We start from the raw sequence: 142,498 nt of genomic DNA on the forward strand, positions 1-142,498 counted from the left end.
GTAAACTAATTGTCCCAAATCCTCATCCTGGAGTCTGTTTTGGGATACCCAAACCAAAACACCATCTCTCTTCCATCTATATCTTTCATAGCCAATAACCTCATATCCTATTTTGTGGGGACATAAGGCTGGTTGAGTTTATGGGGAGAGCTGTATAGCCTTACTCATGTGCCTCTGTATCCAAACCTTAAAACTTTGTAGGGTCTTGCTTAACCACTCTCCCCACCACTCAGCTTTTTTTTTTTTTTTTAATCGCCTTTATTTCTTTTCTCTACTGGCATGTTTCTTTCTGTCTTTAACCTGTTGGGAAGGAAAATACACCTTTTCTTGAACCTGTTCCATAACCTACTGACCTTCCCTCCCCTCGGAAGCATCTCCCTGGAATTGTGAAGGCTCTTCACCTTGGCATGACCTACCCATTCCTCCTTCCTTTGTGACCTGGTTTCCATCCAGGTCACTCTGGTAGTGCCATGGCAAGATCATCACTGCCACCTCATTTTCCAAATCCACTAGCCTTTTCTTGTCCTCATCATATTTTCCTTGACTGTTTGTCTTTTGCCTCACTTTAACCTGTTTGTTATACTTGGCGTTGGGTAATATTGTGAAACCCCATTGCAATCACATCACTCTCCTGGTTACAAGTTTTTGAGGGCGCCTACTGGTGAAGGGATTAAAGCTGTTTTCTTAATTCACACATTTCATCTTCCACGGGTGACCTCTAACTTTTCAGCTCATCTTGCAAGCCCTCCACTACGGGTAATTGGTCTACTAATGAGCCTCCAACTATCCAATATCCATTTTTGCCTCCCAGAGATACCTTAAGCCAAAATGCCCTCATTTCTTCTTCTTACTTGTTTTCATGTCCCCACCCAGGGCAATTTTATCCTGATTTACAAAGTCTTTCCCATTTTCTCCCAGCCCTGCTTCCTTATCTAAGCCCTCATGGGCATTCATTGCCTTGGCCTATTCTTTCGTACTTTCCTATTTCCTTCTTCAAGTGTGTGCCCTTTCTCTTCAATAAGACAGGGACTGTTTATAACCCTAGAGCCTGATCCATGGCATTCCATGTATGTTTGCTGATGATGACAAAGATAAAATAGAATGTCTAGGTCAGTGTCAAAGAAGTCACATACTACTGGGTGCAGTGGCTCACACCTGTAATCCCAGCACTTTGGGAGGCTGAGGCGGGTGGATCATGAGGTCAGGAGTTTGAGACCAGCCTGACCAATATGGTGAAACCCCGACTCCACTAAAAATACAAAAATTAGCCAGGTGTGGTGGTGGGTGGCTGTAATCCCAGCTATTTGGGAGGCTGAGGTAGGAGAATCGCTTGAACCCAGGAGGCGGAGGTTGCAGTGAGCTGAGATCATGCCACTGCACTCCAGCCTGGGTGACAGAGTGAGACTCCCACTCAAAAAAAAAAAAAAGAAAGAAAGAAAGAAAAAAAAAGTCATATACTTGCTCTCCTGCAGCTTAGCCTCTGGCAGATGGAAGACTGAAGAGCTTCTCCCATCAGAGGTGGCTGGAACACAGTTGTAAGGGTGTTATCTTTGGAGCCTCCTCCCTTTTCCCTCCTTGGGCATCACCCCAGGCTCCCCCCTAGGTTTACTCCAGCAAAGCCTGGTCTCAGCCTATTGTTTATGACATCTCTTTGGGGACTTTTGGGAAGGGTGACACCCAAATTATCTTATTAAAAACTTTATTTTTATTTTTATTTTTTGAGGCCGAGTCTCACTCTGTTGCCCAGGCTGGAATGCAGTGATGCGATCTCGGCTCACTGCAGCCTCTGCCTCCCAGGTTCAAGCAATTCTCGTGACTCAACCTCCTGAGTAGCTGGGATTACAGGCGCCCACCTCCATGCCCAGCTAATTTTTTTATGTTTTTAGTAGAGATAAGGTTTCACCATGTTGGCCAGGCTGGTCTCGAGCTCCTGGCCTCAAGTGATTCACCCACCTCGACCTCTCAAAATGCTGGAATTACAGGTGTAACCACCGTGTCTAGCCCCAAATTATCTTTTGACATATATACCCCAACACCCCGAAAGGGAAAGAAATTTGTCCAAGGCCATGTGCTAATAAGTGGCACAGTCAAGACTGGAATTCTCCTCTCCTCTATCCCAATCCACGGGGCTTTTTCCCAGGCCTGGGTGAAAATTCAACTTCACCCTGTGCAGGAGAAAACAGGAGTCTTCACATTATCTAGGCAAAGACTACAGCTTTGGAGGCAGCTGGGCCTGTCACTTACTAACTCTTTGACCTTGGGGTAATAATTTAATTTTTCAAATCCCAGTTTCCTCAGGCATAAAAGTGGGCATAATAACATCTATCTCAAAGAGTTATTGTGAGAATTAAATTAGATGGCACATAGAATTTTACATTGGGAGGAGGTATGGCATTTTGTTGAGAAGATGGGCTTGGGTTTGAACCTTGGCTTTGTAATTTCCTGGTGGTATAACCTAGGGGGAATTATTTGACTTCTGAGAGAAAGACCTCAGTTTCCTTATACGTAAAATGAGGATAATAATAACTGTACTTCATTTATAGGAATAAAGGAGATAATGTGTATCCAGTGCTCAGCAGGGTGCCTGGCACATGGGGAACCTTCTGCTCTTATGGATGGATCACACTATGTCAGGCGCATGGCAGACTTCCAGAGAACGTTAGTTTCCGCTTTCCTTTGCGAGCAAATACTATAAACAGGATAATGGGAAACACATTTTAACAACGAGAGACAGACAGAGAGAGAGAAACGTTTTCTGGGACTTTAGGGCAACTTAGGCAACCACTGTTCCTAATTACCAGCCCTGTCGTGTTATTTGTGTTTGTGCTTCTCTCCTGCACTAACCTACGAGCACCCTCAGGGTGGAGTCATGGCTATTTATCTTTGCTTTCCCAGCAAGCAAAACAGTATCAGGTACATAGTGGGCGATCAAAAATGTTTGCTGAATCATTGTCATAACTGGCTTTTTAGGAGAAATAATGGAAGCAGTACGTGAAAAAGGAAATGCAAAGTAGCATGAATATGTATTTGGTGGAATGTAAATATAAGATGGTAACATCCTAGAGAGCTTTCTGTTTGTCAGGGACTGTGAGTGTGTAATGATGTGTTCAGTTCTGGCCACAAATCCTACAAGGTGTGTACTATTATTATCCCCATTTTATGGATAAAGAAATTGGGGCACAGAGAGGTTAAGAAACTTGTTGGAGGTTATATAACTAGTGAGCAGTAGAACTGCATTGGAATCCAGGTGGCTTGGCTGCAGAGCCTGGTCTTCTAACCAGTATTCTGTACTCCCCTCCTTCTTACGACTAAGCACTACATTAGCCTCGGGCAGTTGTGAGCGTTAAATGAATGTAAAGCACAATGCCCATCACATAGTGGATGCCCAGTAACCATTAGCTCCTTACCAAAAAAGTCCCACCTACCCACATAGCTCAGGCCAGCAGAGATCTGGCAAGCTTGTAAGGCCAGAGGGATTAATTCTGCACAAGTGTTTGCAATAGTAACAGGGATTCCTTTAAAAAGCAGTTTTGCTGACTAATTAATTAACTGAACTCCCCTTGCACCTTCTACTTCCGTCTCTGCGCCTGTAATCCACACCATCTGGCAGTACGATTCTTTGTGTGGATATCTGTCTCTCCAACAGGACAGAAGAGATCTGATCATGTCTTATTAATTTTTCCATTTCCTGCCGTGCCTAGGACAGTGCTTGGCACAAAATAAGCATTCCATAAATAGTTGTGGAATTTTTGAGCTAAATTAAATATTCACAGTGGAAAAACAGGAATGAAATAGTCCATGAAAAGGCAGAAAGTAATCTGTAGCATCACAGTGCCAATGATTTATAAGATTTGATGCCTCCTTTTCATTAGGCAAATAATATATGTCCATGGTAGAAAAATGAGAAAATATAGATAAGCAAAGAAGAAAATGTTGAAATTGCCAATGATTCCGTTGTTAACACCTTAGTTTATTTATTTCTACTTCTCTTTAATGATAGGCAAACTCTTACAGGCTCGAGGTTCAAAGAACGATTCCCTTATAAGCAAATGCTTTTTCTTTTTAGAATAACTTTATGGAGGTGGACTTACATACCATTACATTCACCCTTAGGGAGTATCCAGTTTGAGGACTTTGATTATTTATTTATTTATTTTTGAGACAGCGTCTCACTCTGTCGCCCAGGCTGGAGTGCAGTGATGCAATCATAGCTCACTGCAGCATCAAACTCCTGGACTCCAGCGATCCTTCCATCTCAGCCTCCTGAGTAGCTGGGACTATAGGCTCATACCTCCATGCCTGGCTAATTTTTAATTTTTTTCTTGTAGACAGCATCTCACTATGTTGCCAAGGCTGGTCTCAAACTCCTGGCCTCAAGTGACTCCAAAGTGCTGGGATTGGCTGGGCGCCAGGGCTCACGCCTGTAATTCCAGAGCTTTGGGAGGCCAAGGCGGGCGGATCATGAAGTCAGGAGTTTGAGACCAGCCTGGCCAACATGACAAAACCCTGTCTCTACTAAAAATACAAAAATTAGCTGGGGGTGGTGGCACGTGCTTGCAGTCCCAGCTACTCAGGAGGCTGAGGAAGGAGAATGGCTTGCCCCAGGAGGTGGAGGTTGCAGTGAGCTGAGATTATGCCACTGCACTCTAGCCTGGGCAGCAGAGTGAGACTCCATTTCAAACAAACAAACAAACAAACAAACAAACAAACAAACGAACAAAAAACAAAGTGCTAGGATTACAGACATGAGCCCCTGTGCCTGGCTGACTTTTCGTATAATAAATGGATACATTTGTGCAACCATCACCACAATTTAGTTTTCAAATATTTCCATGCCTCCTAATGGGAAAATTTTAAAATTTAAGCATTTTAGATAAGCTTAATAGAAGAGTGCCCTGTGAGCTGAAACCATCTTTCTGCAGATTCATACCTGAATTCCCCAGCAAGGTGGAGCACTGTGTGCCAAGACTGGGAGCCAGGAAACCTGGGCGGCTGGGTGTTCTGAATTTCTCCGTGTACTTAGAAAGTGGCTTTACTTCTCTTCCTACATCTTCCTGGGTCCCCATTAGGGAGGCAGAACTTCCCATGTCCTGACTTATCAGGTAATTTTAATTTTTGCATTATGTATTCACTTCTTTTCTCTCTACTCATTTTTTTTTTTTTGTCCTTTCTCCACTTTCCTCTCCCATCCCCCATGGCTGAGACAGGTTGCAGCAGCTCATCCATTGGGCATCTTTGGGCATCTCTGGGTATGTCTTCACTGAGACACCAGCTCCATTTTCTTCCACTCTGATCTTCCTCGATTCTGGTCTCTACCCTGCAACCAGAAGAAGGCTAGTCCAAACCTAAACAGAGCCTGTCGCTCCCCTGCTCAAAGCCTTCCCATGGCTTCCCATCCCACCTAGCATAAAATGCAGACTCCTTGGCATGACCTTCAAGATACCTGCCCAGTTCTCCAACCTCATCTGCTAGCACTCTCTTCTGTGTTCACTTTCCCTGTCACGGGGGTCTACTTGCAGGTCCTAGAACATGCCACATTTGTTTTCACCCCATGGCCTTTGCACTTGCTGCTCTCCCTCATTTACCTGCTTTCTCATTTCACTGGTCTCTGCTCAAATGTCACCTCCTTGGGGAGGCCTTCCTTGGCTACTGATGGAGTGCAGGACATGCTACCCTTGTGGGAAATACGGGGTAGCTACAAATGCTACACCTTGTACACCTTCACCCCCATGCTACAAATGTAGCACCTTGGAAGTCACTCTCTGACCTTCTCCCACTCCCCTTTTTTTTTTGGAGATGGAGTTTCACTCTGTCACCCAGGTTGGAGCGCAGTGGCGCGATCTCGGCTCACTGCAACCTCCGCCTCCCAGGTCCAAGCGATTATCCTGCCTCAGCCTTCCAAGTAGCTGGGACTACAGATGCCCGCGACCACGCCTGACTAATTTTTGTATTTTTAGTAGAGATGGGATTTCACCATATTGGCCAGGATGGTCTCGAACTTCTGACCTCATGATCTGCCCGCCTTGGCTTCACAAAGTGCTGGGATTACAGGAATGAGCCACCGTGCGCAGCCTCTGCCATCTTTCTGTGTGAGAGCTGGCCTTTAAATAGTTCCCTGACTTACCACCCCTGAAAGTAGGTCATAAGACCCTCATGTGATAGGTGTCCTGCCCTATACCCAGAGAAAAGGAATGAAGACAGAGAGATGCCAAGAAGAATCTGAACAAACAGGCCTTGCTAAGTTTCCCCCACTTTCTCACCATTAGACCACACTACCTTTGTCCAATCATAATTTACATAACTGTCCATTCTTCATCAAACCTAAACATAAAAATACACAGTTTTTTCTGTCTTTGGGTCTTCACTTCTGAAGACTCTTGTATCACATAAACTTATATTAAATCGGTACAGTTTTTCCCTTGTTAATCGTTCTTTGTTATAGGGGAGTCAGCCATGAACCTTGGAGCAGGTAAGGAAAAGATATTACTTTTTCTCCCCACACTACTCTGTCTTAGCATGGCCTAGCCCTCCTCCACCATCACTCCCCACCCATTTGCCTTGCTTGCTATGTTCCTTTTTGTAGCGGGATCTGCGGTTATATCATAAGCTCAACATTCATTGAGTGAATGAATAATTGGTTAACACACAATTTGCTTTGACTTATGAAGATACACCCATTAAAAAGCGTGACCCAGCTGGGTGAGGTGGCTCATGCCTGTAATCCTAGTACTTTGGGAGGCCAAGGTGGGTGGATCACCTGAGGTCAAGAGTTCGAGACCAGCCTGGCCAACATGGTGAGCCCTCGTCTCTACCAAAAATACAAAAATTAGCCGGGCATGGTGGTGGGTACCTGTAATCCCATCCCAGGTACTCAGGAGGTAGAGGCAGGAGAATTTCTTGAACCGAGAAGGCAGAGGTTGCAGTGAGCCAAGATCACGCTATTGCACTCCAGCCTGGGCAACAGAGCAAAAAAACTCCATCTCAAAAAAAAAAAAAAAAAAAAAAGTGTTACCTGAAGGATCTGAATATGTGACAGTGCTGTGCTTAGGATGTTCGTGTCAATGTTCGTGTCCCCTCCAACACTCATGTTAAAACTTCATCCCCAATGCAACAATATTAAGAGGTGAGGACTTTTGGAGATGGTTAGGCCATGAGGGCTCTGCCATTTGTACCTTGTAAAAGGGCTTGAGGGGGTAAGTTTGTCCCTTTCACCATGTGAGGACATCACGTTTGTCCCCTTGGAGGATGCAGCAACAAGGTACCATCTTGGAAGCACAAACTTGGCCCTCACCAGGCACTGAATCTGCCAGCACCTTGATCTTGGACTTCCCAGCTTCCAAAACTGCAAGAAATAGATTTCTATTCTGTAAAAGTTGCCCATCCTCAGATATTTTGTTGAAGTAGCACAGATGGACTAAGACAGATATAGGGTGTAAGAAGAAGGCATGCACAGGGGAGGTGGTTTCTGGGGTCTGTCTACCCGGCTTCAGATCGACCACGTAATAGCTATTTTCATCTAAAATAAGGTGCTATTTATAGTGCCTACTTCATTCATTTATTGTCATCATCATCATCACTCTTTCAAAATAGGGGCCTAGAATCTCAATAATGCCTTATGAGAAGTGGCTTTGGCAGCATGTAAGGAATAACATGGCGGTGGTGTTGGTATTCCTATAGTACAAGGCAGTGGTTCTGAAAGTATGTTTCCTAGGTCAGCTCCATCAGAAGCTGAAACTCCATCAAGCAGAAACTCTGGGTGGGCCCCGCAATCTGGTTTTGTTTGTTTGTTTGTCTGTTTGTTTGTTTTTTTGTTTTTAGACAGAGTTTCACTCTGTCACCCAGGCTGGAGTGCAATGGTGTGATCTTGGCTCACTGCAACCTCTGCCTCCAGGGTTCAAGCGATTCTCCTGTCTCAGCCTCTCAAGTAGCTGGGATAACAGGCACATGCTACCACGTCTGGCTAATTATGTATTTTTAGTAGAGACGGGTTTTCACCATGTTGGCCAAGCTAGTCACGAACTCCTGACCTCAAGTGATCCATCTGCCTCGGCCTCCCAAAGTGCTGAGATTACAGGCATGAGACATGGCACCCGGCCACCAGCAATCTGTTTTAACAAGCCCTTTTGGCTGGTTCTGATGCACACTCACGTTTGAGAACCACTTGGATAAGGTAGAAAACTGGTACCTACAGGTTGAGTCAGACTCACAGACATTTTTGCTTGTCCTGCCTGATGGTTGGACATTTTGAAATTACCTGTCCATGTTTACAATTTTGGAGATTTCACATAAAATCACAGATTTTCAGCTTCTTTGGCTGGAATGGAGTAGTAGCTGCCCCTTGAGACACAGCAAGGATTCTCCAGTTTGCCGTATCCCTACTACGGTCTGTTGTTATACCTAGCAAGGTTTATTTGTTCCCTTTACCTGTCTGGCCCCTGCAACACCTGTTACGGAACTGTTTATCATCAAGGTCAATGCCATTCCATAGAAACCCTTCATTGCACAGACGAGGAAGCAAAATCCCCACTAGGGAGGTGGCTTTGTTGCCCGTCATGGCCAATTCCAGACAGAACGCAGAGCCAAGTGACGCCCAGATCTGCTCTCTCGAGGGAACTGAGGCCAAGATGGGCAGAGGCATTAGAGCCTCTCAGGGACCCGGTCCTGCCAACCCTGCCCAGGACTCCAGTGCGAAGACACTGAGATACTTTCAAGGATAAGACTCTGGAGGATGCAGAAAATTTCCCTTTTGTCATGGAGTTTGGGTGTGAGGAGAGGGCCAGTGAGCTGGTGGAGAGGCCTGTTCATTTTCTCGGCTCGCAACCTGACAGAAGGGCAGAGGGGGTGCTCTGTACAGAGGGTCCTGGCTGTCTGCAAGGCCCCACTCAGACACTGGGCTTTCTCCTGCAAAGCAAGCATCCCCCAGACACTGCCAGGGCAGAAGCTGCAAAGTATGAAGCCAAGGGGTCCCCTGGCTACAGTGATGGTGGCCATAGCTAGGTTGGCTTAATCCTGAGCAAGCCGTTCCTGACTTTGCGAGGTTCCAGAGAGTTGCCTCAGCGAGGAGGAGGAGGGCCTTGCAGGGCAAAACAGCCCTCCAGGAAAACATCTTCCGCAGACTGAGCCAGTGGTGTTGCTGGGCTGAGCCCCTGCTTGCCCCAGACATCACTTCCAGCCTTCCCCAGTCTTTCCTTCACCTGCACCCAGGCTGCTTCTCTTCCCCAGCTGGCTCCTGAAGAACATTCCTTGCCTCCTGTTTCAGGGACTTCTCTCCAGGTAGTCTTTCAGTTCTTTCTCTCCTCTTCATCCTCCCTCCAGCTTCATCCCTCTCTCCCCTCAGAAACGTCTTTCCCTCACAATTGACCCCAGGCCTCTGACTTTGCTTTGTACCTAACCTGGAGCACGCTCTGATGATAAAATGCCAAACCGCATCCCTTGGTCGCCGGCTCTTTTCCTGCCAGCCCCAGCACCACCAGCATCTGCGGCAGCTCCCGGGCTCCCACCTTGTCTGGCACCCAGAGCACCTTTCTGGCACCCTACAGTGGGAGGGTGGGGGAGGAGGAGCTGGGCTTCCAGAGAGAGAAAGGCTGGGCAGTTTTGATTCTCAGAGGCAGGGAGGATGAAGGAAGGGGTGAATACAGTGCGAGGAAGGGGAGGAGAGGAAGGGGAGGGGAGGAGGAGGTGGAGGAGGGGGAAGTGGTGTTTGCTTGACGGTCAGAGGGGAACTGGAGTGTTGAAAAGCATGAAGGGCAGAATTATGGGGAATGGTGATTTAACCTAAAGCAGTGGTTTCAAATTTCTTGGACTATGACACCCGGTAAGAAACACATTTTACATCACAACCCAGCAAACTACACTGTGTGTGTGCACACGTGTCCACACATACACCATACATCCTGAAAAATTGAGTTTCACATGAGGATACTTACACTTACTACATGTGATACACTAATATTTCTATTATATTCTTTTTTCATATGCTTATCTTTTGTATATAATTATAATAAGTAGTCATTAAACAAGGATACTATTATACCTATTAAAGTGATTTCATAATCCACTAGTGATTCATAAACCACAGATTGAAAAACGATAAATATAGGCAGTGAGAGTGAATTTATTACTGGCTCCTAAATCTGTGAAGGGTGATTAATAAATAATGATATTTATAAATAATGATAGCAAATAGACATAGTTCTCAGCAGTTTTACATGCATGATTTTATTCGGTCTCATAAATCTGTTAGGTACTATTATTATTCCCATTTTACAAATGAAGGAACAGACACGCCCGAGAGTTCAAATAACTTTGCTCAAGATGGTAAGTGGCAGAACCAGGATTCAACCCTTCCAGCCTGACGCAACAGCCACAGTCCAATATTCGGACATTCCTGCTGTTAAAGACATTATTCAATGACATTTGCTAAACCAGAGTAAGGAAGACTTTACTCAGGACTATCCCTATACGTTTAGGGACCACTGCAATGAGGTCTCACAGCAGGGGAGAGAGACTGGGCTCACCTGGGCAAGTGGGGATTTGTAGCCAAGGAGCAGGGTGGGGGTCCATGGATGGAAAATTACTGAGAGTAAACATTAGAGGTAAGGGGGATTCTGGCCAAACAGAGCTAACAGGATTCTTGCTGAAGACAGGCCAGGGTGATCAGACAGCACCTGGGGGATGGTAGAGGATGAGGAACCTGATCAGCTAGAAACAGTGTCCAGATCTCAAGGATGAGGGAGCTTCTTGCTAAACTGATTTAGCAGGGCTCTTTGCTAAAACTGGATTTTACAAGAAAGAATCTCAGAGGAGATTCAGAAGCCTAACTGAAGTTTGTCCAAGCAAAGAATCTTTGTCACTGCACAAGGTGACCTGTACACATTCATCCAGTCATTCATTCGGAGCTTTGAGCTTGGTGCTCCAGAGTGACAAATGACTGACTGTAGCTCCTGCCACTTGGATAGCTGTCAGCAGCAAGAGGGAAGCAGATCTGGAACACAGAAGTACTGACATCACAGAACCTGAGGAATCACAGAGTGGGGGCAGAGATCATCAAGGCCACCCCTCACTTCACAGATGGGAAACTGAGGCCCCAGGACCCCCAGAGCTAGAGGCTGAGCCTGGCATGAACCCAAGAGCTCTAGGCAACCAAATCTGTTCTCTTCCCTTCAGGGGCCTCCCTGCAGGGTTATGAGAAGCCAAGATGGTAAAGAGATATTTGTAGTTGCCATCTGGAGATGCTTGTGGGCAACATCATGAGCTCCTGGAAAGAGAGGTGAGCAAATGCCCAGTTCTGCCCTGCTGTTCCCCAGCACCTGGCACCATGCCAGACACTAGCTACCTTCTGTGAGCATCACTTATACTGTCCATTTTCTTTTGGTCGTGTGCACCCTCCTCATTTCTCTGCTAGACTCTTCTTGCATTTACCATTTCATCTTATATTTTAGTTAATTCTCATTGCATTTGAAATCTTCCCAACAGACTAGATCCATAAGTACCTTGAGAATGTGGAATGTGTCTGCCTTCTATACTACCATCTACTCAATTGCCGTGGACCATGCCTATCTCATAAGCAGATGCTGAATAAATGAATGAATGAATGGGCATTGGGGAACCATAACCTGAACTTCCCAACTGAAGCACTTCTCCTGGATTCCTAGTGGGCAGCTTTGTACATAGAAGCTGCTCCACACATGAGTTCATGTCCTTCGTCCTTGGCAGCAAGCAGTAACTACTTATCCATGGATCAGGGTAGGGACAGCAAGAACCTCAGGGATAACACCACTGAACCTGCAGCTTCATTTCAGCCTGCAGAGAAAATACAACTGTGGCTATTGGGCCAGGCAGGTCCAGCCTTCCTGGGTCATCTAAAATGACTGCATGCTTGCTTTTCAGTCCTTTCCTTGCACCTGCATTTCTGAGGTGCCTTTGCCCTCTGGCTTCCAGGTAGCCATGGCTGATTGGAGGAACTGGTAGATCACTGGAGGGCCACCAGAAGGAGGGGAGAAGCCGGCCATTCCTCCTTCTCCAGTCCCTCTACTTCCTGCCTTCTTGGGCAGCAGTTGACTCCTCTGTGGCCCCAGCTCCCTTGGGGGCAGCCCCCACCATCATTCTAGTACCTGCTAGATGTACAGTACTAAATTTTTAAAATAAAATACAGGCCACCAGTTAAATGTGAATTGCAGATAAACCGGATACTTTTTTTTTTGGAGATGGAGTCTCACTCTGTCGCCCAGGCTGGAGTGCAGTAGAGCGATCTCGACTCACTGCAACCTCTGCTTCCCAGATTCAAGCGATTCTCCTGTCTCAGCCTCCCTAGTAGCTGGGACAACAGGCGTGTGCCATCACACCTGGCTAATTTTTTGTATTTTTAGTAGAGACAGGGTTTCACAATGTTGGCCAGGCTAGTCTCGAACTCCTAACCTCCGGAGATCCACCCGCCTCTGCCTCCCAAAGTGCTGGGATTACAGGCGTGAGTCACCGTGCCCGGTCCAACTGGATACATTTTTATATTACATTTTTGATTATGATAAAGTACGCATAACATAAATCTTACCATTTTAACCTTTTTAAAGTATACAATTCTGTGGCATTTAATGCACTCTATACTGACTTAAAATACTAGCAATTATTTGTTATTTATTTGAAATTCAGATTTAACTAGTGTTAAATACAATAACTGTTATTGTTAATACAATTGTAGTAGGGTATTGTATTGTAATAGGGTGACCTGTATTGTAATAGGGTTACCGTTGCTCCTGAGCTCTGAAAAAGCACCTCTTGTTGTCACCCCTCCAGTCCAAGGAGGTTTTTCTAGCACCTTTGTAACCAATTATCTTCATTAAAGTCTCTGAATAAGACTTAGCGAACTCCCTCCCTCCTGCTTCCCTGGCTGGACCTTGACTGTACAAACAATGAGAAGTACCCACCCTCCAATCACCAAGAGTCCAGATATCACAATAAGGTCCCGGAGTGAGCTCCCATGTGCTTCCCTCTCGCCCAGCCTGCTCCATCTTCAACCCCCTTCCTCATCAGCTCTCAATCCTCCCCAACTCCAGAAAGCAGGCCAGGTGTCTCTGTAATTCTCAGGTGCACCCCCACCCCCTGCCTGGGGTGATTGGTTCCATGTGTCTGTCTTTGGGGCCACCCGGCCCCCTTCTGGCCCCCCTTACCCGCCTTCCGCCCACCTGCCTTCCTTCCTCACAGCTTCGCTTTCGCCTCGCTGAGCCCTTCCTGTCGCACGTCTGACACGTCCCCTGCGTCTGCGGGCTCTCCTGCTCCCTCCCTGCCCTCTTTCAGACAAGACAAAGAAAAGAAAAGGGTGGCTCTTGTTGCATTCACTACTTTTATTAATGAATGCAAGAACAAAAACAGCTGGCCCTGCAGACGTCCTGCTGAACTGGGGTGCTGTAAAAGGAGATGGAATCCTAGCATTTTGGTTTTGAAAGGGACTTGAGGGGCGAATTAATCTCATTCCTGTACAATACGGGGTGCCTCTCCCAAAATCACAGAAACCAGAAACGCGGCACGAGAGTCATGAACCCATGGAGGTGAACAGTTCAGCTGCTGGAATATAGACAAGTGGTTCCCAAAAGTACTTTACATCCTGAGAGCCTGAGTGTGTAGTGAGATGGATTGGCACAGCGCTACCCCAGGTGCATGTGGCCTGTGCTGCTGGGGCAGTGTGTGTTGCTGCACCACAACGTGATAGCGATAGAGACAGAGAACACTCAGAAACTTCGGGAAGTATTTGACATTGCTGCACCTTCCAACGCCTAATCGTTTTGCTAGTCATTCACTTTATGATTGTATTAAGTGTCAGTCTGTGATGAACTAAGGTGCAAAAACGGGTTCTTTGCCAGAGGTGATTTGAAAAGCACTCTTTCGGAGCCACACTCAGGAGTTGGGTCCAGTTTTGGAAAGAGGATAAATGTCTGGAGGCAAGTGACTTAACCTCTATGGATCTGAGTTTCTCCTCTGTAATATGGGGACAATCTTGACTCCTACCTCATGGGACTGTTGCAAGAATTCTACAAGTACACGACATAAGCACCGTGGGGCACCAGGCACACAGTGGGGGTGTGTGTGATTATTTGTAGATGCTTCTTGACTTGAGTTGACCAAACCACCAAGATCATTGTCCACTGACTCTCTTTCTGGGAATCTCTGAGGATGTAGCTTCTATTCCCACTCTTTGATGGCTGTTATAATAATTACTGATCTTAAAGTTCGCTTCTTTCCATGGTGACATTTCCATCCCATCCTCTGTCTTGACTCACGGGACCTACAAGATGAAACCTGGGATCTCTGCGTTGGACCCGAGCACTGGGTCCACCCTGAGGCCAGCTTGGAGCTGATGAGGGAAGCCAAGGGCAGTTATGGGGGTCTGAAGAGAAGGTATTAAGCCATGAGAGGGAAAGGCCACAAAACCAGAGTCACAAAATAGGCACTAAAATCGGGACTCCACAAGGGCAGCAGAAGGCAGACCATGAGAAAGAAATGTGGGACAGTGGGGCGTCATTGTGTTACTGTAAAGGAGTCCCAATCCAGACCTCAAGAGAGGGTTCTTGGATCTCATGCAAGAAAGAATTCAGGGTGAGTCTGTAGAGTAAAATGAAAGCAAGTTTATTAGAGAAGTAAAGAAACAAAAGAATGGCTACTCCATAGGCAGAGTAGCTGCAAGGGCTGCTGGTTGGCTATTTTTATGATTATTTCTTGATCATATGCTAAACAAGGGGTGGATTATTCATGAGTTTTCTGGGAAAGGTGGGCAATTCCTGAAACTGAGGATTCCTCCCCTTTTTAGACCAAATAGAGTAACTTCCACATATAATGAGCAGTGAGGACAGCCATAGGTCACTTTCCTTGCCATCTTGGATTCAGTGGGTTTTGGCTGGCTTCTTTACGGCATCCTGTTTTATCAGTGGGGTCTTTATAACCTGTATCTTGTGATACCAGTCCTGTCAACCTCCTATCTCATCCTGTGACTAAGAATGCCTAACCTCTTGGGAATGCAGCTCAGTAGGTCTCAGCCTTATTTTACCCAGTCCCCACTCAAGATGGAGTCACTCTTGTTCGAATGCCTCTGACAATTGCAGCGAGCTGTTGGCTTATTCATAGCATCCTTTTTTTTTTTTTAAAAAAATTATGTTTATTTATTGATTTTTTTGAGATGGAATCTTGCTCTGTCACCCAGGCTGGAGCACAGTGGCGCAATCTCGGCTCACTGCAACCTCCACCTCCCGGGTTCAAACGATTCTCCTGCCTCAGCCTCCCGAGTAGCTGGGATTATAGGCATGTGCCACCTCACCCTGCTAATTTTTGTATTTTTAGTAGAGATGGGGTTTTGCCATGTTAGCCAGGCTGGTTTCAAACTCCTGACCTTGGGTCATCTGCCTGCCTCGGCCTCCCAAAGTGCTAGTATTACAGGCATGAGCCACCACACCTGGGCTACAGCATCCTTTAAAGTGTAGGACATGCTCCTTCCTGATATGCTTCTGGAAAGCTGAAGATGTTCTCTGATGTCTGATAACCACTATTCACACCTTAACACATCTCCCTCACTCTAGGAGGGGATGTTGTTGCAGACCCTGTCACGTGGTGGACAGCAGACAACACCGCACTTTGTCAGCCGGTAGGCAGCTGTGGTTCTGGTTGCACTGTTGTGCCCTGCCTGTGTCTCCCTTTCCTTCGTATACCTCTACTGTTAAAAAAAGGTCTATGCCAGAGGACTCAGTACCAATCCTATATTCACATCTAGCTTATCAGCATGCTGGGTGTGCTTTGTACTACGTTTTTCTTTTCTTTTTTGAATTTCGAATTACTTGCCAAGACTTTCAAATTGACAGAATTCATGGAAAAGTCTGAGAACTAATTTTGCTTTGAAATGAGCCCCTTTAGCTACCTTGGACCTTCATTCCTGCCAGGCCACAATCAGCTGGAGCTGAGTGGCAGCTGACCCCTTCAGATGCACATGAGCTCTCCCCTTGGCACAGTCCCCACCATTCCTGATGGTCAAGAAGCATCTATGTACGAATCCTCACAGCTCTCTGCTTATCTAACTGATTAATGTTCCCTTTCTGGTACATATAGACATCTGAGTTTGCAAACCCTTGTCTAAATTTTGGACTCTCAAGAAGTCCCTAGAGCCAGGCGCAGTGGCTCACGCCTGTAATCCCAACACTTTGGGAAGCCGAGGAAGGTGGATCACCTGAGGTCAGGAGTTCAAGACCAGCTGGCCAACATGGTGAAACACCATCTCTACTAAAAATACAAAAATTAGCCAGGTGTGGTGGCGGGCGCCTGTAATCCCAGCTACTCAGGAGGCTGAGGCAGGAATATCACTTGATCCCAGGAGGCAGAGATTGCAGTAAGCTGAGATCGTGCCATTGCACTCCAGCCTGGGTGACAATAGTGAAACTCCATCTCAAAAAAAAAAAAAAAAAAAGTCCCTAACACAATTCTTCTCTTAACTGGCTGTTGGGATATGCTTTTTTTCATTTCCATCCTCTACTTCAGCCCCTACTCCATTCCTCTGCCCCAATCTCAGCTCAGCTGGCATTAGCATCTGCCCAACAATTTTCTTTTCTTTTCTTTCTTTCTTTCTTTCTTTCTTTCTTTCTTTCTTTCTTTCTTTCTTTCTTTCTTTCTTTCTTTCTTTCTTTTTTTTTTGAAAGAAAGGCAATTTTATTTCAAAAAAAAAAAAAAAAGTGTGCTCTGGGAACAGGTTAGTCCATTTGGGCCTTCAGTGTCCTGGTGGTGATTTTGTCCTTCTCAGTGATGTGGATGATGACTCCCATGCCTGACCCTGCACCCCAGTCCACAGCATTCAGCATGGCTTGGGAGATGGTTTCAAACAGGTGTTCTGGATCCATGTTGGGTTCCCAGAGGGACTCACACATTCCGTACATTTGTTCGGCATAGCTGCCATTGACCACAAAGTCATCAGTCACCATGGGGCAGCCGATGAGGTCTAGAGAGCAACTGAAGGGCTTAAAGGTCTTCAGGTCCAAACCAGCAATGACTGGCTCAGTGTAGTAGGGGCCAAAATGTTTCTCATACAAGGGGTTGGCCACCATGCTCGTGAAGGTATAAGGCTCGTGAAGGTATCTGCTGACCTTCCTTCAACTCATATAGGTTCAGCCGGAACTTGAGGCACTGGGAAACTGTCTGGATGTCAGTGGCAAGCCCGGCCAGACCGATGTACAACCAACCACCCATGGGAAAGATCTCCTGGAAGTCCGTGGTCACCATCTGGGCCTGGATCCCGAAGTGCCTGTCTGCAGCGATGGCCACACAGTTCTTCCCCTTCATGGCCATGATGGCTCCTCCGTTATAGGACATAATAGACATGATTGTGTGGTGTACGAGGACCCCTCCATTGCCGGAGCAATTCCAGTAAACCGGGTCTAGCCTTCACTCCTGCCCATCATTTCTGACATTTAGACTCTACATAGAGGGTCTTGAGATTCCAGGCCTTTACTCATCCTGCATCCCCTACCTACTTGGATGAATATTAATATTTACAATAACAGAGAAAAGTTCTCCAGAATGTCTGGGAGGTGAAAGAAGTTAAATAAATGGAAAGTGTTGTTATTGTTTGCACCATACTCTAGTTCTTCCAAGGGCCAGCTTCTAAACCTTTCCTGAACATCTCTTTTCTGATGATGTCTCCTCTACAACTCGAGATCGTGCTCTTGTCACTTTTCCATGGACATGGCCACCGCTTTCTAACTGGCTTCTCTGACCCTCCTTTGTCCCCTTTAGATCCTTTCTGCCAGCATGGTGATCTCCCTGAAATGCAATTTTGTCCATGTTACTCTTCTGCTGAAAACCTCCGGTGCTGCTCTATTGTTTCAACATGGGAGAGTTTGAGATTCTCAGTAGGACTTAAGATTTCTCTGTGACCCACCCCCTCCCTACTGCTCCAGCTCCATTGCCTGCCATTCCCAGTTTTACCCTGGAGTTTTCCAGGAACACAAACTACTAGTGGTTGCCACAGCACCCCGAGCTCTGTTGCCTCCATGCCCTTGGCTGTGCCATTCTGATGGCCTGGAAAGCCCTTCCCAGCCTGTGCAATGTCTTCCTCTAAACTCAGTTCCTGAGTCTCTACCACGTCCCATGCTGAGTAGGTGCCCTGCCACACTGCCCTGGGCATCCTTAGCACTGCCCATGCCCTCTAATCCTGCATGGCCTGCCCGCTTTGTTGGAGTGTCAGATTTTTGAAGACAAGAACTGCATCAATCTAGCTCACTTTTACATCCTCAAAACTCAGCCCACAGTAGGAGCTTAATCAATGCTGATGAATAAATAAATCACGTCTCCAATTAGAAAGTAACTTTCCTGGTCCAGTACTATACCCTTCTAAAAAAGAGATGAGTAGGTGGAATTGAACAGAGCTCTTAGCTGTGCAACTCCAAGCTTTGTGAAGCTGGAGGGCTTCTGCTCACTGTTTTCCTGGGGATAGGCTTGGCTAGAAACTCATTTTGTCCCATTCCTTCTCCAGCATTTCACACTGAAGTGGCTTCTATTTTTCTTCCTTTTCTTTTTTTTTTGGAGATGGAGTTTCACTCTTGTCATCCGGGTTTGAGTGCAATGGTGCAATCTTGGCTCACTGCAACCTCTGCCTCCCAGGGTCAAGTGATTCTCCTGCCTCAGCCTCCCAAGTAGCTGGGATCACAGGCATGCGCCACCACACCTGGCTAATTTTTGTATTATTAGTAGAGATGGGGTTTCACCATGTTTGACAGGCTGGCATTGAGCTCCTGACCTCAAGTAATCTACCCACCTCGGCCTCCCAAAGTGCTGGGATTATAGGCGTGATCCACAGTGCCTGGCCTGGGTTCTTTTTCTCATCACAGTTGCAGTAACCATATGACCTGGACTGTCTGAGGTCAACCATTCTGTCTTTGGCCCTGTTATATGCACCCGCATTGTGAGACCACAGTCCTGATTGAAGGTTTAGGTGCTGTGGCTACCCTGCCCACAGCTCTGGATTCCCAGCCCTTTTGATTCTTTGGAAAAAGGAGATTTGCACAGATCAGATGAGAAGACCATGGGCAGTATGGGGTGGAGAGAATGATGGCGTGTCAGGCATTTATTCAGCACATTGTGTTGTACCAGGCCCTGGTGAGGTTCTGGACACACGGTGGGGAGTGCAGCAGACTCATTCCTTATGTGCAAGGAGCTTACAGTTCAGTACAGAAGACACACATTCATCAGAAACTCGCCCAAATCAAGGTGAAGCTGTAACTATGAGAAGTGTGACAGATCCATGGAGTTGGTAGGGAGAGTTTGATGCAGGGAGGACAGGTCTTCCATGGGAAGACAGTTGAAGGAGGAGTTGAATAGTAAAAGGGGAGGGGCTGGAAGAGCTTATGATGGGGGAACTGGCTGTGGAATGAGGCTTGCCAGGAGCAGAGATCCTATGCAAGACCTTGAAGGCAGGTCTAAGGTGTGGGGGCTTTATCTTAAGAGCCGTGGGAAGCCACTGAGAGTTTTAAGCAGGGGTATGAGTTGATCACATTTATGTTTGGAAACGAATCTTCTCCGGTTACTATGTGGAAAGCAGATTGGGGAAAACTCTCGCTTTCTCAATAAGAAGGCAGTGAGCAGAAACCTCTTAGAGTGTTCGCCAGTCATTTCTGCTGCTCCCCTCCCCCTGTAAGCTACACCAGAGCATGAGGAATTGTCCGTTTGGTTCACTGATGTATCCCAAGCAACTAAAATTGTGCCTGGCATGTAGCAATTGCTTCCAAAATGCATGCATGCTTCAAAAATTCCCAAGAGCTTCAGGGCAGGTTTATGTCAATCTCGGATCCTTGATTGACTAAGTAAGGCATCAGTCATCTTGATTCATTTGACCAACTTGTACCGGGACCTAGCATGTGTCAAGTGGAGGATACAAGGGATCTTATTGCCTCAAGGGGAAGAGACAACAATCACGGAAGTGGCAAGTGCAGGATAACAATAAGGGCTCAACTGTCCACAGCGCACAATAATGAGTTCATAAAAAATGGATTTGCTGGACGTTTCTTGATCAAGGTCAGGAAAATCTCACTCTGTATTACTTCGTTTTCATGCTGCTGTTAAAGACATACCCGAGACTGGGAAGAAAAAGAGGTTTAATTGGACTTACAGTTCCACATGGCTGGGGAGGCCTCAGAATCATGGCGGGAGGCAAAAGGCACTTCTTTTTATTTATTTATTTTTTTTGAGACGGAATCTCACTTTGTCGCCCAGGCTGGAGTGCGGTGGCGCGATCTCGGCTCACTGCAAGCTCCGCCTCCCGGGTTCACGCCATTCTCCTGCCTCAGCCTCCTGAGTAGCTGGGACTACAGGCGCCCGCCACCATGCCAAATTTTTTGTATTTTTTTTTTTAAGTAGAGACAGGGTTTCACCGTGTTAGCCAGGATGGTCTTGATCTCCTGACCTTGTGATCCGCCCACCCCAGCCTCCCAAAGTGCTGGGGCAAAAGGTACTTTTAACATGGCGGCAGCAAGAGACAATGAGGAAGACCCAAAAGCGGAAACCCCTGATAAACCCCTCAGATTTCGTGAGACTTATTTACTATCACGAGAATAGCACGGGAAAGATGAGGCCTATGATTCAATTACCTGCCCCTGAGTTCCTCCCACAACACGTGGGAATTCTGGGAGATACAATTGAAGTTGAGATTTGAATGGGGACACAGCTAAACCGTATCAGCATCTGCTTTTGGTAAGCTGCATGACCTTGGGCAAGTAGCTTTAACTTCTCAGAGCATCACTTTCCTCACCTGAAAAGTGGAGATGGTAAGAGCTGATTTGCAGGGGTTTTTTGAAGATTAAATGAGATCACTCTTGGATATCACTTTGCTAAGGGGCTGGCACATAGTGGACTACCCAGCCATGCCACTGTTCCGTTCCTCCTTCTTCTTTCTCCTCCTTCCTATTCCTCCTCCACTTCCTCTCTTGTTGTTGCTATTATTATTATTATTATTATTATTATTATTATTATTAGCTAGCCAGGCTGCCTGTATTTCTCCAGAAAACCATTACCCATGGTTTAAAAAATCCACCCTTGGCCAGGTGCGGTGGCTCACGCCTGTAATCCCAGCACTTTGTGAGGTCGAGGCGGGCGGATCACAAGGTCAGGAGATGGAGACCATCCTGGCTAACACAGTGAAATCCCGTCTCTACTAAAAATACAAAAAAAATTAGCCGGGCTTGGTGCTGCGCGCCTGTAGTCCCAACTACTTGGGAGGCTGAGGCAGGAGAATGGCGTGAACCTGGGAGGCGGAGCTTGCAGTGAGCCGAGATCGCCCCACTGCACTCCAGCCTGGGTGACAGAGTGAGACTCTGTCTCAAAAAAAAGAAAAAAAAAAGAGTAAAGAAAAAATATCCATCCTTGCTTCTACTCTCTTAGAGGTACATAGAGTTGCCCACATGAGAAGCAGCTCAATTACGATTGTTGAATGCACGGCCTCATCACTTTTGGTTTGGAGCTCACAGTTGAAACCATGTTTGTCTCCTCTGTCCTCCATGGATTAATATGTGCAGCCTGTCTCTCCTAATCAGATGTCACTGTGGCCTCTCATGGTATCCCCTGAGTAGTCACTCTCTAGAGAATGGCCACCCCTCCAGCCCTTGGGGTACTCTCCTATGGGCCACTTCAAAGGGAGTTTTGCCCACTCCTCATAGCCTATATTTTAAGTCAAATCATTTGAAATAAACCCTCCAAACTGGGTGGAAAATCTCCCTAGGCATTTTTATGTGAAGTGGAAACAGAAAATCTTATTTTTATAGAAAGACTCCTCCGGGATCTCACTATCTAGTAGAGGAGACTGGGGCAGCCCTGAGGTTTGTGTTACAAGAAAGGCTTAGGAGGGAAAGGCATCTAGGCCAGCTTCCTGGGAAGGTCACATAAATTCCTGCTTAGCATTCAGCGTAGGCTGAGGGCACACCTTCAGGAGACAGGAGCAAACAGACTCCAGCTCCTCTTACATATTCTTCCAAAGCAGTTTTGGTGAGTACCAGGACCAACTGCTGTTGAAATGCACACCCACTCACCTCACAATGTGGCCCAGAAGGAACCAGAACCCAATAGGAGAGGGGCAGAGTTATAAACAACTCCACTGGCTACATCACACTGTGCTTATCGCTGCAAATATTGACTCTGGAGGATCAAACAAGTGGCCAAAAAAACAATAATATTTTCCCCAGAGAGAAGGTCTTGTTCCAGACAGCCAGGATCAAGTCGGATGGGCAGGCAGTGACAGATGGCACAATGCAAGATGAAGGTCTCCATGCAAGGGTGCTGCTCTCACGTGGTAGGTCCCCTTGGAACTGCTATGCCCAGGGAAGGAGAGACCAGACTCAGGGTGCCATCAGGTGGTCTTAAAGAACACAGGGCATCCCATATCGTGGATCAGAGTTTTCAAAGTCAAGAGATTGCTCCAAGAGGCAAATGTCCACAGCAAAGATCCGACTCCAGGTTTGGCAAACATTGACCTGAATCCCTTCTTTGGGTCAGACATCCTCCCAGAAACCTCCAAGAACGATTCCACACAATCCTTACAAAAGCCTCATGAACTAGGTGTTCTTACTCCATTTTGCAGATGCAAAAACTGAGGCTCCTAACAGTTTGATGACTTGCAAAATAGGTCACATTGTAGGTTATCTGGCAGAGCTGGGATAAGGAATCCCCAGTAAGTGCCTCTAAAGTGTGCTGTGCTTGTTCTGGTTGTTTCGAGCTCTGAGTTCTTCTGTGTTACAACTCAAATGCCCCTTACACAGTGAAAGTCCAGAGAGCAGGATTCTGGACAAAGAGCAGGAACTGAGGTCATTGATTGGCTAAGCCTCAGGGTTGTTTACTATTTTGTAAAGATGTGGATAGAAATAATTATTGATTCTGCATTCTGGCTCTTGGGCAGAAGGCACAGTTTTGAAAGTATCGGCAAGATGCACAATGCTGCACCCTAGCCATGCAGTGTGTGTTTGTGTGTGGGTGGGTGGGTGTGTAGGTGTGTGTGTGTGTCTAGTGCAATTGTGGTAGAGGTTTCATTGTGACCCTCTAAAACCTCCCTTCTGCCCAACCCCCAGACAATGATACCTTACAGCAAGAGCAAGCTTGTCCAACCTGCGGCCCAGGATGACTTTGAATGCAGTCCAACATAAATTCGTAAATTTTCTTAAAACGTTATGATATTTGTTTGCAATTTTTTTTTTTTTTAGTTCACCAGCTATCATTAGTGTTAGTGTATTTTATGTGTGGCTAAAGACAATTCTTCTTCCAATGTGGCCTAGGGAAGCCAAAAGATTGGACACCCCTGCCTTAGAGTCCCTTGGCCACTGATTATTATTATATCATAGCAGAGTCACCTCGGACTCTGCTCTATAGAAGGAAAGTGCTGGGTCATAGAAGGAGGCCTTTAGTGGATCAGGCCTTCAGGGGATCAGGAGGTGGTGGGAGGATGAAGATAATAAGAATGGAGGAAAAAGAGTCATAGAACACAGAGAAAGAGAGAGAGAGAGAGAGACCAACCCCAAGATAAGCTACAATGTGACAGAGAGAAACAGCAATGTAAGAGATAGAAATAGTTGCACTGTGACAAGTTGCTGAGAGGAGAGGGAGAAACACTTTACAGAAAGTGAGCAAGAGAAGTTTCACTGGAGGCGGCAGTGGGAAAGATTTCAAGTGGGAAGTTGGTGCACATGGAGAGCTGTGGATGAGAGGGGGTGATGGACCGCCGTAGAGAGGACTCGGAGAGATGGTGGGTGCTGGGCACTGTGGGACACCACAGAGACACGGTGCTGCTGCTACCCGTGGTCCCGAGGCCCTGCCAACCACCAGCAGCCTCCAGAAAAGTCGTTTCCAGCAGGCACCTGTTGTCCACGGCTGAAGCCCAAGGGGAATGTGGAGTTCAGATGTGGCAGAGAGAAAAAGGATCCCAGAAACACCTTCACGACTGAGGAGACAGAGCTCTGATTTCTAACACCACCTCCAGGAAGTCCTCCCAGCCCACAATTTAGGCTGCAGAACTGCAGAGTTCCCCATGATTCATCTAGAGCCTCATCGTCCCTTTGCGTTGCCTTCATAGCTCTGTAGAATTATAATTAGGGTTATAATTCTCTATAGGCCTTTTTTATTTGTGTTTTTCCTGTGGGCGTGTATTGTTTCTTTTAATAGTCTGTACATTTCTCTACTATTTCTATCTCCTTTGCAGTATCTGGTGCAGGGCTTCTGTTCTTTTGGGTATGTATAACACTTTACTTCTTCCCCTTTAGCAATTTATTCTTTTACAAAATTCCTAGCTTATTACATCTTATGCCATTCTCCTGGCCATGTCCTTTGTTAAAAATCCCCTTCCTACTTGATAGCTCTTTATACTGTCCGTTGCCCTCCATGAGGTGTTTATTATCTCATGAAGGCAGAGCAGAAGTTATTATTCCTGTTTTAAAGATGAACGGACTGAGTCTCAGAGACATGTCTATTACTTAACTTGGCCAAAAGATTAAAATATCTTCTACATTGTGTAGCAATATACAGCATACAAGCTGATTTTAGGTGGTATTAGAAGGAAGATCTCTTATTTATGTATTTTGTCTTTATGTGTAATAGGAAAATAATATATTAAAGCTGTGTTTTGGGGCATATTATTCCTTGCAGTGTTTTTATTTCAATAAAATAAGTGTGACCTGGTGTGGTGGCTCACACCTGTAATCCCAACACTTTGGGAGTCCGAGGTGGGCAGATCACTTGAGGTCAGAAGTTTGAGACCAGCCTGGCTAACATGGTGAAACCCTGTCTCTACTAAAAATACAAAAAATTAGCCGGGCGTGGTGGCAGGCGCCTGTAATCCCAGCTACTTGGTAGGTTGAGGCAGGAGAATCACTTGAATCTGGGAGGTGGAGATTGCAGAGAGCCGAGATCATGCCACTGTACTCCAGCCTGGGTGAGAGTGCGAGACTCAGTCTCAGGAAAAAAAAAAAAAAATTAGCCGGGCATGGTGGCACGCGCCTGTAATCTCATTTACTCGGGAGTCTGAGACAGGAGAATCGCCTGAACACTGGAGGCAGAGGTTGCAGTGAGCCAAGATCACGCCACTACACTCCAGCTTGGGTGACAGAGCAAGACTTTGTCTCTAAATAAATAAATTGAGTTGATTTAAACATAAATATTAGAGAAATAATAATTGACGTGGTTCAAAGATAACGCACAGACTAGGAAGAAGTTCTTGAATGGCTGATGTTTGGGAAATACTGCTTGGTGTGAGCTCTGAGCCCAGTGGTGCTGAATTAGTTGTGTTTTCCTGCCTGGCCACAGTCAGGATGAAAAGGCAGGAATGCCAAGTAGAACGGCTGTTGCTTTGGGAGTTACAGGATCATCCAATTGCCCTGAGGGGTGAGCTTCTTTTCCTCAGGCTGCGATTCTTCCACCTATGCAAAAGAGAATCACCGAGGCTGCTCACTTGGAGGCATAGCAGGAGAATGAGAATGGAGTAACCTCTCTACCATCGGCAAAGCCAGGCAGGAGGGTTGTGGGGAGATGGGTGAGGGGACGGGGGCACAGGAATCAGAGAATACCAGTCTCTGCCCTCACTGAGCTTTCAATGTCATCAGGGAGATGGAGGTAGGGCACAAAAAAAAAACACAAAGCCACCTAAACTCAGATCTTAGGACAGCTTTGAGGGGGGCTCCACGCCTGGTGTTAGGAGGGAGGAACAGGCTAGATGAAGTTTGCCTCACCTTCAGGAAGGTGCTCTGCAAGGACTGAATCAGGAATCATTTTAGAAGAGAGTCTTCTCCTACAAAGAACGTTTCCAATCCCCAAACTGCCCTGTAAAGAGTCTCCAAATCGAGGGTTCTACTTTTCCCCTGGGGAGTGATTCTTTGCTACCTCCACCCCGCAATGGCTGTTTCCAAATTGGATTATTTCATCATTTCCTCCTATTCCTCCCCCCATTTCCCCTCTGTCTTGGTAGAGCAGTAACAGGCTCACCACCTGGCTTCTGATTAGAAAAGAGAGGCAGCGGTTTAATCACAGAGCAACAGAGAAACAAGGCCTGTCTGTGAAATTGCAGCATGTAGTCTATACATCCCTCTCCCAGGCGGGAAAGAGTTGGGGAGGTGGAAGGGTGCAGTTCAAACTCATTTCTCACCACCACCCAGCAGCAATTTCATCAGAAATCAAATGTGCCTACAGCAACTTCTTGCTTTCCATGTCATGACTCTCTGCTGAGGCAAGAGATTTCCTGGAAAGGGGAGTTAGGGCAATGAGTGTCTGCTGCATTGAGGGAAGGGAGTGAGTAGACAGGGGAAGGGGAGAGGGCTGTGTGCGCAGCTGGGCACACAGGGTCTGTAGCCCGCATTGCAGTACGCCTCTGCAGGGTGTGTGTGTGTGTGTGTGTGTGTGTATGTGTGTGTGTGTGTGTGTGTGTAGTGTGTCTATGGGGCAGGCTGGTGTCTGTGGGGTGTAAAGACAAGCTGATCAGTGAGCTTGTAATTTCCCATTGCCAGCCCCTTGGAAATGCTGGCTGGGTCGCTTTCCATCCTTTATTTGTTTAGCTTTGCCTGCTTCTCAGTGGCCTCAGGAGGGTGAGGGTGGGGGTAACAGGGAGATGAGATAATTGTGGGGGCCTAGACAAGTTTGCTCAGACAGTATTGTGTGGCTAAGACTATGGAGCTACTGAAAAAGAGAGAGAAACCAAGTACAATAATACTAAAAGTAAACATGAAGGCCGGGCACAGTGGCTCATGCCTGTAATCCCAGCACTTTGAGAGGCCGAGGTGGGTGGATCACCTGAGGTCAGGAGTTCGAGACCAGCCTGGCCAACACGGTGAAACCCTGTCTCTACTAAAAATACAAACATTAGCCGGGCATGGTGGCATGTGCCTGTAATCCCAGCTATTAGGGGGGCTGAGGTAGGAGGATTGCTTGAACCTGGGAGGCGGAGGGTGCAGTGAGCTGAGATTGTGCCACTGCACTCCAGCCTGGGCAACAGAGTGACACTCCATCTCCAAAAAAAAAAAAAAAAAAAAAAGTAAACATGAAGACTCCAAAACAAGGATCTGTTAGTGTTGAGAGGAGCTGAAGGTGGCAAGTATGCTGTCTTTCTCCAAGTAGCTGGCTAGGGAATGGGGCGAGCAGGGATTTGCTTGGAGGGGAGGGGGGAGCCAGCAGACAGATTTAGGATTAAGAAGTCTGCTGCATTTCAGGAGCTCCCCCATTGGAATAAGATGGGCTGTTGTTTGCCAGGCCTGAAAGTTTTATTTAATGATTCCAAATAGAATATCGCCAAACAGATGTAGTCTTGTTCCTCGAAAGAAAAGCTGCAGCAGGAAGCAGGGGGTGGGCCGTCCAGTGGAGGCCGCAGCGCAGCTCACATTGTCCACAGATGCCGCTCTCTGCTTGAAACCTTTCCCAGGCCCGTTCTCGCGGCATCTGCTTTGCTTCCTTCTGTCGCCTGTCTCTCTTCCTTTCTCCAAGACGTCTCAGGGTGCACGTCTGAATCTTGTCCTGACTGAACAGAGAGGGGCTGTCAGGGCCCGGCCACAGCTGGGTTGAGACTCTCCTCTGGGGACACTGGGGACTGGGAACACCTCACCCTGGAATCCTGGGAGGGAGTGGGGACCCTCATAAAGAACTTGACATTTGTGGAGCTGGCCTTTCTCACAGGCATTCTAGGGCTTTCTTGGGGTTACATGGATGGCTGCTCTAATGGGGGGTTGGTTGGATGCAGGCTGGGAAGTGATACTTCAGGCCCTATGTTATCTCCTGGGCATGGAAGCCTTTGAAAATCTGCTCTCTAAAACTGAGGAAGCCCTTGAGCAGGGGTGGACCAGCTACAGCCTGTAAGCCAATTCTGGCCGCCATCTGTTCTTGTAAATAAAATTTTATTGGAACACAGCCTGCTCATTTGTTTAAATATTGCCCTTGGCTGCTTTTGGGATATAATGGCAGAGCTGAGTCCTTGCAACCCCATGAAGCCTGCAAAGCTTAAAATATTTACCACAGCGCCCTTTACAGCAAAAGTTTGCCAACTTCTAATCTAGAAAATTCTGGCTGAGGGACGCTTTGCTCAACACCCCTTTCCGTCAGATGCAAAAGGCCCCTGTCCTGAGCCATCAAGGATTTCCACAACTCCTTTACCCCAACACAACCTTCCAAGAGGGGAGGGAAAAAACTTCTATTTGTTTGTAATGTGTTTAATGGGAAGTGCCTCTACCCAAGGCTTGGAGCTCTGTCTATAGTGCTCTTTGTAAAACTGTAAGCCCCAGAAGCTGGGCAGGACTCCTGGCCTGGTAGAGGGTTGACTCATTTATCCAAATTGGCCTGCCTCTGGAGAGCAGCAGTTGTCCCTTGCTTCCCAGGGAATGACCAGCAGTCGGAGGAGACAAGGGTGAGTGGAGTTGCCCCTCAACTCCTTGGAACAAGGCTCGGCTTCTATGCAGATGTCCCATCAGTGAGGAGGTGTGGATGCCGTGCCAATTACGCTTTCCATAGATGGTCTCCACAATATCTCTTTCCCACTCGCTATTTCTCCACCCCCTTGAACATGGGCTGACCTTCCGTGTGTCTAATAGGATGTTGGGGAAATGATGCTGCGGGACTTCTCAATGCCAAAAAGACTTGCAACTTCTGGGCCCAAGCGCGGTGGCTCACGCCTGTAATCCCAACAACTTGGGAGGCTGAGGCGGGTGGATCACCTGAGGTCAGGTGTTCAAGGCCAGCCTGGTCAATGTGGCGAAAACCTGTCTCTACTAAAAATACAAAAATTAGCTGGGCATGATGGCGCATACCTGTAATCCCAGCTACTCAGGAGGCTGAGGCAGGAGAACTTGAACCTGGGAGGCAGAGGTTGCAGTGAGCCGAGATTATGCCACTCCACTCCAGCCTGGGTGAGACTCCATCTGAAAAAAAAAAAAAAGACTTGCAGCTTCCATCTGGTCTCTTGGAGCACTCACTCTTGGGACACTCCCTCTCAAAACCCAGACCCAGCCACCATGCTCTGAGCACCTGAGCCACAGGAGAAGCCAGATGCAGGTGCTGTTGTTGACCAGCCAGCTCAGCTGACAGCCAGCAGCCGGCACCCACTGCCCCCAGGGGAGTGTGCAGCCCTCTTGGGTGTCAGTTGAGCTGGGCTTTCAGATGATGACTCCAGTCCCAGACACCGTCTGCTATAACTACATGAAACAGCCCACATGAGAACTGCCCAGCTGAATCCAGTCAACCCACAGAACCACAAGAAGTAAGATAAATGGCTGTTTCAAGACTTAAACTTTGGGATGGTTTGTTATACGGGAAAGGTCATGAGAACAAGGCAATGGCAGTGTGGGCTGTGAGGGGAATAGGGGATGAGGGTGGCCATCTGGTTAGTCCCAGGTGGGGTTCCATTGCTTTGGTCTGGAAAGCTTCCTCTAGTAGTAGAAGATTTGGACTTTTTCCTTCTGTGCCTTGATATCTCTTTTTTAGAGGAGAATCACCAAACTCCCTACCTACAAAATATAAATCAAGAAGGGATTTTTTTTTTTTTTTGAGACAGAGTCTTGCCCTGTCGCCCAGGCTGGAGTGTAGTGGCAAATCTCAGCTCACTGCAATCTCCGCCTCCCGGGTTCATGCCATTCTCCTGCCTCAGCCTCCCAAGTAGCTGGGACTACAGGCATCCACCACCATGCCTGGCTAATTTTTTGTATTTTTTTTAGTAGAGATGGGGTTTCACCGTGTTAGCCAGGATGGTCTCGATCTCCTAACCTCAGCCTCCCAAAGTTCTAAGATTACAGGCATGAGCCACCACGCCTGGCCGGAATTTTTTTTTTTTTTTTTTGAGCCTACAACATGCCAGGTGCTGAGCTCACAGGATCCTCACAACTACCCTTTGAAGTAGACATTATTGTTCGCACTAAAGATAAGGAAACAGAGGCTCAGAAAAGTCAGATGACTGGCTCGAAGTCATCCAACAAGCAAGTAGCAACGTCAGGATGCAAACTCGGATCTATTGTTGCATGTTTGAATATTAATTGAAACTGACAATTTCTATTGCTCCTGGAAAAACATCCTACAAAATAAATGTGATAAATAATACTTACATAGTACTTAAATGTTTTAGCTGTTGTTTTTAAGTCTTAAGTGCCTAAAATATTGTTATTCATATGCTCACAACAACCCTATGAGGTAGGTATTATCAGTGTCTCCATTTTATAGATGAGGAAACTGATACACAGAGAGGTTAAGAATCTTGGCCGGATAGGCCGGGTGGGGTGGCTCACGCCTATAATCCCAGCACTTTGGGAGGCCAAGGCAGGCAGATCACCTTAGGTCAGGAGTTCAAGACCAGCCTGGCCAACATGGTGAAACCCCGTCTCTACTAGAAACACAAAAATTAGTCAGGCATGGTGGTGCATGCCTGTAGTCCCAGCTACTCGGGAGGCTGAGGCAGGAGAATCACTTGAACCCAGGAGGTGAAGGTTGCAGTGAGTCGAGATCATACCACTGCACTCCAGCCTGGGTGACAGAGCAGGACTCCATCTCTAAAAAGAAAAAAAAAATAGAAAAGAAACTTGCCCGAGTTTACACAGCTAGTAAATGGTTGCATTAGTCAGGATAGCTAGCCTATATTACAATAACAACCCTCTCAAATCCTAATGGCTTAAAACAACAGAGGTTTAATTTACACTCATTAGCTGTTCAAGGCAGGAGGCTCTATTCTCTAATCCATACAGTCACTCAGGATCCAGGCTGGTGGAGACCCTGCCATATTGTAGCCTCACCATTTAAAACATGAAGAAGATAGAAACTGAGGAGTCATGTGGGTTTTGTTCCATTGCCTCAGGCTAGGAGTGACACGTCACTTCATCTCACTCACAGCTCACTGCCCACAACTAGTCACTTGTGACTGTGTGAGTTAAGCTTCTGTGTGTGAAGGAAGGAAAAGAGAATGGGATAAAGGTGAACATCAGCAGGCTCTACCACAGTAGTTTGAACCAAGACTTGAGCCTAGGTCATGTGGCTTCAGAATCCTTGCTCTTAATCACACTAAACAGCCTCTGTTAGTCATCTTTCCTTCATCCAGTGCCTAAGAACATGCAGTCCAATGCCCTCATCCTTCAGAAGAACTTGAGTAAACTCAGAGAAATTGAGTAGAGTGCCACAGCATGCCCAAGGCCACACACCCTGAGGTTGGCAGTAGGTCCTGAGTTAGAGTTGTCATTTCTTGGCTCCCCTGGAAGTAGTGGAAAGGTAAGGTTTTGACATACTAGTTGGATGACCACGGGCAGGTCACTTAAATTGTCTAAGCATCGTTTGACGCTTGTAAGAATTAAATGAAATAGCACCTGTAAAAGTGTCTGCACGGACTTACTGCTGTTAGTTTTGTTCCTTTCTTCCTGTTGTCACTGCACTTCCCTGCCTGTTACCCAGGCCATGCAGACCAGCCAGGCCTTCGACTTACAGTGCGGATAAGATTCCAAATCTCCACAGCTGGTTTCCATGCTTTCTTCCAGGCTTCTGAGGACCCTGTGCTCTGGTTTCTTCTATTTCTTTTCTATTACTTTTCTGTTACTCTTGAGCACACTTGCTGGAAGCAATATGCATCCAGTTCTCCCTCTCTTGCCTCATTACACTTTGGAGAACAACTCCAATCCCTTCCAACCAAGTAGTCCCTTTGAATTTCTCCTTCCTCTGCAAACATCTTCCCAGCTTTACAGAGAGGGGGACGTGGTGCTTTCTGACCTCACACTGAGGAACTCTCAACATCATACCTACTCCTGCACCATGCCAAAAGACATGGGTGCCTCCCACGTGCCTAATGCAATCATAATGGCAGGACTATCTTTGGCTGAGGGTTGCATACCAGGCAGTGGGTTAAGGATTTCACCTTGTTTTATTTACTCTTATTTAAAATTTTTGTTATTTTTTAAAATTAGAGACAGGGTCTCACTCTGTTACCCAGGATGGAGTGCAGTGCTGCGTTCCTAGCTCACTGTAACCTTGAATCCCTGGGCTCAAGCATCCTCCTACCTCAGCCTCCTGAGTGGCTAGGACTACAGGCACCCCCTGCCATCCCTGGAAAATTTTTTAATTTGAATTTTTTGTAGAGATGGGGTCTTGCTGTGTTGCCCAGGCTGGTCTCGAACTCCTGGTCTCAAGCAATTCTGCCTTGGCCTCCTGGAATGTTGAGATTATTGGCATGAGCCACTGTGCCCAGCCTAATTTACTCTGTTTTGTTGTTGTTGTTTTGAGATGGAGTTTCACTCTTATTTACCAGGCTGGAGTGTAGTGGCACGATCTTGGTTCACTGCAACCTCTGCCTCCAGGGTTCAAGTGATTGTCCTGCCTCGGCCTCCCCAGTAGCTGGGATTACAGGCGTGCACCACCACTCCCCACTAATTTTGTATTTTTAGTAGAGACGGGGTTTTACCATGTTGGTCAGGCTGCTCTTGAACTCATGACCTCAAGTGATCCACCTGCCTCAGCCTCCCAAAGTGCTGGGATTATAGGCATGAACCACACAGTGCCCAGCCTAATTTACTCTTTGCAACAAGTCTCTGAAACAGGTACTATTATCATCCCCTTATTACAGATGAGGAAACTGAGGCTGAGAGAGGTTAAAAAACTGGCCCCAAATTACATAGCCAGTAAGCAGAGGAGGTGGACATGAATCCAGGCAGCTTGGTCCCAAGGCCCTTTTTTGCTTAACTCCTACCTGCCTCCAGGGCCCACATTCTGATTCTGATTCTTTTCTTTTGTGTCCTTTCCATTTGGTCACTGTGGAGTCATCCAACCTGATCAGCAACTTCTAGATGGCACGGCTATACAAAGCCTAATCTATCATCTGGGAGGAGGCGCTTGGTTAAGATTTTCTGAGGACAAAGATGATGACAGTGATCGATCGAGTTGTTGACCTGGCACTTGTTGCTTGTTCAGGAAATCACCACGGAGCATGCAGCCCCAGCCTCAGTTTCACCACAGCACATTTTTCCATTCTTCATCTTTTCCATAATGATGTTCCCCAGATTTCCATTACGGAGTTTCTTACCAAGGAGCTGGGTCAGAAAAGCCAGAGGTCCTCACCCCTGTTCATTCTGTTTCAGGGTTCACCAAGGAGGAGGCTGTGCTGGTCTTTGGCAAATCCCAGGGGAATGTATAAAAACTAGAGGACATTTCCTCCGCTCAAGCAATGCTCTTATCCTTTTGTGCTTCTTCCCTTCCTCTCGAAACAACAACTAAAACTCAAACTCAAAACTCCTCCATGAAAAAAAAAGTATATGAGCCATCCATGGTGGCATGTGCCTGTCATCCTAGCTACTTGGGAGGCTGAGGCAGGGGGATCACTTGAGCCTAGGAGGTTGAGGCTACAAAGTGCTATGACTGTGCCTGTGAATAACCACTGCACTCCAGCCAGGGTGACACATAGTGACCCCATCTTTAAAAAAAAACTATGATGGCCGGGCATGGTGGCTCATACCTGTAATCATACCTAGACCTGGAATTTCTGGGTCATAGGGTACACATTTGTTCAGCTTCAGTAGACAGAGCCAAAAAGTTTTGCCAAGTAAATGTATGAACGTATACTCCTATCAGCAGTACATGGAGGTTCCACTTGCTTCCTATCCTTGCCAACAATTGGCAATTTCCATCTTTTCTCAATTTACCAGTTCTGGTTGAACACCTTCTTTATTCACCGTGGGCTATTCACAGTGGGGTTAATGTATGTATGATAAAATAGGAGGAATTTTTAAAATATGATTTCAACTTTTATTTTAGATTCAGGGGGTGCATGTGCAGGTTTATTATATGGGTTTGTGGCGTGATGCTGAGGTTTGAGGTATGAACGATCCCATCACCCAGATAGTGAGCCTAGTAGCCAACAGTTAGTTTTTCAACCCTTGCCCCCTCTGTCCCTCTCCATCTAGTAGCCCTCACTGTCTGTTGTTGCCATCTTTACATCTATGAGTACCCAGTGTTTAGCTCCCACTTATAAGTGAGAACACGTGGTATTTTGTTTTCTCTTTCTGTGTTAATTTGCTTGGGATAATGGCCTCCAGCCGCATCCATGTTGCTGCAAAGGACATCATTTCATCCTTTATTGTATGGCTGCGTAGTATTCCATGGTGTATATATACCACATTTTATTTATTCAGTCCACCATTGATGGGCACCTAGGTTGACTCCATGTCTTTGCTATGGTGAATAGTGCTGCAGTGAACATATGAGTACATGTGTCTTTTTGGTAAGATAATTTATTTTCTTTTAGCTATATACCGAGTAATGTGATAGTTCTGAGTACCTTGTGAAATCTCCAAACTGCTTTCTACAGTAGCTGAACTAATTTACATTCCCACCAACAGTGTATAAGCGTTCCCTTTCCTCTGCAGCCTTGCCAACATCTGTTGTTTTTTGACTTTTTAATAATAGCTATTCTGACTAGTGTGAGATGGTATCTCATTATGGTTTTGATTTGCATTTCTCTGATGATTAGTGTTAAGCATTTTTTCATATGTTTATTGGCCACTTGTCTGTCTTCTTTTGAGAAGTGGCTTTGCCCACTTTTTAATGGGGTTATTTGCTTTTTTCCTTGTTGAATTGTTTCTGGATATTAAACTTTTATCAGATGCATAGTTTGCAAATATTTTCTCCCATTCTGTAGGTTGTCTGTTACTCTGCTGATAGATTATTTTGCTGTGCACAAGCTTTTTAGTTTAATTAGGTCCCACTTGTCAATTTTTGTTTTTGTTGCTATTGCTTTTGAGGCCTTAGTCATAAATTCTTTCCCAAGGATGATGTCCAGAATGGTGTTTCCTAGGTTTTCTTCTATAATTCTTACAGTTTGAGGTCTTACACTTAAATCTTTAATCCATCTTGAGTTCAGTTTTGTATATGGTGAGAGGTAGGGGTCCAGTTTCTTTCTTCTGCATATGGCTAGCAAGCTGTCCCAGCACTATTTATTGACTAGGTACTTTCCCCATTGCTTATTTTCTCAACTTTGTAACATTATGTCTGGGTTCTCTATTCTGTTCCATTGGTCTATGTGTCTGTTTTTGTACCAATGTCATGCTGTTTTGGTTCCTTAGCCTTATAGTATAGTTTGAAGTCAGGTAATGTGATGCCTCTGACTCTGTTCTTTTTGCTTAGGATTGCTTTGTCTATTTGCACTCTTTTTTGGTTCCATACGAAAAATACAACAATTAGCTGGGCATGATGGTGGACACTTGTAATCCTAGCTACTCTGGAGGCTCAGGCAGGCGAATCGCTTGAGCCTGGGAGGTGGAGGTTACAGTGAGTTGAGATCACACCATTGCACTACAGCCTGGGCAACAGAGCGAGACTCTGTCTCCAAAAAAAAAACAAAAACAAAAAAAAACAAAAACACAAAAACAACTGCTTATTGTAAGTTTTCATTTATGTGAAAACTCATCCACGCCAGTAGAAGTCAGGACAATGTTTACCCTTGCAGGGCATGGGGATAATAACCAGTAGGGGCATGAAAGGTTTTCCATATGCTGTTAACGTTCTTTTCTTTATTATTTATTTATTTACACAGCATCTCACTCTGTCATCCAGGCTGGAGTGCAGTGGCATAATTACAGCTCACTGCAGCCTCTACCTCCTGGGCTCAAATGATTTTCCCACCTCAGCCTCCTGAGTAGCTGCGACTACAGGCATGTGACTACAGGCATGCGCGACGCCTGGCTTATTTTTTTATTTTTTGTAGAGACAGGGTTTCACCACATTGCCTAGGCTGGTCTTGAACTCCTGGGCTCCAGTGATCTTCCTGCATCCACCACCCAAAGTGTTGAGATTACAGGCGTAAGCCACTGTGCCTGGCCAATGTTCTTCTTGATCTGGGAGCTGGTTATATGGTGCGGTCAATTTGTGGATATTTATCTAGTTTATCTACTTTTTTTTGCATGTATATTTCAATAAAATATTTTTAAAAAACATTCCTCTCCTGATGACTTAGTGGAGAAAATCTCAGCTTGGGTTTGGCTTAACTTGAATGCTTCTTCTAAATTGTCTCATCTTTCTTAACTCGGGAAGAGTGTGCCAGCTTCAGAAGCTTCAGCAGGCAACAGTATCCAGCTCGAATCAAATAACATTGTCTTGTTTTCATTGTGTTTTATGGTTACCATCTATAGATGGCCATCAATACTACATTTCCATTTATGGTAGTGATATACAATTTCTTTTAAAAATGATCGTAAGCAAAAAAAAAAAAAAGAGTGAATTGCCTTACTTTAAAAAAATTATGTAAATAATAGTACAGGTGGTACCTAGTTACGGTAAACCATGTAAGGGTGGGGTTTATAAAACGCGGTTGAGATGGAAAAAGGCAGGGATTAAGGGGAAGGGAGAAAACCAGTCTTAGCCTGTCCCCATCTCTCAACCAATCCTCACTGCTGGGCACAGACAGGCTCTCAAGCCTGAGGACATACCTTTGCAGAGGACTCATGAGAAATCTAAAGTGAAGAATGCTCCAGGAACAATGGGATGGGGCAAAGCCAGAGACAACAAGCGGAGAACCTGGATTCACTCAACAAATATTCTTTGAGTATCTCTGTGCAGGCACCGTTCTAGCCCTGGGCCTACAGTAATAAGCAAAATGGTTAAGTCGTAGGCCAGCCAGTAACCAGCTCTGGGTTCCGGGCTGAGTCCCCCTACTTCTCTAGGCTTCAATGGATTGAGGATGCTCTGTGATTCAAGCCTCTGTAGCAGCTGGCCTTTGGGGAGTGGGATTCTGAGTGCGGCTCAGGAGAGGTTAGGAAAAGCCTTAAAAACATGGGATTATTTTGTTATGTGTTTGCATGTATTTAGGGTGGGGAAGGGTAAAATTGGCCATTAACCTGGGAACTAGGAGAAAAGAATTGGGTGTGGCCTTCAGGCTCATTAGAAAGTGAAATATCATTGAGTACTTTGCATTTGTCAAGTCAGCATCACTTTGCCTGCTCATCTCCACTGCTCTTGGCTAAAAGATCAAGAACTTTAAAAGGAGGTGGAAAGAGAATGAATCCCAAAAGATAAGTGAGTAGCTGCATGGGAATGAATGAATCAATGCCACTCTTAGCCTCTTAATAGACTCATCACAGCCTTTCATTCCCAGCTCCTGGGCATTGCAATTAAGACAGAAAGAGAATGAGGGGCCCTGCCAGGAATATTTTGAGAGACTGTACTTTTCATTCACTCAACAAATATTTATTGAGTGCTTACCTGGTGCCAGGCAGTATTTAGACCTGTGGGCTGTCCAATTTGATAGCTACCTAGCCATACATGGCTATCAAGCATTTGAAATTTGGCTACTTCAAACTGAAATGTGCTGTATAGCATACACATCAGAACTTGAGGATTTAGTATAAGAAAAGGAATGTTAACTCTCTCAATTTTAGTGTTGATTACCCATTGAAATGATAGTATTTTGGATATACCGCCAAATTAAGAATATTATTAAAATAAATGTTATCTATTTCTTTTTACTCTATTTTAATATGGCTACTAGAAATTTACAATTGCACATGTGCTCACGTTTGCGGTTTGCAGTAGATTTCTATTGGACCGCGTTGTGCTAGACCCTGTGCCTACTCTGTAGGAGCTCAGTGGGTGGGACCAACAGAAACATGTTACAAAGCAGGCAGGAGACACCAGGGAGAATGAAGGTGGAATGACCACGATCCTTCCTGTGTCTTATTTTTACTTTTTTTAGATTGGCACTGTACATAGTGCTTTTTACTTCTTTTTTTTTTTTTTTTTTCCAGATCGGCACTCTACATAGTGCTAATGATTTTTTTTTTTTTTTTACGTTTTTTCAGATCGGCACTCTACATAGTGCTAATGATTTCCAGAAGTCCAGCTCTGTCCATCTCTGCCTCTGCTCAAACATGGATGCTGTATCCTTACTGCCCAGCATATTAAGCCAAAGCGCCACAGTCACCTGGATTTCCTGCCTCCCCTGCTGCTCTCTGCAAGCATCCTGCACTCTGGCTGAAGTGGACTTTCTGATCCCCAAACTCATTTTCCCATTTCTTTCTTTCTTTCTTTCTTTCTTTCTCTCTCTCTCTCTCTCTCTCTCTCTCTCTCTCTCCCCCTCTCCCTCTCCCTCTCCCTCCCTCTCTCTCTCTCTCTCTGTGTGTTTTGAGACTGATTCTTACTCTGTCACCCAGGCTGGAGTGCAGTGGTGCGATCTTGGCTCACTGCAACTTCCACCTCCTGGGTTCAAGTGATTCTCCTGCCTCAGCCTCCCAAGTTGCTGGGACTACAGGCGTGCATCACCGTGCCTGGCTATTTTTTTGTATTTTTAGTAGAGATGGGATTTCAACATGTTGGCCACGGTTGGCCAGGCTGGTCTTGAACTCCTGATCTCAGGTGATCTACCTGCCTCGGCCTCCCAAAGTGCTGGAATTACAGGTGTGAGCCACCGCGCCCGGCCCCATTTCTGTGTTTTTGCTTCAGGTGGTCCCTCTGCCTGTGCCCTTGCTAACCGTCCATTTCCTCTGGTAGAATTACAAGCTTCAATTTCAGTTCCGACTCACCCAAGAAACTCCCCTTTCCTCAACCACCACATCACCTCTCTACCAAAATATTTCTTTTCTTCAAAGCCTCTCATAAACATTTATTTATTTATTTTTTATCTTACCAAAGTCTTTCCCGATAACTCTTCCCAGCTTAGCATCTTAAGACCAGGAACTTGCCTTCCTGGAGGCATCTAGGTCACCTTCAGAGCCAGGTGGCCATTGGGTTAACTAGCTGTTGAACGGAATCAAACAGGCTCTGAGCCTTAAAGTCAGAAAGAGCCAGAGTGGAGGGGTCTGGTTGGGGAAGAGGGGCGCTGAGGTATAGGGAGATTAAACCTGCGGTGGAGGCAGCTTAATGGTCCATCTCTCACCCAGGGAATCTCTCTGACAGGGGTCTTTGTTAGGGTCACACTCCAGGAGATGGTTGATTATGGCTGAGTCCAGCCTGGAATGATGGGGGTTGGGGGCAGCTTGGGTAGATGACTCAGTAAATCAAACAGAACAATGAAAGGAGGTCATGCTTGTCCATCTGCATTATTGAAGACAGCCATAAATGGCCTTACCCCAGAGCGGGACTGTCACACCTGGAGAGCTGATCTGACCTCTCCAAGACCCCTGCAACTGGGTGTTCTGGGATCTGTCCTGCAACAAGTGCCTCTAGATTTGTAGGTGGGGGCCCAGGGTGCTAAGGGATTATTTTAGAGGGCGGAGAAGGGAGGGGGTCTGCAGAGGAAGGGGCAAGTTTTGCGGGGCACTTAGGGTTCTCATAGGTTGTAGTCACGAGCTCCCAGGTTTGGAAAACTGCAATAGTCACTAAGACCATTTGGGGCTGTTTGGGTCTAGCTGGGTCTAGACTGGTCTGAAACTCCGCAGGACCCACCCAACAAGAAGTCATTGTTCCAAGCCACGTGTCAGTGGTGGGTGATACCCCAGGATGGAAGGAGTTGGTATGAGCCGACTGAAATCTACTTGAAGGTCAAAACGGTGCCTTATGTCTTTTGTGTTCCCCAGCGGTTAGCCCAGTGCCGGCCACATGGGAAGCGCGCAAACGAAGTCCTCGCGAACTGAACTGAGAGCAGACAAAAGCACGCGCTCTTCTCCACCGCCACGCCGGTCCTACCCAAACCCGCGAGTTATCCGTATTCTCCTCCAGGAGTCAGAGTCAGGCCAGAAGAGTGCGGAGGGACGGGGCCCGGGAAAAGCAGGGAACCCCCAGAGCCCGTAGCCAACGCGGGGGTGGGCGAGCGGGCGTGCGCGCACTCACTAGCCGGCGCCAGGGAGTGTCGGGGGGAAGGGAGTGGTCTCCAAAAGGGGGAGGGGAGAAGGCAGGGGGCGGGGAGAAGCTGGCCCTTTAGGACCCGGCTGCGGCGGCGAGGGAGGAGGAAGAAGCGGAGGAGGCGGCTCCCGCGCTCGCAGGGCCGTGCCACCTGCCCGCCCGCCCGCTCGCTCGCTCGCCCGCCGCGCCGCGCTGCCGACCGCCAGCATGCTGCCGAGAGTGGGCTGCCCCGCGCTGCCGCTGCCGCCACCGCCGCTGCTGCCGCTGCTGCTGCTGCTGCTGGGCGCGAGTGGCGGCGGCGGCGGGGCGCGCGCGGAGGTGCTGTTCCGCTGCCCGCCCTGCACACCCGAGCGCCTGGCCGCCTGCGGGCCCCCGCCGGTTGCGCCGCCCGCCGCGGTGGCCGCGGTGGCCGGAGGCGCCCGCATGCCATGCGCCGAGCTCGTCCGGGAGCCGGGCTGCGGCTGCTGCTCGGTGTGCGCCCGGCTGGAGGGCGAGGCGTGCGGCGTCTACACCCCGCGCTGCGGCCAGGGGCTGCGCTGCTATCCCCACCCGGGCTCCGAGCTGCCCCTGCAGGCGCTGGTCATGGGCGAGGGCACTTGTGAGAAGCGCCGGGACGCCGAGTATGGCGCCAGCCCGGAGCAGGTTGCAGGTAACGCGGTCTGGAACAAGTAGTTGGGAGAAACTTGGAGGGCAGCGGAGAAGCCCGACGGGCGGCTGGACCTCACGGACTGTTTTAGGGGCGGCAGAGCCGAGACCTTGGACCAAATCAAGGGGGACTGTTGCTAGCGGGACGCGGAAGTCAGGCCCGGGGAGGGGAACTGGAGTTAGAGCAAGTGGAAGAGCCCTGGCGACTCATTTGGTGGGGATGAATGGGGAGAGGAAAGGCATCCCTGCTGCCATAGTCTTACCCGCGTGGAACGGACCCAGACTTCTATTCTGGAGGAGGGATTTGCTGAGAAGGGGGCCGGTGGTCAGATCCATGGGAGTAGGAACTCGAATCTTATTTGGGGCACTGCTTGAGGACCCAAGGGTCCTGGTGGGATCGCTGCTGGGAGGCGGAGGCTGCGGGGTGCCAGTGACACCAGGAACCTTGGAAGAGGAGAGGGAGCTAGGAGGAGGCACCGGCGTCCCAAGGGACCCTTCCTTCTACTGGGGTTGTGAGTTGGACAGAAAGGACTTGGTACTTTGTAGGATGAGTCGCTTAAGAGAAAAAATGAAAACGAACACTACTATTTCTCCATAGGGAACGAGCAGGGCTCTTGCTACCACGTTGAATGGAAAAATAAAAGGGAGGCATTTGGTAGGCGAGGGGTCTCCTAGCAGCTGAATCAATGTAACTTAAGCCCGATCGCCGGCTGCATTCCCTGGACGGGGGCAGCCAGGCTGTGCGGTTTCGCATCTGGGCCCCAGATCGAAAGGCAGGAGAGATGCGTTGCCACCCCCCACCCCCGCCCCTATCTTAAATTGAGGGACCCTTTCCTGTAGGATAGAATGAGGACCCGATATTCTTTGTTCAGGGGCCCTCATCCCTCCCAAAAAGTTATTTGAGGGACACAACCAGGCTCTAAGGAGGTTACTTTTTTTTTTTTTTTTTTTAAATTACGAAAGCCTCCTGCCCCAGTGGTCGGGAGGAAGCTGTAATTATTTTCTTTCCTCTTGGAGACAGTGGTGAAATGTGTCCACTGCCTGCTGCTGTTGTTGAAAAAGCAAGTGAGTCTTAAGTTTCTCAAACTTAAAAAGAAAAAGTGAAAAGAAGAATGCTTGCTTTTTAGCTTCTGAGGTCTTCGTAAACCCCCCACCCCATGCACCAACCCGCCTCCCTTCTCCTGGTCGGCTATTGTTTTTTTCCCTGTTCTCCTTGAGAATGGAATTAGGGGTCAGAGTTGAAATCTTTCTTCTGTTTCTCTAGCACATTTTGCTCTGGAGTACAGAGCAAGTTAGGGCTTCCTCTGAGTGGAGCCTCTCAGTCCCTTTCTTCTCCCTCGGCTCGCTTCCTTCCCTAGCCTGCCTGGAAGTTAACCCTTCCCTCCTGCTTCTCTTAGAAAGTAACAATAAAAGGAAAAAGCCCCCACGAAATCCTTTCACTGCGGGGTGCCTGTCCCCCAGTCATGCGTTCCTCCTCATCACCCCTCGTGGTCCACCGGGGAGGTGCTGTGCAGTTTCTGAGCTGAACTCTGACAAACTAAACATCTTCCTCAGCAGGGTGAACTTTTTGAAAGGCCTCTAAGTTCATAGGATGGTTTGGCTGCTGACTGTTTTAATAAAGTGTGTGATGCCTTTCCTTCTTTAACGTTTTACTTTTTTTTTTTTCTACTCTTCATTCGTCTTATTCTAAGCCTGAAACCCAATTCTACTTCCCAAATCCCTGAAGCCGGTTAGGGTCTTTAGCCAGGAACAGATGCGGCAGATTTTCTCCCATTCACTTTTCCCTGGAGCCTGAAGGGGGTGGGGGGTAGTTGTCAGGGGAGGCCAGGGACAATGGGGTGAGTTCATGGGAAGAATGTCACTCTGGATTTTCTGCCTGGTTATGGGACTCCCTTCCGCCAGCTTGCCCCAGCTGCGTTCTCCTCCCCAGTGCCCAGACGCCTTCCGCATTTTTGTGCACCAGCCTGGGAAGAGGGGATGTTAAGCAGGGGTGGAAGGTGGGGGGTGGGGCTGGAAGCTGAGTGGGTGCACTCAAAAGAAGTGACCAATGTCAGGGGTGCCTGAGAAAGAGTCGGGCTGGGGGAGGGGAGCACTTTGGGAAGGAGCCTGAGCTTGCAAGGGTGCAGGAGAAAAAGGGGTCAAGGTTGGAGGCTTTTGTGTGGGAGAGGGTCTTAGGCTGGGGCAGAGACTGGAGTCACTGGATGGAGAGTGCTGGGTCCGAGTTGGGTGGGGCCTGGCCCAGACGGAGATCTTAGCACCGAATCCTCTGCCTCCCACTCCATCTCCCGTCCCCTCTTCTCTCCCCTCCGAAGAATGAGCACCCCCCTCCAGCCTGCATTCCTCTTTGAGCAGGTTGCTTTTGAGAATTTTAAACATACCCTCTTATTTCGAGGCAGCGAACCTCAGCAGTTCCGGCTTTGCTGTTAGCTCTTTTGTCTTTGTTCCCGGGACTCAGGGGCTGTGTTGCTGCTGGCTTCCTGGGGATGGCAAGGATGCAGGGGTGGGGGTGGGCACATCAGTGGGTGGAAGGAGTGGGTGGTGGTGAGCCTGTATCCCACGGGGACGATGGGCTGGGGCTTGTTGGTTCAAAGAAACTGAGAAGTCAGACTTGGGGGAAGGGGTGGGTAGGCCTAGAAGAAAAACCGAAAGGAGACCCTGAGATCTGCTTGAAGTTGGGACTCTAAAAGCGTGTGTATGTGTTTGGTGGTGGAGTGGATAGAAGTGCCTAGAAATGTCAGGGTCGAGGAGGGAACAGGGTTGGGCCAGTCCAGGCCCTTTCAGAATTAAGGCTGGGCTAGACCGGTTCCTTCAGTATCTCCCCAGCCTCCTTCCCTACCGTGTACAATGCAGGGGATTATACTGAGGGGCGGGGCCGCCCGAGTGGCCGTCTGGCCCGCTGCACGTATAAAGGTGCTATAGAAATGTGTAGTCATTCAAAGTCCCAGGGCGGGCAGACAGGCAGGCAGGCAGGCAGGCGGGCAGGCGGGCCTGGGGAGGCTCTGCATCTGCAGTTGCCGGGGAAGAATAAAGGGGGGAAGAGGCGAGCACTGATTTACAGTGGTTCAGTGCAGCTTCAAAAAAAAGGGGGAAAAAGCAATGGGACTTCTGGCTCAGAGTACTGCTTTGCATCTCGTCTTGCATAAATTTGCATACTGAGTTCAAAGTCGTAAAATAGACTAGGGAAATGAGTGGGATCTACTGTCACTGATTGTTAACACCACTACCTTCCACCTCCCCTCCCCCGATCTGGACAGAACTCCCAGCACTAGTTCTGCTAAGCAGCGCTGCCTGAGTCACCAGTCACCACTGTTCATGAAAGAAGGAGATGGGGAAGCGCCTGTCTAGGAGACCAAGCAGGGTGTGGCAGTGTGCACCCTGGCCTCGGAGGCAGGGCCTCTCTGAAGGGTGTGGCCCGACAGATTCTGGACCAGTGAGGCAAGTGGTGTTCTTTCTGACGCCTGGGGCTGCCGTTGCCCATGGTGGGCTGCAGTTTGAGGAAGCTGCAGAATCCGGGTCTTCTTTGTTTGAAATTTCCCTACTCAGCTTCCACATATGTCCAAAACATTTACTGTGATAAGTCCCTTTGTGTGGTGGTAATGACCCACTTCTTTAGACAAGATATTTGAGGAAGGTTCGAGAACAGGAAAATTCTATGTAACAATGTTAAGGAATCTGAGAAAAGTGGGGCACAGGAGTCTCTAGGTTAGAATAGATGGTAGAGCCTGGAAGGAGAGAAGAACCCATCTGTTGTATTCCCGAGGGTCTGCCTACACAGTGGCTCTTGGCCAAGTGGACTGTTGAGTTTCCTGTCAGGCAGAGGGAAGAGGGAGGCTTAGATAGTTCTCACTGTTGGCCTACTTCAGCACTGAGCTTTAAGACTTTCAGGCAAATCATTCCTTCAGGCTCAGAGGCTGGAAATTAGTTCTATAAAAATGCCATGGGGCCGGTCGCATTGGCTCATGCCTGTAATCCCAGCACTTTGGGAGGCCGAGGCAGGTGGATCACAAGGTCAGGAGTTTGGAGACCAGCCTGGCCAATATAGTGAAACCTCTTCTCTGCTACAAATACAAAAATTAGCTGGGCATAGTGGAGCATGCTTGTAGTCCCAGCTGCTTGGGAGGCTGAGGCAGGAGAATTACTTGAACCCGGGAGGTGGAGCTTGCAGTGAGCTGGGATTGCATCACTGCTCTCCAGCCTGGGCAACAGAGCAAAAAAACTCCGTCTCAAAAAATAAACAAATAAAATAAAAATGCCACGGGTTGGCCAGGCGCGGTGGCTCACGCCTGTAATTCCAGCACTTAGGGAGGCTGAGGTGGGCAGATCACCTAAGGTCAGGAGTTCGAGACCAGCCTGGCTAACATAGTGAAACCCCATCTCTACTAAAAATGCAAAAATTAGTTGGGCATGGTGGCACCTGCCTGTAGTCCCAGCTGCTCGGGACTCTGAGATAGGAGAATCACTTGAACCTGGGAGCTGGAGGTTGCAGTGAGCCGAGATGGCGCCACTCCACTCCAGCCTGGGCAACAAGAGTGAAACTCCGTCTCGAAAATAAAATAAAATAAAAATAAAAATAAACAGCCATGGGTTACCTGAAAGTAGGAGCATATCCATTCACTCATTATCTGACCTTTGAGGACTGACTTGGAGAGAACTGTTCTCTGGCCCAGTCATCAGGTGGCTTCCTGTTGGTTCTCAGCTGGGCTGTTCACACCCATAGAAAATGGGAGGTACAACTGTTCAATTTCTTTTTTTTTCTTGAGACGGAGACTTGCTCTGTCGCCCAGGCTGGAGTGCAATGGTGCGATCTCGGCTCACTGCAAGCTCCGTCTCCCGGGGTTCACGCCATTCTCCTGCCTCAGCCTCCTGAGTAGCTGGGACTACAGGCACCTGCCACCACGCCCGGCTAATTTTTTGTATTTTTTAGTAGAGACGGGGTTTCACAGTGTTAGCCAGGATGGTCTCGATCTCCTGACCTCATGATCCGCCCACCTCGGCCTCCCAAAGTGCTGGGGATTACAGACATGAGCCATGGTGCCCAACCAGGCTAATTTTTTTTTTTTTTTTTTTTTTTTTGAGACGGAGTCTTGCTCTGTCGCCCAGGCTGGAGTGCAGTGGCGTGATCTTGGCTCACTGCAAGCTCTGCTTCCTGGGTTCACACCATTGTCCTGCCTCAGCCTCCCGAGTAGTTGGGAATTCACGCATGCACCACCACACACGGTTAATATTTTTGTATTTTTAGTAGAGGCAGGGTTTTACCATGTTGGCCAGGTTGGTCTCAAACTCCTGAACCTCAAGTGATCTGCCCGCCTTGGCCTCCCAAAGTGCTGGGATTACAGGCATGAGCTACCGCACCTGGCCACAACTGTTCAATATTGATATGAGGAAGTTCTGAAAATTCTGCACCAAAGGGAATGGAGAACAGGTAAATACCTACGATGCCTGGCAGGACAGGACAGGGGGCTGCTGAAAGGAATGAAGGAGGAGCAGAACAGAAAGGGGCTGTGAGGCCACGTCCACATTTGCTTTTGTTGTTGGTCCTTCCCGCGTACTAGAACACTGTACCCAAAAGAAAAGAAAAAAGCTTGTTTTTTTTTTTTTTTTTTTTTTTTTACAAAGAGTCTGTGTATCTGGGAATTGTTATTTTTATTTGTATTATTATTTTTATTCATTTATTTATTTCAAGACCGAGTTTTGCCCTGTCACCCAGGCTGGAGTGCAGTGGCGCAATCTCGGTTCACGGCAACCTCTGCCTCCCGAGTTCAAGTGATTCTCCTGCCTCAGCCCCCCAAGTAGCTGGGATTATAGACACCTGCCACCATGCCTGGCTAATTTTTGTATTTTTAGTAGAGACAGGTTTTCACCATGTTGGCCAGGCTGGTCTCGAACTCCAGACCTCGGGTAATCCTCCCGCCTTGGCCTCCTAAAGTGCTGTGAGTACAGGCGTGAGCCACTGCACCTGGCCTATTTTAATTTTTTAAGGAACTCTGTATCCAGGGAGTGCATTTCGTCTCAGCCTTTCTCTCTATGTTCCCGACTCCCTCTTCCTTCTCCTGCCTTCTCCATGCTGTCCTCTTTGTCCCTGCAGACCGTTCTTTCCTCTCCCACACTTCTCCCTTCCATGCCTTTTCTACTCCGGCTCAGCTAGAACACCTGCTTGCTAGGTAGGTGGGTGGGGCTCAAAAATGGTGTGGAAAATATAGTGGTCTCAGCCTCAGAGATCCATCCAATCAGAGGCATATTATGTAGGTGACTGGAGACTGTAATGCTTGAAAAAACTAGAATCCTTAAATGAGGAGGGTGGTTGACTGGGCTTTGAGGGAAAGGACTTCTATAGGCCAGGGAATGGCATTCTCTCCTATAAGAGTTAGCACTAGCGTTGCTTCTGCTGAAACCAAGGCATAGAAGCGGGAGATGATGTTTGAATTCATGAGGGAAGCTGGTAACGTGGTTGGCAGATATTCTAGATCCCTCTGCTTCTCCTGTCTCTGGCCAGCAATTCACTGAGATGGCAGGCAGCTGCCAGGAGATTGGTGGTGCTCACATCTGTCCTCACCCTATTATGAACTGGCTTCTGTGCCTGCTTTGTCTCCTGTCTTCCACCTCCCTGCGAGGGAGGCCGTTCTACCTCCATTTCACAGGTGTGGACGCTGGGTGACTCAGCGATACGAAAATGCTGAGAGGCTAACCTGGGTGCCTTCCCACTGCACCCCTCTACCTCTGTGGCCGGGCAAGGAGTTGGGCTGTTGGCAGAGAAAAGCTTTTGACCCTATCAACCAGCAGTTTTGTTCCTGGACAGCTGCCATGTGCAGGTGATGTATGGGGCACGTAAATTTCTGCCAGATTTCAATTATGTAGATTCCCTTGACTCCATGGACAGTCACAAGTCCTGGAGTTTGAGGACCTCACAGTTGTAAGTAGCCAGCATACAGAGGTCAGTCAAGAGGGACAAGAAGGTCACAGGGTGGGCCTCTTGAGAGAAGAGCTGCTGGGTAGCAGATGATGGTACAGGCAGCCTGGCCTTTGCTGTCATATTGACCGGGGTTGGTTCCATTGCAACCCCGTCTCTTAATACTTCAGTAGTTAGTAAGGCTCTTCCTCCAATGCCAGTTCCCTGTTGGTAAAATAGCAATGATTTTACCTCTTTCCCAGGGTGTGTGTTGGGGTGGCTGTGATAATGGCAGGTACCTGGCACATAGTATGTTCTTGTACATGTTAGCTGCCTTAATCTTGGCAAGTGACATCTCCTCCTTGACAGTTAGTCAAACTGGAAAGATCAGGCAGGCCACTCCTCTCTGGAGGTTCAAATCCCAGGTGGTCTACCATGTACTAATCACCCAAGGTAAGAGATTTCTTGCTAAGCCTGTTTTCTTATTTGCAAATCAGAAATTGATGGTATTTCATTGGGTCAACTACACAGATGTGTGTAAAGATATAAACTATATATAAAACCTAAGCTCTTGCATTTTGGTGATGAGTCACTTGATTTCCATCTCTTCACCTATGAATGGAAATATCCATACCTCTCCAACCTACTTTCACAGGGCTGTAGCGAGGTAGTTTATGGAAAGGGCAATGAAACTGTACTTTAAATGCAATACAAATGCAATTGATAAATGCAATATAAATGCAACTGATAAATGCATGATAAATGCAGTGCATAAACGGTTGGAGGCCATCGGGCTTGCATTTTTTTTTTTTTTTTTTTAAGACGGAGTCTTGGTCTGTCGCCCAGGCTGGAGTGCAGTGGCGCGATCTCAGCTCACTGCAAGCTCCGCCTCCTGGGTTCACGCCATTCTCCTGCCTCAGCCTCCTGAGTAGCTGGGACTACAGGCACCCGCCACCACGCCTGGCGAATTTTTTGTGTTTTTTAGTAGAGACGGGGTTTCACAGTGTTAGCCAGGATGGTCTCGATCTCCTGACCTCATGATCCGCCCACCTCAGCCTCCCAAAGTGCTGATGATTACAGGCGTGAGCCATGGTGCCCGACCAGGCTTACATTTTTTTTTTTTTCGTGAGACGGAGTCTCGCTGTGTCGCCCAGGCTGGAGTTCAGTGGCACAATCTCGGCTCACTGCAAGCTCCACGTCCTGGGTTCATGCCATTCTCCTGCCTCAGCCTCCTGAGTAGCTGGACTATAGGCACTCGCCACTACGCCCAGCTAATTTTTTGCATTTTTAGTAGAGATGGGGTTTCACAGTGTTAGCCAGGATGGTCTCGATCTCTTGACCTCATGATCCGCCCACCTTGGCCTCCCAAAGTGCTGGGATTACAGGTGTGAGCCATCCTGCCTGGCTAGGCTTGCATTTTTTTTTTTTTTTGGGATGGAGTCTTGCTCTGTCACCCAGGCTGGAGTGCAGTGGCGCGATCTCGGCTCACTGCAAGCCCGCCTCCTGGGTTCATGCCATTCTCCTGCCTCACCCTCCCCAGCAGCTGGGACTACAGGCGCACGCCGCCATGCTCGGCTAATTTTTTGTATTTTTAGTAGAGATGGGGTTTCACCGTGTTAGCCAGGATGGTCTCGATCTCCTGACCTTGTGATCCGCCCGCCTCGGCCTCCCAAAGTGCTGGGATTACAGGCATGAGCCACCACGCCCGGCCTAGGCTTGCATTTTTAATGGATTAGTTGGGCAGTGCTCTTTGGATCCGATGTGCTGACGTCTAGGACTGACTGTTTTTGGTATGGGAGCTTCTCTCTGCAGTGTCTAGAATGGGGGTTGGAGGGACTATGGGGAACAGAGGTGGCCCCAGAGCTTGGACATCTGGGTTCTCATGCTGGCCTTGCTGCTCATAAGCAGGTAACACAGGGTTGAGTTCCTCCTTTGCCTGGCCAGCCAACCTGGAAGACCTAGCCTTCTGGCTGTCAGTGTCCAGAGCTCTGGAGAATCCCTGAGGCTACATCTCCGGGTGGGGGAAGGTCCTCTCTGTATAGATGGCCCTCCAGGGGAAGTCTGCAAGGATCCAGACTTCAGAATAATAGAGTTAAGTATTAACTAATCCAAGTGGTCCTAGCACATTTAGCACATATGGCATGCTCAAGGGTGTGCAATTGTGCAGTCATCAAAGCCAGTGAGGGCACCCGATGCCACCCATTTCCTGCACCAGGAAAATGGACCTTTCACGTCTCTGAACCTGGGATGCCAGAATGCACTGAACTTGATCCTGGCAAATAAATTGGAAGCTGTTTCCAAAAAAGTGATATTTTCTTGTTACATTGTCTCCAGAGTTTACTCCTGAGTTGGGGAGCAGCATCTCATTTTGCAAGGGGCTGATGGATTCTCCATAGAAACGCTGGGTTGGGGGAGTGTCTTCTGAGTACTGGGGCTCTACCTAATGTCTGATTCCATCTGTGGTACCAAAAAGCCCTCTGAATGGCAGCCTGTCTGTGCACAGTGATGCCGAAGACTTTCTTTTCCAGCATCTAATGAGGCAAGGCCCCAGGAAAGCAGAGAAGGCGGATGCTTGAGTCTCTGAGGGTCAGAATACACTTATGGTGAAATCAGGACTGGGGACAAGGCAAAGTACTGCCATTGGGAATCCGGGGTGGATGGTCATGTTAGACCAGGGGTGTCCAATCTTTTGGCTTCCCTGGGCCACTTGGAAGAAGAATTGTTGTGGGTCACACATAAAATACACTAACACTAACCATAGCTGATGAGCTAAAAAAAAATTGCCAAAAAATCTCATAGTGTTTTAAGAAAGTTTACGAAATTTTGTTGGGCCACATTCAAAGCTCTCCTGGGCTGCAGGTTGGACAAGCTTGGCGTAGACTCTTGGAGGGCTTTCATGGTGGAGGCAGGAAAGGAAAAGCCCCTTTTACAGATGGGATAGTAGGTCCAGAGAAATATGTTGGTTTTCAGTTCCAGAGTAATTTCACCTGCTCCCACCCTCCACACTCATAAAGAGCAGGCTGGGTGGGATGTCGATTTTTTTTCCTTCTGGAGAATGGACCATCTCCCTATGCCTCTCCTTGGCTACTAACCCCTATGCCTCCTCCTTGGCTACTAACCCCTGACTTTTCCCTCCCCCTTCTCTGGCCACTCCTGTTCCTGAACAAAGCCAGGGAAGATCTGGGCTGGCTCAGCCCCTGGGTGTCAGTCAAGACTCAGAGGGAGACTTTGCTCAAAAAGCCAGCCCTCCCAGAAAGAAATACAGAGCAACTGTAGTCAGGAATTTTTCCCTTTCCTTTTTTCTGTGGGCGGGGGGAGGGACACTTGGCAGTCTTTGGGGCCCTTCTGGCTGCCAGCCCCACATCTCTTCCTGGCTGTTGGGAGGCAGGGCAGGAGGGAAGATTGGGGAGAAGGGGGCAGGGGCTGGCAAACCCCCAGCTGCTGGGCAGTGGAATTCGCCCATGGGCCCTGGTGGAGTTGGCCTCTAGTGAAGCCTGGGGAGGTTTCTAATTAGTGGAGGACGGTGAAGGTGTGGCAGCCTGTGTTCATTCAAGGAACTGAGCTCTCTGAGCCAGGAAGTCAAAAGGAAGAGGGGGACTGAGTCCCGGAAGGCCTTGGGAGGTGGGAGGTGGGGAGGAAGTTGTGCCTACTCAGTGTGTTCTATCCTATTAGAAGTTGAGAAGAGGGGGGTGTTTAGCTGGAGTGATTCAGGTTGGACTCTGGGGGTGCAGAGAGTCAGTCACTGGCACTAAGCAAAGGGTGCCACCTCAAAGAATAAGTGATATAACAGTGATAAACAAAATGGCTTTGTTCTAGACATTGCCTGCTTCTACCAGAAAGCTCATTTTGTTTTTTTTGTTTGTTTTATATTCTTCCCCTCTCCCACTTCCTGCCCCAGCTCTGTTTTAGCCTCGAGATTCTCTCCACTTAACAAATGAAGAAATCAAGGCTACATTCAGGTTCAACTGCCAAGGCAAGCACAGACCAGATTGTAGTCTGGGTCTCTAGATTCTTCTTCCAGCTCTCCATTTCACCAGACTCACACATGCAGAAAAGCAGTGAATTATATACTGCTTCTTGGAAGAGCTCCTTTTCCCTGGGAAGTAGTAATTAAGGCATATCTTCTCAAAAATGTTCCTTTATGCAACTCTCTAGGAAGTTTCTTTTAGGTCTATTGTCTTTACTTCTGGATGGAGGTGCCAAGTTGCCTCTGGGTGGTGAACTTGTTTTCTAAAATGCCCGAGGCCAAGAACAAAATGAAAATGGCAATTCCCTTGTGCCCTGTGCCCTGCCCCGTGACTTCCTGATAATGCTGAGCGGTTGCTATAGCAACAGTGGTGGGAGGTGTGTCAGGCAGGATAAAGGGGGTGGGGGTAGGACAGGTTTACTGGATCAAAGAGGCTTTTGCGGTTGAGTAGGGCTGCTGACATGACTGATAGCCTACTTCTAGGGAAAGATGGGGATCCCATAGAGATGGGGAGGGGAAGAAATGAAGCCCTGGGGCTAAAAGGTCTTGCTTGAGAGTCTTTCCTTAGGTGATGCCAAGTGACCAGGTGCCATCTGGTTGGTTAACAACCTGGGCTTGGTTTTGGCCACTGGCTACATGACTTTGTGCAGTTGGCCTCCAGCTCTATAGCTCATTTATCAAGTGTGAGGGGGATAAGAAATTATCAACCTCATGTGCCTGCTTGATAATAAAGGTAAACATGCAAGCCACGTAGCACAGAAACTCAGATAATCAAATGAGGTAGTGCAGGTTCTGATTCTTGCAATACAGGAGAACAGGAGAATGGCAGACACCTGCTTTTGGACGTTTTCTGATTGGTCATTTCAAGAATCCTGTTAGCAGGTGTGACTTATTCCCTTGAGTGTGGCTTACCTGGACAGCTGCCACTTTGCTTTGGAAAGCCTTCAGTGAGTCCAGAGAGGAGTCAGTGGTTGAGAGTTTTCCAGGGGGCAGTCATGAGCCTCGATGCCATTGTGCCTGTGGTTCTACCAACAGCTTAATGACCAACCATGTCCCATTTATGCCCCAGAAGTTAGGACTCCCACTTGAGGCTCTGCTGGTTGTCTCTGGTTTGGTTCACTGCCTCTTAAACCTTGAGAGCATAGCCAAGGAAGGTAATTGATGTGATATACTATCAGACAAAATTAGTGAACTTTAGTTGAAGACAGAAAAGCATGGTGACCTATTTAAAGACACTTATTTATATTCAAGACACTTCTTGTGCTGGTTTGAGAGTGGCCGGCAATCCTGGACATCTTTGCAGGTTTTAAATTTCTTTTTGCATCCTGTGGGTTCAATTTGTCAGGCCTGGAATATCTGAGAGCAGAGTTATGGGGATGGAGAAGAGGACAGTGGAAGGGGAGGGTGGTGGGAAAGGTTGGTAGGATTCAGCCTTTGTTACACTATGGGAGTGGGGCTGTGGGATTGCATCATCGAAACTGAATTGTTTGAATGTGGGTCTTAGGACAGGCATGTGTCCTTCCCATCCCATCTCATGGTTCCACTTGCTCACTGCCTTTCTTGACTTGCTCACTGCCTTTCTTGACTCTTAACCACTCTTGCTGATATGGGCTCTAGATGAGGCAAAGGCCAGAAGAATGAGAAAAAGAGTTAATGTAACAGGGTACTCTTGGGCAAATGCTAGATGCTCTTTGATAGTGTATTAGTCTGTTTTCACGCTGCTGATAAAGACATACCCAAGACTGGGTAATTTACAAAAGAAAGAGGTTTAATAGACTCACAGTTCCATGTGGCTGGGGAGGCCTCATAATCATGGCGGAAGGTGAAGGCACGTCTCACATGGTGGCAGACAAGAGAGCTTGTGCAGGGAAACTCCCCTTTATAAAACCATCAGATCTCATGAGACTTGTTCACTATCACAAGAACAGCATGGGAAAGACCTACCCCGATGATTCAATTACCTCCCACTGGGTCCCTCCTACAACATGTAGGAATTGTGGGAGCTACAATTCACGGTGAGATTTGGGTGGGGACACAGCCAAACCATATCAGATGGTCACCTTTTCTAATGTGTAAACATTAATTGAGCACATGCTATGTGTCAGCTAGGAGATCATATGAAAAAGCAGTTGTCATACCACCTGCAACGCATGCTTTTTCATGCTGGAGGGGGACAAGAAAAGCATTTTAGAAAGGTGAATAAAGAAGAAACCAAGGCAGTAGAGATGTATATACATCCTATGCAAATAAACAGATAGCTCTTGGTCACTAAAAGAGCTTGACCAAGTCTCTTGGGAAGAGCTTGATGTTAAATAATGAAGTCCCTTCATGGTAAATAAAGTTATGAAAGTAAGAGAATCAAGTTGGACAGGCTTCTACTTCTTCAGTCTTGGAAGAAAAAAGCACAGTGTCTTCCTTCCAAAAATGTAAATTGAGGACACAGAATGTCTTCTCACCTGTCCTTCATTCACTAAGTATGGAAAGCTGTATGGAAGCTAAGACCAAGTTTATGTCTTCAGGAAGCTTCCATCCTTAGGAGGACTAAGAAAATGCACAGACCTACAGCTTTTTGGCAACGGACTCAGGCTAGAGTGCTGTGAAGAAAGTTGGGTCAAATTACCAGAAGACTTTACCCAGCAGTGCTTTTCTTTTTTAAAATTTTTTAAAATTTTTATTTATTTATTTATTTATTTATTTATTTATTTATTTAATTTATTTATTTTGAGACAGAGTCCCCCTTTTATGCCCAGGCTGGAGTGCAGTGGCGTGATCTCGGCTTACTGCAAGCTCTGCCTCCCGGGTTTGCACCATTCTCCTGCCTCAGCCTCCTGAGTAGCTGGGACTACAGGCGCCTACCACCATACCTGGCTAATTTTTTGTATTTTTTAGTAGAGACGGGGTTTCACCATGTTAGCCAGGATGGTCTCGATTTGCCGACCTCATGATCTGCCCGCCTCAGCCTCCCAAAGTGCTGGGATTACAGGCGTGAGCCACTGCGCCCGGCCCTTATTTATTTGGTTTTTTTTGAGACAAGCTCTGGCTCTGTCACCTAGGCTGGAATGCAGTTGCACGATTTCAGCTCACTGCAACCTCCACCTCCCGGGCTCAAGCCATCCTCCCAGCTATGGCAGTGCTTTTCATCAATGCAATCAAGTGACCTCTGGACACTTGGAGGCCATATTGTTCATCCTTCTTCCTCCTCAAAAGGTTTCTCCTAAGTTATACCAGAGGGAGTCTGTGCAATTTCTTCCCATCTGCAATTTATCAGATTTGTTTTGTTCTTTCTTATGAAATTCTTGGATGGCTTCTAACTTGGATCTCTCCTGTTTTAGTTTAAGGCTGTTTTCTCTCTGGTCCTTGGGGAGACAGAACGGCTCCTTCCCTTCCCTTGGGTTTTCCTGGCCCTTGGACACCTCCACCACTCAGCACCCTCTGGCAGCACCAGGATGGATTTGTCCCTTGGCTTTCAGTTCTCAGGCCTGAGTCTTCTTGATTACTTCATCTTCCCCTTCTTAATTCTGTGACCCTCTTCTACTACCTTTGGGTCTTCTTTCTGACTCATTTCCGAGTTCTTCATGGCATAGAGAACTGGCCAGGAGCCCAGGGCTAGGTTCTGACTGGTGGACAAGTGACCCTGGTAACATTATTGCCCTGGCCAGTGAGAGTGGTGGTGAAGTCCGCCATGTCACTATCGTTTGGTCCTCTTCCAGTAGGGCTTCAGGGACACTTGAGGTTACTGATAGCTCTGCTTGATGAGGAAGATGAGGGGTGGTTGGTGTGAGAGGTGACTTTTTTGTTTTTGTTTTTGAGACAGAGTCTCTCACTCTGTCACCCAGGCTGGAGTCAGTGGCGCGATCTTGGCTCACTGCAACCTTCGCCTCCCGGGTTCAAGCGATTCTTCTGCCTCAGCCTCCTGAGTAGCTGGGATTACAGGCATGCACCACCATGCCTGGCTAATTTTTGTATTTTTACTAGAGACGGGGTTTCACCATATTGGCCAGGCTGGTCTCGAACTCCTGACCTCGTGATCCACCTGCTTTGGCCTCCCAAAGTGCTGGGATTACAGGCATGAGCCACCGCGCCCAGCCCTGAGAGGTGACTTTTTAAAAATAATATTTAAAAAATGCAGAAAAGTACAAAGAACAATGTAATAACACAAGTCTACCACCCAGAACCGTGGGCGGTTGATATTTTGTCCACTAGCACGCAGTACTTACTTAGTGTTTATCTTTCTTAGCTAAGCAGACTTGCATATATGTGATAGATGACTAATATGCCTATGTTTGCATATATTGCATCTATATGCATATATATGATAGATGACCAATATTGTCCAAATTGTTTTGTGAAAATAAATTGAAAATGCACATAAAGGTTTTATTTTCCCTCTTAACATTAGGTGTCTGAGATCTAATGTTGACATCCATAGGTCAGAGATATTCTTTTTAACTGGTATATATTGTTCCTTTGTATTACCCTACTGGTTTTATTTATCCATTCACCTGTTGAAACACTTTTGGATCTGGTTGCTAATACTGTTTTTACAACTACAAATAATGCTGTAATGACCATTTTTGTACATGTGTCCCTGTGCACATGTAGAGAGAAGAATTGCTGGGTCAGGCACATTCTTCCCATTCCCATAGTCCCTGGTTCAAGTTTGAATCAAAGCACAGTCTACTCACTTGGGCCTCAGCAACTAGGTCACCTTGCCAGGTTCCTGGATGGCTTTAGTTGAACCCAAGGAGAAATGTTTGGGACCCGTGGAAAGGAGTGAAAGCTGATAGTGCTGTTTGCCATCTTGATATCAATTTCTCTGGCTCTTCAAGGACAGCTTGGCTCACGGGGCCCCAGAGGACCTTGGCTGAATTTGAGCATGTTTTTGTTTTCTCAAACTGTCTGCTTCAGCCCTGACCCTCCCCAGGTCTTTGCAATTCCAGGAATGACCCTGATGTTTATAAAGGAGCCCTTTGGAGAGTGCACAGGCAGGGAGGCTCTGGAGAGGCTGTGCTGTTTCTGCTCACTCGGGGGGAGCCCGAGATGAGATGGCAGCATGAGGGCATACTCTAGAAACCTCCATGATGCCTGGCCAGGAGAGGCCCCTCTGCATGTATCCAAGCAAGCATATGTGTCTGTTTACAAACCCACGAGTGGAGGAGCTTACAAGGCTGTGTCTCTGCAAAGCTTGTACCCGAGACCACCTCTCTCGAAAAGAAGAGGCGTTGTTCTCTCCTCACCAGGAAGTTCTTCAGGAAACAGACAGAACAGAGAGAATCACAAAGGCATGGGGGCCTGGCAACGCCAGAGCTTGAGAGGAGAGGTATCATTCAACATACAGATTCCTTAGTCCTTGCCTCTGACTTTCTGGGGCTGGGGTCCAGGGCTCTTATTTTTAGCAAGCTCATCAGATCATTTCTGACGAAGAGCTATGTTTGGGAACTTCTGACTGGGTCTAATTCCCTGAATTTACAGATGAGTACACTGACACCTGCACGAGTTGAACACCCTGCTTAGCATCACTCAGAATCCCAGGGGTGGTGGTGAAGTCAGGATCGAACCTCAGTCCTTCCTCCCACACTGGGACTGCTTGGCCAAGGCTTCGAACCCAAAAGCTGGTGCTGCAAAGGAAATCCAAAAAGAGTTTGCAGAGTGGTTTGACGTGGAGGGGATTCATCGGCCAGGTGGGGGCTCTCTGCCCTCCCTTGGTGGTGCATCATCTCCTGTAGGTGTTTTGTCACCGTGGAAGGGCAGTAGCCTGTGCCTATTGGGCTTGCCACTTAACAGAGGTCACTGAGCTCTTCTGCACTCAGCTGGGTGATTGGCCTGTGGTAGCTGCAGGTGGAGGGAGATGATTCTCAGAAGAGAAAGGCCAGTTCTTGCAGTCGTGTGATCTTATAACCTAGGGGACTTGTGGATCTGAAACATCTGAGAAGGCTGTTTGCAGTTATTTACTGCCACAAAGGAAACTGGGAGAGGAGGGACCACCTGTTGGAAAACCATGCTCAGAAGTGACTGGTCTGTTGCTGAAGGATGGAAGGATGTCAGGTGTTGCATGGCTGGCTCCCTTGCAGGAAGGAAGGGCTCAGGGGGTGAGAAGGAATAGGAAGGGAGTTTACAATGAATGAAGCTGGGTGTCCTCAGGAGATAGATGGACCAGTTGGGGGGATGTCATTAACTAAGCTGGAATGTGTCCTGAGTGCCAGCCTATACCGCCACAGACATCTGTGCACACTATTCAGAATTCCAGTGTGAGAGGCCACTGCTCCCTCTGACCTTTTGAAAAAAAAAGTCAGGGGAAGACACATAAACAGTGTCACTCACCCACAAAGTCTCAGGACCTCAGGTTAAACTTTAGCTAAAAAAGTAACAAATAGAACCCCCATTTTACCTTCCTCTTTCCTAACTTCTGCCTGCCTCCCTACCACCAGCATGGCCTGAATTACTAATCCCAGCCTGTTGGTGGGCTGTGCTATTGAACATAGCGACCACATGCTAGATGGAGTTTGGTGACCACCATCAGCCATCCAAAGAGGACTGGCTTCAAATTCTCTCCAACAAAAGCTGTTTCTTGTATGTGCTGGCGTGTTTATGAGCCCTGTCTCAACTGAGCATGCGTGGTGATTATGAGCTCCTGCCTGGCCTCCTTCCCTTTGGCCCTCCCGCTAAATTCTGTAAACAAAGTTAAAGTAATTTAGGCAAATTCATTCTTGCTTAAGGACTTCTATTAAATGGCAGAGAGCTTTGATATTTAGCAATGTATAAAATTTGTACAATCAAAACCAAGCTTTAGAAGAAATATGCAATAGATCATATTGCAGAACTCTCTCATGACTCATTTTTTCCATGCATTTGGCCATTCTACAAATCAGACATTACCTAGCCTTCCCCTCACATGGCAGATATAACTTTTATTTACCCATTCAAGAAATTGATTGTTCACACATTTCTTTTTCTTTGAGACAAGGTCTTGCTTTGTCGCCCAGGCTGGAGTGCAGTGGTGTAATCTTGGCTCACTGCAAGAAGTGAACTCCACCTGCTGGGTTCAAGCGATTCTTGTGCTTCAGCCTCTCAAGTAGCTGGGACCTCAGGCATGTGCCACCACGCCCAGCTAATTTTTGTATTTTTGGTAGAGACAGGTTTTTGCTATGTTGGCCAGGCTGGTCTTGAACTCCTGGCCTCAAATGACCCGCCCACCTCAGCCTCCCAAAGTGCTGGGGTTACAGGCATGAGCCACCATGCCTGGCCACCACACATTTTTTTCTAAAGCTTGGTTTTGGCCACAGTGAGAGTTTCTTGGGCTGTCAGGGGTAAAAATACCATGTCTTGTTTAACAGCAGCCATCATTTTAGCAGAATTTTTTTTTTTTTTTTTTTTTTTTTTTGTTTTGAGACTGAGCTTTGCTCTTGTTGCCCAGGCTGGAGCGCAATGGCGCGATCTTGGCTCACTGCAACCTCCGCTTCCCGGGTTCAAGCGATTCTCCTGCCTCAGCCTCCTGAGTAGCTGAGATTACAGGCATGCGCCACCACGCCTGGCTAATTTTTATGTATTTTTAGTAGACATGGGGTTACTCCGTGTTGGTCAGACTGGTCTCGAACTCCTGACCTCAGGTGATCTGCTCGCCTCGGCCTCCCAAAATGCTGGGATTACAGGTGTGAGCCACCGCGCCCCGCCCCTTAGCGGAATTGTTAATATCATTTTTCAGACTTGAGAAATTAGAGCTCAGAGAGGTTAAAGGTTCTGACTCGTGAGTGAATCTCAAGGGGCAGCGCTGGCATTCAGGGTTCTTGACTGCTGGGTTCATTGCTCATTCCAGTTTGTTAATGAATTGTCCACTGCTATGGATATTAATGGAGTCGTCTAGAGAGCAGGGGGAGGAGGATGGTGGTTAGTATTTATTCTGTTGCCCAACATATGTCAAGGCTAAGTGCCTTTTGGGAGAAATTAACAAAAGGCATGTGAGTTTTGGGAGCCATGTGAGTTTTCTGCCCAGCTAGGGTGGAACCAGGAAGCTGCGGCCAGCCTTCATTCCCCTGGCCCATTACTCAGAATTAACTCTTGAAAGGCTTGGAATGCTATTACCTGTTGCAAGAGGTGAGTTCATTGGAGGAATGATAAGTTCAGGGTTGGCTTAGATCATCTCTGTGGTACTCCTCTTTCCCAGCCCTGCTCTTAGATTTTAAGATAATCATGAGATAGGAGGAGAAGGCTGGAAAATGGTAAGTCTTTCTTCAGAATAAAGAAAAGAAGAAAGAAGAGAGACACATGAGCTGTTAGGAAGATGTGATTGTTCTAGGTAGGGAAAAAGTCTTATTTCCTCACCAGGTCTGGATAAGGACCGGGGCCACACACTCTGAGGAGGAAGGACCAGGGAGGTGCTTTTAGATTCTTGGGGCTTAGTTTCCTAAGAAAGCTTTTTAAGGTCTCTCTTAGATCAGGAATCACCAATTTCCAAATAGAGCACTGAGGTCAGAACATTGTGCTAGGAGAAAATGAGATTTTGTGGGAGTCCGTTTCTATCAAACACAAGAGTTTGATTTGTTGAGTAAGATCATTGATGCAACAAACAGGATTACATTGGAAAAATGAGCTGTGCCAAAATTAGGTCTGAAAACCGGGGTATGAATGCATAGAAGTGAACAATAAAGGCTCTTTCTCTTGGGCTGTCAGCTTCCAGCTGCTCTCCTTGGCTAAATTAGTAAGGGTGGGCCAAAAGACAATGTAGGGACCCCATGATAATTGTGAAGAATGGCAGAGAGGTTGTGTTTGCTCCTGTGAATTCAAATGGTAGTCCATCTGGGCTCAGGTTTGCCATCTGTAAAATGGGACAACGATCCATTTCTTTTCATCCTATCTGCCTTCCTCATCTCCAGCTCTCCTCTAGGGGTCTTAGGTAGAAAGGTGTGGCAGTCTACCCAAGGCAGGGGTGGGAGTTCTCCCCTGCCCTTCAAGCCCCCGACTAATGGCTCTGGGGTTGTCTGTCATCTCCCTGACTTCTCTTTGGAAAAGCTTGACCTTTATATGTGAAATCCCTTGCTTCTGTGTTGACCCATTTCCCTAGGTGCTATGTAGGGAAGAAGAGCTAATGCTTACTAATCTATAGGGAAAGTCTCTTCAGGGGCCTTGGAGGTTTCCATCAACCATTTCTAAGCCCATGAGCTTTTCCATTGATGTCATTTGGGGTTGCTAAGAACCATTTCTTATAGTGACCTTTGCACCATAGCCCGTGGAGTTGCATACATAAGTGGTTGCTTAATAAATATTATTCTGAACTTAACTCTCTTAGGCAGAAAAAAAATACAACTTGGTATTTTTGTTCTGAGGGCAAATTCCATCTCTAGCTGGAGTTCGACATCTGGAATGTTTTCCTGTGGATTGTTCCTGCAGCCTATAAGAGGATATATGGGAAGAACTTGGTAACGTGTGATGATGCCCTTGTCTGACTGAGGGGAGGAGGGGCGCTATGTGGGTACTTCCCTGGTAGGCAGGAAATGGAAGTGGCTAAGAGCTAACCCCATGTGTGCCTACTGTGTGCCAGGCCTTCTCTGTAGATGCAGGCAGCATCTCTTTGGATCCTCCCAGTTGCCCATAGGAGGTGCATACTGTTTGTCCTTTTACAGATGAACAATGGAAGCACAGAGAGCTTAAGGAACTTGTCTGGTGCTGCACAGCTCAGTAGTAAAAGCTTGAATTCCAACTCAGGCAGTTAGATTTTGGGGTTTGAATCTCTTTGGCTGGGAACAGTAACAAGGAATGCAGGCTTTTCTCAGCCTACAATGCTTTCTGATCTCTGCCTGGTCAACTGTTTCATTTCCCTTCCCTGGGCTTCTACTTCAAGATGTGGAGTTCAGATCTGGCCACTGGATTTGAGTCCAGAAGCCTGTTCCTGAGAAAGAAACAGATGCTGATGCATGGTCTTGTTAAACCATCTTTAAAAGACCTTGCATCAGCAAACCAGGCCTGTGGATTTCTTCATCTTATTGGCATGTTCGTTGGCACTGCTGAGATCAATAAAGAAATGGAATGAAACATACCCTTGAATCCAGGTGGCCTCTGTGAGGGTGGACAAACTTGACCTTCACCTCAGAGAGTTTGGGACATCTCAGGACAGGAAATCAACTTTGTCCTCCTGGAGGAACACTGCCAAGTTGACCCCAGCCTCCTGGGACCTGGAGCCAGGGTTGTATATGACATCTGTGGGCCCTGGACACTGCCTCTGTGGGCCCTTCTATAAAAACATATATTTTTAAAATTTAAAAATTATTATTTTTCGTTTTTGAGACAGGGGCTCACTCTGTCACCCAGGCTGGAGTGCAGTGGCATGATCATGGCTCACTGCAGCCTCTAACCCCTGGGCTCAAGTAATTTCCCACCTCAGCCTCCCAGGTAGCTGGGACCACAGGTGTGCATCACCATGCCTGGCTATTTTTTTATTTTTAGCAGAGACAAGGTGATATAGTTAGGCTTTGTGTCCCCACCCAAATGTCATCTTGAATTGTAATCCCCATAATCCCCAGGTGTTGATGGAGAGATCAGGTGGAGGTAACTGAATCATGGGGGTGGGTCCCCCATGTTGTTCTCGTGATAGAGAGTGAGTTCTCGTGAGATCTGATGGTTTTATAAGGGGCTCTTCCCCGCTTCGCCTGGCACTTCTTCCTGCCACCTTGTGAAGAAGGTGCCTTGCTTCCCGGACCTTTGGCTTCTACCACGATTGTGAGTTTCCTGAGGCCTCCCCAGCCATGCTAAACTGTGAGTCAATTAAAGCTCTTTCCTTTATAAATTACCCAGTCTCAGGCAGTTTTTTATAGCAGTGTGAAAATGGACTAATACGGTCAGGCGTGGTGGCTCATGCCTATAATCCCAGCACTTTGGGAGACCGAGGTGGGCCTCCTGTGGCAAGGAGTTCAAGACCAGCCTGGCCAACATGGTGAAATCCTGTCTGTACTAAAAATACAAATATTAACCAGGCGTGGTGACGCATGCCTGTAGTTCCAGCTACTCGAGAAGCTGAGGCAGGAGAATTGCTCAAACCCAGGAGGCGGAGGTTGCAGTGAGCCAAGATCGTGCCACTGTACTCCAGCCTGGGTGACAGAGCGAGACTGTCTCAAAAAACAAAAAAAAATCAAAAAACCATATTTTATAACTTGTTTAATAAATGCAAATGTATTAATATTATATATTAAGACTTTTTAACCTAAAAGTTATTTTTTTTCTGACGTTAATAGAAATAAAAATATGTCCTAGGCACTGTGCCTCCAGAGCCTAATGGACAAGTTGGCCCTGCCTGGCGCCTTCAGGCCCGAATGCACATTTATCTGTGTGTGCCTCTCTCCTTTTTCAAATGTGTTTCCAGAGATTGCAGAGGGCCTTCTTCTGAGGATTAATGTTGGATTGACCTCTGGGACGCAGCCAAGGGATGGTTCTTTGGCTACTGTCTGTGGTACAAGAGGGCTTCGTGAAGAGGGGGAGCTGCAGGCTGAAAGTCCTCTAGGAAGCCCAGGGAAGATCCTGTGCCCTGCCCCCAAGAAACTGTGGACTACTGTGGCTGCAGATGGAAGGGTAGCGGAGGGGTCTTAGCTGTGGATGCGGGATATAGTGGAGCTAGATTTGCCTTACATGGGGCCTGGAGCCATTTCAGCAATGGGCTATCAACTTACAGGTCTTGGGCTAAAAGCCTGACTCCAGAAGAGTGATTCTCACCCTGGGCAGTTTTGCCTCTCCGGGGCCATTTGGCAACGAATGAAGACACATTTTTTGTTGTTCCAACCTGGGGAGGGTGCTACTGGTTTCTGGTGGGTAGAGGCCAGGAATGCTGCCCAACATCTGGAGTACACTGGATGTTCCAGGCATTGAGTTCGGGTGAGCGGATCCTTCCCAGAAGCTCCTGGATAGAGCTACACATGAGCTGCCTTTCCCGTCTCCAACCAGACAACGTGTTGTTATAGCCATAATAGAGACTGTCTGCCTTCACCCAAACCACTTCCCAAGAGGGCAGAGCCAGGTGAGCCTCTGAGCATCACAGACTTCATGTCCACAGATTGGAGAGTTCCAGAAATGGTGGCAGGGTGCAGTACCAGCAGACTCCCAGAGCTCCTGTCTTCTCTAACACCCTGTGAGCAGAATGCGGTGTCGAGGTCTCCAGAAACCCTTCCTGCCTCTGTGGGCACAAAGCTGGGTAGGGTGCGGTAAGCAGGGTGATGCCAAGGGTGATTTCAGGTACCAAGGGTTCGGGTGAGGGCGAACTGGAGGTTCCCACTTCATTTTGTCTTTCTCATTTTGATCCTGAGTAGCTGGGATGGAGGCAAAGGGCTCTTCTCTATGTTCCAATGCAGGTGGTGGGAGTGGGGAGACTTTCTAGCTACTTTGCTCTCCTGTGTTTTTGGTGTCTGCAGAGGGCAGGGGCAGGGAGCTTGAGATGGTCCCACTCAGGTCTGGGGACAGAGAGGCCTGTCTGGGAAGGGCAGCGGGGCGGAGGCAGGGAGGCTGGGGATGAGTGCGTGCGCTGCACGGCATCTGTGTGCTGCATTAGAGGTCAGTGTTGAGATGGAAAGTTGACTGAACCTGATCTCTTCTGTTTGTTGTCCAGGTTTGTCTGATCTCAGACTTTTCCCGGCCTTTCTCTTTCACCCTTTTGTTTCTGACCTCTGGGGTCCATCTGAAGAGGGAAGGGGGGCTCTTCTAGGAGGGTGTGGACCTGGTGGTGCTGAAGAAATCTGCCGCACGGTGGGGTGACTCAGCGTCCCTGTTCTTGGGAACCTGGCAGGCAGCTGAGCAGGGGCACTCACTCAGCCTGCCTCTCTGGGTCCCTGGGTGTCTGCTGCTCTCCATGTGGAGGAGCACAGAGGGCAGGGCAGGATGGATGAGGAAAGCCGTGGGCTGGTGCCTGGGTCTGATTAGACATGGTGGAGCAGGACTCCAACCTAGCCTGGAGGCGCACGCTAAATCGGCCTTTTCCTGCCGGTGGTGCTGGGCTGCCGGGCTGCTGGAACAATTTAATCTGTGCTGGCTTCATTTATGGTACAACCCAGGCTCCCCAGAGCCCCTGTGGGAATAACCATTCTAAACAAAAGAATTTTCCAGGTTTCAGGTTTATACATTTAACATTTCAATTTTTTTTTCTGAAGTTCAACAATTTTGGATAAAAGTCTTTTAAAATGATGAATAGGTAGAATTTTAATTCCCTCCTCTTTTTGATGTCCCAAGATCATCGTCATCAACGTAATTCTTGTTTTGGGCTATAAGACATGGAAATCCCCAGGGTTCATTGAGGGGTGTGGCATTCATTGTTTGCCACACACAAAATGTACCCGGAGTTTGTATGTTTTGTTTTCTTAGTGTCCTCTTTCCTCTCTGCCATTTGATCCTTCTTGTTACTGTCCACATGCATTCCTTCTTTGTCCCTTCAATTTTGTTGACTTTCTTCTGCGGTGGCCCTGGAAACCAGACATCCAGAAGCCAGGCTTCCTGGAGCAGCACTGTTGTGAACTGTCTCGAGGCTCCTCACGAGATGATTCTCCCCTCATCTTGAGTGGAAAGTGCCAACATTTGAACATGCTCAGCTGTGGTAACAGCTATTAGGATGTTCAGAGCTTATTTTCCTTGGTTTCCCTGTTCTTGGTTGGGTTCCATGCTGCTGAAGTAGTAGATAACTGGGGCATTCGTCATTGTCATCATCATCAGAGTAATAAGCAGCAGCAACATGGATATAGAATTTCTGTGCTCCAGGTCGTCTTTTATTTATTTATTTATTTATTTATTTATTTATTTATTTTTGAGGCAGTGTCTTGCTCTGTCGCCCAGGCTGGAGTACAATGGTGCGATCTCAGCTCACTGCAACCTCCACCTCCTGGGTTCAAGCAATTGTCCTGTGTCACCCTTCTGAGTAGCTGGCATTACAGGTGTGTGCCACCACACCCGGCTAATTTTTTTGTATTTTTAGCAGAGATGGGGTTTCACCATGTTGGCCAGGCTGGTCTTGAATTCCTGACCTCAAGTGATCCACATGCCTCAGCCTCCCAAAGTGCTGGGATTATAGGCATGAGCCACCGCACCCGGCCTAAGTCATCTTTTAACTGCTTTTCTTTCGTCATACTCTCAACAGCTCTATGAAGAAAGAACTGTTATTATCCAGCAACTTACAGTTAAGAAAGTAGAGGCACAGAGAGGTCTGTGTGGGGAGAACACGTGCAGCTGATATAGAAAATGGCAGAGCTGGGATTTAACCCGGCTACACCCCTTTAACCAGAGCTGCTACCCTGGGGACGGCGTGCTGGCTTCTAAAGGAAGCTGCTGCATGGCAAGTGAAGACTGACTAGTTCTCAGGCTTGGAGGGAGGGGAAGGGCAGGGACAGACCCCCATCAAATGTTCCGTATGCTGGGGCCTATGCTGGGCACGCCTTGACAGCAGGTGCTGCTGGAGTGCCAGCACCTGGTGCTGTCCCTGGCATGGAAGAGGTGCCCCCTCCCTTAGTTGGTGAGTGAGTGAATACTCTTGTATAGAGTTACTCTAAGAATTATTCATTTGTGTTCTAAGGGCTGTAAGTTTTTGAAGGTGCATTAATGGGGAAGATAAAATGTGCAAGATTGGTTGAAAAACACCCCTCTGCACCCACCCAGATCTTGTTGGGACCTGCAGGAGAGCAGCTCTGGGTGGGATGGTCTGGGACTGTTTGCTGTGTCTCCAAGGGGTTGGGGCTGGGGCTGGGCGGTGTGAGGCCCTGCCCTTCTGGAGCTTGCTGGGGCTTGTCTCCTGGTTACAGCTCTGCTGTGCGATTCAGATCCTCTCTGCCTCCTTTGGCTGGACGTGCCTCAGCCAGAGTGAGACTGTGGCAGGCTGGAGCTATTTTCAAGGCCTCCTTCACCTAGGCTGTGCATACAAAAGGTTGAAGAAAGTATAAGGAGACTTAATGGACGCTTGTTGGACAGACATCACGAAGCTTCATGCCCTGCAGTAAGCTGAAGCTATGAAGTCGAAGGAGTCATAGTTCCTGTTCTTGGGGCTCTCAGGATAATGGGGTTGGGGTGGGCTGCACAGACAGACTGGGGAACGAGGGAATGTCAGTGTGGCAGAGCTGTAGCTGCCTCGGAGCAGCACTATGGGACCTTAGGCAGGGCCAGGTGGGCAGGTACAAAGTGACAGCAGGGGGATGCTGGGACCAGGTTCTGGGTGGCGACGTGGCCTTCCACCTTCTCACTCCTTTGCCATACATGCTGCAGCCCGGTGATGTCTGTGGCACGAGTTTTAAAAAACTCAACTAATTGGTGCTCTTCCAGACCACAAATGAAGAACTTTAAACTGGGGGTTATAGTGGGAGAATTTCGGGGGGTCCCAGAAAGGACTTAAACCCATTCCATGGTCAGGGTCTTTCAAATGCATTCATCCCTCTGTGTGCCTCTGTTCTGCCCCAGCCTTGTAAGAGGGTCCCTGTCATTCTTCTAGAGCCAGACAGCCTGATTTCAAATCCTGAATCCATCGCTTTTCAGATTTGTGATCTTGGTCAAGTAACTGACCTCTGTGAGCCTCAAATTCTCCATCTCTGAAAGTTGGGGAGGGTGCTAGTAGTACCCACCTAAGAGTTAGGGTGAAGCTGAAATTGATCATCCATATAAATTGCTCAGCACGGGCCCTGACAGGCCATCAGCACTCATTAGCCGCGCGTCATCTCCACCCTCATCATCATTACGGTCCAGGTGGCTCCCGGAGGGCACGTCTCTCTGGGAAACCGGACCTGGAGCTTTTCTTCCCTTCCTCTCTTGGCAGACAATGGCGATGACCACTCAGAAGGAGGCCTGGTGGAGAACCACGTGGACAGCACCATGAACATGTTGGGCGGGGGAGGCAGTGCTGGCCGGAAGCCCCTCAAGTCGGGTATGAAGGAGCTGGCCGTGTTCCGGGAGAAGGTCACTGAGCAGCACCGGCAGATGGGCAAGGGTGGCAAACATCACCTCGGCCTGGAGGAGCCCAAGAAGCTGCGACCACCCCCTGCCAGGGTCAGTGAGGGTCAGGTCTGGTGGAAGGGGTGGGAGGACAAGGAAAGTGGGGTCTCAGCTGGAGGAGGGCATCCTAATAAGACCCTCATCTGGTGTGACCTGTAGGCAAAGCACTTTTCTTTCCACAAACATAGTTGTGGAACATAGTTAGTGACCTTTGGGGCAGTCAGTATCTCTGGCTGTGAAATAGACTGGACATGTGGTTTCTTGATGTTCTTTCCTTCGAAAACCTTCACATTTCTGTATGGTTTTGGAACATAGACACAGAAAATGAATGCCAGAGATGAAGACAGAGTCCCTGAAACTTGCTTACTCTTTTTTTTTTTCTCCCCCTGAGATGGGGTCTCACTCTGTTGCCCAGGCTGGAGTGTAATGGTGCCATCACACCTCACTGCTGCCTCCAACTCCTGGGCTCAAGTGATCCTCCTTCCTCAGCCTCCCCAACAGCTGGGACTATAGGCATGCACCACCACACCTGGCCAATTTTGTATTTTTTGGTGGAAATGGGGGTCTCACTATGTTGTCCAGGCTGGTCTCAAACTCCTGGACTCAAGCAATCCTCCCACCTCAGCCTCCCAAAGTGCTGGGATTATAGGCGCCAGCCACTGCGCCTGGCCTGAAACTCAGTCACTCTTGTTGCCATATGCTTCTCTCACTGAGCTACCCCTCCCCTCTTTCCTGCCCAGCTCTGCCATCTTGGCCCTGGTTGGTTTTATGGGAAGAAGTGGAGCTTGGGCATGGGGTGGGGGCATAGAGACTCGAGACGGCCACTTGGATGGATATTTGGAGGCAGAGTCCATTCTGACACATGAAAGCCACGGTCACAGAACAAGGAGAGGAGTGAACATTCCCATCCATACAGTTTTCTTTAGAGGCTGGGGTTGGGCATCCAGCATGGCAGGGAGATCCCCGGGCAGGCTGTCAGAAGTCCCTGTGCCCCCTGCTGGCTGTGTGACCATGGGAAAGTCCCCTCCCTGTGCAGCAGCTTCTCCCTGAGCTTGCGTCTGGCGCGTGCTTCATGGGCCTGCTGTCCTCACTCCGGGCGTCCCCTGCTGTCTGTGCGTGCAGACTCCCTGCCAACAGGAACTGGACCAGGTCCTGGAGCGGATCTCCACCATGCGCCTTCCGGATGAGCGGGGCCCTCTGGAGCACCTCTACTCCCTGCACATCCCCAACTGTGACAAGCATGGCCTGTACAACCTCAAACAGGTGAGCATAGTGCCAGCCTGGGCCAGAGCAGCTCCTCCTCAGCCCTGGGCCCCAGATGTGCCATGTTTCTGCCCCACCCGCCTATGATCCTCTGAGGTCTGAGCTGAGTGAGAGACTCAGACTCCTGTCACCATGGGGATTGGGATGCCAGCTGCCAGGCCGGGGAGGGTGCAGCTCTTCTCCCTGCCTCCGACGGGTCAGTTGCTGGCTCCACTTGCCCAGCCGCCCACCGGCCTCACTTGGAGTCCAGGTTGGGAGGAGGCTCTTGGAGAAGGGAAGTGGCTTAAACCAAGCATCTTTGCTTTGATCGGACATTGACATCACCTGGAGCTCTTCCTGGGCCCGCCCCCAAATTGCCATGTGGTAGGTCAGGTTTACAGCTCTAACAAGCCTCAGGTGAGGCTCATAATCTGCGAGCCACACTCCCACCATCATTGATTTCAGCCACTGGCCGAGTTGTCTTCATGGTTTCGAAGTATCTCAGGGAATGAAGAGTCAGGGATGGAGAAATGCCGTTGGAAAGATTCTGAAAAGCCATCTAGAACACCATTGTAAATACATTGGAGAAAATGAAGTTTAAGTAAACCACTCAGGAGCCCTTCTCCCTCCTCTTTCCACCTTCTGTTCGTATACATTTTAACAGTCAGTGTGCATATGCAATATTTTCCCTGTAACATACTTTTTTTTTTTTTTGAGACGGAGTCTCGCTCTTGTCTCCCAGGCTGGAGTGCAGTGGCGCGATCTCAGCTCACTGCAACCTCCGCCTGCCGTGTTCAAGCAATTCTCCTGCCTTAGCCTCCTGAGTAGCTGGGATTACAGGTGCCTGCCACCATGCCTGGCTAATTTTTGTATTTTTAGTAGAGATGGGGTTTACCATGTTGGCCAGGCTGGTCTTGAACTCCTAACCTCAGATGATCCACCCACCTCGACCTCCCAAAGTGCTGGGATTACAGGCATGAGCCACCACACCTGGGTGGGCATTGGGATTTTTATAAAGCTACCCTGGTGGTTCTAATGGCAGTCTGGGCTGACCTAAAGTGTGGATGTGTGAAGCCAGGAGATGGGAACAGGGCTCTGCTGATGGCTTAGGGGTCTCACCTCTCCACCCCCTTCACCCAGGCACCTCGACCCTCTAAATATTAGTTTAGTATTAAAAGCTACTTGTGTACATGCCCTCTAAATGTAAGCTGGCTAACTCCATTTGGAGCTCAGAAGAAAAAGTCTCGATCACTTCTCGTGGAAAACAGGCTGTCTGCTGCACCTTTGGGTAACTAAAGTGATTTGCAGGAGTGGTTAGCTTATGCATAAAACAGAGACCTTGGAGTGGGAATGCCTGGCTTCCATCTCAGCTGTGTTTCTTACCAGCTGTGTGACCTTGGGCAAGTTGCTTAGCCCATCTGTGCTTCAGTTTTATCATCTGTAAACCAGGGATAATAATGGCATCTAATTCACAAAGTGGTTGTGAGGATTAAATGACTATATTTGTTAGAAACTGAACTAGCAGTGTGTCTTTTGCTCACACAGTGCCTGGCACACACTGATTTTGATTGCAACATGAGGTTTTACACCTGACGCTATGACTAAGCTTCAGTATGCTGGGTCCCCCCCACTGGATGGGACCTCCTTGAGGCTGGGGACTGAGTCTTTTCATCTTCGGGTGTCCTGAATGGCCTTGCTAATCAGAGGGGTCCCTGGGCGGGCAGCATCAGCATCACGTTGGAGCTCGCTAGCGATGCAGAATTTCCAGCTCTCCAGGGACCTACTGCATGGGAATCTGCATTTTATCAAGGTTTCCTGGCGCATATTTGAAGTTGCGAAGCTCCACCCGGCAGCGCGTGGGTAGCTGCAAGGGGTGGCTGCTCAGTGGATGCCGGGTTGAGGGACGGAAGGAAAGTTGCTGGCTGCGGGCTCCTCCATGCTCTTCTCCTCTCTCCCCAGTGCAAGATGTCTCTGAATGGGCAGCGTGGGGAGTGCTGGTGTGTGAACCCCAACACCGGGAAGCTGATCCAGGGAGCCCCCACCATCCGGGGGGACCCCGAGTGTCATCTCTTCTACAATGAGCAGCAGGAGGCTCGCGGGGTGCACACCCAGCGGATGCAGTAGACCGCAGCCAGCCGGTGCCTGGCGCCCCCGCCCCCCGCCCCTCTCCAAACACCGGCAGAAAACGGAGAGTGCTTGGGTGGTGGGTGCTGGAGGATTTTCCAGTTCTGACACACGTATTTATATTTGGAAAGAGACCAGCACCGAGCTCGGCACCTCCCCGGCCTCTCTCTTCCCAGCTGCAGATGCCACACCTGCTCCTTCTTGCTTTCCCCGGGGGAGGAAGGGGGTTGTGGTCGGGGAGCTGGGGTACAGGTTTGGGGAGGGGGAAGAGAAATTTTTATTTTTGAACCCCTGTGTCCCTTTTGCATAAGATTAAAGGAAGGAAAAGTAAAGTGTGTGTCTTTTGCCTGAGTCTTTGGGGTCTTCCAGGGAGAGATGCGGAGCCTGGCCTAGGTTGGCCTACCCGCCAGCATCCAGCTTTGCCCCTGGCTCCTAGGAAAATGGGAAAGGCCGTTTCCGTTTCCCATTCATGAAATGGTAATAAGAAGGAATGGGAACCTCCTGAAACCCTCCAGGGCAGCCCCAGGACTCCCAGGTGAGGCTTCTGCCCCCATGTGGCCCCTGCCTGGTGCTGTACAGGGGCAGGATGAGTCACGGGGTGGGGATCAGGGGAGATGTGGAGCGTGGGTCTGGCTTCCTCCCTCCCACATTCAGATAACACTGCAGTGGGAGATAAGGATCAGGAAACGTTGGGATTGGGGTTGTCTGGCCCCTGAAATAAAGGAGGCTCCCTCCTGCCCAGGGTGGGACATTTCCACTCAGCCCCCAAAGAAAGGGAGTAGGGCTGTGGTTAACTGGCTTATTCATAAGGAGGACGCCACTGAGAATTCAGATGCTGCTCTCTAAGGGGCCCAAGGGATTTGGTCTCCAGACCAGCAAATATCAGTTGAAACAAAGGGCTGTGAGTGTGTCAAGGTGTGCAGGCTGAGGGACTGTGGAAGGAGGCACAGAATGTGGCCTTTCTTAGCAGAGTTCCACATCAGAGCTCACCTACATCTGCCATTCTGTTCTGGCCTCTCAACTCCAGTGAATTCCAGGGGGCTTATGCACCCCCACCCCTGCCTTTGCAATGGGCCATGGAGGGAGAAAGCTCACCATTTGAGGCCCACAGTCCCTGCCCCCCTAACCTTCCTCGGTACGTGGCCCAGGGCCTGGCCTCTCCTGTCACTCCCCTCTCCTGTGGCTGGAGTCTGATCCCTTCCCACAGAGGAGGGGCTCCCTAGGGGCCTGGCCCAATCCACTACCTTCAAGATCTTCCATCTGGTGAGTGTGGGGAGGCAGAGGGATGGCGGGCCCTTTACCAGGTGTGACATAAGTGTAGCTGGAATGCAAGACAGCTTTCGGAAATGGCACAAGATGAGCTTTCTTGGAGTGCAGGAAAACCAGATCCCCAAGAATAGATGGAGCCATGCCAGGAGGGTGTGTTCTAGGCTGCACCGGGCCAAGGCCAGCACTTGGCCACAGCCCCAAAAGTATTCATTCAGCAGATCCTTGTGCATCCGTGAAACAGGCACTATTGTTAGTTACACTTTACAGATGAGGAAAAGGTCCCTAGAAGTGCCCAAACTCTCCTGCCCTGGGTCTGGGGACCCCTAACTCCAGCGTGTGGCAGCCACCCACCCCTGAGTTATACTGGCCCCGTGGATGGAAGCAGGTGGGACGCTTGGAGAGGGCCTAGAGGGCTCTGGGCACTGGATAGACCTGGGGCCTGAAGCTCAGCGGTCCCTGCATGGGGTCTGATTGTCTTTCATTCGGCGCATGCGTGCTGCAGCTGGCCCTTCCCCCTGCCCTCTGAGTTGCTGCAAAGAGCAGTCAGCCCCGGGGCTGCTGTCCCTAGGTGGAGCTGCTATCCCTGGGTGGAGCAGCCCGTGCCTGCCCTCCTGGGAAGCCTGGTGTTTCTCAACCTCGGTGAACATTTGACTCGACGGCAGCACTTAAAACAAAAACTGATGCCAGTACCTCAGCTTCAGACATTCTGATGTAACTGGTTTGCCATGGAGCCCAGGCAGGGTCTTTTTCCTTTCTTAGGTTCCATGGTGATTGTGAACCAGGGAGGGATAAGGCAAGAAAAAGGCCGGAGTCAGGACACCTGGGCTTGGATCCTTTCCCACCACTTCGTTTTCCATTGCCTGGGGCTATGCTCTCCACCTTCTCTGAGCCTGTTTTCCTCATCTGTCTATTGGGGATGTTATCAGCCTCAAATAGCAGGGTGGTATCAGTGTGAGACTAGATGTGAAGGTGCTTTGAAAACTAGGACTGTATAAAATGGGAGGGGTTACTATGGGGCCATTATTGGGTCAGCTGTTTGCCAGACCTCACGCCCCAGGGCTGCCACCTTGTCCATTCTTTGAACTTTTGCAGAGGGCTTCTGAGGATGCCACAACCTCCTTGCCCATTTCCCCTCCATTACCCTTAGTGCTCTTGTACCCAACCCTCTGAAGAGGTAGCTTTTATGGGTGAGTGGGTGAGCAGCACCTCCGCTGTGGCTCTAGCTGCAGGAACCACACTCACTGATGTGCAGTGCAACCTAGAAACCTTTGCCGAGAGGAAGCATCATTGCATCCACGTGGGAAGATGGCTGGCTGGGCAGGGATCTTGAAGATGTCAAGCACATCTCTCACCTGGAACTAACTGTGCCTCTTTAAACGTTAAGCAAACACCGGGGCTATACTGCCACTGTGTGGCAGCATGCAGAACTGCAGCTGAGCATACATCGGGCCTTGGCGAGTCTGTTGCATTGAAGAGGAGTGGTCCAGAAGGAGTCAGCTGGAGACGTTGTTACCACTGGCCCTATCCCAGATCCCTTGAGTTAGAAGCTCGGGGAGGGGCCTGGGAGTCTGCATTGAAACTTGCTTCCTGTGTGGTTCTTATGGAGGACTGGTTGACTTCATTTATAGGATCCAGGGCAAAATAAAAATATGGAGTCCCTTATTCAGAAATTATTAAGAATGTCAAGACAGAAATAGCAGAACATTAAACTAAGTGTCAGCCCTGTATGACTGCATGGGTCATGCCCGCGGTGCTATCCCTCTTCTTATGCTCTCTACATTTGGACAGTCACCACTGTCATCCCTGAATCTGTTCGATGTGTCTTGAATACTAACTACATAATAAGATGTGGTGGTTAAAAGCGTAACCGTGGAGGTGAGGTAGTCTTTGAACAGAATCAGACTCTTGAGTTATGTGCCTTTGGACATATTTCTAACCTCTGAATCTCATTTACTTCCTCTTTAAATATTGGGATAGTTTCTATCTTAAAAGACTTGCTTTGAGAATATAAAATCATTTCTGTCACATGGTAAGTGCTGCCTAAATGTAGCTCTCGGCCTGGCATGGTGGCTTACGCCTGTAATCCTGGCACTTTGGGAGGCCAAGGCGGGTGGATCACCCGAGGTCAGGAGTTCAAGACCAGCCTGGCCAACGTGGTGAAACCCCGTCTCTACTAAAAATACAAAAATTAGCCGGACTTGGTGGCGGGTGCCTGTAATCCCAGCTACTTGGGAGGCTGAGGCAGGAGAATCACTTGTGGCAGCCACCCACCCCTGAGTTATGGGAGGTGGAGGTTGCAGTGAGCTGAGATTGCACCAGCCTGGGCAACAGAGTGAGACTCCGTCACAAAAAAAAAAAAAAAAAAAAAAGTAGCTCTCACTATATCCCAGGCTCAGTATTAGGATGTCAGGCTATGAAGATGATGAAGATGAAGAAGATTACAGCCTTTGTCCTGGAGGGCTGAGATTCTTGTGGAAGGAAACAGCCCCGAAACCCAAAGATGGCCCTCCATGGATGGCGGTACCCCTCCAGTAGGGGATGTGGGGCAAGTTAGGAGGAATAGTTAAGTCTGGTGTCAGGGAAGGTGTCTCAGAGAGGGTGAAGCAGAGTTGGAAGGAAGAAGCTGAGATTGGGGAGAGGAGCGGGAGGATGTACGTGCATCACCCATGCATGTATGTGCAGGTGTGGGTGTTGGGGGCTGGGGTTCAGACAGAGGGAGCAGCATGCGCAGAGACTTTATCTTATTTTTATGTCTGTATTTATTTATTTTTAGAGACAGTGTCTTACTCTGTTGCCCAGGCTAGAGTGCAGTGGCATGATCATAGCTCACTGCAGCTTTGAGCTCCTGGGATCAAGCAATCCTCCCACCTACCTCATCCTCCCAAGTAGCTAGGACTACAGGTGTGCACCACCATGCCTGGCTAATTTTTATTTTGTAGAGACAGGGATCTCACTATGTTGCCCAGGCTGGTCTTGAACTCCTGGACTCAAGTGATCCTCCCACTTTGGCCTCCTAAAATGCTGGGATTACAGGAGTGCATCACCATGCCTGGCCGGCAAAACCTTTAAGTCACGAGCTGGACAATGAGTCTGGACACCGGCGCATGGTTGGGGATACATGTGGTGAAGGGAGGCGGCAGGTGGAAGAGGAACGAGAGGAAGAGGAAGCCAGGGCACATCAGGAACGACTTGGGGTGTGTTGCTGAGGGATTTGAACTCTGGACGAAAAATTAAGTACCAAGGAAAGAAGTTAGGCAGAGGATGGGCATGATTGGACTGGTGGTGTTTAGAAAGTGAACTGGGCCAGGCACAGTGGCTCATGCCTATAATCCCAGCACTTTGGGAGGCCGAGACGGGTGGATCACCTGAGGTCAGGAGTTCAAGACCAGCCTGACCAACATGGTGGAACCCCATCTCTACTAAAATTACAAAATTAGCTGGGCATGGGGGTGCTCGCCTGTAATCCCAGCTACTCGGGAGGCTGAGGCAGGAGAATCGCTTGAACCCGGGAAGCGGAAGTTGCTGTGAACTGAGATTGCACCATGGCACCCCAGCGCAAAACTCCATCTCAAAAACAAAACAAAACAAAACAAAAAAACATGAACTGCAACTGTGATGTCCAGCGTGGAGAACAATACATGGTGTGGGATTGGGTGGAACATCCCTGCAGCAGGAATTGCAAGGATCCAGGGGAGAAGTGAGCATGATCTGAATGAACCAGGGCTGGGGAGATGGAGAGAAGGGCCGAGGGTGAGGGTGGTCCATGAGGTCACTGATTCCTAGCACCTGGTGGCTTATTGGATGGAAGGGGTAAATGAGGAGTCAGGACTGAGGCCGGGGGTTGGGCTTGGACAGCTGGGTGGATGCGGTGCCATTCTCTGAGACAGCAAACAGGAGGAGGAGGAGGAATGGGGAATAAGAGGAGGGGGCTAAAGAAGGATTAAGAGAAGGAAGAGGGATGGCTTAGTGGGGAAGATGATGAGTTCTTCAATGAGTTCTTCAATGAGTTCTTCAATTTCACAATGATGAAATTGTGTTGTTATTGAACGTACTTTGTAAGGCATTAGATAAAATCATAAGAGAGGCCAAGAGCCTGAGCTTACAGGATGAGTTCAACGTGGAACACATTGTATTTGAGTTGCTTGAGGGACACTGGGTGGAGAAGACATCCCTGACTTTCCCTCATTCTCATCCTGACGTCAATTCTTGAGCAAGGTCCATCAGTTCTGTCTGCAGGCCACGGTTCCTCTCTATTCCCTCCTCCCCATTTCCTCTGTCACCAACACAGAGGGAGATGGGATGGTTGATGGGTGGGGGGCCGACAAGCAGGTGGGGAGCGCACAGGAAGGGGCTGTTTTGGGAACAGAGGAGGACTGGCAGGGGAGGAGACAAGAGTGTGGCGGGCGGTTTTGTGGATAGCTTTGTAGGGGTTGGGATGGGGAGATGGGAAGGTTCTCACCTGCTGGCCTTGGTTTTCTCTGATAGGGAGAAGGTAAGGGTGTTTGCTAGGAGTGAGGGAAGGTGGTACAATGCATTGGAGAAATGACGGTAATGTGGGGGAAATAATCCGATTAGGGGCCCCTAATCAGTTTCCCAGGCAGGAATGTGGGGCCCTCGGAGCCTGGGGATTCTGGTGTGATGTCAGCTCACTCAATAGTGGCACTTTTCCCTGTGGGGCTCAGCAGTGCCATGCGGGAGGGACAGTGCTGACTGGACAGGGCTGAGGTGCTGCAGGGCAGGGGAGCCCCAGACAAGCTGACGCCAAGCATGGAGCTGTGGGCTTCGGTCTCCTTAGGCAAAGCATCAGAGCCAGAGAGGGCTGAGGGATTGAAAACTCAAGCGGGGTGAGCAAAGGCTCTCTGTCGTAAAATCGTCTCTGCTCTCTTGCCTCATTCTTCTCACTCTCATAGTAGACTACGATTAGAGTGGCAGAGTGGGGTTTTCAGATTTTAGATGTGGAATCTTGGGGGTCCCAGGGCTCAGAGTGTGGCTTAAGTGGATGGAGGGGAAGGCAGATGGTGTGTGGCAGAGCTTGGACCAGCAGCATACCACTGGGGAGAGGGTGGGAGACACAGTTTCTGGGCTGCTGAACCGCGGGGACCCCAGGGGAATGGTGCTATTGCTAAGGGGCTGTATGGGTTGTCCCACTGAGCACGGGCAGTGCAGGGTGGTGGGGAGACAGGAGTGGAGTAGTCCGTCCAGAGCCGGAATCCTCGATGGTCACGGGCTGTAAGCAGGGATTCACAGATGTGGGTTATATGGGTCGGAGGAGATGAAAGGGGAGGAGAGGACCACAGTGGTGGGGGATAGGGTTGTGTGGGGGGTGGGCGTGAGAGCCTCTGGGGAGGAGCACTGGGGAGAAGGATCCCAGCTGGCACCTGCTCCAGGCAGTGTGCCTGCAATGGTAGGGTGAGCAGCTTCCCCCAGATAAGCCAGGGGACACTCTGGGGGGCAGGAGGTGCCACGTGGGAGGCCTTCCTGTAGTTCCTTTTCCTGTCCCCCGACTTGAGGCACCTCTGGAAAGGAAAGCAGAGAAGGTGCCTTTTCCCTCTGTGCACCTCCTAATGCATCCTCCACTTCCTCCTCCTCTACCTCCACTGCTGGGCCCCGGTAGCCCGAGAGAGCCATGTGGGAGCCTCCCTGTCTACCCAGGTGACTGCAGGGTGGGCTGAGTGACAAGCATCCGAATCCTGTGCTCTTTGGCTGGATAGACTACTCTGTGAACTTGAGGGACCTGGTGCTCACAGGTGTCAGGGAAGCGGCTCAGCCACCCCAGAAGGAGGTGTGCGTGGTGACGAATCAGGCCATCGGCAAGGCAGGGACGCCCCAGTGACTCCTCTTGCCCCGTGACTAGGACAGGATGGGACACATGGCTTCCTGGCGGCCTCAGCCATTGAGCTGGGCAGAGTGAGGATGCCACCGCTTCTGTCTCCCTGCTCTGCTCCTGGGCCTGAGACTCTGGGGTGTGCAGTCAGTGGGGTGCCTAACGGGCAGTGTGCTGTGCAGCTCTGTGAAACAGGAGGGGCCATAGGGGAAGAGCCTGGGGACAAAGGGGCCTAGGAGGGAGGAAAGCAACACGGTGAGGCGGCAGAAGGTCGGAGGGTGTAAGAACTGTGCTCTTCAGTGCCCAGGGGTTGACATCAGGGGTGCCATCTTGCGTTTTCCTCTTCACTGGGCACAGACAGCGGTGGAGGTTGGGTAGGAACCAGAGGGAGACTATCTTGGCCAGAGGTTCCCAGGAGTTATGAGCTTACAAGGCAGTGGGAGGAGGGAATAAGGAACATTCTAGAAATGGCTTCCTTAAAATCTTCTCCAAGGAGCAGATTACTTCTCATTTGTCTAAGGGTGGATGAAGGCCACTTTACTTCATAGCAAGGGCTGAGATGAAAAGATGGTAATAATCATTGATAGAACAGTAGGGGAACAGGTGCTGAATATTCCCAGGTCTCAGGGCTTTGGGGACATTAACTGGTTGAATCCTCACAGCAGCTCTGTGAGGTTTTACCCACAAGGAAATGGAGGCCTGAGGAGGTTATGTAGGTTGCCCTGGGTTCCACGACTGTGGTGGCTTTCCAACAGATGGGGAAGGGGCCGCTGGAGCTCCAGTGGGAGTGCTTGTCTTGGGGGATGGGGGGTTCTCTCTGGACCATGTGGCCGCTCAGCCCTGATCCCACCGGGGGCCTTTCTCCATCCCCTCTCGGCTGTGGCCTCAGGAGAATCAGGGACTTGCCTCTCCCTCTGCCTGCCTTCCCTGAGCCCTCGGAGGAAGCCGACGCAGGCTAACTGAATGCATAACTTTATTAAATAAATGCTTTGTCATGACAAAAGACAAAGATCAAGGAGTAACATAAATTATAAGTTGAATAAATAGTATACAGCAATCTTCACTTTTTAAGAAAATGTGAGATCCTTTGTTGGTTTTTTATTTCCTTAAGTACAAAATGCTAAACAGGAGCCGAGCTCTTCCGCATTCAGGTGGTTTTTTTTTTTTTCGGCTTTTTTTTTTTTTTTTTTTCTCACAAACTGGTTGTATTTGTTGATTTATTTTTCCATCCTTTTCACCAGTAAAGATTATCATCGTTTATTTTTGTTTTTAAAGTTGAAAACAAAAAAGAGGAGAGAACAGAGTTATGGTATGAATGTATGTAAAACTATAGAGAACTACAGTAATATGTACTGTGGTTATTGCTGTCTTCAAAAAAAAAAAAGAAAAAGAAAAACAACAACAACAACAACAACAAAAACAACCGGTAGGCAACTCGGAATCTGAAGGAATCTTGTCTGATAACTGTGCTATCCATGTGGGCTACGGTGTGACAGTGGCGGTGGAGAGGAGACTCCGGCTGGCGACCAGGGACCGGTGGAGTGGGGTGAGCGGGCACAGGGAAGCTGGGGTCCCCTTTCCCTCGGACCCTCCCCACCTTCCCTTTCCCCATCCAAAAGGATTTCAGGAGAGGAGGCCAGAGTCTGTGAAATGACTAAACTATATACTCCATTAGAAAACCAAGAAAGTATGTTTGAAATAGAAACAAAAGCCTAAGAGAAAATAAAAAGTGGAGAAAACAGTGCAATGTAATTCTTGCACTTTAGTGGTTTTAAAAACACAGACAGTACAAGGCCCAGGTTGCTGGCTGGTGAAACCCCTGTCCCTCGTCCCTCCTCCACTTTGCAAAACGGAGCCTCCTTTCTCTCGGAAGCCAGACATGTCCTCTCCGACGCTATGGGGTTTCTTCTCCTTAGAGCTCTTCTCTGAGGTTCCCATTCTGGGCCGGAGCCCTCTCAGGGGTGAGCGGATGGGTCCGGGGTACTGTCCCACCTTGAGGGGGGCTTGGCGGTTGCCGTGGCAGCCCTGTCTCACTAACTGGTGCGTGGTGGGAGCAGGGTGGTTGAGGCCCACCCTCTAGGGGAGGCCAGCCCTGTGGGGGTACCATGGAGGCCACAGAGGTGGTGGTGGGGAGATGGGGTGGGAGAGAAGGGGCATGATCAGAAAAGGGCCTCCCTGGACCTCGTGCGCCTGCCTTCCTCCCTTCATGGGGCCAGTGTCCCCAGGCCTGTCTGTCTAGGCCTGGCTGTCAAAGAAAGGTTCCAGTCTCTTCCTCCCCATGTGCCCTGCTTTGCCGGGTGGGTCAGGGCAGGCTGGAGGAAGGAGGGTCAGTCTTGGCTGGGCTTCCCTATCTCCTGGCAGTCGTGGGAAAGACAGAGGCATCTTCCCCACTGCCGGAGTGAGGCTCGAATCTAAAGGGGATGGGAGAGACCTTCTGTGGGTGTGAGTGTGGGAATGGGCAGCACTTAGATTCGGAGCCATGGATAGCCCGGAGTCCAAGGTCTCTGGGTGAGCAGACAGTCGGCCAAAGTCCAGCCTGGAGTCAAAGAGACCCCTGCTTAGATTGCCATACTCGCACCATTCCAAACCTGCCTCCCTCACACCCTGCCATGGGGGAAGAGGTGCCGTCTTCCTCCAGTGCCTCCCTTCCCAGGATCTCCCCACCCTGGGCTCAGCCAGACCTCCCATTTGGGAGGCTTAGTTCCATGTGTCCATGAAGGCCCAGCTTCTCTAGGGAGTGACCAGCTGCCCAGGAGAAACTCCTGCATGCAGAAGAGACTCACAGGTTTGGGTTTGCAGGCACGAACTTTGGAAACCGGAAGAGTCTGGCGCACTTACACCAGGCTCTAATCCCCCACCTGATGGCTGGCAGCAAAAAGCCAACGCAAGGGGCAGAAGCCTGCTCAAAGTCCAGACACAGTCCGTGAAGAGAGAGCCCCTCTCAAGAATCAGGTCCAGGCTGGGAGGAATGTGGGGGGAGCTTGTAGTTCCTGGCTCAGTCTTTTCTTAGGGGAGTGGCACCCCAGTATCCACTTGGCAGATCTTAGTTGGATAACTGCTCAAGATGCAAAGGGAGAATGGGTGGAAAGAACAGTGACGTGGAAGAGGTTTGGGATACTGGCCTAAGACATACAGAAACGTGAGTTGGGTTTAGGGGACAGCTGTGCAGAGAGACGGGGCATGCTGACTCGGCAGGTCAAGTCCTTGTGGCTGCTGGCCCTATCGGGCCCCTTTGTCTCATGAAGATTGAGCACTTCTCCTGTCCCCAGCCAACTGTCCTGTCCAGGGGCATAGGAGATAGCCCCCAAGTTCTACAGCTATAGGGTTCCCATCAGTTGAAACAGATTTGCTTTTTCGCTATTCCTCTTCGTAGCCCCAAATTCGTTGTTGGAGACGGTCTCCACTGTGTCATGCCATGAGCAAGGAGTGAAGAGAGCTGTGTCCACAGCACGAAGGGGTCTCCTTGGCCAGTGTCCAAGCCCCCTTTCCTGGATATCTTCAGCCTTAAAGAACAGTCACAAGGCCACCCATTGGTTGAGGAAGTCATTGGAGAATGGGAGTTTTCTTGGTTCGGAATCTGGCTGCCGAGTGACAGCATCCCTGAATCATGCGTTTCCTGCTTGTCCCAGCTTTCCTTCCATCCTCCACCCCAGGGAGGATGCAGGGACTGGCCAGAATGGAGGAAGAGCTGGAAAGACTCGTGGGCCTCAGTCCCTCGTTGCAGGCTGAAGGTGGGCAGCAGAGCGCATAGTCTTGTCCCTTCCAAAGCATGGCCAGTTTCGACTGATTCTTCCTATCTGGCTTCTAAAGTCTAGCACCCTCCTAAAGTTACTCACCTTCCCTGGCTCTGTGGCCTGGATTAAGCTCATTTCTATTTTGCAACCCATTCCCCCATTTTCCTCTCTTTCCTCTCAAATCCCAGAAAATACATATGGTGGGGAAGCTAAGGAAATTTCTATTGGCTTTTCCCCCTTTCTGCTGCTTTGTGCCAAAGCTAGAATGGAACAGTCAGCCCCCTGCCCCTTCAGCCCTCTGTTCCTCCCCACATCGACTCTGGCCGGAACCATCCATCTTACTGTTCTCCTGCATCTAGACCTTTTTGCCACCGTCTCCCTCTGCCATCTCTTACTTCAGTCTCCCTCCTGCTCTGCCAGCATGGGGAGTGAGGGAGGCTTCCAAAAATGCACATTCTGTTCAGATGAAAGGAAAAGGCTGGGGTGGGACTGGTGGATCCATCGTGGACCTGTTGGGCTCATGTGGTGTGGTGTCCGGAGACTGTGACTTCCTGAGGGTTTAAAGACTAAAATGGGATGGACTGAGGCGTGTGCTGTGTGCACCACGGAGGACTGGCCTCTGCCTGGCTCGGTGGGTGCAGATGAACACACGTGGGGAATCACTGCCAAATCCAGTACTGTGCCCCACAAAAAAGCTGAGTTTATTGCTCACGGGAAACTCTGCCTCGAGGCAGGCAAAAATGCTATTACGGGTTGTATTAGGAGAATATGGGTTTTCTCAGTTTTCCCAGAATGAGGAAGCTCCTCAATGCCCCTATAGGAACTACTTTGAAAAGTTAATGCAAACCTTTGAAAGAAAGGAAGAAAAAAACAAAGAAAAAGAATAGATTTATATGCCTATATATGACTATATGGAGTCTTGTAGATAAATACAAGCCCACTTTTTTTTTTCAGCCTATCCTCCCCCACAGAGGCTGCTGCGCTACTTACAAATTGAATTAAATGAGGGCTGAAACTGCACGCTTCAGCATGTACTGTAGTCACCCTGGAAGAAAAGTCTTTCCAATATTGGGGCATGTATTGATTTCTAAAAAATGTCTGCCTGGGGAATGAAATATGCACATGTATTTCATATTCATAGATCTGCTTCCGAAAACCTCGCTATTTAATATCACTCAATTATGAAGTTGTTTTGCTTTCAGAGGAATGGAATGCATTTTAGTTTTTATAAATTTGGGGAGAGACAACACTCTGCCCAGGTAAGAGGAGAGGAAGTTCAGGGGTCCAGCTGTCCATACTGCTGGCTAGAGGAGGAGACAGATCCGGGAGAGGTCCTGGAGTGTTTTGCCTTTTCCTTTCTCCCCCTGACCAATCCATCCTGGGAAACCCCAATAGTGTCATTGAATGCCACATCCTGGGCTGCATCTTCTAGCGCCCACCTCTCCCGACCCCAGGCCAGGTCTGGACGTGAAAGTTGGGCCCCTCCCTGGTCTCAGTGCATTTCCTTCCTGCCCACCTGCTTGTCTTCCTTTTCCTAACTCTATTCGTCTTTCTCTCTCTTCTACACAAACACTTCCTTCCCTTCTCTTCCTCTCGTTCTTCCTCTCTTCCCTTCTCTGTTGATCCAACTTGCCTCAAAAAGAAAACCATTTAAAGGGGGGGGGGTGTCTTTTTAGCTTTTTCCATCTCTGTTGTTGCCATTTTCGAAGTTGAGCCCTTGCTAGAGATTCCGAGGTCCTCAGTTTCCTCAAATAGATAGATACATATTTTTCCCTTAAATGAGATGAAATGAGTGGCGTCCTGGGGTGGAGGGAGGCGCTGGCTGGAGTCGGGGCTGGGGGTGGGAGGGGGTGAGGGAAAGGCTGGGGGGGGACGCATCACTCAACATTGCTGCTGTCGAAGGTGTGGCACTGAAAGTCCCCGTCAACGTACTCCATGCCTGGCAGCTTCATCCCGTACTTGTCCACGCACCAGCAGATGCCACGCTTGCGGCCACGGGAAGGTTTGCACTGGGGTGAGTAGAGCAACAGGCGGTGAGGACGGCCGCACCCTGGGGCTCTGCTCCTCCCTGCCCTGCCTCTTCTCTACCCCAAGGCAAGACTCTCATCCCCAGAGAGTTGAGGGCACTAGACCCGACCCTTGGGTTTCTGGTGTCCCTATTTCATGGAAAGACCCAGGGAAAATGTGAATTTAGGCAGCCTACCCTTGGCTAGCTCCTTCAATCCCTTTCTTTCCTTTTTTTTTCAGACATGGGATCCCATTATGTTGCCCAGGTTGGTCTAAAACTCCTGAGCCCAAGTGATCTTCCTGCCTCAGCCTCCCCAGTAGCTGGGATTACAGGTGTGAGCCACTATGCCTGGCTTATAGTCCCTTTTTAAATATTACCCATTTGAGTTCCCCCAACCTGAAACTCTGCAGGGATTCTCAAGAGAGTTATGATCCAATAATAATGATGATGGTAATAATAATAACAGAAGGAGGCATCATTTGTGGTGTTATCATGTACCAGACACCACTCAACGTTTGGTAGGCAGTAGGTACTGTTCTAAGTGCTTTACAAAGACCAATCACTCACTCCTCATTCTCCATTTTACACAAGGGTCTGGAGGCACAGAGACATTAAATGGTGAGTAACAGGACACAGCTAGTAAGTGGCAGAGCCAAGATTTGCCCCAGTGTGGCCTGGCTCTTACGTTTAGATTATTGGTGCCCTTAAAGCAGCATCAGGGTCATGTGTCCACGCCGGAGTCCACCCCAGGTCTACCAATCAGAAACTGCAGGGGTGGGGCCCAGCCATCAGCCATGCCCTCCAGGGATCGGATGCCCTTGGAAATGTAAGAACCATTGCCCAAAGGAGAGCCTGGCTGTGAAGGGACATGAGCTGATTTCAGGTGGTTCACAGAGAAAATATGGTTTAAATTCCTGAGTGTGCGGTGCACCAATGATACGTGCTGTGCGATAGTGTTACAGAGTTACCTTTTGCAAGGAATTCATGTAGCTAAGGCGGCCTGTGGATAGCATAGTGGATTACCGCATAGGAGAGAATGAAGAAATGGATTACAGCATAGTAGGGAATGTGGAAAGTCATGATCGTGGTATATGAATGGGTATCTGAGGCCTGGGAAACACTAAGTGGTTAGCGGTGGAAACCTTAGGCACTTGCCCAAGGTGGAGTTTCCTGGCAGGTGCCATATTTGGAGCAGTCTGAGCCTGGGAGCTCAGGGCAGGGGACGTACCTGCTTTCTCTTGTAGAATCCTTTGCGGTCACAATTGGGCAGGTACACAGCACGGGGCACCATGCGTGGGCTGGCTTTGAGCTCCTGCAGGGAAGCCTCCATGTGTCTGCGGCAGGGGCCCTGTGTGGACAGGAGGGTGAGAGGTGTGGCGAGACCAAGGGAAAACCACCCAGCTGCGCTGACGAATGGCCCAGGGGGTGGGGGCTGAACGGTCTCTGGAGGAAAGTCACCACCTTTGGTTCTAATCATCTGCTACCAAAGATCTTTCCTCCCTGTCACCTGTCACGTGCGCTGGGATCATACAAAGCCTGCCTTTGGCCAGGTACGGAGCCATACTTTCTCTTTTGTGTTCCAGGCCACCCCCTCCCCTGCAGCTTTTCTCTTCTGCTGAGTAACAATGTCCAGAGGTGCCCATCTCTAGATGCTGTAGGAGAATATTCAGTCTCTGCCTTGTACTGGACACAGCTGCAGGGCCCAGGTACCTGGTACGTGGCCGCTGGGCTGGCACACACTCTCCTCAAATGAGCACCGCCTCTATTCCCACTTACTTGCACAAGCCCTTGGCCCTGACAAGTGTATGCTCTGGAAACTCTACTCCCACGTCCTAAGCTGAGCCACATGGTGGGCTGTAGGTCCTCTGCTGGGTCTAGCCTAGCACCTCCTGCCGCCATGAATGTCCATTCAGATGCAGGAAAAGGTCAAAAGCCAGGAGGGAATGAGGGAATCCCCGAGATGCACCTGCTCAGACTCCTGTCTCATCTCAGGTGCAGAGATGACCCGGGGGTGGGCAGTGTTCTCAGCTCCCCCGACAAACTTGGACTGGGTCAGCTTCTTTCTGCGGTCCTTCTTCACTGCTTCAGCCTTCAGCTCGGAGATGCGGGTGTGTTTGGGCCGGAAGATCTTGGGGGAGTAGGTCTCCTCGGCCATCTCAGAGGTGGTGGGCTCCTCGTGCTCACGGGAGTCTCTCTCTGCAGGAGAAGGAGCCGGAGGGTCAGCTCCCGTGGGCCAAGGTGCACACGGCCAGAGCCCAGGGCTGGGCAGTTTGGGGTGAGGGGAGTAATAAAGGCTGAAGCAGATGTGTCTCTGCCCTCCTGGAGCACACCCTGAAAGCAGGGGAATAAGAACCAGGAAGCAGAGGGAATGCTCATTTAAGTGGCAGGAAGTTTCTGGCATGCTTGGAGTCAAGCAGAGAGTGCAGGCAGGGAGACTTCACAGAGGAGGAGAATCGAGAGACTGACGGACTGATGGGTGAGGACAGAGCGGGCTTTCTGGGGGCAGGAAGGAGGAAGGGCGAGGAAAATGGCCTCTGCAAGGATGAAGGTGGCAGTGAGCGGTTTGCTTGCTGTGGGATGGCCAAGTAGATGGGACATGGCTGGAGGTGGGGCTGAGAAGTAGGAACCCGGGAATCTGGGCCCATGGAGGAAGATGACACAGTCACGGCGTGGACGAGAAGGGCAAAGGCTGTCCTGTTAGTGAGATCTTTGCACTTTCAGAGCTGCTGGATGTTGAGGTCTCTTTGGACCTGGGGAACCTAGGAGGAGGGGGTCCTGGGGTCTGGAGCAGCAGGGTGGTGAGGACCTTCATAAGCGGCAGGAGGAGGGGAGGGGAGAGCCAGAAATGTAGGCCCGGAGGGGACCGGCGTGGGGCCAAGTGGAAGTCGGAGGCCTCGCTCCTGCTCTGGCTCAGAACTGGCGCCGTGCTCGGGGGCCTGGGAGGCTGGGACGTTACTCAGCTCTGGACTGAGAGAGGCCGACAGCTGGCTGAGACCGGGACAGTTATATATAGGAGTGGCTTGGTGACAGTCTATACTTAGCTGGCTTTTGACCTTTAGAGAAGTAAGACTTCGTTGATGTATTTGTTGATCCTTAATTCCACCCGTCCAGCCTTTTCTTGGTGCGCAGTTTTCCCCTAAATTCTGATCTCATAGGCATCCATCCCTGGGTCCCCTTCTCCTCTCAGATCCTTGACCTCCCCCAGCCTCAGAGGAACCAGAATGGGGGAACTTTAGATTGTTGTTTCCAGGCGGGCAGCATGTGGCCAGGATGCCTCACAGTGGGACCAGATGCAGGGGTGAGTGGAGGTGGGGGGCCCTGTCTTCATTGCCTCCCTCTTTTTTCAAATACTGGAAAGAGAAAATAGAGCTTTGAGTGACCTTAAATAACTGAAATGAGGTGAAAGAAAATTCTGTTCTCCATCTACTCCATGATCACTGGGATGTCCAGGAACAGTGACCGCCAGACATCTGGGATGGGGAACAGAAGTGGGTAGAATTCCAGGAAGTGGGGAGGGGGGGGGGGTGCAAGGAAAGAGAAGCTTTTTTGAGAAGGCGCTGTTTTATGCCTCTAGGCAGGTATAGAACCTGACTTCTGAGCTTGCAGCCCTGGGCAAGTTCCAGGTGTGAGTTATGAAAGGCATTTGGACACCTGGCCTAACCTGGGCAGGATGGCAGGTGGCAGGAAGCACCCAAGCATCTGTTTCTCTCTTGGCTCAGGATTTGTCAAGTCTAATGAAATAGGTATCTGGTCTTTAAGGCCTTGGCAGAGAAGGTCCCTGCCCTAAAGAAGCCTCCAAAGGTTCGCAGCGTTCCTGATGGTGAGTTGCTTTGGGTATTTATTCACAGGAAAGGAAGGGACGTAATTACTGGAGAGGAAGATGATGACTTGGGGAAAGCAAATAGCAAGGTGGTGGGTGGGCTTTTCCTAAATAAAATTCAACCTGAGAATCCTGGTACCCCTTCTGGCCTCTCACCCCCTCTTCCCAGTCATGTCTTGATGTCCCAGTACCTCGATTCTGCTCTATCAGACCCTGCTGTGATGACTCATCAATAGGGTGACATCTCTGGTAGGTGGAATGAAGGATTCTAGGGATTAGTTAAAAGGGTTATGTTCTGGGGTAAACTGACTTTTCTTGGTTGTAGTGCAAGTGAGATTGGCAGGAGGAAGGGAGAAGCATGGCTGGTTTGGGGACTTTGTACAAATTGAAAGGCTGGGGCTCCGTTATCTAGTAACACAGGCCTCACCCCAAGGCTCAGATCTTGGAGAAGAGGGAGTAAGGAGAGGGAGTGCTAACCATTGCACAGAAGGGCTTTTGGGCCCCATCTTATTGAGGGACTGGAGCCGTGCCACTCAACCTCAGCATCACCATGCATTTTAATCCTCAAAAAGTAGTTGACTACTGTGGGGGGAGGGGCAGACAGGATATGGTGGCTACTGAAAGCCTGGAAGGGGTTCAGATTGGAGAAGCCTGGACCCCTTCCTCAATCAAGATTGTAACTGGATAAAGTGAGGGCAGGTGGGGGAGTGGGCTGGCTGCTGACCAGCTCATGCGTCTATGCGTCTCCTTCAGTGGGCTGCCCCAGCCTGGCCTGGAGAGCCAACACATTGTCACCTCTTCAAGGGGAGACAGCCTGGGAAGCTGGCTTCTCTCCTGTGGCTGGTGTAGCAGTTCCTGAAATCCTTTCCGTAGGCCATTTAGTCCATCCCCCTGTGTCCAAGCAGAAATAAGCATCTATCTCTCTAGTTCTTAAGGACATCTGAAATGGGGGTGCCATTCCATCCTCCTCTGGCTACCTGTTGGGGGAGGCTCTGTCCATTTGGTCAGAGGGTGCCCTTTTCCAGCTGTCATTTTAGCTTATTCTCTCTTTGGCCTTGGGGGACACAGAAGCATGGTGGCCCACAGCCTTCCCTCAACAGCTCTTCTCAAGACCTTACACCTTTTGGGACTTTTTCTAAGAAGTGCTGTGGGCTGTCCTTAACCTTCAGTCACCCTTTCTGGGAGGGGGGTGGGGCTGTTGACAACGGTTTGATAAACCTTGGGGTAAATTTATTTTGACCTCTCTTACTCTTTTCTTTGAAAGTGTTCAAGTACTGCCCCGGGGCCAAGCAACCATGATACTGGCATACAGAATGTAGATTCTTGTATCTCTCTTCATTTAAGGAACTCAAAATGCTTTTGCAAACTCTCTCCTTTTCCCAGCCTCCCCAAGGCGAGTCTCCTGAGGGCACACCTTCCCCAGCTTTGCAAGCTTTTTGGCTGCTTCTGAAGAGCAGGCTTAACATTTTGATGTGCCTCCCGGTTTCTGGTGCCACTTAACCCCATGGGACCTATTCCTTAGGCAGCAGCAGAGTCCAGTGTTGAAGATACTAATCAGGGTCTTGTGGTCACCTGTAGGCTCCAGAGAGACAGCGGAAACTTGGAGGGGAGCCAGGGCAGAGCCACGGAGATTAAAGGGCTGGAAAGTAAGACTGGAGCTGAGTGCCAGAAGCAGCTAGCCCGACTCAGCTGCTCTGTGGCTGAGTCATAAATAGGCTTTCAATTTTGGAAGGCTTTACGTTTTAGATAAAACAAGAAGGAACAAGTAGACTGGCTACTCTGGAGCTATTTCATCAAGAGAAAATGAACTGAGGTTGCAGAAGGGATCTAGGCAGGATACCCGGGAGGACTTCCTGGTGAAGATTGTTCTGCACGTGAACAGCAAAAGAACTCAACAGTCTGCTCTGGAACCTGTTTGACAAACAGGTCAATATCTCCATGTGGCCAGCAGAGGGCGTGGGAGACTGACACCCACACAGCATGGGCACACTTCTAGGGACTGGAAGCGTGTTTTTGTTTTTTTGGTTTTTTTGTTGTTTTTTTTTTTTTGAGACAGAGTCTCGTTCTGTCGCCCAGGCTGGAGTGCAGTGGCGCGATCTCGGCTCACTGTAAGCTCCGCCTCCTGGGTTTACGCCATTCTCCTGCCTCATCCTCCCGAGTAGCTGGGACTACAGGCGCCTGCCACCACGCCCGGCTAATTTTTTGTATTTTTAGTAGAGATAGGGTTTCACCGTGTTAGCCAGGATGGTCTCGATCTCCTGACCTCGTGATCCGCCCGCCTTGGCCTCCCAAAGAGCTGGGATTACAGGCGTGAGCCACCACGCCCGGCCTGGAAGTGTTTTTAAAATCTGGAATTTGGAATTGAGAGCGGTGGCTCATATCTCTAATCCCAGCACTTTGGGAGGCCAAGGTGAGTGGATTGCCTGAGCCCGGGAGTTCGAGACCAGCCTGGACAACATAGTGAAACCCCGTCTCTACAAAAAAAACCACAAAAATTAGCTGGGCATAGAGGCGTGCGCCTCTAGTCTGAGAAACTCAGGAGGCTGAGACCAGAGGATTGCTTGAGCCCGGGAGGTAGGAGGTTGGAGATTGGAGGTTGAGGCTGAGGCTGAGGTGAGCCATGATTGCTCCACTTTGATAGCTCCACTGCACTCTAGCCTGGGGGACAGAGTGAGACCCTGTCTCAAAGAAAAAATAAATCTGGAATTTGGGTGCCTCCCTCTCCTACTTCTGCAATAATCATTCAAATAAATCCCTTCCTTCTGTTTGTGTGTCTGCAGGATATATTTAAAGAGTCAGGGAGACAAACAAGCGAGGCCCGGAGAGAACCCATGTGTGGGAGAGTGAAGGCAGGTGAGGGAGAGGGGAACAGGGCTTGTTTGTGCATGGCATTCTGCTGTTTCTGTAACCTGCAACTGGAAAATGATCCAGGAAGGGAGACATATTCCAGACTTCCCCGCCCATGAGATGCTGTTCTGAGAGGTTTTTGCACAGGATGGGAAATGTGGAATGCTCAGCATCCATTTCTCCTGCTGGGATCTATGGAGGCCAGACCTTACCTTCATAATCCTATTCAATGACTAAGGGAGGGGATGCTGATAATATTATCTGGATACAGTATTTACCTTTGGGGTGGGATCTAAATCTCTGGCTTCTATATAATACCTCCAGTCCTTCCCACTGGCTCTCCAATGCCTCTAGCCCCTGCCACATTTGGGTGGCCAACTCAGTCCTCTTTCATTCATAAGGAGTTCCCCATACACCCCAGTGCAGCAGCATCCACAGAGGCACACACAGTACATCGGCCTCTCCCCATGGTAACATGAACACGTGTTTGAGGATTGCACCATTCTCTGTGTCCTGGCAAACACAGAGAGTGTCATGATGCAAGCCCAGCTGCTACAGACCCAGAGGCATCTTAGGGTGAGAAATACTCCATGCTGCACAATTGCACAACGCATGTACCCTGCCCAAGCTCAACCACTTTCTCCAAACCTGCCCTTTTGCCATGGCTGTTCTCTTCCAGCAGAGTCTGAAGGGTTCTGACTCCACCTTGCTTGCTGGTCACAGCAATGGATGGATCCAGGAGACCTGCCTGCCTAAAATCTAAACCCCCCCACCCCCGGACCTCTTAGTTACACCCCGCTGCTATTAACAGCCTGTTCCTGGGCTGCTGTTAGTTTATCACTCTATCTCGCTTGACCTAATAATCAATTGTAAGAGAAAACTAGGTGACCCAGATATTGTGCCTTAGCTTACAAAAATCGAAGAAACAGAGGCATCCTTGAAATTCACAGTCCAGGAAGAGTGTCGGGCTTTGCCAGGCCACCCAGACCTGAGGAGATTCTCCCATCTCCTTTTCTAGACAGAAGATAAGATGAGGACGCCTAGAATCTCTCTACAAAGAATGAAAAAGGGAGCTGAATTTCTTCTGGGTTTCATTCTAGTCCCCCCTGTGGAATTTAAACAGCCAACTTCTTACGGGCAGAGCTTTGTCATTTCTCTTTGTCTCACCAGCATATAGTATTCAATAAATAACCTTTAAATGGAGAGATGTGTAAATCTGCCCAAGAGGCAAAGAGAAGTAGGTCTGGAAGTATTTCTGTAATATAAGCTGGGGCTTAGAGCCCAGTGCGTGCCTTGGGAGGTTATCTCATCCATGCCCCTGCCCTGAAGCAAGATAACCCTGCCGCAGGGCACAGGGAAGCAGACAGATGAGCATCATGGGTGTGAGAAACAGCAGGGGTGCTCCTGGATTCACTGGGCTTCTCCTTGGCCTAAGGCTACTATATATTAATGTACTACTTAGGCCAGGCATGGTGGCTCACGCTTGTAATCCCAGCACTTTGGGAGGCCAAGGCGGTTGGATCACAAGGTGAGGAGTTCAAGACCAGCCTGGCCAACATGGTAAAACCCTGTCTCTACTAAAAATAAAAAATCAGCCGGGCATGGTGGTGTGTGCCTGTAATCCCAGCTGCTCGGGAAGCTGAGGCAGGAGAATCACTTGAACCTGGGAGGTGGAGGTTGCAGTGAGCCAAGATCGTGCCACTACACTCCCCCCTGGGCAATAGTGTGACAAAAAAAAAAATGTATATATTTAATATAGTAGCCACTAGCCAATGTGGCTATTTAAATAAATATTAAATAAAATGAAAAATTCAGCTCCTCAGTCACTCTAGCCATATTTCAAGGACTTCGTGGCCACATATGGACACTGCAGACCTACAATGCTTCCATCATTGCAGAAAGTCCTAGTCAGTGCTGGCCTGACGGCACTGACTTGTGCCTGGGTATGGATGAAAATACTGAGGCCCAGTCTAGAATGTTCTGCAGTCCCCCTCCTCCCTTGCCAACCCTAGGTCCCTAGCCAACTTGCAGCCACCAGCTCCTCCCTACAACACAAGGCTGGTGGAAGCATGAGGGATTGGCTGTTCACTGTTTTAAAAAATGTAAGACATGTCTCAGTCTCTTGAAGTCTGTTTCCCAGCTGTGGATGTCAAATGGCTTTTCTGCGCTTGTGTGTGTGCATTTGCAGAAGGAGAAAGGCCACAGTGGTTGTGGCAGGGGCGCAGGGGGAAGGTGCTGTGGACACTTCCAGGGAAGCGGCAACATCATTGCTTTTCCTACCCATCCCATCTCTGACCAGCAGCTGCCTGGCGCCAGTCTCTCTCAGAAGACATTTTTTTTTGTTTTTGTTTTTTGTTTGTTTGTTTTTGTTTTTACTCGATCGTCAGAAATAGGCATGCATGTTCCGGGTTCTTTTTAACCTGAATTATGGGCTGAGGAGGAAATGAGCACTAACCTTTTAAGAAAAAAAAAAACCCCAAAGCTATCATCCTAAAAAGCAGCTGTAAGAATGGAGGAAAGCCAGGAGGAAGACCCCGGAGGGGAGTTGAGCAGACTTAGAGAACTACTGACTGGATGATGAGGGCTATAGGTGTATGCAGCTGAGCCCCCCTACCCCATTTTAGGCCGGGAGAAATAGCATGGTTAGGTACTCTAAACCAACAGCAAAGCTGGCCAAGCTGGGAATATATCTCTATCCTTACCAGAGAAATACAGACACCATGTAGTATAGTGGATAACCATTCAGAATCAGGAACCAGACCACCTGGGTTCAAATCCCAGCTCCACTACTGAATAGGTACAGCAAACTGTGCCACCCTAAACCTTCAGCTGCCCTTTCTGGGAGGAAGACGAAGCAGTTGACAATAGCTCAGTAAACCTTGATGCAGCTTTGGCAACACAGCAAGACCCCATCTCTACATAAAATGAAATATTAGCCGGGTGTGGCAGTGTGCACCTATTGTCCTAGCAATGGGGAGTCTGAGAAGGGAGGATGGCTTGAACCCAGGAGTTGGAGGCTGCAGTGAGCCCTGATTGTGCCACTGCACTCCAGCCTGGGTGACAGAGTGAGACCTTGTTTCTAAAAATAAATAAATAAACAAACCTTGGTACAGATTTACTTTGACCTTTCCTTTTTTTTTTTGAGACGGAGTCTCACTCTGTCGCCAGGCTGGAGTGCAGTGGCATGATCTTGGCTCACTGCAACCCTCTCCTCCCAGGTTCAAATGGTTCTCCTGCCTCAGCCTCTTGAGTAGCTGGGACTAAAGGCATGCAGCACCACGCCCAGGATGGTCTTGATCTCTTGAGCTCGTGATCCACCCACCTCAGCCTCCCAAAGACCTTACTTTCTTCTTCCTCTTTCCAATTCAGTTTTCTCACCTGTGTTATGGGGAGGATGGCAATGGCCCCTTCTCCATTATATTCTGAGGATTAATCAGGGTGATGCATGCTAATTCACTCTCAGAACAGGTCTCTGCCTTTGTAGTGCTGTTTCCTACCACCTCCCTAGTTCCAGTCATCAACTAAAAATTTGGTTGCTGTGACACCTGGTTGAGAGACGCCTACTTGTAGACCACAAGATCTAAGGCTCCTTGGACTGCAGGAAGGTCTGCCAGAAAGTGTTGGCTCGACCTTTGTCTCTGGGGGTCTGTTGGCCACCACCAGGTGAGGACTTGGCACAGGTGCTCTGTGGACCCGTCTCCACTTAGAGAGCTCCCCCTGGGAGTCCTTCCTCTGCCTAACCCCATTCCTTCATGCTGCGTTAAGGGCACTTAGTCTCCTTCCCTGAAGATATATAGAGAAAAGGGGGCCCACCGCCCTCCACAGTGTAGATGCCACAGGTGGGAAGGTGACACCTCACAGAATAAGGGGCTGAGGTCCCCCTTACATCTGCCCCACTGTCCAGAGACCAGAGGTAAAGAGAGGCTCCTTGTTGTTTTCTGATGCCAAACTAGGATTTGGGGTTGTGACTCTGGTTCACATTTCTTGGTCCCTGGGAAGCAGCTGGCGATAACTGTACACATAGGAAATACACGCTGATGCACAAGTCCCTGGCTGAGAATCTCCAGCCAAGCTTCTTTTAGAGTTGGGGAAGGGGGAGCATGCTTAGTAGAAGTGTCTGTCTGTTCCTCATACATTCCCCAAATGAGAAGGTAATGGTGGGGGGATAGGTGGAGAGCAACCTCTGGAGGAAGCACTGGGCAGCTTTTCTCCTGGCCACTTTCCCATCATGACCCATCACAGCCAGTTCAGAACACTGCCAGCCACAGCCACATCCCCCCAAAGTTCTGCATGACCAGAAGGGGGCGGCAGGGAGGAAGTAGGGTTTACGCTTCTCTCCTGAGGCCCCTAAGAAGGTGCCCAGGCTCTGCTAGGGACCAAACAAGGGAGCCCTGTCTGTCAACAAAAGCTGACTCCCCTTTTTTGAGTCTTTGGGAGCAAAAGGAAAGAGTGGGGACAGCAGTTCCCTTCTCAGGTGAGAGAGGGGTTTGCTGGTAGCCATTAACCATGTGCAGATACATACTGAACATCTGAAATGTGGCCCGGGGAACTGAGGAACCACATTTTAAAATTTATTTAATTTTTATTTAATTTTAATTAGTTTAAATTTAAAAACAGATACTCAACTCAGTTATTGGAAAGATTTTAAAGTATGTTTGGAATGCCTCAGGTATGTGACTCTGCTTTTTCAACTGTAAATTTTATGAAATCTAAATACAGATCAAGTATTTCCAATGAAAATTTAGTGTCTGAATTGAGATGAGCTGTAAGTGTAAAAAACACTGGATTTCAAAGGCTAAATATGAAGGAAAGAATGTAAAATATCTCATTATAATTGTTTTATTTTGAGCATGTGGTGAAAGGATATTTTGGATATATTCAGTTAAAATGTATTATTACAATTAATTTCCCTGGTTTTTTTACCTTTTTAAAAAAGATGTGGCTACCAGGAAATTAAAAATGACAAATATGGCTTGTATTATGTTTCAATTGGAAGTGCTGTTCTAAATGATCTGGAAGAAGAGTCATCCTGGCTGAGGTGACAGAGGGATGTCGCAGTCCCAGTTCGGGATAACTGGAACCCACATAAAACAACTCAGAGAATCAGCAGAGGTCATCTGAGGCCTGGCTCTGAGTGCAGATTCAGTGGGACCTTATTTTAGGCCAGGGAAAGGGGCCTGATGGTTTAGGTTGAGGGGTCAAACATGAGATAACTGAGTTCATTTAAAATGTTCCTATAGTTCACCCGGCAGGTCTGACTTACCGGAAAAAGGGGCCTATCTTATCTGCCTCCTTCCTAAGCATCTCAGAAGGAGGAGCTGCCACGGCCTCCAGGATGTATTAGAATGGGTCTCAGCACTTCCTGCAGCACAACCAGAAGTCCCCAGCTGCCCTCTGGAAGCACATCTCTCCTCTCCTGCTGAAAGATCTGAGACACACCTGCCTATGAAAGAAAGCCAGGGGGCCCTCATGCTCTCTTCCTTATCAGCTTTGGTTGTATATGGTTTTCCTTCTCTCCTTCGGATGCAGAACTTCCTAGTTACTGCACTCACCCCATCCAACCACACCCTCCCTCCATCTCTGCTTTCTGTTGGCACCACGTGAGGACTGTGCTGTTGGAAGTGGGCCACTTCTGCACCATGTTCTTCAAGACCACAGGCCGCTGCACAGCTCAGAGGCAGCCAGGGCCTGCCTGCCTCTCCACATCAGGAGAGCTTCCTGTCATGTAGAAAATGAGGTTTGGCGCATGGACCTGAAATCTGGGGTGAACACCCCTCCTTCACACCCTCTTGGTCCTCTTTCTCTGACCAAACCACTAGCCTAAGCCAGGCTTGTATGCAAGACTGTGTAGAAAAAGGGACAGAAGTGAGTGTGAAAATAAGAGAGTGTGGCCCTCTCCACTTTGGGGCCGCTTCACTCCTTTTCCTACTGCCCCTAAAACAGAGCGCCTTCAGATTGTGGGTTCTTATGTCATGGAGTGATAGCATCTGGCAGTGTTTGCCAAAGGCCTTAGCCCCAGTTAGCCCCAGTTAGCCCTGCAGGTTAGCCCAGGTCCAGGCATAAGCCCCAGTGAGACTAGCGAGAAAGCCAGGAATGGCTGAATGCAGTGCTGGAGCCTCTGCGGGAAAGAGCTGAGTCCCAGCCCCTTGTCTGCCTCTAACCCTGCTGCCACATCTTGGGCAAGTGACTTCCCACTCAGGGCCTCAGTATCTTCATCCTAAAACTAGGACCTTGACTGTGATGATGGCTATGGGTTCCTTCCAGCTTTAACATTCTTTGGCCAATACCCAGACAATTCCTGGAGAGACACTAGGACTGAGCTAAGCTGAGTGGCCAGGCACTAACTAACGAACTTGGTTAGGTGCTGTAAACCAACAGCATAGTGGCCAAGGTGGGAATATAACCTCTCCCCCTCACAGAGATTTTCAGTCACTCCTCTGGATTTATATTTTTTAAGAAAAGAGAGAGAGAGAGAGAGAAATGACATCATAACAGAATTTATGGAAAGAAATGAAACTGGAAATAAAAGGGGGGGATTTCACTGGTATTGGGGGAGGGGAGTAGAAGCCTACACTGCCATCCTTGTTTATTTTATTATTTATTTTTGCAAGTATGTAATCAATGTGTAATCAGTCTTACTGTTTTGAATAACATGTCCTGATTGTAATTTAAGGATAGTCTGTGGGAATTGCAGCTTTTGGACCAACTGTAGAGAAAAAGCAAACGTAAAACTAAACAAACCCCTCCAAATCGCCTGCTTGACTCAACGCAGCCATTCTCCCACCCTCTTCCCTTCTGCTCTGGCCCCTGGTTGGTACCTGCTCTTTATGATCTTCTTCCAGTTTCTGGATGTAGTGGGTCTGGAGTGTGGTGATCTCTTCTCCAGAGTTTTATTTTCCACACACTAAATATCTTAAAAGTTTCATAGGCATTGCTCAGGCACAAAGTAGAAACTTTAGACAAGTATTACCTTCCCTTCCCGCTGGCTTCTTCTTCGCTCCATTAAGGGGGCCAGGGCTTCTGCAGGGAATTCCTGCTCCCATGCCCTTTGCTGTAACCCTCACGATGACCTCTGGCTCCTAGGGTCAGGCTGGTCCACCCTCTGCAGCTGCAGGCCCACCTGCCTGCTCAAATCCAGCCCAAGCCCCGGGACTAACTCACAGCTGCTCTGACTTAAAACTCAAGCCCTCAGGGGATGCCTTAGAGTTGGGCTGGGGGGTCGGGGGGGTGGTGGATGGAGAAAGTCGGAGGGAAGAGTAGGAGGGAGGGGTGAGAAAGGGGAAAAAGAGAAATGGAAAGAATATGAGCTCTCACTAGGGTTAACTCTGCTTGTTCCTCCAGTCTGAGCTGACACAGCAGAAAGGTGGGAGGGGTGGGGGGGGGGCGGGGGCGGTGGGCGGAGGTGGCAAGAAAAGTCCAGTTAAAGCCCCATCTCGTCTTCCCAACTCCCGTTTTGGTTGGCTCAGGGCACGCCATCCTCTCAAAGACTTGTTTCAGAGGGAGGGGGTGCGGGTGGGAAAGGAATTTGGCTCCTTCAGTTTTCCATGATCTTGCTCAACCCAGACATAAATTTGGCCAATAAACCTAACTCTGGAACTCGACTTCAACATGGCATTTTCGACCAGGCTTGGAGTTGAAGCCAGGGTGATGGAGGCCAAACCCCTCAAAGAAGCAAAGGCTGAATTCACTTTTATTTAGGTAATGCTTTTGCTTTCTTTTCCAGAAGCCTATTTTTTGTCCCACGGTGTCTCATTTCTTAATGACAGAACCGAAAGCCAGAACCCACGGCTCCCTACATCTCAAACTGAATGTCTCACCAGCACAGAGGAGACCTACCCGAACCCCGGTATCTATGCTGGGGACCAGCCCATCAAACCTCATTCCCCACCAAAAATGCCCGAAAGCAAACCCAGTGCTTCCTTGACTCCCTCCACTCACCGCTATTTACTGAGCTTTGCCCATCAAATAACTCCCGTCTTTCATCTCCCTCCAGCCTCACACACATTCTTTTTTCCGTATCTATCTCTGCTCCTGAACTGGCCAGAATGAAATGCAGAGCTAGGCTCGCTCTCAGCACCCTGCTCTCGGGCCCACTCCCTCTCCAGTTGCTCAGCAACAGCCTAGCAAAACACCCTCTCCTCCGCCCTCTCCTTTCCCTCCCAGAGACTTTGGCTGCCTGCCACCTCACTCTCCTCTGCTCCCCATTTCTGATTCCAGAAATGCACCTTTTTTGGGTTCTACATGTTTGGTTACATATAAATATATATAATATAGTATATACCATATATACAATATATAATACGCATTATATAGATATAATATGTCGTGTGTGTGCGTGTGTGTGTGTGTGTGTATGCTGCAACTGCGGGAGGGAGGGGGCAAATCCATATCTGCAAGCTCAGATTTTGGCGGGGGTGGGGGAGAGGAGGGAGGTGGGAGGTGTGTTGGGAAGCAGGAATTTTGGCTAAAGGACCAAAAGGGCACCCTCCCTCTCTCTGTCCATTTCTCTCTCCTTAAGAACGGTCTCTACACCATCTCCAACTTTTTGGGGACCCGCCCAGTGGTTGTCCGGCTAAAACACCCTTTCCAGGAGCGCTCACTCCCATCCCATCTGTTCGGGAAGATGTCGGCACCAGCCGCGGTGGAGCGCCGCCAACCCGCAACAGCAGCCGGCCGGGCACCTGCCTTCGGCGGGGTGGAGTCGGAGAGGAGTGCTGGGGAGGGGGCGGGTAGAAGAGGCGGCTTCGGGTTGGCCCAAAGGCACTCAGAAGGTGGGGGTTGAGCAAGGGGCGGCAGGGAATTCTACAGGGGATCTTGCTTGGGACTGAAGTGTCGTGTGTGTGTGTGTGTGTGTCTGTGTGTGTGTGATGCGCCCTCCGTGCTCGCCTAGCAATTGCGCGCGCGTGCGCCCTGCGTGTACACCCTTCACACTAGCCACATCACACTACACGCTTGGCAAATAATAAGTGGAGCCAGGATGCGGCTGAGTGACACCTTACGTACTTTCGGTGTGACTGGATTGTTACCCAGGGCGGTGGCTTCCAAGCCGGGAAATCAATTAATGTTTTCCCCCTCTGCTAGGGTTTTCCAAATCCACATCCCCCAAGATGAAGGCGGGCAGGACCGCCTTTGAAAAGTGGATCTTAATAAAAATAATCTCACAAGCCGGTCTCTGGGGTTCCCAGAGCCTGCACATCCTCCCCTTTTCCTCTTTTTGCAGGCTGCAACCTGCAAAAAGATCGACTTTTTGCAGGTTTGGAGATCGACTACCTCTTGCAAAGCTAGAGGGGCTGGCCCCTGCGCCTCTCAAACCCTGCAGGGTTTGCGGGGACTGAGGCTGAACACAGGAAGCTCTCCGGCCTCCTGGCAAGCGCGGACGCACTCCTCTCCTGCACTATAGTGACTGAAATTTGCACTTCAGAAAACTCATGTTAGGGTGCTCGTGAGTAACGGAAAGGGACAGGGAGGGAGAAGGGGATTGCCCCCGTAACTAAACTGTCTCCGTAACTAAACTATGCCAAATAAACATTGTTTAGCCAAGTTTTAACCCCTTTTGGAGAGAATCAATAGCCAGTTTGACGTCTTAGAACCCAGACTTTTATGTAGTTTATTTAACTTTTTTTTTTTTTTTAACTAAAGATCAGGTAACTCTTTCCAAAAAGAAACTCAGTCTAAGGGGGTAGAACTGTTCTGATTGAACAAGTAGCTGTGTCAATCATTTCAACCCTAGACTCCTGGCGCCGAGAATTTGGGGGCGGCGCAATCCGGGGGCGGGGCAAGCGGAGGCGAGGCTCCCAGTGCGTGGCTTTTCTGTCTCCGCCCCCTGAATTTTGCATTCTGCGTTTCCAGGGCCCCTCATGCACTTAATCCACACCCACTTGTGATCTGGTTTAAGAGATTGGGGAGGGCGGGGTGGGGGGATTGCGGAGGGAGGAATTGCGGGGCGGGGGTGGAGGTGGTGGTGGTGCCAGGAATCTGCATAGGCGAGGAAGTTGAAAGGTCTGAATCTCACATCCCCTTTTGCCTCCCAGCCCTATGTCCACCTTTCATCCTAGGTAAAATCTGAATTGGAGAGGGGGAAAAGGAATTGGATTCAGAAACGAACACCAGGCACAGAATACCAAACCCTTCCTTTCTACTCTTCCCCACTCCCACCCCGCACCCCCGCACTCCTGAAGTATTTTTTTCCCTTCCTGGGATAAAATAAAAGTCATTTTGCAGTTAAATATGTTTTACCAGTTACCACAGGCAAACATCTTCAATAAAAAGCAATGGTTATGCACATGGGAGGGGCTTCAGGGCTCCCACCCGAAAGGCATTAGCTACCAAGGATGTGGGGTGTTTGTGGTGTGTGTGTAGGGGTGGAGGGATAGAAACGTCTGGAGGCACGGGGGTGGAGGGGCCAAGAGAGACAAAGGTGGAATTAGCTCAGAAGATGGGTAATGCCTCTCTCTCCAGGCCGCAATTAAAATAATATTTTAACAAAAGAGATTTTTTTCCAAGTTCAGAAAAAAAACCTATGCGGGGCGCGAGGGGGGTGGAGGAGGGAGTTGATAATGTAACATACACTCTTTCAGACTGTAGATAGAGTACCAGGGGATTTGGACCTTGTGACCGAATAGGAGCTCAGAATCAGTATTCGGACAGAGTAGGGGGAGGGGGCGGGCAAGGTGTGGGTAGGAGGAAGGAGGAAGGAGAAAGAGCGAAAGCTGGGATAGACTCGGCTAGACAGTTTCCCCGGGTAGCAGGATCCTCCAGGGCTCCAATTCCGGGGTGCAAGGACCCTCCCCGACTACTCCCGAGCTGCACCCCAGCTCGAAGCCACTTGCTGCGCAAAGCGCGCGGGCCCAGCCGGTCTCGTGTCCCCCGCCCGTGCGCCGCGTAACTGACTGGCACACTGAGCGCGCTCACCGATCTTGACTTGCTCGCGGTAGCTCTTTTCGTTGAGGCAAACCCCGCGGCCGTGCAGCAGGGCGTGCAGCGGTTTCTCCTCGTCCTGCCGGGGGAGGCAGCGCAGCCCCTGGGCGCAGCGCTCGGTGTAGACGCCGCACGACTGCCCCTCGGCCAGGGCGCAGGTCATGCAGCAGCCGCAGCCCGGCTCCTTGACCAGCTCGCAGCCCAGGGGGCTGGGGGGGCACATGGAGAGGGCTTTCTCGTCGCAGGGCTCGCAGTGCACGAAGGAGCCCAGGCTCTGGGCCGGCCCCGCATAGGCGGCCAGCAGCAGGAGGACCGCGGTGAGCAACACCATCTTCTCTTAGTCGCCCCCTTTACCTCGGGGTGGGGCAGGAGAGCGAGAGTGCAGGGATAAAGGGGCCAAGAGGGCCCCCCGGAGATTTTTTTGTTTTTGTTTTTGTTTTAAAATTTCTGGCAGGTAGAGCAGGTGCCCTCCCCCAGACACTTGCAAAAATGTAGAGAGAGGTGGAGGACTGGGGTGCCTGCGAGCAGGTCCCAGTTGCAAGAATTAAAGCCTTGCAACAGGTTGGGGGAAGCAGGGCAGCGCCAGGTGCACGCAGTGAGCGGAGGCCGGAGAAACCCTCAAGCCTGAGCGGGTCAGAATTATAGGGGGAAAAAAGCCACAAAATTATTCACCCCCAAGCAACCACCGAAATAATGAGATCGGATGCAGTGGAGATGGCGTTGGGGGTGGGAGAGAAAAATGGATTTATCTTTAAAATTTTTGCTTAAAATCTAAAATATACCCCGCTTTCTAACCCTCAGCTGCCAGCGGTGCGCGGCGCCGCAGAACAGGTAAGAGGCGTTGGCTGCAGCCGAGAGGGTGGGAGAAAATGTTGAAATCAAGAAATTAAAAAACAAAAACAAAAAAACCCCAAACCCTAACACCTCTTTTCTCCCACTTTGCCACCTCCTCTTCGAAATTCGCAGGTTCTATGCGAAGTCCGGAGAAGGGTGAAAACGGAGGAGGGGTAATGAAAAGGAGCAAAAAAGGGAAAAAGCCCACACTGCTTTGCAGCTCTTTCCTAGCTCTTTTCCCCTGCAGAAGTTTCCAAAGAGACTACGGGCTCCGGGAGAGCAGGCGCTTTTAAATAGCCGGCCCCTGGCTGCCAGCCAGTTTGTAGCTGCAATTTGAGCTTCCCAACACCCAACTCAGGCAAGGATGCCAAGGAGCTTTGCAGTACAAACTCACACGGGGTGGGGGTGGGGAGAGGCCTTCTAGACACAAGGGGGCTCCCCTTCGCTCCCTGAACAGCGCCCTCCTCCCCTCTGAACAGCGCCCTCCTCCCCCCGGAATGTAAGAAAGGGGCAAGGGGGACAGGCTGGGGCTACCGAGAATGGGGAGGAGGTGGAGGGGCCAGTGGAAGACAGAGTTCTTCGGAGCAGGGTGAACACAATGAGGAGAGTAACTTCGTCTCCCCCTCCCTCCTATCCTTTAACTAGTCAAGGCACAGGCTGAAGGGAGACGTATTTTCTTATTAGCCAACTGGATATACCGTGCCCAAGAAATCTTCCTAAGCTTCTGCAATTGACTGTATGCTGGTGTCTGTTTCCATGTGGGGTGTGTGTGTGTGTTTGGGGGACAGGTAGCGTAGGATGGCCAGTGATGTCTGGTGAGCTAAATTTAAAAAAGAAGAAAAATTGAATTTCTCCCCTAAAAGTCTGGAGAAGAGGATTTAATCAGGGGGTTTCTGTACTCATGGTGAAGAGGTGACCAGTTGCCTTCAGCTACATTGGCCAGGGAGGTTCTCTCTCTCTCTCTCTCTCTCTCTCTCTCTGTGTGTATGTGTGTGTGTTGTGTACCTGCAGGAATGGACATTCATACAACAGCATTATTGAAAGCAGTGAGTTGCAGAGATGGACACTTTGGAGGAAACGCTAAGTCTGAAAACCTTGCATGGTGGCCTAAAGTGTCCTTGTGTGTGGGGTTCTTAGAGGGAAGAAAGGTGGATTGGAGTGACACTTCCCTCTCTTTCATTTTGCAGAGGTATTTCTATTGGGCAGGGCCATATCCCTGGAGGGAGTGGGTGGCAGAGTAGCTGGAGGAGACCTTGTGATAGGTTGACAGGTTAGTTGGTGCTTATAGGCACATCTCAGGAATATGAGCTGACAGGGCCACAGGACCTGCTTGGAAGAGGTCCTGACCAGGAACCGAATCATGCCACTAGAACCTCTTTAATAAAATGAAAGAAAACTAAAGCCTTGAAAAAAGGAAGGTGGTGGTTTTAGCTTTTTCTGAAATTGACCTGAGGGGGCCATGAGCCTCACAGGCAAGTCAGAGAGAAATGACCAATGTCACTGCCCCTGCTGGGTGGACTTGGTGTGGGCTGTTACTCCTTTTACATTGTGCTTCCTCCCTTGAGAAGTATTCTAACTTTCCTTTGGAGAAAGGGCTGCATTTCATGAAGTTTGCCACTAGACTGCACCCTTATCTGTGATAAGAATTCTTTCTGGAGGACTGCTTTTAAGAAAATATTTTTTCTTGCTCGTTCAGTTCAGGAGCATCTCACTTTATGCCGTTAACACCCCCAGATCCTGATCTCTCTTCTCACTTATCTATTTGCCGAAAGGCACATTTTAAAACAAGGTTAACGTTTAAAGTTATGTCTTTGCCTGTATTGCCAAAGGGGGTTTAGGTGGTGGCTGGGAGAGGGAGGAGCATTGTGTGCAATGATTAAAACAAAATAGCAGCAAGGCTCATCTTAATTTCTTCTTTTCTCTGTCTGAGGGCTTGGTAAGGTAGGAACAAATCAATATTCAAAACTTTGGTGGAAATATTTTAGAAGTGAGGGAGATCGTGTGTTATTTTGTCATTTGTGTCAAGTTCAGACTACAAAAGTGGCAGCAGAATGTGTGCAGTATGTTCTCTTCCCTGCTCCTATTTCTTTCTGCACACCCTTAGCAGCTCAGCCTGCCTCAGGCACACTGGTAGCTTTTAAGATGATTGGGGGAAATTGTGGTACTCCTTCCAAAGAAACATGAGTTGCCTCGTTCCAGTCACCCTGTATTCTGAGAGAGATGGCCTCTAGTGACACCTCTTTTTGTGTAGCCGACTTCCAATGGCTGGATAATACAATATGTGAAGACAGGTAAAAGGAGGGGGGATCACTCACAGAAAAGATAAAAAGGGTAGAGAGAAGGGAGGAGGAGAATGTGGTGGGAGCTGGACCCTGGGGCAGAGCAGTACAGGGGCCATGGAGAGAGGTTACTCTGCAAGACTGTAAATGTTAAGCAGCCATTCTTTTTTTTTTTTTTTTATACTTTAAGTTCTAGGGTACATGTGCACAATGTGCAGGTTTGTTACATATGTATACATGTGCCGTGTTGGTGTGCTAAGCAGCCATTCTTTATCTCCACTTAGAAATGGGCTTAGGTTATAAGGGATTCAGACACTGGAGCTGTTGTCCAAGAGACCCTGGGATAGGCTTCCCGAGAGGGCATGAGAGAAAGAAGAATTCTTAGTAGCCTGGGATCGTCTGTAGTAATTTCATCCAAAGATGGAGGACTGGCCAGATGGGTGTTGTTTCTGAGTCCATAATTAACATATGACAGTGGAGTGGGAAGGTGTTGGTGTTGTTACTGCAGGATACGGGAATATGGAGGATGCCTATGAGCCTTACTTGATTCCATTTTCCCCTTCCCTCCATTCTGGAGGTCTAGATCTGTTCACAATCACCTTTAGAAAATTGCTTGTAGAAAAAAAAGATAGTTTGCATCAACCAGGGTAATTGGGAGGGGATCATTAATTCCTGCCAGATACAAATGTTCCCTTCCTAGAGACCCCCCTTTGCTGCCGGCTTGCTTTTGCTGTCATGGGCTTCCCAACTCTGGCATAGACTAGCTTCTATACCTGTCAACTGCATCTTTTTCGGGGAAGTAGTATTTAAATATCAACCACTTGTGTCCTGTTTCCCCGGAGATCACCCCTCCTCTTTCCTTTAAAAGATTAACTGCTTATCAAAACCAACTTTCAAGAAATGCAACGGAGTGAAAGATTTATGCTCTTTTATCTGGATAACTTTTCAAAGGATAGATAGTGTTTTTATTTTATAAAGCTTCGGATTCCTTACCTGTGGTCATTTCCTGTGAGTTTCTAAGTGATTTTCAAGGATGATGCCTGATAACACAGTTTGGGAAAGCTAGACTTTTTAGTAGGACACAAAGTATTGTGGATTCTACTGGTTAGAATGGAAAAATGTTAGCTAAGAATCTTGTCTTCATTCTCTTTTCTGTGTCACTCTCACCACTCTCAGACAGGCTTATTTATATAATTTATTCAATTTTTAAAGACCTCATGACATTGACTTCAGTCTCTCCCAGAGGCCAACACACATCAAGAATACTAATGCTGCGGCCATGTTGTCCTGGTCCCAAACTAAGGTACAGTGATGTTCAATAAAGAAAGTGCCCCCTTGTTCAGGTCCTTCCCTAGCTCTGGGAGGTTCAGCAAGACTGAAGTCTGTGTTAAAGAGCAGCGTGAGGCAACTTTGTTGTAGTGATATTGCTGAAGGCTAGGTGGCAGGATAGATACATCATTAGAAACACACCTCCTTTCACGAAGGGAAGGAAGCAGATACTGGTAGAAGTGTTTAACAACGGGGATGGGAGAACGGGGGGAAGAAAAAGCATGGATGGAAGGACAGGTATGGACACCCTGTGGGTCCACTTATAGGCCACCCCAGCATCGGCACTGCACTGTTGCCCCAACAGCACCAGGCCAGCCTGAGGTGCAAAACCCTCTGTGTCCCACCAGATGCTGTGTTCATGATTACGTTTCTTTGGAGAAAAGGTATGGCCAGGGTAGGAACTTGATGACTTTGGGTTCATCAAAGGGTGTCCTAAACCTTCTCTGAGGAATAATCAGAAGTGATCTTCAGCCACAATTCATAAAAATTACCCCTGTTAAATTAAAAAAAGGTAATTATGGCACATTTCAAACATTCAAAGAACAGAAGATAATAGAGCATGTGCCCTCCACTCCCTACACTTATTTGACACATGCTCACTTTTTGCCATTGTTGTTGAAGATTTTTATTTTTTTTTATTTTTGAGATGGAGTCTTGCTCTGTCTCCCAGGCTGGAGTGCAGTGGCATGGTCTTGGTTCACTGCTACCTCTACCTCCCAGGTTCAAGCGATTCTTCTGCCTCAACATCCCTAGTAGTTGGGACTACAGGTGCGCACCACTGCGCTTGGCTAATTTTTGTATTTTTAGTAGAGAGACAGGGTTTCACCATGTTGGCCAGGCTGGTCTTGAAATCCTGACCTCGTGATCCACCCACCTTGGCCTCCCAAAGTCCTGCGATTACAGTCATGAGCCACCGCGCCCAGCCGAAGATTTTGTTAAAAGAGAAGTAGAGTGGGACAGATAACAGCTCACCTCCCATGCATGCCATCCCTGCATCCTCTTCCCTGGACAGAGGTAGTCACTGTCCTGAAATAGCTCTGTATCCTTTCTGCACAATATTTTTCTAGGTTTTATGTGTAGTTTCTCATAGAACAGAATTACAGTGATTTTTGAGGGTAAAACCATGTGCTACTTTAGAGTTAATTTTGTAGTGGTGCTTGCAGTGGTGGCAATTTAACTAGAGTCTAAATTGACCCTGAGGCTGGCTGTTAAAGGAGCCGGAGCCAGCTGTGACGCAGAGTGATTTATATCCCGATGTGAGCCGCATATAAGTTAATAGCTGCACGAATTGATGTTAAGGAGGCTTCTGGAGCAGTTCCAGACAGATAGGGCAGAGCAGGGCAGGCTCCATAAATACTGTTTCTGGTTGGAGCCCTTCTGTCTTCTTGGATCATGGGATCTGGCATGTTCCTACAATGGACCGCTCAGAAGCTGTTTCAATTTTGGAAAATGAGATTAACCAGGAAAAGTGATCTGTTGTGACTTAGAGACAGTGTTGGTAGCACCAGATCTAGGTGGGAGAGAGATAGGGTAGGTAGAAAAAATGGAATCACATGGAAAAAGAGGAGAGAGAGAGAGAGAGAGAGTGTTAACTACTTGAAGCAGGTTTAATATGATTCATATGAACCGTGAAAAGGCCAAGTAAAATCACAGTGCATGGTTAGCAGCTGAGATTTCACACAGTTTGGGAGGGAGAAGTGGTAAGAGCTAGCTTACCACTGTTAGTGCAAAGGGTAAATTTGTGTGAATTAGGAAAAGATGACCTTCCTCAAGATACTTTACTTCTATTCATCAGAATATTGTTATAAAATACAGATTCTGTTAGGACAGGAAACTTTACTGCCTCTTCCAGGAAATTGTCATAATGAATGTACCTGTCTATGTCTGCTCTGTGACTAGCACCACTTAAACGGGGTTCTTGCTGTGTAGTACACAATCTGCACAGCTCTATGCAATGGCCCTGGTTGGAAGAGCTAAACTTCGTATCTAAACTAGCAGGAAACACTGCTCTTCTACTAGCGTGGAAAGCATGGGTCCGGTGACGTGATTTGATCCATTACTGGGGCTAAGGGATAGTCCTGAAACATTTAAAGCAGCTGCCTCTGGCCGTGTTCCCAGCTGGGTCAATCTAAACCCCTATGCCCTTCTCTCCTTAGAGAAATCAAGCTTTTCCATGCCTCCACACCTGTGCACAAACTCTTCATTCTGACAGGAACACTTTTCTTCTTCACTGCTAACTGGTGAGCTGCTAATTGTCATTAAAAACCTGGATGAAATCACATCTACTTTGGAAGATTTTGCTGACTCTTGTGTGTGATTTCCTAAGTGCATCTTACTGGTGCCCCTGGGATCCTCTGTGTCTTCTTCAGTAAAATAGGGGGAAAATATTGTCTGCATCAAAGGGTTGTCATGGGACTTGAGTGAGGCAGTCCATGTAAATGTTGTTAGTGCTTAATCAATATTACCTGCTGTAGTCCCATCTTCCCCATTAAACTGAGGATCTTGAAGGGCCCCAGGTTTTATTCATCTTGGTTTTCCTCCTATCCTTACCTTTTGGTCATGAGCTCTTAGTATAGTTTCTAGCGCAGAAGGCACTTAATACATTATTTTTAATTGAAAAACATTGAGTGTGGTGGCTCTTTGCCTATTATCTCAGCACTTTGAGAAGCCGAGGTGGGGAGATCACCTGAGGCCAGGAGTTCAAGACCAGCCTAGGCAACGTGGTAAAACCCTGTCTCTACAAAAAATACAAAAATTAGCTGGGCATGGTAGCCCACGCCTGTAGTCCCAGCTGCTCAGGAGGCTGGGGTGGGAGGATCACCCAAGCCTAGGGAGGTCAAGGCTGCAGTGAGCCGTGATTGCGCCACTGCACTCCATCTTGGGTGACAGAGTTTGACCCTGTCTTAAAAAAACAAAAAGAAAGAAAAATATTTACCACCCCTGAATTATTCCAGCGTCTTCCAACATCTTCCTAAATGCCTGAGTTTATCTTTGCATCATTTTGCCTGACTGTTGGTAATGTCTATGTTGATGTGTTTCTATTATGTTCTTTTATATACTAGTCTGGTCAATCCTGTATATTGCAAATGTAGCTTATAAACTCTTTACAAAAATTCCAATAGAGCCCTATTGTTGGACTTAAAATATGTTAATAGTAATGTAACTTAAATATGTACAAACATTTTAAGGTGTATGCTCTGTATGCTAACCTCACTGTAAAATCCAACTAATATGTAAATAAACCCAACTGAAGTTACAAACTCAACAAAGTGCAAAATGACGACATTAATTTGTGTGTTGATTGGTGTTTGGTTGATGTTTTGCTGAAAATAAATCACTGCTCATGTTGTGATTATGGTTTAACTGTGACAGTGCAAGTTTTTTTGAGCTTGGCATGCACATTTGATATTTTGTTTGATGATTTAACTCTCCCACTACTTTTTTTTTTTTTTTTTTAAAAACAACAACAGTGGAGTCATGTCTTGCATAGTGGTTAGTTTTAAAGTCATCTTGAAATACAAAAATTGAGTATAATCAAGATTCTCCATGAAAAGTCCTTAAATTACTTACAAAACAAAATGGTACTGCCAAATCTTCACTTTTTGTAACATGGCACCATGTCACTCAGCCTTCACTCAGCTTCCACACGTTATCTCAGGACCATGTCTGCTTCTGCTCTTCAGCCCATCAGCAAATGACAATGAAAGTGGTGTTACTTGGCTTCTGTGCCTTAGAAAATGAAAAAAGTCTTCTAGAGCTGAATTAGGTGGTCATCCAGATGACCTAAAATATGTTTATTTTCAAGATTATTAGCAAAATGACACATACACACATATATTGCAAAACAATTAGCATAGAATATATCTCTAGATCACTCCAGTTTGAGAAATACTGGTGTACTCCTTCACTGTCTTTTTCACTCTCATCCAAGATGGCTCTGTACTCAAGGAGAGCATAAATGGTATTCAGTGACTGCTTCTTTGGTCCAGGCCCAAGGAGTTACCTCCTCATCGATACAAGGAACACAGACACTTGACCATGAACCGAAAGCTGGGTTCACAGTTTCACAGACTCTTGAGCTGACTAGAACTCCAGGAAGCTGATCTGCAGAGATTCTGTTCCAACTTTTGGTCTGCTGGCAAAGCTGTGAAGTCACTCAGTTTAACTAGGCAATTATTGGGTTTTAAATAGACTCAGGACTTATCCTCTGAGAGCTCCTTTCTAGGCCAGACACACTTGACCAGCTGGGACAAAAAATCTACACACAACCAAATGACAAATCTTGGACAAAACCACACTTTAAATATAAACAACATGAACAGTCTCTAGTATTATGGCTCATGTGTGTATGTGTGATGGGGGGTATATTGGAAGCTACATACAGAGATGTCATGGGGCCAGGAGAGTTGGCTACCAATTTGTTGGTGAATGAGGAAGGAGGAGATACAGTTTACAGCATAAACATCGTGACTTAATAGGTCCTTCTCCTTGTGTAGACTTACAACAGGTTAATGCACCAATTCGATTACCAAGCAGAGAACAAAAGCATCTTAACCACAAGCCAACCAAGAGAACATCTATTTAAAGCAAGGATTGAAAGACCAGGCTGGACACAGTGGCTCACGCCTGTAATCCCAACGCTTTGGGAGGCCTAGGCGGGTGGATCTTCTGAGGTCAGGAGTTCAAGACCAGCCTGATTAACATGGTGAAACCCTGTTTCCACTAAAAATACAAAAAAGTAGCCAGGCGTGGTGGCAAGTGCCTGAAATCCCAGCTACTCAGGAGACTGAGGCAGGAGAATCGCTTGAACCTGGGAGGTGGAGATTGCAGTGAGCCGGGAGCGCGCTACTGCACTCCAGGTTGGGCAACAACAGCGAAACTCTCTCTCAAAAAAAAAAAAAAAAAAAGACTGAGTGGACAGAGATGTGGGATTTTCCCAATTGGCATAGATTAAATGTGGAGGGTGGGTTTCTCTGAGACCCAAATGTTGAATATCATGTTTATTTTTATTAAAGCAGCTCATCCTTGAGCAAGTTGCATAACTTTTTCTGGTTCAATTTATTCTTCTGTAAAGTGGATTATGGTACGTATCACTGGGGTGTTGTGAGGACTAAATAAGATCATCTATGTAAATCACTTAGCACAGCACCTACTACAAAGTATATTAGTTTGCTAAAGCTGCCTTAACAAAGTACTACAAATGGAATGACTTAAACAACAGAAACTTGTTGTCTCACAGTCCTGGAGGCTAGAAGTCCATGATCAAGCTATCAACAGGGCCGTGCTCCCTCTGAAGGCACCACTTCTGGAAGAATCTATTCCAGGCTTCTCTCTCAGCTTCTAGTAGGTCGTTAGTTTGTGGCAGACTTCCATCTTCATATTGTTTTCTCCCTGTGGTGTATCTGTGTCCAAATTTTCCCTTTTTAGAAGGACACCAGCCATTTTGGATTAAGGGTCCACTCTACTCCAGTATGACCTCATCTTAACTAATTATATGTGCAAGGACCCTATTTCCAAATAAGGGCACATTTGGAGGTACTGGAGGTTCAGACTGAACATATGAATTTTGGGGGACACAATTCAATCCATAACACACTCAAGTGGCAATTATTATTCACAATGTCTTTTAAAATTACCTTTCGGTTTTTTTGTTTTGTTTTGTTTTGTTTTTGAGACAGTCTCCCTCTTGTCACCCAGGCTGGAGTGCAATGACACGATCTCGGCTTACTGCAACCTCCACCTCCCGGGTTCAAGCGATTCTCCTGCCTCAGCCTCCTGAGTAGCTGGGATTACAGGCACCTGCCACCACACCCAGCTAATTTTTGTATTTTAGTAGAAACAGGGTTTCACCATGTTGGCCAGGCTGGTCTCCAACTCCTGTCTTCAGATGATCCACCTGCCTTGGCCTCCCAAAGTGCTGGGATTACGGGCTTGAGCCACCACACCTGGCCTCTGTGAATATTTTTATACACAAAATTTTCAGATCTGCATCTCTCTTCTCATAGTCCTTCTAGGCCTTAATTTTGCCTAGAAAAAAGTGCCACGAAAGCAGGCAGTTTGACGGCTGTGTTCACCATTGCGTTGCCCAGGGCCTACAAGAGCAACCGACATATAGTAGATGCTCAAATATTTGTGAGTAAATGAATGAAGTCTATTTCTTTCCTCCTTTCCTCTTTCTATTTTTTCTTTTGATTACGCAATAGCCAGCTTCTCTTTCTTGTTATCTTTTTTATGTTGCTAAAGTATTAAAGGCAAAAAAAAAAAACCAAACAAATTTTAATTTTCTTTGTTGATAATTACTAAATCCTCCCTAATCACTTGCTGTCTGCAACCAGTTAGAAACCCAACCAGGTGGGAAAGGGCCTGGGAGAGTAGGGGGTGGGGAGAGATGCCTGTATTGGAGAGAGCTGGAGTCCACTTTGGGCATTTCCTAGCAGTTGATATGGGCCAGGGCTGGGAGTCTGGAATGAATGGGACTTAATTCTACTCAATAGTCTGGGAAGAAATAAATGAGGTCAATATTGACCCTAGAGGTTCAAAGTCAAAGTTTAAATGAGGCACCACCAGTAAAGGCCCCAAAGATTTGGTCACCTGCATCAGATGGTTTCTGGTCTGCAAACACATAGGGAGTTGTAAAATCTTGGACTCAGGCAGAACCCCGAATATGAAATACAGGGAGAAAACACTCTGTATTCTAGAAATCCTGAGATAAACTGTCATATGCTAAGCTTCTCTGGAGTGGTCTCTGGACCCCATCTCCTACTCCCCCAAAACAGAAATGACTGAAAACTGCAGACACACTAATCATTACTGATTAACTGTCATCATCTGTGTACATACGTATTTATCCACCTACCTACCTTTTTCTCACAGCTGTAAAACAGAGGTTACCTATGCACACTGCCCTAGAAAGAAATAGGAAGGATACTGGCTGGCTGGGGACTGGGAGATGTGGGTTTAAGGGGGACAGTTGCAATTCACTTTTTGCCTGTTGTCACCATTTGGATCTCTGAAAACAGCATTGGCTCACCCTCCCCCACCTTCTTTATTCCCAAAGATTTGACTGGTTATTTAATTATATTAACACAAATCATTTCATTGTAGAGAATTTCAAACAGACACAAAAGATGGCTCTCCCATTACTCCATGGCCACCCTGTCCCATATACACAGCTCCATCTGCTCCCCCCATTCCCATTGACTGGATTTTAAAATAGAATGAAAACATGGCCCTTCAGTCCAGGCACAGTATTATGTTTATGGGGCATATTTCTTCTTACACCCTGAACACTCACCTGCATTTCCTGACTAGTAAGTAGGGAGGGGGGTGATTCCTCTCTCTATTGGAGAAGAAAATTTGGTGATCTATAGAAGTGAGTGTTTGGGGAAAGTGGGTCAGTGGAGGATGCAGGTGAGATTCCAGAGTCTGGATATACAAGTGGATTGGGTGGGGGGCAGATGATCTGGGCAGAGAAAGCAGTGAAGCAAGAGCTGGAGAAAAGGGGGTGGAGAGGGCACATCCAGGTGAAGCATCCTGAGTATAGGGGAGCCCACAGGACTGGAACAAGTGGGGCTGGTGGTACCTATCTAGGGATCATCCGCAAAACTGTGGCAATATGAACATGACCTCCCACAGAGAATCACTGGGCAGAAGAGAGCTCCTGGTCTGAGCTTAGGAGAAGAGCCCGAGTTATTGCTTGAGAGGAAAAGAGGAACAGAGAAAGAACAGTCTGGAAATAAAAGGAGCAACTGAGGCATCAGTCTCTGCCTTCTTGAACTAGGAATGCTCTAAGAGAAAGAAGAAAATCACCATAATAACACCATTAGCCAACTTTCATAGAAGCCTTCTTACATGCGAGCCACCTGACATGCATTATTTTACTTAATCTTCACTACAGCCTTATAAGGGAGAGCACATTTATTAACTTACTTTATGATTGAGACTGGAGGCACTGAATGGCTTAAAAAACAAGCCCAAGACCACACAGCTACTAGATAGAAGAGTTGGGCTACGAGCTCAGGAAGAGCTCAGGAAGTTTGAGCTGGCAGTCTCCACACTTAACCACGCCAACCTGCCTGCCTGGGGAAGCCATGGTTGGTTTCGCATGATAAAGAACTGCCACTGAAGCCTGAATTAAGGGAAAGGGTGGTGGGTTGCCGAGAGTAGAAGTCGATGAGAGCCGCCACATGGAGTCATCAGTACAGACCAAACAGTCAGTCTAAGAGATAGTTCTTGGAAGAGGGAAGAGAGAGGTAGTGGCTAGATTGATGACTGTGATGGTTAACTTATGTGTCAACTTAACTGGGTTAAGGGACACCCAGACAGCTGGTAAAACATTATTTCTGGGTGTGTCTGTGAGGGTGTTTCTGGAACAGACCAGCATTTCAGTCAGTGAACTGAGTAAAGCAGATTCACCCTTACCAACATGGGCTGGCATCAGCCAATTCATTGAGGGCCCAAATAGAATAAAAAGGCAAGGAAAATTGGGTGAACTGGCTCTGTCTTTTCCTGAGCTGGGACATCCATTTTCTCCTGCCCTTGGACATCAGAGCTCCTGGTTCAAAGTTCCCCTGAATCTCACCCCCAATCCCCTCCAATTCTCAGGCCTTTGGACTGGGAGTTACACCAGAGGCTCCGCTTGTTCTTAGGCCTTGGGACTCAAACTGAATTACACTATTGGCTTTCCTAGGCTCCATAATTGCATGAACCAATCCAATTAAAAAATGTCCTTTCATTTGTGTATCTATGTATTTCTCTATGTATCTGTATATCTATGTATTAGCAATCAATCAATCCATCCATCCGTCCATCCATCCATCCATCCATCCATCCATCCATCCATCCATCCATCCATCTAACCAACCACCCAACCATTCATCCATCCTATTGGTTTTGCTTCTCTGGAGAACTCTGACTAGTACAATGGCCCTAGGAAAACCCTGGTTTTCTGCAAAATAGAGGGGGAAGTGGAGGAGCTGGTGACAAGGGAGACAAGAGGCAAAGGCAGGGAGTGGACATAGGAAGAGAGCTGGAATAGATACTTTTTGTTGTGGGTGGAGGGGCTTGGTTTCTGTGCAGGCAATGAAGGCAGAGAGGTAATTCCAGGAAGGAAGGAGGGATGAAGGGCACCTGTTTGATTTGACCATGGTGAAGGAAGTCAAGAGCTTGTCATCATGTCAAGGTGGGAAGAGACTGGAACCTATGGAGAGAAATGAGTGTGTGAAACAGCTGGGATAAACTGGGTAGGATGGCAGACTCTTGAGATTGCCAGGAAGTTGCTTATCCTGAGTCCCAGAGAAGTGTGCAGTTATATTTCTCGAGTTTTCTTGGTAGTGGCTTAACTTGATCACAGAGTGCCAGCATTGCAGAGATTGGTTAAGGCAGATGGAGGCCTGGAAATCAGGTCAAACTTGCTCCTCAGTGCCTTCACCCTCCTTCTGCCAGCTCTGTGCCTGGCGTGCAGGATGGGAAAGAAGAGAAGTGGTTTGGAAGCAGGAGGCAGGGAGCCCACATCCCTGCCTTACCCTACCTCCTGCCACCACCTGGGCAGCACTGCAGTGAGCTCAAGGATGAGGAGGCTGACTCAGGTGACGGAGAGTCTCCTCTTAGAGCAAGTTGCTGCCCAGCTCCAGGGCTGGCCAAGCCATCTCTCCAACCAGATTTCAGAGAGAGGTGGCTGGCGGGAGCATGGTGATCTCACACGCCTCAGCACACTCCTTTCCCACCAGCTCCTGGGAGGTGTGGGGCATGCTTAGGAACTCCATGCTTTCAGCCTCACTGTTTAGCAGGATGGCCATTTATGCCCAAGGTTCAGATTCTCAGCTTGGTCCCTGTCCCCAGAGTAAGAACTACTTACCCTACCTCCTGCCACCACCCCGGCAGCCCTGCAGTGAGCTCAGGAGTGAGGAGGTTGACTCAGGTGGCCCGATTCAGAGCAGGCACCCAACTACTGTACAGCGAATTTCCCCCTGAACTCCTGGGGTAGTAGCCAGTGCCCCCAACTCCTAACCCAAGTCCAATTACCCAGCAGGCCCAAAGAAACACGAGTAAAGCTTCCATCACTTTTCTAGACTTACATGGATGGGGCTCTGACACAGGCATTGGCTATAAGCAGGTTGGTCTCTCTTAGCCATATGCTGCGACAGCAATAGGAAGAGAAAGATGCGGCCTGGTTAAAGCCCATTGGGAAATGTGAGCAGGATCAATGCTAGTTGAGAAGTCTGGGGTACCTTTTTAGTAACAGCTTTATTGAAATATAATTATTCACACACCATACAATTCAACCATTTAAAGTGTACAATTCAATGATTTTTAGTATATTCATAGAGCTGTGCAACTATCACCACAATTAATTTAAAAATATTTTACCACCTTGAAAAAACCCTGAGCCATTTAGCTATTACTCTATAATCTCCCCAACATTCCCTACCCCTAAGCAACTACTCATCTACTTTCTGTCTATAGATTTGCCTATTCTGGATGTTTCATATAAATGGAATCATATAATATGTGGTGTTTTGTGTCTGCCTTCTTTCACTTAGTATAATGGTTTCAAGGTTCAACCATGTTTCAGCATGTATCAGTACTTCATTCTTTTTTATGGCTGAATAATATTCCAAGGTATGGATATACCATAGTTTGTTTATTCATTTATCAGTCGATGGACATTTTAGTTGTTTCTAGTTTTTGGCTATTAAGAATAATGCTTCTATGAACACTTGTATGCAAGTTTTTTTTTGTGTGAACACATGTTTTTATTTCTCTTGGGTGATGTACCTAGAATTGAGATTGCTGGGTCATATGTTAACTCTATGCTTAACTTTTTGAGGAAATGACCGGCTGTTTTCCAAAGTAGCTACATCTTTTTCCATTCTCTGGGGCAATGTATGAGAGTCCCAATTGTCCACAGTCTTGTCAACACTTATTATTATCTGACTCTTTGATTATAATCATCCTACTGGGTATAAAGTGGTATCCATTGTCATTTTGATTTGCCTGATGACTAATGATATTAAGCATCTTTCTATGTACTAATTGGCCATTTGTATATCTTCTTTGGAGAGATGTCTATTCAGATCCATTGCTTTTTATTTTATTTTTTTTGTAAGATGGAGTCTTGCTTTGTCACCCAGGCTGGAGTGCAGCAGCGTGATCTCGGCTCACTGCAACCTATATTTCAAGGGCTCTATAGCCACATGTGCCTAGTGGCTACTGTATTGGACAGTGCAAATATAGACTATTCCCATAAATGCAAAAAGTTTTACTGGATGTTGTTATAGAGGCTAAGTTACATGTCCAAGATGACATATGGGTCATACATCATCCTTAGGCTCTGAGTCCTTGGATCAGTGCTAGATCTCAAGCATGAACCTAATTGACAAGAGAGAAAGGACTTACAAGAGGAAGAAACATTAAGTTGTTTTCATGGTTCTAAAGTTCTGTTGTATTTTTAAAAAGTCAGAAGAAGCCACCAGCAAATGAACCCAAGTCAGCTGATGTTTCATGAGAGTACTTCAGCACCAGGCACTGTGCTTTATTTTGTGTTACCAGGAACACAAAGTTGAGTATGTTTCCTGATTGCAGAGATCTTTACGGTTTTCTGTGGAAGACTGGACACATACAGTTAGTACAAAGCGCATACAGGTATTATCTTCAGAGAGATGCAGGCAACCAGCCTGGGGGCTGAGGATTAAGACTCACTCCCAGGGGCATCTCTATAGTACACACACCTTAATAGATGTCCTATTTTTCCTAGCCATTTAAGCACCCCCTTGTCTTTTTGACTCTCCCAGAGAGCATGACCAGCTTCAGGGAAGAACATACCGATTGTGTTATTACAGGGCTGTGCTTCGACACTGGCTGACATCTGGCCAACCCTACAATACTAAAACTGCACAGACTCACAGTGCAGAAGAGGCTGACAGCCCCAGTGAAAAACTGAGTTCTCCAGTTCTAACTTCCAGGGGTTATTCAAAGTGTCAGGGAAGTGGGGCAGGGAGTGGCGGAGGGAAGACATTCTGGAAAATTGATGAGGAGTGTTTGGGCTGGGGCCTTTTGGAAACTGCTCCCATCCTGAGGCTGGCCCAGCCTGCCCCATCTCACCCCAGTGCCTTTGAAGTGTGTTACCTGGACAGGGAGCTGAGCCATGCTTGGCAGGAAGGGGCGGAAGGCTGTGTGGTCTGGCACAGGGCAGAGCAGAGGGGCAGCGGGACCAAGCTAGGATCTGGTGCTGACTCACGGCACCTCTGCAGCCAGCATTCCACCAGCCAGTCCAGCTGGAAAATGAGGGAAGGACCCAAGTGGAGACCTCACTGAGAAATCCAGATGTCTTTCACGAGAAGAAACAAGGCAGCCCTCCTTTCTTTCTCTGGCCCGTGTTTCTCGCTTTGTGTGTGTGTCTGTTTCTGGGTCTCTGGGAGTGTGTGTGTGTGTGTGTGTCTCTTTTAGCTTTGAGCATTTTTCTCTGTTCCCTGTGCTTTTACTTTCCATATAGATCCACGTCAGGGCTTGATTTTGGTCTCTGTCTCAGTCACTGTCTTCAGGTATCACTGGGCAGAGCCCGTAGTATCCCTCTCACCCCACCCACCTCCCTATACCTGTCTTTAACTTCCCTTCTAGTTCAAGCAAGGTCCGGGTTTCTGCTGAGTCTTCTGAGTGGTGTGTCTCGGCGGCCTCGGCTCTTCCTCCTTGACAATAGAAATGTTGGGGGGTAGTGGGAATAGAAAAAGCTCTTGACCTGGCAAAGGCCTTGCAGGGCTCTGGCTCTGTTCGTTGCTGGAGCAACAGCAGAGTTTTTCTTGTTTTTTTTTTTTTTTTTAATAGGCACATCTGGTACAGGAACAAAGAACAACAACAGAAAAACCCACTCCTTTAAATTATGTACTTTTCTATGGCCTTGGATTTCATTTTTCTTTGCCACCCCGTGCCTCACCCCCAGAGTTCTCAGACAGGCCACACATCTTCCATCTTTCTACCCCTACATCCTTCCTATTTCTCAGAAAGAAAAATCCATTTACCTCCCCCTGGCCTTCCTCTCCCATCCCATTCCTCCTCATGTAGTGTGATTTGGAGAGTAGCTTGACTTTAATTGTCTGCATCTCATTTGACTCAAGTTTCAGAGGGACACCCTTGTTCAGAGTCTGACTCTGTCCGAAAACATACCGGCTGGGAGTCACACAAAACTGAGTTGGACCACAATGCCTCCCTCAGCTGAGTGACCTTGGTGTGTGCCATTTTGAGCTTCGGTGCTCCTCACTTGTAAAACAGAAATAATTTAACCCACAATGGTGGGAATGCAAAACAGGATAATATACATAACATTCTTAAGCATACTGTTCAATAAGTAAATGGGCTTTCGACCTGAAGTTCCAACTCTTCACATTCACTGTGGATAGCAAAGAGTGTTCTCTCTTTTTAAGATAGCCTTGGCCTCTCCTCTTAATGTATTCACCTTTCCTTCTGTACCAGGCCTAGTGATAATTGCCTGTCCTACCTCTGTTCACAGGCAGCGAGCCTCAGTGCTTTGAACGCCTCCTGCTCCATCACAGTGACTGCTCAAGGCAGGACACCTGATTCCATCGGAATCCACCCACGGGTGAGTCTGGGACAATTCGATTCTCTCTTTCATAAATGAAAGAATGAAAGGCACACAGGAGGAAGGATCAGTTAGGGGCAGTCATGGGAGGTGAGAAGCCTTAGGAGGATGGAATATTGGAAGAAGGATAAGAGGAACAAATAGCAGCAGGCGAGGAGGATGGAATCAAGAGACAATGGCCCTGGATCACAAAGACTTTTGGTTCTCCCGTTCCAGGGACCCATGACATCTTCCCCATTTTCCCATGACATTCCTGGTACCTTTTCAACCACGCCTCTATTCCCTTGAACTAGTTGGAGGGGGTTTCTGTTCCTTGCAACCCAAAGAGCCTTTATGAGAACACCGCCATGGATTTTCTGATTGTGAGTGCTGCTTGGCTGTCACAGAAGTCCTCTTCTTCTCTCACCTCGAAGGGTTTGGGCATTCTGTGTCTTCATGGAATGTCAACTCTGCAAGGTGCTGCATGACAGGAGTTCATTCTTCCATCGGTTTTCAAGCTAGACAACTTTCATGCTTAGGAAACTCCTGTAGCGTCCAACAATGTTCCTCTTGCTGCAGTTTGAACTCTTCTTCTCATTGTTCTTCTTCTTTTTTGAGATGGAGTTTCACTGTTGTTGCCCAGGCTGTAGTGCAATGGTGTGATCTTGGTTCAATACAAACTTGGCCTCCTGGGTTCAGGCGATTCTCCTGCCTCAGCCTCCTGAGTAGCTGGGATTACAGGCGCCTGCCACCACACCCAGCTAATTTTTGTATTTTTAGTAGAGACTGGGTTTTGCCATGTTGGCCAGGGTGGTCTCGAACTCCTGACCTCCGGTGATCTGCCCACCTTGGCCTCCCAACGTGCTGGGATTATATGCGTGAGCCACTGCACCTGGCCTTCCCCCACCACCCCCTGCTTTGGAAGCCTTGTAGCTCAATTTTTTTTTTAATTGATTGGTTTCAAGGAGACCAGAGATCAGACTCTGAATTTCTCAAGGGAGAGATTCTGGAGACATAAAATCTGCTTTGAAAGTTTTAAACTATATCTTACCTTTGCAAGATGCCTGATGTTTTGGATCTCAGCCGTACTTTTTTGAGAATTCACCATACGTTCACAGACATCATCTCTTTGTTCCTTCCCACAATATCTGGCTGGCTCAGTGAACCCATTCTCCCAACCTGGAAATAGAAGCCTAGAAGAAGGCTGGCTGGGGGCTTGCGTCTCTGAGGCAAGTCAGCTTTGGAAACCTGGGAAGAATGCCTCCTTTCCCCACTATCCCAGGCTCATTGCCAAGCTGCCAGCTAGAGACCCGAGGTCTGGGCAGAACTCATTTCAGAGTGAGTCAGAAACATGAGGGAGTCTTGTTCACACATGCCGACCAAGGGAAAAGCCCCAAGGGAGATGTTTCAAGGAGTCCTACCAGAGACTGGGGAGATCTTTTCTCTTCTCTATTGGAAGAGACAGCCCACCCACTTGGCAGATGCCCAGCTCTCCAGACTGAGTGCCAGGAAAAGAATAAGAGATGTCCTGAGACCCTGGCTCCAGGGCCATGGTCTGTCTCTATGGAGTACAGGGTCGGGACCATTCATAACAGGCATAAAACACTCCTCTGGCCCTTTAGCAAGAAAGCTGCTATGACAGCACCCCCACTGACCTGGACATCTCTGTGATGTTACCTTAGAAACCAGAAAAAGCAATCTAAGCCACTTCTTTGATTTTCTCTAGCATCTGGAAATTAAACTTTTTACACGAGCCAATACTTTTAGCCTTTTTCTTAACCCAAACTTCCTCTCCCAGGACTGCTGTGGAGGGAGAATTTAGAACGGGTGAGCTAAGAACCTTCCGAGATGCCAAAGGTCTTTGACATTTGGTGAGTCTGAGTACTCCTAGTACTCAGGGGCAAGTGCAGTCTGGTTGGATCTCTCCAGGTAGGGAGCCTTTTAAAACCCCAGAATTTCCAGGTGGGCACCTCTTTCCTTTCAGCATTGCATGGGCCATGGCCATCAATGAGGGCAATTTCCTTGCACCACAGGTCCCAGGGACAGTGTCTCTGCATGGCCTGGTGAGGGGGCAGGGCCTCCAAAATTAGATGACTAGATTTCGACTCATGGATGACATTCCTGAGTGAGATCAGGGGTCAGGCAGGTGGTAAGAGGCATGAAAAAAATGCACTACTCCCCAGCCCCCCAGCCCTGGGTAATTTTTAGATGACTACATGCAAATAGGGAGAATTCACAATGGATCAAGGTTCACATTAGTGGACAGAATGTTTATGTGGGCCTAGGTGAGAGTACCTCTGTGGAGAACCTAGAGGCAGATGCCTGAGGGTTAGGGAAGCCTGATAAAATCTAGGGAGTCCAGTTAAATTTGAATTTCAGATAAACAACAAATAAATTGCAGTAAAAATGTGTCCCACTCCATAGTAGACACATTTATATTAAATGTTATTATTATTATTATTTGAGACAGAGTTCTGTTCTTGTTGCCCAGGCTGGAGTGCAGTGGCACGATCTCAGCTCACTGCAACCTCTGCCTCCTAGGTTCAAATGATTCTCCTGCCTCAGCCTCCTGAGTAGCTGGGATTACAGATGCCCGCAAAAATTATTTGTCTAAAATTCAAATTTAATTGAGTGTGCTATATTTTTATTTGTTAACTCTGGCAACTCCACTTGGGTGGGCCCAGTCCCTGGCATCTTCAGGTTTTCGTGGAGTTGGTGTGCACGCACATCTGCATGTAGGACATTTGGGGTACCAAGGCAAACAGAAATATCTAGGCCAGAGGTCATTTCAGTGTTTGTTTTGTTTTGTTTTTTGAATGATTCTGTAATTGTTAATTTTCTATTTCAAAACATTTCTCAAGTCCTTGGAGATCCTTGGAGAATTCCAGAGGCCCTCCAGAAACTTGACCGATAGATCTTCTTAATTAAATTTCTCCAGTAGGTCACTGGGAAGAAGGAGCTAGCTGGGAGTCTTAGAGTCATATGTGATCTTCCCCCTTTCTTTCTGTCATTATTTCAGATCGCTGTCCTGCACTCCTCTTTCTTCTCTCTGGCGAGCCACCAAGGAGATAAAATATGAAGCCAGAAGCCCTAAGAGCTTAGGCGTGGTGGGGAAAAATAAATCTTAGAGAGGTTTGAGTGCATGAGAGAGGGGTATCCAGCAAGGGCTTTGTGGGCGCGGCGAGAAAAAGCTTGGGGCTAGGACTCAGGGAACTCTGGCAGGAGTTGAATCAGTCCTCCGCCGGTCTAGGAATGGCAGACTCCACACAGCTGGCTCCGGGCTGTGCAAAGGGAGTGGCAGGTGAGGGCTGTTAGCCCCTGGCTGGATCCTGGAGCCAGGCATCACAGGTTGCAACAAACTCCAAAAGATTGCCCAGGCCGGGAGCAGTGGCTCATGCCTGTAATCCCAGCATTTTGGGAGGCCGAGGTGGGCGGATCATGAGGTCAAGAGATCGAGATCATCCTGGTCAACACAGTGAAACCCCATCTCTACTAAAAATGCAAAAATCAGCTGGGCTTGGTGTTGCGCGCTTGTAGTCCCAGCTACTTGGGAGGCTGAGGCAGGAGAGTCGCTTGAACCCGGGAGGCAGAGGTTGCAGTGAGCTGAGATTGTGCCACTGTACTACAGCCTGGTGACACAGTGAGACTGTCTTAAAAAAAAAGAAAAAAAGAGGTTGCCTGGAGCACTCTGGTTGCCCTGGAATAGCGGTGTAAGTGCCATCGCCAGGCTGGGATGTCTGAATCTTTTTGTTCAGGACAGATTTGCCACTGTTTGATGCTAGTTTGTCAGAAGACTTGACCAATATTAAATAGTGTTAAGTGTGGGACAGAGGTGAGGAAGCAAGCTGGTTCCAGGTTTCCAGCTCTGGCAAGCTCTCCTGTTTGCCTGGTAGGACGTGTCCTCTGGAACCAAGTGGTTCCTGTGGCATCCAGGGTAAGCGTCTGCTCCTTGGCTTCTTGGCTACCTTCTTGGGAGACATTTGGGTCCCAGCTCTAATGCCTGGAAGCCCACACTTTGCCGCAGTGAGTGAGGGGCTCCTGGGCCAGGGCAGGCTGTTCAGCCCACCAGTATCTCATTCTCTAAACCCAGACAATGTGCCTGACTCCAGCTCCTGGAAAAGCTGGGTCTGGTCAAATGGGAGGACTGAACGTGTTAGTGCACACGGGAGGGCAGGATTTCTGCTGTTTTCCCTGTCCCTCCAATTTATTGGCCAGTGCAGGCACCAACCAGTCCCCTGCTGACCCTGCCAAGGCATTTTTCTTCTTTTTGCCACACCTTGAACTCTCATTTAGCTCAGGGTCACAGACAAAACCATATACCCCTTTAGCCTCAGTTTCCTCATCTGTAAAGTGGGTGGCACTTCACCCATAACTCAGCCTCAAACTAGGACATCCCTTCCTTAAGCCTATGCTGATGTAGATCAGACTTAGAGTTAAGAACCTCTTCGTAAAGGCTCTCGGGTTTGTCTCTGATATTCCCATTTTCTTAAATTTGGGGATTCATGAAGATCTTGAGATATAATCCTTGGGAATGTCAAGAGTTTACTGTACATTAAAACATTGACAGTGTGTTATCTTGTGTTCTGTGACAGTGGATGATCTGAAGAGTCTTCTTTGAATCTTTATGGATATGCATTTTTTTTTTGGTACAGTGAGAAATAAACTGTAAAGACTTTAAAGTAAACTTTTAAAGACTGTTATGAGAGGGAGAGGTCCCAGTCATTTGTTCACCTGCTTCTCAAGGGTGCTAAGGGGTGAGCAATGGTTTTGTGTAAGGAGGCAGAGATTCAGTTCCACGACCTCTGGAAGGACCTTGCAGTACACCATTCTGTGCTCTATGCGCACAGTCCTTTCCTGCACTTGTCTGGGGGAGCCTGTCGCCAGGAACCAGAAGAGGAGAAGAGAAGGAGAGGGAATGGGAAAAGGAGACTGGAGGAGAGAGAAAGAAGAGCAAAAGAGAAAACTGCACTATCACGAAAAGTTTGAAACCTTCCTTTCAACTTTTCCCTTATAATTAGTGGACGCAGCTGGAGGGAAGAACCCTGGGTGAGTTGCAACTTGTTGGGCTCCAGCCCTCAGGATGTGTAAGACTGGCACGGTATTTGGGCGGAAGACTCAGTTCTCAGATGGCTCCTCCTCCCTCTCTGTCTTTTCGTTTTAATTCCCTGCCTGGGAGGGGCTTGTGAGCGTTTGAAACATTTTAGTGTCCTCAGCCAGGAAGCCTTTCCTACAGGGCTGGCCTGGAGATGTGGGGAAGGAGGTGGTAGAGGCAGTCTTCCTTCTGCAGTGACTCAGGAGCCAGCTCCTAAAAGGGCCTGGGGGATGTCGTGGGGAAGGTCCTGAAGGAGGAAAGGTGAGGGCCAGGATCCTGCAGGGGCAAGTGCAGTCTGGTTGGATATCTCCAGGCAGGGAGCCTCTTAAAATCCCAGAATTTCCAGGTGGGCACCTGCTGCCTTTCGGCATGGGAGCAGCCATGGCCATCAATGAGGGTAATTTCCTTGTATCATGGGTCCCAGGGACAGTGTCCCTGCATGGCCTGGTGGTGAGGGGGCAGGGCCTTCAAAGTCAGATGACTATATTTGAAACCTGAGTCTCTGCTTACTGTCTGCGTAAGCTGCAGCAAGTTACTCAATTTCTCTCTGTCCCCCAGTTTACTCATCTGGCAAATGGGTACGATGGTAATATACCTCCTTAAGAAGGCTGCTCGGCATAGCTCCTGGCACATGGTGAGCATAGGTATCAGCTTCTGTTATTGCTATAGTGGGAGACCACATGGGTTTTGCTTGTGAACAGGACAATCCTGCCTTCTTGTCCCACTCAAGAGTTTGCTGCAGCAGAAAGGACTGAGATTCCGTGCCAGGGAGAACTTCCATCTGTAAACAGTTGATATGGCCCCTGGAGGCAGAGGTGTTGCCTTTGCATTGAACCAGAGCGGGTCCACTGGTGAGGCTGCATGGAGGTGGCTGTGCGTGCAACAGAGGGCCTTGTGGCTGGTGCAGCTCCTGGCTGGGCAATCACTCCTCTCCTGTCCCTATCCAATCAGCCGTGCCTAGAGCTGAGTTCTCACCTTTTGCCATCATTCCTGTGCAGTGGCCCCCAGGTGAGCAGCACAGGTCACAGGAGAGCAGAGGGATTCTTTGGTGTCATCCATCTGATATGAGGTACTTCTCCCTGCAGGTGGGCCTGGCCAAGCACTGTGCTATTAGCTGTCTTTTACTGAGAGTCTAGGATGTTCCAGTCACACGACATGGAATATTTCTCATCTTCACAGCAACTCTGCAAGTAAGGATAATCACTCCCATTTCCTGGAAAATTAGGTGATACTTAGTGAATTTTTTTTTTTTTTTGAGATGGAGTTTCACTCTTGTTGCCCGGGCTGGAGTGCAATGGCATGATCTTGGCTCACTGCAACCTCTGCCTTCTGGATTCAAGTGATTCTCCAGCCTCAGCCTCCCAAGTAGCTGGGATTACAGGCACCCACCACCACGCCTGGCTAATTTTTTGTATTTTTACTAGAGACGGGGTTTCATCATGTTGGCCAGGTTGGTCTCAAACTTCTGACCTTAGGTGATCCACCCAGCTCGGCCCCTCAAAGTTCTGGGATTACAGGCATGAGCCACCACACCTGGCCGTACTTAGTGAATTTAAGCTACATGCCCAAGGTTGGACAGTTTGCAAGTACAGTACGGGTTCGCGGTAGGGGTTGGAATGAAAAATTATTAATATATGATTCCAAAGCTTGGGTTCCTCATAATATTAAGGTAATTGATGTTAATGGAGCCATTGCTATGTGCATTGTTTTACTGAAATGTTTGCACCGACAATAGAACAGTTGTTCTTTTATGGATGAGGACGTTGTGGTGTAGGGGAGCTAAGACCAGACTTTCTTGGATTGTCTTCTTTAGTCTGGCTAGTATGCTTAAAGTGACTGTGGAAGTCTGTTTTGCTCCAGTGGTAGCCCTCTGTTTACCTACCAGGGAGCCCCGTAAGTCTTAGAATTCTACAGCCTGTCCTGGACTTCACACTCTAGGGCCCCACAGGCAACTGCCTCTGTCCCCCACTAGACCATTAATGCATTAAAAGTTGAGACTATGCTTACTCGCTTGGCATCTACACTGCTTTACGCATAGTAAACACTTAACAGTTGCTCTCTAAATGAAACTGGTCACCATAATAATAGCTAACATTAACTGCTTACTGTATGTCTGTTCTGTAGACTATACCATATGCATTCCCCTGTGTAATCCTCGAAACAATCTCATTTGACAGATGAAGAAACTGAGACCTGGAGAGGTGAAATGAACCTTTTCGGTGTCCCTAAGCAGCAAGTGGTAGAGTTGGAGACTAAAGAAAATTTTATGCCTTTAAATCCTGTGCGTTTTTCTTTACAAGTGTCTACAGTACCCTCCTCACTAGAGCCTTCTTCTTTCCCCTTCCCCATGGTTTCTGGAGATGGTTTTTCCTAATCTCATTCTGCAAAAGACATTTGCAGAATGCCCATCTTGGAGCAGGGCCACTGAGGCCATCAGGAACCCACCAACACAGCTTTATTTCTTGCAAAGCAAGAGGCACTTTAAGTCCACAAGCCTGACCAGTCAACTTCAAAACAGCTGTCAACCTTTGCTTTCTATCTTCATCCATCTTTGGGTTCTGAGCCCATTCCTCTCACTTAGGTAGCTCCAGAGCCTTCAGAATTAGGGTTTTCACTCTGCCTTGCAAGAGGGTGATGGGTTTCCCTGGAGGCAGTTCAGTAATGTGCACCTATCCCTCCTCCTCTGCCATCCTTTCTTTTCCCATTCATCTACCTCCCTAGGCTGCAGGTGTCAGTTAGGTGCCCTTGAAGGATTGTAGTAGTTTCCTCTTGCTGCTATACCAAGTTACTCCAAAGTTAGTGAATTAAAACAGCACAAATTTATTCTTTTATAGTCCTGAAAGTCACAAGTCAGAAATGAGCCTTGGGAGGCTAAAATCAGGGTGTTGCAGGGCTGGTTTCTTCTGGAGGCTCCAGGGGAAAATCTATTCCTTGCCTCTTCCAGTTTCTAGCTGTTGGCACACCTTAGCTTCTTGGCTTATGGCTGCATCACTCCAATCTCTGCCTCTGTTTGTCATCACATCACCCTTTCCTTTCTCTATATGCAGTGCCTGCCTATCTTATCATAAGACCTATGTAATTATATCACTGGGCCCATTCAGATAATCCAGGACAATTTCCCCATCTCCAAATTCTTTGTTTATGTCTGCACAGTCCCTTTTGCCATATAAGGTAATGTATTCACAGTTTCTAGGATTAGGACATGGACATCTTTGGGAGGCATTTTTCAATTGACCACAGGGATGGTTTGTGCATCTAGAATTGCCTTCTTTCAGCCTGCCTGTCCATTATACTGGTAAACAAGGGCATGGACTCTGTAGCTGGAGCTGGACTGGCACTCTATGTGCGGGCGTCATCTTGCTGACTTTTTACAACCTTTCCATGATGCTGGCACCATTACATTTGTTCCTGTCTTATAAAGAAGAAACTCTATAAACACTGAGCATTTAAGCAACTTGCTTGAGGTCATACAAGGAGTAAGTCAAGGACCTGAGATTTGAACCCTGGTCTATTTGATTCCAAGATCATTCCGTTCAACATGACACTCTCCCTGCCATGGTAGCCAGGCTCCAATGACCCTGATCACTCTCCTATGGAGACCCTTCCCACACTGTATCAGTGTGGGTCAGTGTGATGAATGGGATACCAGGAAAGTGATGGTGTGTGTCTTCTGAGGCTGGGTTGCAAAGACATTGTAGCTTTTGCCTTATTCTCTTGGACACTTGCCCTGGGGTCTAGATGCCATGCCCTAAGGACTTTCAAACAGCCTTGTGGAGGGGTTCACGTGGTGAGTCACTGAAGCCTCCTGCCAACAGCCAGCACCCATGGGCCAATTGTGAGTGAACCATCTTGGAAAGTGGATCCCAGCTTAGTCAGGCCCTCAGGTGACTGCAGCCCCAGCTGCTGTCTTGACTGTAACTTCATGAGAGACCCAGAGTCCAAACTACCCAACAAGGGCACTCCCAAATTTCTGACCCATAGAATATGTGAGATAACAAGTGTTGATTTTCTTTTTAGTCACTAATTATTGAAGCAATTTGTTATTCACTCATAGAAGACTAATACAAGGCTTAAGTTCCATAAGTCTGAACAGGTTTTGCTCTGGTTTGGCTGTGTCAAAGGAGGTGCTAGTCAGGCCTTGACCCTCTGAAGCCCACATTCCATTCCAGCTTTGCAGCCCTGGAATGGAGAACCTGACAATTCCAGGGCATTCCCCATTCCGGAGCCACTTCCCCCAGAGAACTTTTCATTTGTTACTCCCCTGCTCTACAACCATCAATGGCTCCTTAATGCCCATGAATGACTCTCTATGGTGCAAACTCCTTAGTCTGGCATTTGCCCTCGCCCCCACGCCTCCTTCATAGTCCTTCCAGTTGCATTTCTCATTGCTCCTTGGCAGACCCTTCAAGCCTGGTCAGACCAAGGTGCTCACTGCTGCTACATCTCTTCTTTTTCCACTTGCAAGCACAGCTCTCCCTTGGTCGGCTGTCAATGAATGAACAAATACAGACTGAGGATCTGCTAGGTACCAGCAGCCAATGATGGATGCTTCTGCAGGCAACATCTCAATGTTCACCAAAAGCTATTTTTACAGATAAGGAAACTGAGGTTAAATGACTTTCCCAAAGTCCCAAGGGAAGCAAATGACATAGTCAGTCCTTGGGCCCTGCTTAACCTGTGGTTTTAAGTTATTTTTCTACTGCACCATATTGCATTTCACTTACACTTCTATGGAATTTTACAGTTTGTAAAGCCTCTGATTATTGTTAATTTTTATTGAGCCTCACAGCAGCCCAATGAGATAGATGGAGCAAGAGTTCCTCATCTTTTAACAGATAATAAACCTGGCATGAGAAACAGGATTTGTTCTCATGGAGACAAGTATCAGAGCTAGCATTTCTAACCTAGATCTGTCTCCAGATCCACTGCTCTCCCTTCTGCCTTCTCTTTGTTCCTCTCCCTAAAGCTACCATAGATTCTTGCATATAATTGATACCCAGTACATATTTGTAGAGGACCAATTGTTTAATTTTTTTAATGTATTCTTCAATAAACAGTGCAAAAACGTCCAGGTGTCTAGAGAGTTGTTTAGGATGAATAACCGAAACTAACCTTAAGAAAGAACTTTAAAAAGAGTAGCAGGGAGGTATAAAGGCAGACTTCAGAAAAAACTTTACAATGGAAAGGGCCACTGGTCACTGAAGTTTGAAAAAAGGAGGCTGTGGAATTAATGAGGCTGGGGAAGCTCCAAGAATGACCCACACTTGTCTGGGAGAAAGGAAGTGTTACTTATTCTTAGGGCAGGGTGATGGTCAAAATGAGCCATGGAGGGCCCAGGTAGCCCAGCGTCCATGACTCAGCGATGGGGGTGTCATTGTTATCCTTGTTGCTGAAGCAGAGTTGGGAGATTGTGTCACTTTCTCTGTTGGGCACTTCCTGTCCCTGAGGGCTGGCACTTCACTGATGAACAAGCTGCTCTAGAAGGAGGTTCTTTGAGGACCATGTCACACAGGTTCAGGCTCTTTGGGCTTGTGAGAGGCCCCACAGGTCATCTGCCCACACACCTGACCTTGCACACACCTGACCTTGCACACACCAGAATGCTGTAGTAGTCACTCAATACATATATGCTGAGGGACCAAGAGGAGTTTACATAAATGGATAGCAGTGGCTTTCCCCTGTCTCCGAAGGACTCTCAAAATATTTCACCCTGTCTTGGACACCAACTTCAGACTTGTCTGTCCTGTGTTGTCAGGGATTCCTTCTGCCCTCCAACCCCACTCCAGCTAAATCCAGTGGGCTCTCGTCCTATCCTCTGTGGACCTAGTCTAGGACTGGTGATCCCCAGCCCATGATCATCTTGATCTGGTGTCTAAAAGCACCTTTTCATGCAGATTCAGAATGAGTAAGCGATGAGAAGAGACTCAGGCACAGCACAGAAGGAGACCTGGGTGCAAGGTGCCCTCATGCACTGGGCTCTCTGTGCTTGAGTCCACCTTGGGGTCTGTCTAGGTTACTGGTGAGGGTAGGTGGCCCTTCCTAGGTCACAGTCTGTGTGAACGGGCACCAAAACCTCCATCTGGGAGTCAGGGGATGTGGGTGAACTTAGGTCTGCTACACATAAGCTAGCAAAGGTGACATTGAACAAGTTCTTCCCACTCTGGGTCCCAAGATTCTCACCAAGAGTGAGGCAGATGGATTCCTTCATTCTGTCCTCAACGGTTGTTCCCTGAGTACCTACTATGTGCCAGGCACTTCAATGATTTAGCTTCTACAGTCATGGGGCACATTTAGAGCAGAGGCAGGCGAAAACCAAATAAAGCAGTGAGCAATAGGTAATGGGTGTAATATCAGATGAGATGAGTGTCACGAAGGTAAACTCGGCAGGTGAGTGGGGTGGGCCCACCTTAGAGAAGATGTCTCCCAAGAGGTGACATTTGGATAGAGACTGAATGAAAGGAGGGAGCAGGCCACACGTATATCTGGAGGAGTGGATCCTCATCAAAGGAACTGCAAATGCAAGGCCATTAGAAGGGAACCTGTTTGGTGTATTTGAGAAACAGCAAGGAGGCCAGGTGGGGACAGGGTGCAGAGAAGTAGCCAGGAGCTGGGGCCATGGTAAGGACCTTGGATTGTTTCCTAAGGGACTGAGGATGCCATGAGAGCCATGAGAACAAGGGAGTGGCATGGTCTGGATTGTGTGTTAAAAGGATAAGTTGATTCCCAAATTCTACAACTATAGGCTTCTTCCAGCTCAGGGCTAAGCAGATTTGGCTTAGTATGGGAGGTGGCAGGATAGTCCCAAAGCCATGTCCTTCCCTACAGGCAGACTTTGCACACGGTGCCAGGATGGACTGTTGTAACCTGCCTGCTCACGTCTCATCCTGTCGCTGCAGACAAGCCTCAGCTCAAGACCTCGCTGGGTTGCAGGAATGCAGAGCTAGCTGACAAATTGGCTGCAGCCCCCAAACCAGAAGCCCAGAGTAGCTGTCAGGTTAGGGTGTGGGATACTAACTTAGGAGTTAGATGTTGGATATCTCAACCACTCCCAAATGATAGATTCTTCCCTCTTTAAAAACTTGTTCCTCTTTTCTTCCCCTTTCCTTCTAATTCTCCCAGCCCCATCTTTATTTATTCTTCTGCTTAATTTCCTTTTTTTTCCTTATTATCCATCCTCCAAGCATTGCATAGTATCTCCTAAGAGTCAGAAGTTTGTCAAGCAGAAACGAACAAGATTGGATTGGGTGCTGTGCCTCGTGCCTGTAATCCCAGCACTTTGGGAGGCCGAGGCAGATGGATCACTTGAGGTCAGGAGTTCGAGACCAGCCTGGCAATACAGTGAAACCCCGTCTCAAGTCAAAATACAAAAATTAGCTGGGCGTGGTGGTGGGCGCCTGTAGTCTGAACTACTCAGGAGGTTGAGGCAGGAGAATCGCTTGAACCCAGTAGGGAGAGGTTGCAGTGAGCCGAGATTGTGCCACTGCACTCCAGCCCAGGCCACAGAGCAAGACTCCATCTCAGAAAAAAAAAAAAAAAGAAACTAACAAGATGGGATCCCTGGCCCAAAGCTAAGACACCTGCATTGGGCCTCAAAACCAGGGACCTGTAGAGCCTGTGTTTGAAGCCACGCAGTGTGATTCCAGAGTCCTGCTTGGACACCTCCACCTTCTTGCCTCCTGCACCTATGATATGGGACACACAAAGCACTGCAGGAACACAGAGGGGATAGCAGTGGCTCCAACCTGCAGAGGGTGGAGGGGTCTCTCAGGGAAGGCTCTGCAGAGGAGGGGGCACTTGAAATAGGTTTTGAAAAGTGAGAAGGATTTTGCCAGGCAGAGAAAAGATATGGCGGGGAGGAAGGCCCAGAGCAAGAAGGCTGGGAAAATCTATGGTGTGTTTGGGGAGCAACTAGTCACTGACTTAAATCAAATACAGAAATGACGACTTCAGTGGAAAAATCAGACAGACTGGTGTTGTCTGACCCAATCCTGTAGTTTTTGTTTTGTTTTTAAGGAACTGCCAGTAAATAAACAGGATAAATACAGATAATTTTCAGGTAACAAATGACATTAAATATTTATGTTATGTTCAGGTCAAAGGGTAAATAAAATGGGGGTTGGGAAGGGAAGGTTGGGGTCAGGAACAGAGAATTTCCTGTTTAGACGGAATGGTGTCTGGTCACTTGGCAACATTTGATCCCTGAGAGAAAAAAAAGCCTGGGAAGCCTGGTGGAAGGGACCCCAAACGCTCCACTCTTTTGGAAAGCCACCTTGCAAGTCTTCTGTTCTCTTTCCTAGAAATGGTCCATTGTTAAGAGAATTAAGGTATATAAGGGATTTAAAAAGAAGAAATTCTGATTCATAATAATAATACCTGGTATTTACACCACACCTTTCTCCCAAGGAGCTCAGAATACCGTAGGGAGATGATGTCATTCATTCCTCTCAACCTCATCCCAGCTTTCCTTGTCCCCAAACCATTCTCTCCTATCCCAGCCCAGAGACACCCCAGCTTCTGTGTCCAGGATGGATGTTCCAGGGGATCTGCTGGGATGTTAGGCTTTCAGGACTTGGGGACCAGGGCTCTGGTGTCTTTATTCTGCCTTCATCCCAGGCGCACAAAAGAACACTAGATGTCTATGTGTCTGCTGTGGGAGGACCTCATGCTAATCATGCTAGAAATAAAGCAGTCTCTGCCTTTTCTAAAAATATCCAGAAAAGAAAACACCATGATCCTTTTTGAAAGTTTATCAGAGCCCAATGCCATGAGGAAGTTCTTCTTGATACCTAACTCAAATATCTTCAGCTGCAGTAGAGTCCTCTTGTTTTTGGTCCTGTCTACCTTGGCATAAAGGACAGGTATCTTATCCCCACCACTTCAAGGAGCCCATGGATCCTTCTCTGAACTGGCCAGTTTTTAAAGTTCATTGGTTGGATCCTCATCTTGCAAAGCTAGGCTTTTCTAAAGCTTATGGAGAGGAAGTTCTTGGATCCCAACTAGTAGAGGAGGAAGAGGTAGGTCAAGTATTATAGGAGAAAGAAATCAATTATGTCATGGCCTTTGTCCTGAAGGTGCTTTTGGGAGAGGGCAAAGTGCATATCTATGAAAAGCTAAACATCAACTTAAGGGTTAAATGTCTTTGCAAGACAGACATGTGCCATATCACTAGGGAGGGTATAATGATAATCATAGTAATAATAGCTAACTTTTACTAAGCACTTACTATATGCAAGGCCTGCTCTAAGTGCTTCATATTCATTAGTTTATTTCATCCCTATTTTTCTCTTCTGAGGTGGAACTATTATCTCATTTTACAGAGAAGGAAACTGAGTCGTAGAGATGCGGAAAAATTTGCCTAGGATCACTGGGTTAGTAAGTGCAAGATTTCACGAGGTCAACCCAGATAATTTAATACCAGAAGATGAATAATTAAATTGCAATAGGGGCCAGGGGTGGTGGCTCACTCCTGTAATCCTAGCACTTTGGGAGGGTGAAGTGGGCGGATCACGAGGTCAGGAGATCAAGACTATCCTGGCTAACACGGTGAAACCCCGTCTCTACTAAAAATACAAAAAAATAACCAGGCATGGTGGCGCATGCCTGTAGTCCCAGCTACTTGGGAGGCTGAGGCAGGAGAATTGCTTGAACCCGGGAGGTGGAGGTTGCAGTGAGCTGAGATTGCGCCACTGCACTCCAGCATGGGCGACAGAGCGAGACCCCATCTCAAATAAAATAAAATAAATAAATAAATAAATTGCAATAGGGAAAAAAACAATTTTTATTATGATCAGATATTGGGAAGATTTTTGACATTTGTAAATGGTGGAGTCTAAGTCTTGGAGAAGGTAGAAGGGATTTTGTGAATCAAGCTCTTTATGACTGGCAGGGTTACTGCAACTTCTTCAACTTTAGTGGGACTAAACTCAATCTTTCAACTTATGTGTAGAAATACCTGGACGGTTCCAGACGCAGAGTGCGGTGGAGAAAGCTGGGGGTAAGGGGTGGAGACTCGGGCCTGGCTCAGCCTCTGACTCACCGTGTGCCCTAAAACAAGCCACTTTCTCTGTGGGCTTTCTTCCTTCTGAAAAATGCAGTGGTGTTGGACTCGACCTCATAGATCATGTCCAGCTCTAAATGTTACACTTCTAATGCTTTTTGTGTAAATACTCACTATAAGGCACATGAATGGCTCAGCCCAGCTTGGTCCTTAGCACATCCTATGCCAAATGATCAAGGAACATGTATTGATTTGGTTGAATTGCTTTGGGAGTATGGAGGAGTGGGGGCTCCTTTGGGGGCTGGAGTGAGTGGACAGGACAGATTTTACGGAGGGAATGAGAACCGAGTGTGAATATGTAGTGGAAGTGGCTGAGGCCGCTGCATCCTGCCCTGGAGGTGTGGTGCTAAGTTACTGCACTGACAGTCATCCTTAGTCATTGTATCAGATAGGATGTGTTCAATTGCAAGTAATAGAAAATTTCCCTGAAATTTGCTTAAACCAAGAAGGGGATGTTTTAGTTGGTAAAATCGAGAAGTCCCACTGAGTGGCAGCTGCTTTAGGTCCGGCTCCGTCAGGACCACAGCTCACTGTGATTCTCTGAGCTCTGTCCTCCTCTAAATGTTGATTGCATCCTCAGGCTGACTTGCCCCATGGCTGAAGATGGCAGCCTGCCGTGACCATGGCTGCATGCTTCTTGTTCTTGTCCTCCCTTCTCCAACAGACCAAAGTCCTGTGCAGGACAGGCTACATAATTTGTGGGTTTAGTGTGAAAGGAAAATGTGGGACCCCTTGTTCAACAATTATTAAGAATTTCAAGAAGGCAAAACCAGAGTATTAAACCAACTCTGGGACCCAGTAAGTATGGGGCCTTGACCTCAAAGGTCACGTACCCATGAGGTTGGGGCTGGTCCTGCGCTTCACTCCCATTGGGCCAACTTGAACCCATCACTGTGATTCCCAGGGGAATGCCATGGGCTGCTTCACTTAAATTTGGATTATTGCTTATTCCTGGATCAACTTTTATGGTAAATTGAAAGGGATTATCTGACTGGTTGAGACCAATCGGGGCCTGTCTTTGGAGTTGGGGTGGGTCACACTCCACCCAACCTACAAGGTAAAGGAGGAGGGGCAGCTACCTGCTATGTATCAGTGGTTCTGTGCATGGTTTCAGAATGGATGGATCAGGCAGTATCTCCCTCTCAGAGGAGCATTTGAAGTGGGCTCCCATTCCCAGAAGCTTTGATGTTATTTTCTACTCCTTCCCTGTTGTCCAGAGTAAATCACACTCCCCTCTGGTAAGCAGTAAAGAGCATAGGTAAGCAGTAAAGAGCAGAAAGAGCAGTGTGGTGTTATGGAAAGAACTCTGAATTTGCATTAAGAAGATTGGGATTCACCTCTCTCCACTTTGCTCCTTTCCAGACACACCATCTTAAACACTTGTCTTTATTTCTCCATTACTGTTTTCTTCTTTGAAGAAAAATAATGACTGCCTTTCTTATTTCAGAGGGCTGATGTGACAATCAGATGGGATTGCATACATGAAAATGCTTTTCAATCTGGTAATTACCATACCCATGAAAAGGACTGCTGCTATTTATTTATTTATTGACAGAGTCTCACTCTGTCACCCAGGCTGGAGGTGCAGTGGCACGATCTCGGCTCACTGCAACCTCTGCCTCCCAGGTTCAAGCGATTCTCCTGCCTCAGCCTCCTGAGTAGCTGAGATTACAGGCACCCACAACAATGCCTGGCTAATTTTTGTATTTTTAGTAGAAATGAGGTTTCACCATGTTGGCCAGGCTGGACTCGATCTCCCCACCTTCAGTGATCTGCCCATCTTGGCCTCCCAAAGTGCTGGGATTACAAGCGTGAGCCACCATGCCCGGCCGACTGCTGCTATTTTAAAACTTGGGGAAATAGTGCCTGTTGGCTTTAACATTTTGACTGCTTATTTTCCAGTCTCCTTTAGATGTGAAGTGGGAAACAAAGGAATGGGAAGTGAAAGGAAAGATAAATTTGGCAGGGAAATTTGGGAAGGCCATGAAAAGGCTCTCGAGCTTTGAAAATTAGGAGAAACATACTCAGTATTACAGCTGGAGAATAGGATTTCCTATCCAAAACAATAGTTTTAGAGGAAAATCATCCCAGTTTTCTTTCTGACATGCAAAATCACCTCTTGGTGTTCCCCATTGGGTCTCTGCCCCATTGCCTCCCCATCCCATGATCACCCTCCTCCACCGCACCCCTCTCCCTCAAATAGCTGTTCTTATCACCTCTCCAATCACTTCGCTGGTTTCTAGGCTTAGATGTCCTCTAGGCAAACTAGAAAGAACCACCAATCACTGGTCCTTGATAGTCAAGGATGGAGAGACTGGAACTAAGTTCCAACAGGTTCCCAGAGCTCAGGCCTCTTGTTTGTGCCTTCCTCTTCCCTGAGGTTTCAGTATCCATCATTCTTGACAGTTGCTTGCATGGGGAAGCCTTTTCCAAATCTGTACATCCCAGGTGCTCCAACAGGAGGGCAGCTTGCCTGCGGCATACAAACACATCTAGATGTCTATCTTGACATATGCACCTGCACACGGAACACACATCTATACATAAATTAGACATCATCCACTAAACCTGAAGTTGGTTATTCCAACCACTCACCCCACTGTGCCCTTACCACACCAAAAATGAAACAGCATGATTTCATACTATCCCACACAGTAAAACACACTAACAATGACATCAAACCATTCAGGTTCTCCTGGAACGTTGATTCTTATAGGTCTAGAAAGAACAACTAAAGATATTCTGCAGCATATTCTTCTACTTTCAGTCAATGTTCCCTTGAAATAATCTGAGACAGGGGTTACCTAGGAGGAGGGGTTTCCTTAGGAGAAATCTCCTAAGGAAATTACCATAGGAGACTTTGAGCATCCTTGGGTCCCCTGTTGTAGCACTTTGTGTTCTGAGTTTGGTAAAGCTTCATAATTATAAGAGGCACCTGTGTATTGGGGTCTAGTGTGTGGCATAGAGAAGTAAGGACCCTATTTCAACAAGGGTACTGAGTGCTGTGCTGGCAGAAGTCCAGGAGGTGCTGGGAAAACCAAGGAGGGCACCTAACCCTTGCTATGGGGTTTAGGAAAGGCTTCCTCAAGGACACAATATCCAGAAAGAACCTAAAGGTGAATTAGAATTAACCAGATGTTCATGGGAGTGGTGGCCAGTTCTGGCGGTCTCTTTCTGTCATGATCTTGTTTGCTAGTTTATTGTCTGGAATGCCCTCACTTCCTGCTAGAATAAGTGGCACCGTAAGAGCAGAGCTTGTCTGTCTGTTCACTACTGTAGCCTCAGGAAGAAAGTCCAGCACATGGTGATGCTAAAAACATTCTGCACAAACATGTCCTGAACCAGGGTCACCTCGCCCAGACCCTTTCCAAGAGGACCTGCTAGGTGTCCTGCCTCGGCCCTCTCTGCTTCATGCCTTCTGCTCCAGCCACACTGGGTGCCAGTGGTTCTCCAAAAACTCCCAGCTATTTCAGAACCTGGGCCTTTGTACATGAGGTCTGTAGAGCTCTCCCTTTCCTCTTCTGGCTGACCAGCCTCTGTCATCTTTCATGGCTTATGCGTCGGGTTCCCTGTCAACTCCTCTGCACACTTGGTCTGACCCTGTCCCCTCCCCTCCTCTGCCAGGTTGAGTCCAGCTCCCCTCTTCCTGCCCGCAGAGGACCCTCTTCTGCCTGCTGTAGTGGTACTTCTTGCCAAGGTTGCTAGATTTAGCAAATACAAATACAGGACATCCAGTTAAGTTTGATATTTAGATAACCAACAATTTTTAAAAAATATATCCTATGCACTATTTGGGACATACTTGTATTACAAATTATTCCTTATCTGAAATTCAGATTTAATTGGGTGTCCTGCATTTTATCTGACAATCCTACTTTCCACAATGTTTTAGCCAACGTTTTGCCATTTCTCCCCTTTCACATCACTGCAAAACATTTCTTTTCCTGTCTCTCCACTGAGTGTGTGGTCCCCTGCTGTCCCATAGGCTCCCTGTCTGTCACCTATGACATTAGCCTCTCCAGCACTCCAGCAGCCCCTGTGGGAGTCCAGGTGGCCTGTGGGCCCCCTGCCACTGCTCTCTGCAGGCTCCTCGCCAGGAGCTATGAGAGACATAGCTGGGTTTTGGGGTGGGGGTGAGGGATGGCCTGCAGAGAGGAAAAGGACTCTTTCTTCGGGCTTATGATTGGGGTTGATTTTTCCTTCCTGCCTCCTCCCTTCCATCATCTCCTCCAAACTCTGGAACTTTGAGAATGAACAGGAGCTCCATTGCTGGCACAGGGCTGGGCGAGGGCTGGTCTGTAAGATGACAATGACGTCTGCTCTGACTGCCACTGCTACTCACGTTATTGGGTGCATCTTAGGTTTTTGCTTTGGAAAATGATCTCACTTAATCCCCATAAGGAACTTATGAGGTAGATACTATTATTACTCCCATAATACAGATGAGGAAATTGAACTTAGAAAGGTTAAGTTTTTGGTCCAAGTTACACAGCTGTGAAACAGAGTGTGGTGGGACTTGAGCTCCATGATCTCTGCTAGAGCCCACCCTGTCCATGGCAGCACCCCTCCTGCCCAGGCACTGCGCTGGAACGGGAAAACAGAAGCAGCATTTCAGTGCCATCCCCATCTCATCCGTACTATGGGTTGGCATTTTCTGGGCTGTGACCTTGAATGTATAACTTCCTATGTTTGCCTGCACTTCCGTGATGTCTTACTGCTTATGCTCAGTATTAATCCCTCCTCAGTTATAATCTGCCCAGTGGTTTCCCAAGCCTTGTTAAGAACTTTTGGAAACCTCACCTAGAAAAGACCCTGCCAAGTCTTCCCCAGATAGTCACCTGCCTCCCCAGTCACGTTGCAGTCCCAGAGCTATACCTGGGAAGGGGGGCACTTTCTGAAGTTCTGGCTTCGGGGTGGAGCTCGGAGCACCCTCCTCCGCAGCCCTGACAGCTGTTGGGTGGGTGGGGCCTTCCCTTCAGGTGGGCGTGTCCTCAAGCAGCTTGAGACCCCGGCCTTCTCTGTGCACCTGGAGCCCTGGGCAGCCATTGACTCTCAAGTGCAAATACACCCCTTTTCCATGTTTCCAGCCTTTGCTAATTGCTATGTCTGGTTTATACCTGGAGCTCAGGTTTGACTTCCACATAAATCCTGTGTACCTGTTCTCTCCCCACCTGCCAGTTCACCAGCAAGAGTAATCACAGGTTTGCAGTGTTAATCTTAGATTAAATTTCAGTGAGAAGTTGTCTAATCTAATTTTCTCATTTTACAGATGAGGAAATGGAGGGCTAAGAAAGGTTAGAAATTTAATCAAGTTCACAGAGTTAGCAGAGGTTTCTCTTATTTGAAAAAACTACTTGGAGAAATGCATTAAGTGTTCTAAAATGGCATCGGCTGAGGTGGATTTGTTTGTTCTTACGAGAGGTGGTATCCCCCGTGGGCAAGAGAAGAGGCAGAGTTAGTCTCATAAACATTCCGGCTTGGATATCAACCAGGTTCGCCATCCTAGGACAGAAAATGTCATGTCAATGATATTTTCAAAGAGGTTTGCTTCAGATCTTTCCAAGGACATGTTACTAAAATGGGCTTTTTGGAGAATAAGTCCCCTCGTCATGGATGTGGTCAGATGGGGATTAGAGGTCAGATTGCAAGATGGTGAGAGTGTGGGAGGGATTTGCATGTGGGCTATGGGAGAAATGGGAAGGTCCCTGAAGTCCCATAAACCCCCACGTTCTATAAATCTCTACAAGCTGGGACTCAAACCCGGATGATTTTTTTAATGTTTGTTTTTTAACTAGGACATGCTGCCTCTGCTCAGGCCCTTAGAGTCGTTACGGGTCACTGTGGCCATTCCTCTGCCTCTGCTCCCATCTGAAGCTGACCGAAGTCTATCATGTTGGGAAATATCCCCAGGGAATATGCGCTTTGGTTTTTCATGGTTTTGAGTTAGGAAGTCCTCCTAAACTTCCTCTTTGGGTCAGTTTTAATTCCTTCCTTCCTTATAGGCCATCTGTGAAAAATCACATTTATTAGTTAAATATTTATCGAACACTCACCTTGTAACTGTACTAAATTAAGCGGTTACTGAGATGAACAAGGCGGGGACTTAAAGGGGGTCACCTTTCCTGAAATTCCCTCTTTCTAGCATAGGTACCATGATCTACATTTTACAGATGAAGCGGCTGAAGTAGACAGAAGGCCATCACTTGTATAAGGGTATAAGTTCACAGAGCTAGTAACTGGCTTAGCTCCTGGCTCTGAGATTTTGCTTTTAACCTTCGCACCGCTCTGCGTCTCAGTAAACCAAGGAATATGTCTGTTAGAAACTAGAACGATGTCTTAATCACAGTTGTCTCTGGGTTATGAGAATTTGGGTGATTTTTATTTCCTTCTTTATGCATTTTCCATGTAGCCCAAATTTTAGAATTTTGGAGCTGTCTGAGCCCCAGATCTCCATACTCAGTTGTCTGACCTGGCTGTCTTCCAGGTCCTGGTCAAGCTCAACCTGTCCAAAGTGGAATTCAAGTTTCTACCCCAAACTTGCTTCCTCTCTGTTTCTTTGTTTGAGTAAATGCCCTCCTCTGTCACCTTTTCTCATCTCTTCTCAAGCCAGAGACCACGCATCCACTGTCTTCTTCCTCTCTTTCCATTTCCAATCAGTGTAGTAAGTTTTTCGTAAAACTATGGGCATTCAATCAAAACCCCCACTCTTTATCATGAAATTGTGTTCGTCCTATGTCTTTGATATCAAAATGCTTTATTCGTTCATTCATTCAGATGGAGTTTGCTTTTGTCACCCAGGCGGGAGTGCAGTGGCGCAATCTCAGCTTACTGCAACCTGTCTCCTGGGTTCAAGTGATTCTCCTGCCTGAGCTTCCCGAGTAGCTGGAATTACAGGCATGTGCCACCACACCCAGCTAATTTTGTGTTTTTAATAGAGACAGGGTTTCACCATGTTGGCCAGGCTGGTCTCAAACTCCTGAGCTCAGGTGATCCGCCCATCTCGGCCTCCCAAGGTTCTGGGATTACAGGCATGAGCCACCATGCCCGGCCTGTGTAGTAAGTTTTTCATAAAACTATAGGCATTCAATCAAAACCCCCACCCTTTATCATGAAGTTGGGTTTATCCTATGTCTTTGATATCAAAAAGCTCTTTTTAGGCCAGGTGCGGTGGCTCATGCCTGTAATCCCAGCACTTTGAGAGGCTGAGGCAGGCAGATCACGAGGTCGGGAGATTGAGACCATCCTGGCTAACACAGTAAACCCTGTCTCTACTAAAAATACAAAAAATTAGCCTGGTGTGGTGGCGGGCACCTGTAGTCCCAGCTACTCAGGAGGCTGAGGCAGGAGAATAGCGTGAACCCAGGAGGCAGAGCTTGCAGTGAGCTGAGATTGTGCCACTGCACTCCAGCCTGGGCAACAGAGCAAGACTCTGTCTCAAACAAACAAATAAACAGACAAACAAAAACTCCACAAAATGCTCTTTTTAAATGAAATGTCGGAGATGGTAGATGGCAGATGTTGTCTGTTTGTGTGTATTTCATACAGTGAAGGGACACTGCTTGTTGCTACTGAAACTCAGCGCCCCTTTCCACCTCCAACAGGAGCTGTTTTGTTCAGGCATTCACCCCACCCCCTGATTCGGAGGGCAGGCCTGGTGAGGCTAAGCCAGCGGTCCTCAGAGCGTGGCCATAAGACCCTTTCAGGGGGTCTGGGAGGTCAGAACTATTTTTATACTAAGCCATTATTTGCCTTTTTCACTTTCATTCTCTCACAACTACACACTGAAGTTTTCCAGAGGCGAGCTGTCATGTGATATTGCAACAGATTGAATGCAGAGGCAGATAGGAGAGGCCAGCTGTCTTCTATTAAACTGGAAATAAAAGGGATTTGCAAAGATGTGGAACAATGCTACACTTCTCACTGAATTCTTAAAGGCCATAGTTTCAAAAAAATAACAAATATGTTATTGATGTTAACATGTAATGCAGTTGTTATTGTTATTTTTAAATGAATTGATAAATAAATATCTTTTAAAATTCCCAGTATTAATTCCTAATGTAACACATATCTATAGATGTAACTCACCCAAAAAAAAGCTCTCTGGAGTCCTCAATAATTTTTAGAGTTTTAAAATGGTTCCATGTCAGAAAAGTTTGAGAACTACTGGTTTAAGCTGGTGACAGCTATTGTTCATGTAAGTGACCCAAATTAACCCACTCAGATTAGATGGTGGAAGGATTTATAGTCCATGCTTGGGGCAGAAGTTCCTCTGCTTTCTCTTGTTGAATGTGAAAGCTTTTAGTTTGCATTGCTCCTGGTAGCCTTTTGTAGCCAGGAGGGACCATACAGGGGCTGTGGATAGCAG

The 142,498-nt window shown here is 48.1% G+C and overlaps 2 protein-coding genes and 1 pseudogene across 2 annotated transcripts; 1 reads left to right on the plus strand and 2 right to left on the minus strand.

Annotated features, from left to right (window-relative positions):
- Positions 1 to 16,721: 16,721 nt before the first annotated feature.
- Positions 16,722 to 17,346, minus strand: LOC101145644 (proteasome subunit beta type-3-like; annotated as a pseudogene).
- A 22,359-nt stretch (positions 17,347 to 39,705) lies between these two features.
- Positions 39,706 to 70,882, plus strand: IGFBP2 (insulin like growth factor binding protein 2). The gene is made up of 4 exons (XM_031008771.3): positions 39,706 to 40,402; positions 67,009 to 67,238; positions 68,307 to 68,447; positions 70,386 to 70,882. Exons 1-4 carry the CDS (start codon positions 39,961 to 39,963, stop codon positions 70,548 to 70,550), a joined length of 978 nt encoding a protein of 325 aa, XP_030864631.1. The 5' UTR covers positions 39,706 to 39,960; the 3' UTR covers positions 70,551 to 70,882.
- Positions 70,883 to 78,599: 7,717 nt separating this feature from the next.
- IGFBP5 (insulin like growth factor binding protein 5) lies at positions 78,600 to 102,095 on the minus strand. The gene is made up of 4 exons (XM_019022088.3): positions 100,964 to 102,095; positions 85,352 to 85,581; positions 84,614 to 84,733; positions 78,600 to 83,386 (listed from the first exon to the last, which is right to left on the minus strand). Exons 1-4 carry the CDS (start codon positions 101,298 to 101,300, stop codon positions 83,255 to 83,257), a joined length of 819 nt encoding a protein of 272 aa, XP_018877633.1. The 5' UTR covers positions 101,301 to 102,095; the 3' UTR covers positions 78,600 to 83,254.
- Between the last annotated feature and the right edge of the window lie 40,403 nt (positions 102,096 to 142,498).

This window comes from Gorilla gorilla, chromosome 11 (assembly GCF_029281585.2).
Source record: "Gorilla gorilla gorilla isolate KB3781 chromosome 11, NHGRI_mGorGor1-v2.1_pri, whole genome shotgun sequence".
Lineage (NCBI taxonomy): Eukaryota > Metazoa > Chordata > Mammalia > Primates > Hominidae > Gorilla > Gorilla gorilla.

Bases quoted from the DNA above. Each gene is read 5' to 3' on its own strand.
- IGFBP5 (XM_019022088.3), bottom strand. From the start codon at position 101,300: ATGGTGTTGCTCACCGCGGTCCTCCTGCTGCTGGCCGCCTATGCGGGG. The intron at 85,582-100,963 runs GTGAGCGCGCTC...CTTCTCCTGCAG, and splicing joins CCGCGAGCAAGTCAAGATCG to AGAGAGACTCCCGTGAGCAC. The intron at 83,387-84,613 runs GTACGTCCCCTG...TACTCACCCCAG, and splicing joins GATTCTACAAGAGAAAGCAG to TGCAAACCTTCCCGTGGCCG.
- IGFBP2 (XM_031008771.3), top strand. From the start codon at position 39,961: ATGCTGCCGAGAGTGGGCTGCCCCGCGCTGCCGCTGCCGCCACCGCCG. The intron at 40,403-67,008 runs GTAACGCGGTCT...CTCTCTTGGCAG, and splicing joins CAGCCCGGAGCAGGTTGCAG to ACAATGGCGATGACCACTCA. The intron at 67,239-68,306 runs GTCAGTGAGGGT...CTGTGCGTGCAG, and splicing joins TGCGACCACCCCCTGCCAGG to ACTCCCTGCCAACAGGAACT.